Here is a 117,301-nt window from a genome sequence, read left to right on the forward strand (position 1 = left end):
GAGATTGCATTGGTGTTGGAGTCCAATGGGCTGTAAGGCTGAGCCTGGAGAAGCTAGTGCTACCCTGTGAGGATCTCTAATCCTCGGAACTGCAGGAGGTAGTGCAATTCTGGAGACCACAACTTCAAAAATATATAAACATGATGGAGTTGGTTCAGAGGAAGGCAACTAAAATGGTCGGTGGTCTTCATCATAAGGCATATGGGGACAAACTTAACGATCTCAATATGTACACTTTGGAGAAAAGGCAGGAGGGGAAGAGATGATAGAGATGTTTAGGCACCTATGTGGCATAAATGCACAAAAGAAGAGTCGGTGGAGATAAAGACTTTGTCTGAATTCAGGCTCCTTATTCCACATGAACCCTCAAGAGTTTTAAGATCTTCATCCCAACACCTTCTTTACACTCCATCCCTGAAAATTATCAACTTCATTTGCAATTATGGCCCCCACAATATGGAATTCCCTACCACTTCATATCAAGGCGGAAAAGAATCTAGATAAGTTTAAGGGAAATTTAAAGAGCTATCTCTTCCGTGATGCATATAACTGTTGAAGTGACTTAGATTCAGCCAAGGTTATTTAATTATCTGTACCCCCCTAGCTTCCGCATTGTGATTTACCCTCCTTGTTCTCTTTATTTTTAAATTGTAGTTCTCCCCACTTTCCTATTGTTTCACATGTGTGATGTATTGTTTAGTTGGTATTCATTTGTTCAGTGTTTTTCCCATTTTAATATAAATTGTAAAACGCTTAGAAATCTTGATTTGCGTTTCATCAAAAATTTTAATAAACTTGAACTTGAAACTTGATATGAAGGAGATGTGGATACTGTGGATGGGCCATTTGGCCTTTATCTGCCATCATGTTTCTATGTTACCCCGTGAGGAGCTCTAATCCCAGGAAATGCAGGAGCCAGTGTGACCCTGTGAAGGGCTATAAGGCTGGGACTGTAGGAAGGAGTGCAAAAATGTTAAGTTTAGCTATTTGTTTATTTAAAAAGATTTGTACACCACCCAACTACCAAATCAGAGCCATTTTGCATTTTATGAAGTATTTTTTTCATGGAAAAGTGAGACTGACTTTACCCATGTGTTTATACTGTATGTCAGTGACTGGGTGTGGTAGTATGAGGGTGTTGCAGTTTGCTGCTTTTTTTTTTTTTTTTTGGTATTTTTCTGTTTCTTCCCTTTTCAGTCTTTCGAAGAGCAAAATGGCAGAACCTTTTCACTCAACCAATTTCATAAAAACCCAGTTGCGGATACCCTACACATACACACATTCACATAGAATAATCATGAATACTGGACGCAAAAATCCACTAGAAGCCAACAGGAAGTAGCACTTGAATCCTGTCTGTACACGTTAACTCATGGATTAGATAAGAGTAGTAGAATTAAGGTTGGATGGTCACAGTGCTGTGGGTCACTCGCACACCAAACCATCCTTTCCAATACATTGTGTCCTGACCCCCGTGCTGGAAGCGTACAAAGCGTACCCCAGGCCCATAGCCGGAAAAGGTGTGAGAAATCTGAAAATGAAAAAGAGACAAAATAATGCACAAGATTATGAAATTTTCTCCACATAGGGCCTGATTCTACATATGGTGCCTTAAAAAAATGTAACCGACTAGTGCGGTACTAAGCATGATTCTAGAGAGGTTAGGCGCACTGTCTAGAATCACGCTTAACACTGCCTAAGCGGCAAGGCATCCTAACATTAGGCACACCACATTTATGCCAGGAGTTTCTTGGCCTAAATGCTGGCGCCTAAGTCATAAACACGCCAACAATCTTCCCCTAACCATGCCTACTTTTAACTATGCGTTTTAAACTATGTACATACCACTTTGTGGTAGATGCCTAACTTTCAATTAAGTCCAATTAAAATCAATTAAGCCTATGATTTCATTAAGTTAGGCTAGGCAAGCCAATGTAGGCACCTAACTTTAGGTGGACTTATAGAATTTGGGAGGGAGAAAGCGCAAAGGCCTGGTTCTATAAAGTTCATCTAAAGTTAGGCACTGATATAGGCATTGATTCTATAAAACCTAAGGTGCCCATTATAGAATCATGCTTAGGTAGCGCCTAAAATTTTGGTGTTCCCAATTCACGCCAGGGTTTTCTAGGCCTAAAGTTAGGCACCAATATCAGAGCCTAATGGCACCCGATTCACAGAGGCGCCCATGATCTTCCCCTAACCACCCGTACTTTTAGCGTAGGCGCTTTGGGCTAGGCGCCTACTTTTTTAGAGAAGCAAGTTTTTCAAGTTAAGCACCTATCTTTCAATTAAGTACGATTAAAGCTGACTGTGAGGTGTTGAGTGCCAATATAAGCACTGATTAAGCCTATTGCTCATTAAATTGGGCACCGATATCGGCACCTAACTTTAGGCACATTTTATGGAATCAGGGCCAAAAAGCAAGCTATTCCCTCAGCCATCTCTCTCATAAGAACATAAGAATAGCCTTACTGGATCAGACCAATGGTTCATCAAGCCCAGTAGCCAAAACCCAAGGAAAAGCAACATTCCATGCTACCAATCCAGGGCAAGCAGTGGCTTCCCCCATGTCTTTCTCAATAACAAGCTACGGACTTTTCCTCCAGGAACATGTCCTAACCTCTCATCTCTTTTAAGACACACATACACTTATGTACCTTTAGCTGCACCATTAGCCTGCCAGGGAACACACAGTGCTACTACTACTTATCATTTCTATATTGCACTGTATATTAAACATGTAAGAGATAATCCCTGCTCAATCTAATTAAAACAAACAGGGCAAATAGGATGGTGTGGGTTGATGCTAAAAGTGCTGAAGTTCATTCCTCCACCACCCATGTTATACCCCTGGTTGTTTCTCAATTCACCACCACCACCGCCTCTATTGTTACCAAATCCACCACCAAATCTTCCTCCTCCTCCTCCTCTTTCTAGCTGTCTATTGCTATTGTGCTTAGATTCGGCATTAGAAATGTGAACACTGACTCCTTTAATGATCAAGTCCTCACCACACAGAGACTGGGCAACCTATTGAAAACAAGCAAATCAACCCATTCACCAGGTTCCTACTCTGTGTGGTTTACATCACCACTCTTTCGACTCACCTGGTTCCAATTAGCATCATTGAACTGTGGGATAGTGATTGTCTCGCTCTTATATTCTGTCAGGACATCACGATTCTCTGACAGCAGCTGAACAAAAAGCTCGTAAAGACAGCCAGAATCACTCCTTGGGGCGTACCTACAAGAACGGTAGTACTAGCGTCACTCTAAACGTTTTCAGGCCAGTATCATGAATGCTCTGTGGCCTATACCACAAAATGGCCTAGTCTCCGCCATGTCAGAACTGGCATCACTCCATGGCATTTACCACAAGGCATTTACAATACCTCCCACCTTAACATTGTCATTGTATTGGACTCCTAGCAGATTGCATAGGGCTCATCTAACGGATTCTAATGTACGTTGGCATTGTAATGGCAACTTAGGTGACCTTAAACGTATGCTTTATGATTGCCCAATTGTTTAACCATTTTGGAAATCTGTCTGGAATACCATATTAGAGAATGGCACGGGGAAAAAATTTGTTCCCGTCACCGCCCCATCCCTGCGACCACCATCCCTGTCACTGCGACCACTGTCCCCACCTCGTCCCTGATAAAATAGTTTTAAAACAAACAAATAAATGCCCCCCAAATCTATGAATTTTGGTGGAAAACCGACTGCATTGGTCCAGTATTACAAACTCTTTGTGGGAGGTCCAGCTTCATTTAAGTCCAGAGCTTCATGTCTTGGGAGTAGAGGTCTGCACGGAAACGGGGATCACGGGAATCCTGTGGGTCCCATGGGGGTCCCGTGGGAATCCCCCCATAACCCACAGGACTCCCACGGGGACCCCCCTCTAGCCAACGGGACTCCCACAGAAATGGAAGGCTTTGGAAGAAGGGTTCGTCCATATAATATAATGGACACATCAGCCTTAGTAAAAGAGGGGGTTTATAAGTTAATTACCTGAACAGAAAACAAAAAAAGGGTTCCACCAAAGAGATTCCACAAGGAAAACAGTAGCACAAACACAAAAGAAACTGTGAAATTGATGATCCTGTCAGAAGTAATTGCTGCTTTTTATGGGGATGGGCGGGGATGGAGGTAATTCCTTGTGGGGATGGGTGGAGACGGAGAGGATCCTGACGGGGACAAGTGGGGATGGAGAGGATCCTTGCGGGGATGGGTAGGGATGGAGAGGATCCTGATGGGGACAAGTGGGGACAGAGAGGATCCTGATGGGGACGGAAAGGATCCTGGTGGGGACGGGTGGGGACGGAGAGGATCCTGATGGGGACAAGTGGGGACAGAGAGGATCCTAATGGGGACAAGTGGGGATGGAGAGGATCTTGGTGGGGGCGGAGAGGATCCTGATGGGGACAAGTGGGGACAGAGAGGATCCTGATGGGGACAAGTGGGGACGGAGAGGATCCTGGTGGGAACGGGTGGGGACAGAGAGGATCCTGATGGGGACGGGCGGGGATGGGTGGGATTTCTGTCCTCACGCAACTCTCTACTTGGGAGTCCAGCTAGATTCTGGACTAACCCTTTGTCCCCATTTTACTATGGTGGTCCAGAAGGATTAAAAAAAAAAACAAAAAAAAACCTATGTCAGATTTGTACAATTCATCACTTGTTAGAATAGAATAATGATATAAAAATGACCTGAAAACTATTTACAGATACATCCCAGGATTCTCCCCAGCATGACCCCTCTGACCCCAGCTCATTCTTGAAATACCCCAAGTATCTTCTCACCAGTCTGTAACCACAATATCAGGCTGGGTTGTGTCCATCAGATCTGCCCAGTACCCCTCATATAGAAGGTCAATGACTTGGGATTTATTGCACCACCTGTACAGAAAAGGATTGTGGATAAGCACTTTCTCTGTCAGAAACTTCTACTCACAGACAGGGCAATAATCAAAGTTCCCTTGTTGATGCACATAATCCACAGATTATATTTACCAACATGATTTGCACCAATAAATAAAACAAAAATTACATGGTTACCCCTAAAAAATACCTGCAGAGATTTGCAACTGCCCTCTCTAAAGGGTAATTTTGTCACCTTAATGTCTGTAAATTTTTTAATTACATAACAAAATCATGTGTATTGTTCCTCTCTCTGCCTTCTCCTCACCACTGAAAACACCTCTTCACAATGCAATAACCATTAGAGTTGGGCACCCACAACATTTTCATGTTTATGCTTGGATTTTTTTTTTTTCATTTCCAATGAATGCCATTAATATTGTACCTTCTTCTTAAAGAGTGCGTATTAGCTACTGGAGACTATAAATGGTGCCCAAATTTGCACGTGATCCTGAGATCTGCATGCAGACAAATTAGATAACAAGCTATTAATCAATAATTGGCAGTTATCAATTATTTATGTTATTGGCGCGTGATTCTATAAAGATCTGCATCCAGATCTGCTTACCTACCCAAAAGGAGGGACATGGGCGGGTCAGGAGCATTCACAAAAGAGGCATACAGTATTATCTGTGTGCCAGGATTTACACCAGGTTTCTGAGCACTCATCCTGAAGCATCTTTTTAAAAATGGTGCTGAGCGCAGATTTTTTTCCCAGCATCTCATGTTCATCAATACATAGTAACATAGTAGATGACGGCAGATAAAGACCCCGAATGGTCCATCCAGTCTGCCCAACTTGATTCAATTTAAATTTTTTAAATTTTTTCTTCTTAGCTATTTCTGGGCAAGAATCCAAAGCTTTACCCGGTACTTTGCTTGGGTTCCAACTGCCAAAATCTCTGTTAAGACTTACTCCAGCCCATCTACACCCTCCCAGCCATTGAAGCTCTCCCCTGCCCATCCTCCACCATACGGCCATATACAGACACAGACCATGCAAGTCTGCCCAGTACTGGCCTTAGTTCACTATTTACTATTATTTTCTGATTCTAGATCCTCTGTGTTCATCCCACGCTTCTTTGAACTCAGTCACCGTTTTCCTCTCCACCACCTCTCTCGGTAGCACATTCCAGGCATCCACCACCCTCTCCGTAAAGTAGAATTTCCTAACATTGCTCTTGAATCTACTACCCTCAACCTCAAATTATGTCCTCTGGTTTTACCATTTTCCTTTCTCTGGAAAAGATTTTGTTCTATGTTATTACCTTTCAAGTATTTGAACGTCTGAATCATATCTCCCCTGTCTCTCCTTTCCTCTAGGGTATACATATTCAGGGCTTCCAGTCTCTCCTCATACATCTTCTGGCGCAAGCCTCCTATCATTTTCGTCGCCCTCCTCTGGACCGCTTCAAGTTTTCTTATGTTCTTCACCAGATATGGTCTCCAAAACTGAACACAATACTCCAAGTGGGGCCTCACCAATGACCTGTACAGGGGCATCAACACCTTCTTCCTTCTACTGGCTACGCCTCTCTTTATACAGCCCAGCATCCTTCTGGCAGCAGCCACCATCTTGTCACACTGTTTTTTCGCCTTTAGATCTTCAGACACTATCACCCCAAGGTCCCTCTCCCCGTCCGTGCATATCAGCTTCTCACCTCCCAGCATATACGGTTCCTTCTGAGTATTAATCCCCAAATGCATTACTCTGCATTTCTTTGCATTGAATTTTAATTGCCAGGCATTAGACCATTCCTCTACTTACTTAATAATTTACTGAATCCAGACTACGTGCACATGGCGCACCCTCTTTGTACTGGAAACTGGAGGAAGGTCGACAGTCTTTCAAAAAAGCATGGTTTGGAACAAGGTATCTTTAAAAGATATCACCAAAACCTTTTTAGAATTGCGCTTAGCACCGTTTCCCACACCTAACTTTAAATTTCAAACATAAACTGCTGAAACCTTGTGTAAACGCTGGTGTGCTCAAGTTAAGCGTGCCAAGGCAGTATTAAACTAAACTAAACTAAGCCTTAAGTTTATATATCGCATCATCTCCACGGAAGTGGAGCTCGACACGGTTTACAAAGCTTAAAAAGGCAAATTTACAAGAGCATATAAACAGATTTACAAGAGCATATAAACAGAGGGGATGTAAGCAAGAGAAGAGATGTTATATGTTAGAGAATAGCCAGGTTTTCAGTTGTTTTCGGAATAGTTGAAGGGTGCCCAGGTTCCGCAGCGGGACAGTGAGATCGTTCCAGAGGCCCGTGATTTTGGAGAGGAGAGATCTTCCCAGTTTGCCTGCGTGGAATACGCCGTGTAGAGAGGGGAAGGATAGTTTATGTCTGTGGGCTGATCTGGTGGTGGCAGGCGTCAGGGCGAGGAAGGATAGAGGGATTAGGGGCGGAAGGATGCCGTGAATGATCTTGAAAGCTAGGCAGGAGTATTCTATAATTCCACGTGCAAGTTTGTTGAACACCCTGCACACGTCCATATCTATGCTCCCTTTTGAGTTGCTTGTTAGTAGAGATACGTGCCAAGTCTTATAGAACAGTGTGCAGCCAGATATCCATGCAAATTTTAATGAATGCTAGTTAACATCAACAAATTATTGATGTCAAATTAGCTCGTTACTCAGTTCGTGAGTTCATTTTTGATGTGTGCAAAAATTTGGGCTCACAATTCTGAATGCCATATATAGAATCCAGGGGTATGTGCATATAGGTTGTCCTCTTTATTGCCGGACTACATTCATTTCAAATGATAGCTTATCCCTAATATATCCACTTTAGCTTAATAGTTGTTATACTGCCCTCTGCTGGGAAGCACCAGAACAGTGTATAAAAGATTGCAGATGAAAGCCCTAATTCCACTATCTCATGGGTGACGGGACTAAATCGCGCGAGACAACGGCGCGCCGACAACTGAGCGCAGACAACTGAGCGCAAGGTTGATGGCGTGCCGAAGAAAAGCACTATTTTAAAGGGCTCCAACGGGGATGTGTGTGGGGGGAACCCCCCCCCCCCCCACTTTATTTAACAGACATCGCGCTGCCGTTGTGGGGGGTTTGGGGGGTTGTAATCCCCCACATTATACTTAAAACTGAACTTTTTCCCTAAAAAACAGGCAAAAAGTTTGGTTTCAAGTATAATGAGGGGGGGTTACAACCCCTCAAACCCCCCACAACGCCAGCGTGATGTCTGTTAAGTAAAGTAGGGGGGTTCCCCACCAACACCCCCCGTCGGAACCCTTTAAAATAGTGCTTTTCTTTGGCGCGCCGTCAACCGTGCGCTCAGTTGTCGGCGCGCCGTTGTCTCGCTCGATTTTGTCTATGAACCCCAAAATGCCTTTATTTCTTGCCCTTCCCACGCATATATATACCTTTTAACTACATATCTTATATAGTTTTACATAATAGTATAAGCTGTATTATAGAAAAACATTAGTATCATATTTATGTTATTCAAAGTTTTCATTTGTGCTTATTAGGTGCTTCATAAGTATTATGCTGACTTTGTTTATTTATCGCCCGTCCTTATCCAGGGCGAGTTACATGTTAACATACAAAATAAAACGTAACATTTATCATACAAAACACATCAAGACCAACACTATAACAACTACATACATACATATCAAATCAGATTGCATAAAACATACTAACCAATCTTTTCCTACATCAAAATGTTATTTGAATTTCAGTGCTCTTATTAAGTATATTTTTGAAACTCTTCATGGTAGTCCTAATATTAAGGGCTCTTTTTACGAAGGTGCGTTAAGGCCTTAGCACGCGGAATAGTGCGCGCTAAAATGCCCCGCGCGCTAGCCGCTACCCCCTCCTCTTGAGCAGGCGATAGTTTTTCGGCTAGCATACACTAATCCGGTGCATGTGCTATAAACGCTAGTGCACCTTCGTAAAAGGAGTGCTAAGTTTCAATTTGCCGATTTTGAGTTTACTTCATCCATTGTATTTATATTCATATTTGGTCTTTTTTGCTACTTTAAGCTGTTAACAAAAGTGTAAGTTTTATGTTGAATTGTACTTGCTGTACACTACCTTGGGGTGAATCTGTTCATCAAGGTGGTTAATAAATCCCAATAAATAAATAATACCAACATCAGCAACAAACAAGAGAGCATTCTTACCCGTATGATGTAACAAAGCATTTCTGGATTCCTTCACTAGGAAAGTCATTGCCACAGTCTCCTGGGAGATCCTCGATCTTCCAGCCATCCCCCCCATTTTCCATATCCTCCCAGAAGTCAAACCCTTCTGTAAATTTCACAAAAACAATATCTATAAATTAATGAACATATAGAAGACAGTGTTCAGAATCCTGAACTTCCTAACTCTCCTATCTCTTCATTCTATTACCATTTTACAGCAATCATGTACCAGGACCTCAGATGAGTTCCATTTTAAAAGGTGGGTCTCATTCCCTTATATGGAAATATAGCCCCTCACGGTAGTCACATGAGATTACCACTAGGGGTGCTATTTTGAAGGCACTGCACAAGGCTAGTGTGTAGGCATTGCTCCTGCCGAAAATCCCCGAACCCTCGAAGGCCCTCCCAGCTCCCTCCAGACCACCAAAGGTGGTAATAAAATAATAATAATAATAATAACAGTTTATATACCGCAATACCGTTAAGTTCTATGCGGTTTACAATAGATTAAGCGAGGTACAAATTGATTGAATTTAAGAGGGGGGAAGAGGAGAGTTAATAGGACCGGAAATGCGTTGAGGAGAAAGAGATTAATAGGACAGAGGAATCACTATGGAGAAGAAAAAAGATGAGTGGGTCAGTTGTCTAGATACTTTAGGAACAGTTGAGTTTTTAGACGTTTTCTGAATTCCTCATAAGTAGTGGGCGAAAGCAGTTGATCTAGGTCTTTACCCCACAATGCTGCTTGATGTGAAAGAAGGTGTTCATGGTGTTTTTTCAGTTTACAACCCCTAACTGGGGGGGGAAACGAAGTAGGAATGAGAGCTTCTCTTGTGTCTGTTGGCAGAAAAGGAGAAAAGGTCAATTATGTATTTAGGGGCAAGTCCGTTTAGCGCTTTAAAGCAGAAGCAGGCAAATTTAAACTTTATGCGTGCTTCCATCGGTAGCCAATGTAACTGCCGGTAGTAGGGTGATACATGATCAAATTTCTTTAGTCCGAAGATTAATCTGACCACTGCATTTTGCATTAGTTGTACACGTCGCATATTTTTTTGGGAAATGGCTAAGTAGGCGATGTTACAGTAGTCAAGTTGACTTAGTACGAGGGATTGGACCGGGGTTCTGAATGCCGACGTATCGAAATAAGCTTTAATGGATCTGAGTTTCCAGAGAGTGAAGAAACCCTTTCTGATTAAGGAGTCCACCTGGTCTTTCATGGTTAGGCCTTGATCTAGAGTTACGCCTAGTATCTTTATGGTGGGCTGGATGGGGGTGATTAAGTTCATTGATGCATAGAGGTGTTTTGGTGTGAAACGGATGTGGTAAAGCAATGAAGAATTTTGTGTTTTCTGAATTAAGTTTGAGCTTGAAGTTTGTCATCCATTGCTCCATCATTTTTATGGCTTCTGAAGCCTTGGGAATAGTTTCCGAGATAGAGTCAGCAAATGGGATTATAATTGTGAAGTCATCTGCATAACTGAATAGTTTTATCCCCAGCTGAGTTCATTGCAAGCTCAGTGAGGACATGTAGACGTTAAATAGCAATGGAGACAATGGTGACCCTTGTGGCACACCGGATGGATTGCTCCAGGTATCGGAAAGCTCATAATTGAAGCGTACCTGATAGGTGCGGGATGTAAGGAAGCCCCGAAACCAGTAATAAAAGTAGCCCCCGTGGGAGGGAAGGGCCTTGTGTGTGGGGTGTGCAGCTTAACCCTTTCAGGACCATAAGGATCGTAGGCCAATTTTTGTGGTTTTGACGACATTTTTATGGTAAAAAGGGCTTGCAGATGCCAAAAAATTGATTTTTTTTTGTGAAATATCATTATTTTTTTTTTTAAAAACTCACACTTCTGGCTTATGGACAGTGTGGCAAGTGAATCTTCTCATCAATCTGGCAACGACGCTAATGAATGAATGTCGGAACCAGTTTGTTTACATAAAGGCAGTATCATATGGAATCCGTACATATCAAATTTAGAACTGTAGACTATCCCAATCAAAATTTATAGGATTTTAAAGTTATGGGACAAATATGTCCCTTGGTCCTGAAAGGGTTAAGTGTGCAGGGGAGAGGGGCGGGAGCAGATGGTCTGCAGGCCCAGGAGCATCAGGCTGCATCTTTGTGGCCCAATGCTCCTACTACCACTACTAATCATTTCTATAGCGCAACTAGACATACATCAAAAAACACAGTACACTGTACATCAAAAAACACAGAAGAGCATACAATCTATTCAAGACAGATAAACGGGACAAAAGGTGCATCAATACACTGATTCAGAGCAAGCAATGGTTTCTCCATGCCTGTCTCAACAGCAGACTATGGACTTTTCCTCCACCGGACAAGGAAAACAACCCCAGATAAAAGTTAGTTACATTACCATGGTTCTGAGGCCTTAATATGGCATGCAGTATATCACTGCAAATTGTGCTGGGTCACTTGCAAGGTAATGAGATGCAAAACATGCATTTGCATAGTTTGCATCTCATTACTACCTAACCCGCAGCGACTTGTTTATTACCGCATTTTAGGACAGACAGCATGAGGGCCTTTTCATGTTAAAGCTCAATTACCGTATTTTCACGCATATAACGTGCGCGTTATACACAATTTTTACAAACCATGCGCGTTATACGCATGAGCGCGTTTTACAACTTTTTTTTTACATAGTTCCCCCCCCGACGTCCGATTCACCCCCCCCCCCCCGCAGGACCGCTCGCACCCCCACCCCGAAGGACCGCTCGCACACACTCACACCCGCACCCCAAAAGACCGCTTGCATGCACTCGCACCCGCACCCCCACCCCCACCCCGAAGGACTGCTCGCACCTCCACAGCCTCCCGACCCCCCCCATCATGTAGAAGCTCCTACCGTTGTCCTGCTGCTTCCTCTGCCGGCAGTCCCAGCCCTTCTGTGAGCCCTGCGTCTGCGCTGCTTCCTCTTCCAGCGGTCCCACCCTTTCTCTGACGTCAGAGAAAGGGCGGGACCGCTGGAAGAGGAAGCAGCGCAGACGCAGGGCTCACAGAAGGGCTGGGACCGCCGGCAGAGGAAGCAGCAGGACAACGGTAGGAGCTTCTACATGATGGGGGGGGGTCGGGAGGCTGTGGAGGTGCGAGCGGTCCTTCGGGGTGGGGGTGCGGGTGCGAGTGCGTGCGAGCGGTCCTTCGGGGTGGGGGTGCAAGCGGTCCTGCGGGGGGGTGAATCGGACATCAGGGGGGGCATCAGGCTTTCAGGGTGGGGACAGGACTTCAAGGGGAAGAGGAGAGTCAGGGCAGGCTAAAGGAGAGTTGGGCGGCGACGGGAGAGTTGGGGCGGCATGCGCGGTATATGGGTGTGCGCGGTATATAAAAATGTATTTACATAAATTACAGTTTCCCGCGCGCTATACCCATGTGCGCGTTTTACACGGGTGCACGGTATATGAGTGAAAATATGGTAATGTGACTTAGGGGCAAATTCTATAAGAAGCGGCCAAAAGTTAGGCGCCGATATAGGCACCGTTCAGCACGATTCAAGCACAATTGGGTGCTGTTTAGCGAGTCCCACTGAGCGGCACCTATTTTGGAGGCGCCCATTAAATAGGCCAGCTTTAGGCACACCTAAAAGGCGCCCATGCGCGCGCTTAAGCACGCTTAAGAGCAGTGATTCTCTACGAAGGCGCCTAACATGTAGCCACGATCACGCCCTAACATGCACAGCGCCTATTTTTTTGAAGGCCGCCTAAATTTTTAGAGGCGCCTTGTTACAGAATCGCGCTTTCTTGATAGGCGCCTAGGTTTCAGTCACTGCTGATTAAAAAGCTTAATTGAGCTGGCTATTCAACTTAGATGGGCGCCTAGCTAGTTGGGCACCTCCGAAATAGGTGCCTAACTTTAGGCACCGGTTACAGAATTTGGGCCTTAAAGCCCTAACACTGCTTGATGAATTCTCCCGTCCTGTATACGGATACTGACGCTGGAGGCTCCTTTTATCAAGCCGCGCTGGCGGTTTAACGCACATAAATAGCGCGTGTTAAACCGCAGGCCGCGCTAGCCGCTACCGCCTCCTCTTGAGCAGGCGGTAGGTTTTTTTTTTGCCAGCGCAGGGGTTAGCACGTGATGAAAAGTCACGCACGCTAACCCCGCCAGCACGGCTTGATAAAAGGAGCCCTGGATGTGTGCTCGTATCCCATGTCACTGAACTCCATGTGCTGCTTTCACATAAGAACATAAGAACATAAAGAGTTGCCTCTGCCGGGTCAGACCGGAGGTCCATCGCGCCCAGCAGCCCGCACCTGCGGCGGCCCATCAGGTCCATGACCTGTTAAGTGACCCTGTCTTTCCTGTACCTATCTCTATGTCTATCTGTCCCTGCCTTTCCTATACCTATCTCTATGTGCCGGTATATAGTCAAGTTTACAGCTTACTACCTTCTCCACATGAATTCTTGATTAAATTCCTCTTCTTCTTGTTCAGGAAAAAGAAGGTTTGCCAGTTGTCTTCTTCTGTCCTTTCTTCTGTCCCAGAAAACCCTTCCTCCTGGCATTTCAGAATCCAGACAGTTGGCGCGTCTACAATGTCCTTCCACTGCCGGCAGACCAGACGGCAGACCAGAACTAATTCCTCTGCAGGCAGGAAGGCCAAGATCTGGGTTAAGATGGCTTCAGAAAGAACTTCCATTGAACCAGACAATACTATCCTGTAAATAACACAGTCAGAAAGATCAGTAATCTGTTCTCCCTCCTCATGCTGCATCTACATAAATCAAATAAAACAAACCCCCAAACACTCAATACTGCACAGCAAGTCAAAAAGACAAAATAGCTATTGGGGGGCTACCCCCTGGAATTCATAACCTAACATAAATCAAACTAATAATATTATATTATGTGGACCCTCAGTGTGAGGTTTTTGAGTGCTAAAGAACAAGTCACCAAAAAGGAAACCGTTTTATTGCTCAAATGAACCAGGGTATTACCACATTAAAGGAGCCTTTGTATAGGTATTAACCATACACCATCATCAGGTTCACAATTGTGTGTATCAGTGAATAAAGTGATATAATAAATACATATAACTAATATTTCTAATAATTTAGGTAGAATTCACTATGACTGCCCCCCAGTAGCCAGCCAGGACTAGAGTCAATACCGGCGTTTGTACAAAACAGTACTTAACTTTAAAGAGTGAAAAAACCTTTTCCCAATGTTCAGCAGCATCAAAGTTAAACAGATATAACCGACCACTCGGTTCGACACAGCTTGGTTTCAGGGCACCATTTTCCCTTCTTCAGGAACCGTAAACAGTGAGAAAATTCAAAAATGCTTGGACGCCAGAAATATCACAGGAGATATCACACTGGATACAAACCATGCTCACAGATGGCATTTTCCCGAATGACCTCAGCAAAATCATCATCACCCCAATCTTAAAAGACCCAAAAAGACCAATAGCCTTTTGGGTCTTTTAACTACATCCAACTACAGACCAATAGCCTCAATACCTCTATATATCAAACTAACAGAAGGATTAGTAGCCAAATTCCTCACCAACTATCTCGAGGACCATAACTTACTCCATCCCACGCAATCCAGCTTCAGAACTAACTTCAGCACAGAGACACTACTAGGCTCCCTTATCGACAAGCAAGACAACACCTCAGCATTGGAAAAAAAATGCTGCTCATACAGTTGGACCTTACGGCGGCATTTGACCTGGTAGACCATAACATCCTACTGCAAATCTTGGACTCAATAGGCATCTCAGATAAAGTATACTCATGGTTTGAAGGTTTCTTAAAATCCAGAACATACAAAGTAAAATCAGACAAAGAAAAATCCAAACCTTGGTCCAACCCCTGCGGCGTTCCACAAGGGTCCCCACTGTCCCCTACTCTCTTCAACCTATATACGGCCTCTCTTGGCATTTACCTGAACAAACAAGGTCTATCCTCTTATAGCTATGCTGATGACATCACCATCCTCATTCCTTTCGACCAACCAATGCTCTTAATGTCAGACACACTACACAAAACTCTAGCTACAGTTACGACTTGGATGGAAGACCACAAACTGAAACTCAACCCAGACAAAACTAAATTCATCCTCCTAGAAAATAACAAAATCCCAACCATAACCAACTTAGAAATCAACTCTATCAACTACCCTTTGCAAACCACCCTAAAACTTCTTGGTATGACTATTGACAGAGGCTGCACCATGCAACCACAAATTAACAAAACAATACAGAAATCTTTCCCAGTTATGAGAAACCTTAGACAAGTCCAAAAATTCTTCGGAAAAATACAATTTCAGCTCCTAGTTCAATCTCTAATCCTAAGTATCCTAAACTATTGCAACATCCTCTACCTCCCCTGCCCTGCAATAATGATTAAACAACTACAGACAATTCAGAATACAGCTCTGAGACTCGTCTATTCATTGAAAAAACATGATCACATTACTGAGGCATTCATCAATTCTCATTGGCTTCCAATCCAGGAAAAAATACAATTTAAATTCTACTGTATACTATTTAAAACTATAAATGGAGACAGCCCAACCTACCTAAACGACCAAACCACCTCTACCAGGCATAGAAAAACACACACCCCATTCACTTACCCCCCAATCAAAGAAGTAAAACGGAAAAAACTATACAACGGACTACTGGCCACTCAGGCAGCGAAGATAGACAACCAAGTCTCCAACCTATTGACAACAACCCCAGACTACAAGATGTTCAGAAAGGAAATAAAAACTATACTCTTCAAGAAATCCCTTAATAAAGCTTAATACCATGATAAAGCTTAACCCCCCTCTTACAATCCCCTCCCTAACCCCAGATCCTACTTTTCCCTCTCTTGGAAACCTTCTCTGATCTAACGTTGTAACCCTTCTTCCATAATTCTTTTTGTAATCCGCTTTGAACCGAAAGATAATGGCGGAATAGAAATCTGTAATGTAATGTAATGTAATAAGCACAAGGATTTAGAATTGAATGCAGAATCAAACTGGCAGTATCCCAAATCTCTCCTTATCCAATTATCCTAACTTCAAATGATTTTAGAATTAATTTTTATAATTGTTTTCATACTGAGCTGGATGCTTGTTTTAATATTTTGAATGAAAAAGAGTAATTGGGGATCACTCCTGCCGCAACTACACCCCTAGACCACAAGAGATTGTAATATAAGCCTAGACAGGCCTATGGGCAGGGGAAGGAAACATGTAGGGGTCCAGGAGGAGGGGAAACTCATATCCAGGGGGGAGGGGGAAGAAGGGTGACCAATATTACAACAAGTTTTCGACTTCTACCAAAAAGACTTATAGTCTTTTTTTTTTTGCTGAAACCAAAAACATGGCCAAACATTAAAATAATCTTTTGTCCAAATCCGAAACTGAAACCAGGCAGAAAAAATGTTGATCCAGTTTTGGTGCCATAAACAGTCCTGAAAGTTGGACAGACTCAGTCCAGAAGGAAGCTCTCTTTGGCATGATGCAAGTGCTATGGTGAGTGTTAGCAGTGATTTTGAGAAACTGAGCTCATTACTATGGAGTGCACAAAACCATTCCATTTGGAGGCACTCAGCAGCATACCCAGCAGGGCAGAAACCCAGGGCAGAGCACCCCGTCCTCTGGCTGGAACACCCCCTCCTCCAGGCAGTGGGAAGGAGCATGGATTGGCCGCAGTGTTGCAGGATGCTTGCGCGTGACCGTCGGTTCTGCTGGTCCTCCACCCTGGAACAGGAAGCTGATGTCAGAGGGGGCAGGGGGCAGCTGAGCCAACGGCCAGGCGCAGGCAGACCCACAACTCCTCCTGCCTCTGACATTGCCTCTCAGACAAACATAAGAAGTTAAAGATGTACTAGAGGAAAAGAGAGAGAGAGAGAAAAAGAAACATTCAAATATTTCACAGGCTTCAGGGACAGCGAAAGTACCTACACTTGGTTGTACCAAAAAAGGTGGTATATCAAATTCATAGTACCAAAAGGAAGCTTACATATAACTATGAGAAAAATAACTTTTTCACTGAAAGGGTGATGAAAATCTGAAACAGGCTTTTAGAAGATAATAGAAGTAAACTCCGTGACATAATTTAAGCATGTTTGGATAGATACAATGGAATAGGATAAGAGGGCCCCAGACATCAAATCAGGTGTATGATGACAGCACACTAGGAGTCCCCAGTACTTCCTATCTGCAGATATCTATGCTTCTTACACAGATATTAACATCGAGGCTATGAAAAAGGGAAATAGGACACTAGGAAACATTATAAGAAAATGTGAGTCTGAAACAAACGATGACAAATTTATATTCATAAAACTGTTCACAGTTTTAGGCACCATGCCAAAATAATAAGCAGGTCAACAGCTGAAACTAAAGACTGGTGAAATAATGGCTGTGCTGCTTTTCCATAGACTACACTCAGTGCAAGAAGCACTGCATCAGAATACACGCTCCATTATATAACGTTCTAATGAATGCACTAACAATATTTTTGCTCCTGATACAATAAACTAATAGCATGGGAATTACTGCTGCATTAAAAAGTGTGTGCTGTCAGAAACCCCCCCCCCCACCAGCAAACATAGCAGTGATAAGATGAAGCCGTTGGCCACATCTGGATATCTCCCTTACCATCAGAGCTCGTGTAGGGACTGGCTCATGACCTGATAGGAAGTGAGATTTTAAAATACCAGGCTGGACTCCCTTGAACTCTCTCCCTGACCCACCCTACAAAAGTTCCCTGTGGGCCTAGACCCCCTCCCCCAATTCACTGACACTCCAATTCTCCAATTCCCTGATACTCCAATCCCCAGGAAAAAAAAAATCCATGGTGGCCCAACTGTTCCTGGTCCAGATCCTACACCACCAAAAATACTCTAGGATCCCAAGTGGACCCCCCACCGCCCCTGCAGGACCCATCTCTGTACAGTTTTTATGCAATTTAATATGCAAAATTTGCAAGTGTTTTGCATGCTCACTGCTCTACTTTTTAGGATGGTTTTAGGCTGATTTTCCCATGCTGATCTTTATTCCGGATTAGTAGGGTTACCAGACACCCAGGAAAACCAGACATGTCCTCTTTTTAAAGGACTGTCTGGGTACCTGGATGGATTTTCCAAAACCCAGCAGCTGTCCGAGTTTTGGAAAGTTCTAGCCATGTGTGGAGGGCCTCTGAGCATGCGTGAATGATGTGCATGCGGCCACACATGCTTGGAGGCCACCAGACATGGCCCGGAGGTCAGGAATTATGAGACAAGGCTTTTGGGGGTGGCAGGGCTTGGGGCAGAATGAAGCAGGACCAAAGGTGGAACAGGGCCAGACCAGGGGAGGAATGAGGTGTGGCCAGGCATCCGAGATTTCGCCGAGAAAAATATGCATTAGGAGTAAGATTAGCACAGGAAAATCAATAGCATTTCCCCTTTCTTACACTATCCCCCCTTCCAAGGTACCCAGCATCTCTCAATCCCTTCCTTAGATCCTCATCCAAGGTATTCAGCATTGCTTCTTCCCTTCTGTAACCCCCCCCCCCCCAACAAGGTGCCCAGCATTTCTTTATGCCTCCTCTAGACCTTCACCCAAGATATCCAACACCTACTGTTCCTCTTTCCTTAGGCCCACTCAAAGCATCAAACATCTCTTTTTCCTTTCTCTAGTTCCCCATCCACCCAAGATGTTGAAGATTTCTTCTTTTCTTTCCTATCCCCCTCCACCTGCAATGTGTCCAGCATCTTTTTCTTCCTTTTCCTAGTGCCCCCACCAAAAATGCTCAGCATCTCATTTTCCCTTCCATAGCTGTCCTCCAAAATATCCAGCATCTCCTCATCCCTACTCCCCACCCAAGGGCTTTTCCCACCCCCTCCCCCTATAAGATATCCAGAATTTCTTCTCTACTTCCCTAGCTCCCCAAGTACCCAACATCTTATTTCCCCTTCCCAGGTCCCCCAGTTGTTAAGCCTCTTCTCTTCCCTACCCTCCCAGTTGTCAAGCCTCTTCTCTCCCAAGGTGTCTAGCATCTCATCTTCCCTTACACCTAGCCCCCAGGATGTCTAGCATCTCCCCCTTCTCTAGTCCTTCTCTAAGGTGCTCAGCATCTCTCTTTGCACCCTTCCAGGCCTACTACTGCTACCCTACCTTCACCAACCAAGACTGCACCATAATAATAACATACTGTGGCAGATTGAGGGATTTTCCCTCTCTAGGACTGCTATTATGCCACTGGGTAGCAGAGGGCATTGTGCATTTGGGAAAGACTATAGGACCCAGAGGGCCCTGTGTTCTACAACTCAGTGCTGAGACAGAGGGGCTGGAATCAGGAAGGAGTATTTCTGCCCAGGCTTGAGTCAGTTGGTCGGAGGTCTCAAAGAGAGAGATCCCAGAGAAAGAGGTCCTGAGTAGAGGCAACATTTGGCTGAGGTAAGCCAAACCTTATTTGTAATGTGTGAGGCAAACTTAAAAGGAATAAAAAAAACATTTACTTGTATGCCAGTGTATTCTTTTACCTGCTGACCTCTTCACACCAAGCTGTCTGTTACACATACAATGAGGCCCAGAGCAAATTATCACAAGTCACATACCACATCATATCACTCACAGGGAGATCCACAACCAAAAAGATTCAATATAAATTTGTTAGACACGTTAGATACCTTAGATCCAAAACAGAAGCAACAATGGAGTCAACATGGCAACAGATTGGTGCATGCTCACAACTGCACCAAGAATGATGCCACGGGGTATTCCCCTTATGTTTGGCTGAGAAGCTAGACTGCCTGGGGATGTATGTTTTGGGGATCACACCAGATGGATACTCTTCAGGAAACCATCTTAAATGCATCCAGAATATCAAGCAGCAACTCAGTGCTACATGTCAAGGAACTCAGGAAACAGATGGCATAAAAATACAGCCAATAATCTCTGCTATGATGCCCAAGTCAAAAGCCCCCCCCCCCCCTCTGATGCAAACTTTCTGAGGGACGGGACACAGCAGCACTTGAAAGCAAACCTCTGCTTAAAGACCCCACACTGTGCTGAGAGCTGTATTGATGTGCCACTCTCCAGTCAAAGTCAAACCAAGCCACACTACCACCCACCCCAAATTCTGCTACCCTAGACATATGCCTAGTCTGCCTACTGGCAGAGCAAGCCCTGCCTGACTGGACAGAAGACTGGAACACATCCCAGGTCTTCTGTAAGTCCTAGAACCAGTCCCTTTGGTGATTATTTACTAAATATTAAATAACATCAGGAGTAGATATTCAAAGTGATTTAAACGGCCAGAAACAGCTTCTGGCCATTTAAATCACTTGTCCTGGTTAGTGCCACTGAAAATGCCCAGGTAGTGTCTAAGCTGGAACCAGCTATTTTGTGGGTGATCCCAGGGTGGATTCGGCACTTAGCTGGTTAAGTGCGATATTCAGAACTTAAGCCATTAGGATAACCACATAAATAGGACCACATAAAACATAGTCCTATCTGTCAGCATTAGTGTGCTGGCATTTCCAGATTGCAAGCAAAGGCTCCTGGGATGTTATATCAAGATAGACTGAATGACTCCTACCCATATGTTACTAACAAAAGACCTTTTACTTAGAATGCCACTGCAAGCAGACTAAAATGACTTCTAAAAGACCAGTACTTAAGATTAACAAAAAACTTTTTGCATAGTACTAGGGAGTATCCTCAAGCCCTGAACTTTCAAAATATAAAAATTGCCGCTGCTGGGTCAGACCAGTGGTCCGTCATGCCCAGCAGTCCGCTCATGCAGCGGCCCTCTGGTCAAAGACCAGCACCCTAACTGAGACTAGCCCTACCAGCGCACGTTCTTGTTCAGCAGGAACTTGTCTAACTTTGTCTTGAATCCCTGGAGGGTGTTTTCCCCTATGACAGACTCTGGAAGAGCGTTCCAGTTTTCTACCACTCTCTGGGTGAAGAAGAACTTCCTTACATTTCTACGGAATCTATCCCCTTTCAACTTTAGAGAGTGCTTGAAGTATAAAAAAGGAATTCAGACACAGAATGACTCCAGCTACCAATTCTTCAAAAGAGACAAAGCTTCTTGTCAATTACAAAGCCTTTGTTTCAAACAAACACTACATTGTAACACAGAAAGAAATTGGAAGATATTATTTTTAGAACAAACTCACATCTATAAAGACAGCACCCTGATCTGCTCCTTTCTCCTCCTCCTTCTATATACCTTCAAACTCTCCATTCAGACACACACACACCATCCATTCAGGCAGGACACAGGCTCTTTCTGCTCTGCTTTCTCATACCCCCAAACACAGACATACACCCCTCCTCAGCCACTTTCGGGACAGCCACATTTACTTATACACACACAGAAGCAGCTTTAAATCCAATTTATGCTCTATATACAGTAAAACCTTGGATTGCAAGTAACTTGGTTTGAAAGTGTTTTGCAAGACAAGCAAAACATTTGATTAGATTTTAACTTGATATACAAGCAATGTCTTTGCAATACAAGTACATACAGTGTACACATATCACAACTGAGCCGATGGTTCTTCTCTCTCTGACGCTGCGAGAGTGTAGTGACTTTTCTAAACAAGCAAAGTCTTGCAATACGAGTACCTACAGTATTTTGTATTAAAGTTTTTGGGTTGTGGAACGAATCGTCTGAGTTTCCATTATTTCTTATGGGGAAATTTGCTTTGATATACGAGTGTTTTGGATTACAAGCATGTTTTTGGAACAAATTGTGCTCATAAACCAAGGTTTTACTGTATTTGTAAAATCCTATTCTTATATAATATACTTTATCTGCATCACCTGGTTGTTGTTTTGTAAATTTACTTCCCACTGCCTCTGAAGCCTGAACCCTGGACCCAAAATAGACTAGACAATACAAAAACACAAATCTCAAAAGAATACACCATTTTTATGCAGCAGCTCACCATTACCACTTAAGTGCTGCATATTGCACTTAACTTTGTTTTTGCCACATATTTACCCAGAAATTCAGGTCTTTGCTCAGCCCAGACATGTTGTGGCTTTGAATTTCCGGGGACAATGATGAGCACCACCAGTTGAACGTCTAACCCCTCAATGTTGGCCAGTGGTAGTGCTGTGCATTGCTATATATTCAATTCCCAATGTTTAGTGACCTCAGGGGGTAGGAAGTACAGTCATTGAACATCAACACTCAGTGGCTAGACTACAGGTGCATGCACACCAGGCTCTGGCGGGAGATTGGGCAGACAGCATGATTACACAAACAAGGGAAAGGGAGGATGGGACTTGATATACCACTTTTCTGTGGTTACAATCAAAGTGGCTTACATATTACATACAGGTACTTATTTTGTACTTAGGGCACTGGAGGGTTAAATGACTTGCCACGAGGAGGTCAGTTGCAATTTTGCTGGAAACTCGGGAAAACTGGAGAATAACTGCAAAGACAAAGTAGAGGAGAGGAGAGAAGAGAAGGACTTTGGCTTTGCAGTTATCCTCCAATTTTCCTGAGTTTCTTGCAAAATTGCAACTGACCTCCTCGTCAAAATGCTTCCATTAAGCTTATAACTAAAACTAGGAGTTTGATCATGTAACTCCCCTTCTAAAGAATGCGCACTGGCTTCCAGTTACCCACCGGATAACATACAAACTATGCATACTCACTTTCAAATCTCTCCTTAATAAAACTCCAGCATTCATATATAAATTATTAATTCCTTATTCTCCAAATAGAACATTGAGATCCAATGAACAGAATTTACTAACAATTCCATCTCTTAAGGTTATTAACACAAGACGGCAATTTATTTTCTCTGTTACCGCACCTCAAACTTGGAACGCCCTTCCCATTTACTTAAGAGAAGAGCGCAATCTGGAGAAATTCAAAAGTAATTTAAAAACATTTCTCTTTAGAGATGCCTTTGGTAATTAACTAAACAGTTCGTAGGTCAAATTATTTTTATTGTATCATATTATAGTTTTTATTTGTTTCCCTTTTTGTACTTTTCCCTTTTTGTCCTACTTTTCTATATTGATTTTGTATTTCACCTCCCTTCTTTCCTTGTGTTTATGAGTTTGTTAAGTTAAATTTTTAATCCCTTATGTCGTTATACATAGTTTTGTATTGTATTGTCTCCCAGTTATTGTAATTTTAAATTGTTCATCACTTAGAAATACGATTAAGCGATTAATCAAAAAAACCATTAAACTTGAAACTTCTATGATAGTTCTCAAGTACAAATTCTATATTATATCTGGAAGGGCCAGGAGACAAAGCAGAGTGCCCTCCTTTTTCATCACATTAGTAACACTCTAATACCAGTGAACTTGCTGAGCCACCGTATTTTACCAGAATCAGTACAATGACACATGAAACTGGGGGTTGTGATGGACTGACCCAAACCAATGATAGTGGCCTACTGGTTAGTACAGCAGGCCTCAGAAACTTGGGAACTGGGTTGATTCCCACTGCAGCTCCTTGTAATTCTGGACAAGTTATTTAACCCTCTGTTGTCCCAGGTACAAAATAAGTACCTGTATATAATATGCAATCATCTTTGATTGTAACCAAAGAAAGGTAGGATATCAAATTCCCTCCCCTTTCCCAGAAATGAACACCACAATATAAAGAATTACAGTAATCCAACTGAGGCAGTAAGATAGCTCTTACCACCATTTGATTGCCCTGAATTGGTGCAAACGGAAAAAGACTCTCTTTACCAATCCATTTATTTGATTCTCAAATGTCAAACCACAATCCAAAATAATTCCACGAAACCCTAGATTTTGCTTCTATCATAAGAATTTCTCTAGTACTCAATAATATTTTCTGACCAATAAATCCACTTGGATTATCAAAATAATTAAAGCAAAAAGGGGGGGGGGGGATTGACCTGCAGAGCGCAGGTACATACAATCCTAACAACAAATGGTGAGGGGGTCTAAATGGCACAGAGGATGCAATAAAAGTATAGAGGGGGGGCATAGAACAGCAGGTACTGTACATGTTACCCCCAGCAATGAAGGGGGGCAGTAACCTGGATCAAGTGGCAGTTGCAACTCTGACCATCTTTCTAGGCAGACTGAATGGATCATGTTGGTCTTTATCTGCCGCCATTTATTCTGTTGCTATGACCTTTATTACCTTAGAAAGGCTGAGGTGTTCTGTGCTTTAGGTTTCCTTAAAGCATTTCTGTCCTTGGAAATGCATCATCTTCCCTATGTAAAGCAAAACAATAAAAGATAACACTCACCGTGGTCAGCACAGCATATACTGAGTTATAAAGTCACACTATGGCTCTTCCCCTCCACGTCGTGTACTGACCTCAAGGAGACCAGCACAGCAGCCTCCCTACAGCAGGGCTAGTAGTCCTATTGCTGGGAAAGAGGCAAATGTGCTGAGTGTTGGGAGCTTGAACTCATTCCAGCTATTAATTGCTCTCCTTTCGATTCCCCACTTTGCTGATGAAATAGATATCCCATCTTCCTTGCTCTGTCGCAGACCAGTAACTGCACAGATTCTCCAGGAGCTGCTTAAAGTGACAGTATCTTGTGCTGTCTATGCAGGGAGGTGCCTCTAACCCAGTGGTCTCAAACTCAAACCCTTTGCAGGGCCACATTTTGGATTTGTAGGTACTTGGAGGGCCTCAGAAAAAAGTAGTTAATGTCTTATTAAAGAAATGACAATTTTGCATGAGGTAAAACTCTTTATAGTTTATAAATCTTTCTTTTTGGCTAAGTCTTAATAATAATATTGTAATTTCCAGCTAAAGAGACATATCATCAAGAAACTGTTTTATATTACTTTTGTGATTATGATAAACATTCCGCGGGCCTCCTGGATGCTGGCAGAGGGCACATAATGTCTAGTGTGTGTACTGAGGACCCACAGCAGCAGCCAACCTTCACAGCTGGGCTCCAGAGCAAGCATGCACCAAACTTTAGAATGACACGGTGACAGGATTTGTCACAGTCTCCGTCCCTGTGGATAACTGCGGGGAAACGATCCCCATGTCATTCATTAAGGAGAGAGTGAAAGAATAAGAGTATGAATGGGCACAACCACTGACCCCCCAAAATAACAAAAAGATCCCACTGTTCAAAGCTTAAGGCAGTGTGTCGCAAACTTTCCGGCTGGCGGCACACTGAATCCATGGGAGGAAAAGGATCTCAGAAACCTGCTTGGTGACAGGGAATAAACCTCAGCGAAGTCTGACAAGGTTCCAAATTTTTATTCATTGATCCTGAAAAACCTCCCCCTTCCTTTTTTATTCTATTTCTTTTTATATTTATTATAATTCTTTCTTCCTTTTAATATTAATTCTTATAAAAAATCTTCTCCACTGAGTCTTGGAGTCAGACAGAAAAGAGAAGACTCAGTGGAGATTTTTTACAAGAACATGAGAATTGACACTGCTGGGTCAGACCAGTAGTCCATTGTGCCCAGCAGTCTGCTCACTGAGACTAGCCCTACCTGCATACGTTCTGGTTCAGCAGGAACTTGTCTAACTTTGTCTTGAATCCCCGGAGGGTGTTTTCCCCTATGACAGACTCTGGAAGAGCATTCCAGTTTTCTACCACTCTCTGGGTGAAGAAGAACTTCCTTACGTTTGTACGGAATCTATCTCCTTTCAATTTTAGAGTGTGCCCTCCGTTCTCCCTACCTTGGAGAGGGTGAACAACCTGTCTTTATCTACTAAGTCTATTCCCTTCATTTAAAGGAAGAAAGAATCATTTCTGTCTGACTCCCAGTCTTACTACCTCCTGACAATTCCCTCTTTATCATTCCTCTCTCAGTTTACTTTGTTTCTCATAACCAATGTTCTCCTCTCCCAGTTCTCTTCTCTCTCTCCTTTCTCACCAGCCTAGGCTTCTCCCCCTCATGGCTCAGCTCCTTGGCAGATATAAAGCTGGATGGGTCTTACTCCACCTACTTTGGAGTCAGAACTAGTTGCCACAAAGGCCAAAGAAGCATCAGCTGCAGGGGCAAATGAACTAAAGAGCCAGATAAGGGATCATCACTATATCTTAGACCCCATTTATATTCTCTCTTCCCCATCTTCTCAGCTCTAACCAGTGTACAGCTAAAGATGAGCTGGAGGTATTTTTTGGACAGCTCTGCCTCTTCCTGCTGTGGGGGAGGGGAGAAATATGGGAGAAAGAAGGATCCTGCTGGTGCAATATGGGAATGAGAAGCGAGACCTCCCACCAGTGATTTCTGGAGAAGCCCCATTGCATATGGATCCTTGTGACTGAAATCAGACCCTAATAGAAGGTTACTGGTAAAATGTCCATGTCCCTGTCCATGTCCCTGTATAGCAGTGGGATGGTGTGGGCCAACATTCTGCCCATCCATATTAACCTTGGGCCCTACCAATCTGTCCTGCCATTTCCCTCAGTCTTCTCTCTGCTAGCCTAATGGTTAATGGCCTGAGAACCAGGTTCAATTCCCAGTGCAGTTCCTTGTGACTCTTGGAAAGTCACCTAACCTTCTATTGCCCCAGGTACAAAATAAGCACCTGTACATAATATGTAAACCACCTTGATTGTAACCACAGAAAGGCAGTATATCAAATCCCATCACCTTCTCCCACAACCTAAATGGTGAGACCTTAGCTAGGACTGCAGCAGAACGAGACTTAGGAGTGATCATTAGTGAAGACATGAAAACTTCCAATCAAGTGGAGAAAGCTTCATCCAAGGCTAGACAAATGATGGGTTGTATCCGTAGAAGTTTCATCAGCCGGAAGCCCGAAGTCATAATGACATTGTACAGATCCATGGTGAGACCTCATCTGGAATACTGTGTACAATTCTGGAGGCCACATTACCAAAAAGATGTGCTGAGAGCTGAATCGGTTCAGCGAATGGCCACCAGGATGGTCTCAGGACTCAAGGATCTCCCGTATGAGGAAAGACTGAGTAAATTGCAGCTATACTCCCTCGAGGAACGTAGAGAGAGGGAAGACATGATTGAGATGTTCAAATATATCACGGGCCATATCGAGGTGGAAAATGATATCTTTTTTCTTAAAGGACCCACAACCACAAGAGGGCATCCGCTGAAAATCAGGGGTGGGAAATTTCATGGCGACACCAGGAAGTATTTCTTCACTGAAAGGGTGGTTGATCATTGGAATGATCTTCCACTGCAGGTAATTGAGGCCAGCAGCGTGCCAAATTTTAAGAAAAAAAAAATGGGATAGGCATGTGGGATCTCTTAGGGGAAGATGTGGGTGGGTCATTAGAGTGGGCAGACTTGATGGGCCGTGGCCCTTTTCTGCCATCATTTTCTATGTTTCTAACCTCTGTCATCTCAGACCAAGCTCCACTTGTTGCCTCAGGTCTCTTCTGCTAGCTCCTTGCCCAGTAACATCCCACATCCTCTCCTCTCAGACACTCACAATGACACCCCATTTATCCTCTTTTCTCCATCCCCCTGACAGCCTAAATCTCTCTTTTCAGACACTCACAATCACAACCCCTTCTCTCACCATTCACCTCACAACCTACATCCTTTCTTTCAGCCACTCACAATTTACACCTTATTTCCATTTCCCTCAGCCATTCACAATAAATCACATCCCATCTCTCTCCTTTCAGCCACTCACAATCACACTCATCCCTTCTCTCACCCACTCACAATCACATCCCACTCCCCTTTCTCTCAGCCACTCACAATAAATCACACCCACATCTCTCTTCTCAACCACTCACAATAACACCTCAGGTCCCTTTTCATAACCATTCACAATCACACCCCATGTCTCCTTCCTCTCTCCATTCCCCTGGCAGACTAAATCCCTTTCTCTCAGCCATTTATAGAGCTGAGACAGACAAATAGGATGCCAGGGTGGGGAATACAGTTTGGGGGGGGGGGATGATTAACCTGCTGGCTAGGGTGGTGAGCAGTGGGCAGTAGGGAGTAGGGTTATGAACTGAAGGCTATATCAAAAAGGTGGGTTTTCAGTCTACTTTTAAACAAGAGAAGGGGCATGATGAATGAACTCATGTAGTTTATTCCAGGCATACCGGGCAACTAAAGGAATGAGGTCTGGAATTGGCGGTGGAAGACAAGGGTACAGATAAAAGCAGTTTATCTGAGGAACAGAGTTTTCGGTGAGGTGTATAAAGAGTAAGAGAGGAGAGATACTGAGGGGCTGCAGCATTAACACAATTGTAGGTTAGTAATAGGAGTTTGAACTGTATGTGGAGGCAGATAGGAAGTCATTGAAGTGATTTGAGGAGAGGGGTAAGGTGAGTGTAGTGAGGTTGGCAGAAGATAGGTCATGCAACTGAGTTTTACACCGCTTGCAGAAGCGGTTCAGCAGGAGAAGTAAATTGCAGTAGTCTAAGCTTGAGATTATGAGAGTGTGGACAAGGATTTGGGTGGTTTGATCAGAGAGGAAGGGGCAAATTTTGGCAAGATATTAGCAACAGGCTTTAGTAGTCTGTTGGATGTGTGTAGAAAATGAGAGGTTGGAGTTGAAAACGACTCCAATGCATTCGCAGATGCCATCTGTGGGGGTGGAGCTGGGGAAGAACAGGGCGGTCCTGGGGTTGTGGCCATGGGTCCAGATTTTTACTTCACTAAGTATGGTAACCCTATCCAGGCAGCAATGTCAGCCAAACAGGTTGAGACTTTTTTTTTGACTTTAGGTAAAATTTTCGGTGTAGGGAGGTAGATCTGGGAGTCGTGAATAGAATCACGGACTACAAATACTACACTGCTTTGAGATGTAAGTTTAAAACCGACAGCTCGCGCCCCCTTTCCCATCCACAGAAGCCCCTCCTCTCTAACCGGTATAGAGTAAAGATAGGAGGCGGATGCCTTCTCCCATTGGTCAGGTATTGCTCTGCAAACCAATAGGCTGCAAGAGGGGTGCGGGGGCGGGTGCAACTAAATACGGACGCTTCCGGGGTTGTACCCTTTTCTCCTACCGTTTCTTATTCGTTCTTTTAATTGTTCTATTATTGTTTGGCGTCATCTTTTCCTTTCTGTTGCCTCCTCTTGCATGAATCATTTCTTCCCTGCCTTCCCCCACCCTCTCTTCTTCATCTTTCCCGGGTCAGTCTCCCCAGCCACTTCCTTTCCTTGGGCTGCCGAGCTCTGGGCTAGAGCGACAGCTGGAGGCAGGAAACTTTTTATCAGGTGTGTGAGAAGAAGGGAAGGCAGGGGGGAAGATGGGAGGGAAGGCACCGGTCACGGGGCAGCATCTGACCAGCTGATCACGCGGCAGACCGTGAACTCTCTCTCGAGCTGCTGATGCTTGTGAGCACGTCTGAAGGAAGTGAGGCTCTTCTGGCATGTACCTAGTGCTCTGAGGTTGCTGGAACTGAGGTAGATTGCATAGTTTTTCACCCGTTTACTGGAGATCCCAATAGCCCCGCCCAGTAACCCTTTCAGCCTTGCTTGTTTCACTTGGGCCAGTATGCTGGACGTTGCCACTTTAATAGATGGAAATGAGTTCACCCTACAGTCTCTCTTATGTCCCCTGGGTATGGGCGTAGAGAGTACAGAGCTGCTGTGGTTTAACATGTCTATAAGTATTAAGATCTCCACTTTCTTCCGTTTTGGGGTTAAAAAAAAATGTGCGAATCACCATAATGGCTCAGTCTCAAATATTTATCAGTTTTTGTTCCTTTACTTGTAGGGAAATGCACTATGTCATCTGCTATTCTTAGGAGCCCTTCATGCTATTCTGATCATTTTGCTTGTCATCTGACACTAAGAGGTGGACGATCACGATGAGTCTGATCTAAGAGTGGCAAAATTAAAAACAAAACAAAAAAAAAAACCTTCTCAAGACAGAAGCTTAGAAAAAAAGAATGGTGATCAGAGAGGTGGAAGTAAAACAGAGCAGGGCCTGAAGAACACAAGATCAATATGAGATCCATCAGAAAGGGCGGGAGGCTACTGTATGTTCCATCTAAGCAGAACACATGAGCAATTGCTCATACATTCTAGGAGTGTTGCTCACAGACTTTACATGGTCGCTCACAAAAATATTTGCAAATCTGGAAAATTGTTGGTTTCTAGAACTTGTTGCTCACATGAGAAAAAAATTTGCAGGTACCCAGCCAATACTTAGAGGGAGCATTGGTGGGAAGGGAAGACTGATGAGAGAAGAGAACCTTAAGCTTGAGATTTGTCTTAAAAAGGTTGTTCCAACTAGATGGGCCAGCATCTATAAAATGCTAGTATCGGCATGTAAAAACATCCTAAGACAACTGGCAGCTGAATTTAATGATTAAAAAAAAACCCAAAATGGCAGAAGCTATTTTTATATTTAAATGAACTACTGTTAAATGACATTATCTGTGTCTTGTCTGCCTTTGATGTGGCATCAAGAGTCTTGTCAGCTGATCAGACTCCTATCGCCTGCAATATCCTTCCATCACATGCCCAGTTGCTTAAGCATCTTACTATTACTGCAATAGATTCATCCATTGTGGCATCAAAGAGCATTTCCAATATTTAATAGACACTTATTTCATTCGCTAACAGTGTTAGCTCTCTTCTACGTCTGTCAGAAAGACAATATAGCTAAGAAGAAGAAGAACAGCCCCCCTAACAAATTTTTAGATTGAATCAGGTTGGGCAGACTAGATGAACCATTTGGGTCTTTATCTGCTGTCATCTACTACGTTAGTATAATAATTCTTTATTTATAGACTATTACAGCCAACAAGTTCTAAGTGTTTTACAATAAGAACAAGCCAATATAACATTAGGAATTTTACAATTCTCTAATTATAAAAGTAGTTTAAAACATACATAAAAACTACACCAATATAAGCCATTTTTTAAATAAATATGTTTTGATCTGATACCTAAAGGGTAAATAAGAATGAGTGCAATAATTCAGTATTTACCTCCAAAACCACACAGCTTGAAATGCCAGCAATTTCTCAATGTATTTACAGTAGGATTGACCTCGAATTGAAGGAAATGCAAAATAGTTAATATTGCAAAATACCCGTGGATGACATCTAATATAATAAAACGCTAGGCCGCGCATGCGCACTTCCTATGTGTGCGCCGGTTTTCCGTGAGCTGTAGCGACACATAGGAAGTGCGCATGCGCGGCTTACGCTCTGTCCTGCTCCCTGTTGAAAGACGCAGCGGTGGCTACTATCACGATCCCCGCCTGCCGTCCACGCCGCCTCTCCGCTCTCTCTCTTCCTCCCCCCTCCCCAGGTGGATGTCGGCCGCGGCGGCCTGAGTCGGATGTCGGCCTCGGCGGCTGCAGGCCGCAGCACACAAACATCAAAAGCCAACCCTTCCGGATTTTAAGTTGGGCACTGCTTCTCCTGCGGCGCGGCGTATGGGGGGAGGAAAATACTGCACAGGGAAGTGGGGTGGGAGGGAAATGCTGCAACACACTGAAATGGAGGGCATAAAAGGGGTTGATGTACAGGGTATATTTTAGCACCTGTTAATGGAACGGGCTATAAGACTAGTGTTAATATAAAGCACTCAATCATATATGTTGGTGCCAAACCATAAAACACCTTAATAAGCACACATAAATTTAAACAATATTCTAGCTTGAATAGGTAGCTAATGTAGTTGTATATAGTATTTCATTACGTGATTGTATTTCTTTAAAGAAAAGATTAACCGAACAGCTGTGTTCTGTGCAGTTTGTAATTTATTTAAGTAAATACCGAGGACATCCTAAATATATTAAATTACAGTAGTCAAGGGTACTAAGTACCAGTGCCTGAACAATCAGTTTAAATTAATAGAAACATGATGGCAGATAAAGACCAAATGGTTCATCCAGTCTGCCCATCTGCAGCATCCACTATCTTTTCCTAAGAATAGAAACAGAAAAACATTGTGTCTCATTAAAATAATTTTGAATTGTATGTAACTTCCGTAATGTTAAGAACAACTATAGACACATGAGATTATAATGTCAATCTTGCACCCAGATGAAATTTTTATTTTATTATAATAATAAATATCCACAATCTTATCACATTTTAGATAATAAATACAGTACTTCCAAAATTCCTTAGATAATAAATACAGTACTTCCAAAATTCTAGACATAAATAGGAGACCCAAACCCACACCAGTCCAACAATTTACCCCTTCCAGTATTTCTGTAATCAGTTCTCTTCATCATATGGACCAATTTCTTAATTTTTATGTTCTTAACCACCAATCAGGCACACTGATAATCAATATTCTTCATGTAGTATAGTGTCCATTCTTACCCGTAATTGTTCAAATGGAGCTTGTCAAATTTAAAGTCCAGCCCAACACAAAAATGTGTTTTGCATCTACTCGTCTTCAAGAGCTGTGACAAGTCCAGGCTCCCCTATTAGTCTCAGTAAAACGGCATGACTCTCATCACACGAGAGTTATGCAGTTTTACTGAGACTAAAAGGGGGGAGGGGTTAGTGAAGGCAAAAATGCACTGATCCTCCAATTTGACTTAGCAAGTGCTTTTTGATCTGGTGGATCTTGAAATTTTGTTTGGGAAGTTGGATAATATAGGCGTATCTGGAAGAGTGTTAGACCAATTCTGAGAAATTTTACAGTCCTGCTATTATTATCTGGTTTTTATGAGTAATCTCATAGGGGGTGGAAAAGTCCTGATGGTATACCACAGGGTTCTCCACTAACCCCCACCCTAGTCAATGTATTTTTAGCACCTTTGGGTTGTGTGTTATCACAGAAAGGGTTCATAAGTTTTATTTATACCGATGACATAACAGTTATAATTCCCTTTCTTCCTCAGTGTCACTGATTTCTGCTAAAGTAGAGTCTCTTGTTTTACTGATGGAAAATTGGATGTTGAAGCACCAATTAAAACTAAATTCAGATAAAACTTCAATTTTTGAGGCTACTCGTGTGGCGTTTAATTTAGAGATAGGTATAATGTGGTTCATCAAGTCTTTTATTCTTTTGTTCCTACAATAAAAATATTAGAAGATATTGTTTATAAGTTATTCTTCTATTGTAATGTACATATGGGATATAGCTCTTTAGTTGGAGTATATCAATATTCATTAGAGAGATCCTGAAAACTTGACCTGTTGGCAGCCCTCAGGGACTGAAAGTGAAGACCAGCATTGTAGCTGACAGCAGATAAAAGACAAAATGGCCAATATCGTGTCTTCAGTAAGGTGTTAAGGATAGTCTCCTGTTCTGTGCAGCTTACTCCCCCATGCCTTCATTTAAAATTGTAACTGCTCCTCTAGGCAAATTATCCCCATGCCTTCTTGAAACTGAAATTATAGTCATTACAGCAACATTTCTTCCTATGCTTTTATTAAGGATCCTTTGTGTTTTTCCAAAGCCTTTTTGAAATCTATTATGGTGGTTTAATTTTATTTAATATACCGCCCTTCCTTAGGCAATAGAGTGGTTTACGTCAATAAATCAAACAACAAGGAAAAGAACTGCAATTTCATCAGAAAGGAGATAGGATGAAAGAACTAGAGGGGAGGAAAAAAAGGGAACATATGTATTGTATACAGACTGCAATGCTAGTAAATTCTTGCAACATCTGAGTCATCCAGTTCAACCGAAAAGGATTGCTTAAAAAGAGAAACCTTAACCTTTTCTTTTCGTGTATCCCGGATGACGGGGCATTCCAAAAAATGTTGTTGCCATCATATGTCCCATGGCATGGGACATACAGTACACCTTCTACCTATCATTTGTCCCATCTATTGGGCCATTGTGTTTACAATAGCCGTAAATGATAACGGTGAATAATACAAAACTTTGCTAAAATAATTACAATTGGAACCAGCGTAACGTAAAATTTATTACGATAGGAAAAGGTTAAGGAGGGATCTAAAGCTAAAATAAGAGGTTTCCAAATAGACAGCACTGGGAAGTGAATTCTGAAGGGGAGATCCAAAAAAACAAAAAAAGGCTCTGTTTCTAGTGTGGTCTCTTAATGAATTGCACGTATTGGAGGTATGAGAAGATGTTGGTTGTTTAGTAAGAATGAATAAGTGAGGATAAGTATACCGGAGCATTAGAATGTAATGATTTAAAGTCAGAACCAGGACTTTAAATTGAAGATAGAAGGTAATGGGGAGCCAATGATGTTTAATGAATAAAAGGGTAAGACGATTAAAGCACGATGCATGAGAAAGAAGGCAAATGGTTGTATTCTGGACTGTTTGTAACCTACGAAGTTGATGATGAGAGAGACCAATCAAGATGCTGTTACAGTAGTCTAACTTTGGCAGAATAAACAAGTAAATGATGATTTTTAATGAATTTTCATCAAGAAGCGAGCAAATTGAATGGATCTGTCATAATGAGTAGAAAAAAGACTTGATTACTGTAGAGATAATAATAATTTATTTTTATATACCGCCAAAGCCATAGTAGTTTGAGGCGGTTTACATCAGGAAGAGCTGGACAGTCAGCGAAAAAAATAACAATGAAGTCTTTGGTTACATAAAGTCACAATGTAGGGATATCGAATACAATGTGATAAGAGTACAGGGGAAGGTTTAGGAGTTCTTGGTTACAAATCGGTTAAACAGGTTGGTTTTAATTAGTTTTCTGAAATTAAGATAGAATGAGGAGTGCTTGATGATGTTGCCTAGCCAGCCTTTCCGCAGTATATGGCCTTTTGACACTGAACACAGTATTCAAAGAAACATCCATTGCAGATTAGCTGGCAGGAGATAAAACCAAGTCAGGGAAAGTAACAAGCAAAAGAACCAGGGAAGATCGGGATGTTTGAGTCCAGAACTCCAGGAAGCAAAGATTAGACACTATCAGGAGAAAAGCAGTTAGTAATATTCTGCTGTATAACACTTGATAATGCTAACATTCCGTATGACATCAGTCAAGGACCAATTGGCCTACTTAATCTTCTCTTGTTATCTTCCTTTCTGATGCTGGTGTTTTTAGTGACATTAACAGGATAAGGCTGCTGGCAGATGTAATCTGTGGTCCGATGCTGGGGGCATCCTCCATTGAGGTAAAAAGGAGAGCTGGCCAACTAGAATTAGGAGGCTGGAGGCACCTTCAAGATGACTGGATGAATTTGCATCTCCTTGTCACTTACCAGCAGCAGAACTGGTGGGCTGGAACTTGATCACATACACTGTGCCTCCAGCATACATCATTAAATGGAACATGTTTGGATGTACTAAATTGTGTTCATGCTAATCAAGTGGTAATTCTGCAGGCCCAGACTGACTGTGTATTAATTTTGCTATTTCAGCCCTTTCCTGTTCCTGCCGGATAGTGCCTTGCTTGATCAAGCATGGTACTCACTATCAGCAATCTCCCAGATGATGTCATGGTTGAAGTACTTTCTCTGGTTCCTGCTGGACAGCTTATCCACAGTTGCAAGCTCGTATGCGTCCTCTGGAAGAACATTGTAGACTTGCCCACTCTTTGGAAAAGAAAATCCCAGAAGGAAGGCTTTGTCCCCAAAGAGTGCAAGAGAAATCCCCGTGACTGGAGAGCATTTTACTTTGTTAGCAAGAAGAAGAAGAATTTACTTAAGAATCCCTGTGCTAATGGTGGGTTTCTCTCCATTATATACAGTGCTAAATCACTGTACAACTTGCATGCTTTTTTTTTTTTTTACTATGAACAGTGTTTGACCTTCCTGAATGCTGCCACTTTTTAACTTAAGAATTCCTGCATGGTGGTTTCCTTACAGCCAGCACAAGAAGGAGCCCAAGCATAGAAGCATATCCACGACTTACATTAGATGGACTAAATGTTAGCAATATGCCTTTGGGCTGCCCTAATTTTTCATGATGCTCTTTTACTAAACTAAACCTTAGGTTTGTATAGAAACATAGAAAAAGACGGCAGATAAGGGCCGCGGCCCATCTAGTCTGCCCACCTTAATGACCCTCCCCTATTTAGCTCTGTGCAGGGATCCCACGTGACGATCCCATTTCTTCTTAAAATCAGGCACGCTGCTTGCCTCGATCACCTGAAGTGGAAGTCTATTCCAGCAATCAACCACTCTTTCGGTGAAAAAGTATTTCCTGGTGTCGCCGTGCAATTTCCCGTATACCGCACCATCTCCACAAGCGTAAAGCTCGGCACGGTTTACCTTTCACCTGTTAAAGCATTCTGGTCTCTCATGGACTCTAGCCCAGAAAAACAGTAAGAAGACCTAAGTGGGAATCTCGAGTTCATGATTAAATCTTCATTACTTAGTGTGACTTTGAACCTTACCTCATTGTGCTCTAAGTTAGATTATAAACTTGTTGGGATAGAAAGTGCCATGTGACCTATTTCTGTCACAATATATATACATAATTCCCACTAAATTCTATATATGGCGCTAAATGTAATTTGAGTAACAATCCAATGAACACCAATAATTAGCTGCTGACAAAGCGTGGGCTAAACATAGAAGATCTCTAATTGGAAAACAAAGGAGGTAAATTAAAAAAACTAAGGCCGCTACTGGACAGACTTGCATGGTCTGCTTTCCAGATGTGATTCGGTGTAAGATGGGCTGAGGAGGGCATCAATGAGAACTCCAGTAACGTGGAACATAAGGATGTTATTGGCCAGACTTTATGGTAGATATCCTGTAAATAAGATGGTTAGATAGGCTAGAGTGAGCTTGGACAGTAAATTCAGCATTTAGAACCTAAGACAATACCAGGTGGACGTTACAGTCTATGATCCAGAAATATCAAAGAAGAGACAAGCTAACTTAATCATGTGCATGTAACTGAAAAGGGGCAAGGCTATGAGTGGAGGTGTGGCTTGGTGGTTATTAATGCTACCTCATCACCCTGAGATTGTGGGTTAAAGCTCAGTGCCACTCCTGGGTAAGTCACTTAACCCTCCATTGCTCCAGGTACCATAATTGATTGTGAGCCCGCCAGGACAGATGGGAACAAATACTTAAGAATACCCGATTAGATTGTGAACGGATTGTGAACCGCTCAGACGGCTGTGCCCATGGGCGGTATATTTATTTAAAAATTTATATACCGCATAAGAACTATGTGGTTTACAAAATTACATGCATACATATTAAAAATACTAAAACATGTTTTGACAGAACAAACACAATAAAACATTAACAGTATCATTATTAAAACCGTTATCAAATACAAAAGAAACTTGGAAACTTGGCATGGGTGGGTCAGGGACATTTACTAAAGATGTGATCAGCATTATAGAATTTGAGGGATCTGCACCTGATTTACAGGTTTCAATTGATATAAATCCTCACGCCTAAAATTTGGACACAGATCTTGCCCAACTTGGAACACTTTTATAGAATAACGCTCAGTGTGTGGTTTTTTCAGTGCCCAAATTTGGGCACCATTTACTGGATCTTCCCCAATATATAACTTCTGAAGGAAAAAAGCCTAGTGGTTACAGTAGTGGACCGAGAAGCTGGGAAGCCAGGGTTCAGATCCTGCTTCTTTCACTGCCTCTCCATGTGACCTTGGGTGAGTCATTTTGTAGCCCTTTTACTTAAACCTATTGGCGTAAAGTGGAGGTGGTATCATTTCACTACTGATAAAGGGCCCTTTTTTGTAAAAGGAGCCTAAAGAGAAGAGGGAGGCTAGAGGATAGAGCAGTAGATAGGGACCAATGTTCAAATTCTGCTCCTTCCGGTGATGCTCCTTGTGACTTGGGATAAATCAATTAACGCTCTCTTTCCCCAGGTACAAGCTTAAAGGCTCTGTTCACTTAACTATTTTTCCTTTAGCAAATAATTTGACTGAAGTTTAGATTTGCAAAATCTAATCTAATCTAGTATTTGAGTCGCTCTATACCTGAAAAGGTTCAAGGCGACTTACAAGTCAAAGGAAATACAATTCTAGGAACGTAACAGGGAGTAACCAAGAGGAGAGTTAGAAGAGAAGAGGCAGAAACTCTATAACATAAAATTTGTGAAGTATGATGTTATCGTTACGTGTATAACATTTTCTATCCAATGTCAACAGAGTGTGTTGTCCCAAAGAGGAGAGCTTTTAGTTTCTTCCTAAATTTAAGCGTAATTAAACCTAAACTTCCTGTCCAATCCAATCTTTCAGTTTATATACCAGATCATCCTCCAGACAACAGAGGCTCGACTCAGTTTACACAATAAGAGGTTGTAATAGTTTCTTCAAATAAAATTATTTATGAAACAATTTTTTGAAAGAGAAAAGTCTTCAGATGTTTTCTAAAGACATAAAGAGAAAAAAGTAGATCTGATCTCAACTGGTAGTTTGTTCCAAATAGAAGTAAAGATGTATACAAAGGAGCGAGAGACATAACCTAATGCCTTTATTCCCTTAATTGAAGGGAAAGAAAGTTTATACGGTTGAGAGGTTCTTAGTCTTATAGTTCATAAAGAATTAAGAGAAATAGGGATCAAAGGCAGACATGTTTAATGATTGTTTTCATAACGAAGTAGATGTTTATATTTTCTCTCAAAAGCATTTTTAGTTTAAAAACTTTACATGCATTTTCTTTGAGAATTGAAACGTGTCTTATGCATTTACAGAGGGACTGGATTCCTGGGAAATACTAGAGAATGGAGGCAATGGATGGAAAACTGAGAATCTCCCAGGAGATCATGGGAGAGCATTTCATGATCCTCTAGTACAGAAATACTTTGTCACTTCCCATGAGTAAGTCATAAAGAGCATTTGTGGGGAGAATGGAGCTGGATACAAGAAAAGGAGCAGAGTGTGCCTGGTCTTCAAAACCCTTCTTTATTAATAGGAATTAAAATATGTGCAAACAGTCTGAAAAAGTCACATAAATATGGTGGATAATAATTTCAAATCATGGACTCAATGGGGCTGGGGCAGATCCAGCATGTTATGGTGGATGTTACTGAGGCTGAAGTTCTAGAAGGGATAGGGTAAAGAGTAGCTGCCTCTCCTGCTTTATCTCTTTTACTTGTATACCCTGTCTTGTCTTCCCTCTGCCCTTCATTTCCTATAGGCTTCACCATATTCTCTGTTCCACCCAACATGCATGAATATTATCAGTATCAGGTAGTGTGTGTGACTTTCTGCAGAAGGCAGTGGCGGGGGGGGGGGGGGGGGGTGAGGGATGTGATGGCTCCAGGCGTCAGCACCTCTCTGCCCCTGCCCCCCTCCCGCCATACCTCTTTGAACATTCGCCAGCGCAAGCAGCATCTTCCAGTTGCTGCTCGTACCGGCCTTGGCTCTCTTCTGATGTCACTTCCTGGTTGCAGGACCAGGACAAGATGTAAGAAAGGGAGCCAAGGCTGTTGCAAGCAGCAGGTGGAGGATGCTGCTCACACTGGTGAACATTTCAAGAGGTATATGAGGGGTGCTCAAGTGGTGAGAAAGAGTGGGGGTGGGTGCTACTTCCCTCACTACACCACTGGCAGAAGGAATATAGTTTTACATTTTGGTTTAATTTGGGCCGTCTGCTTCTTTTGGCGCTACAGCTCATCGAAGCCACTCTCTACTGTGGTAGTTGCCATGAATTTCATTTGGGATTTAGCTTCCAGTCTCATGTCTTTCCCACTCCATTCTAGTTCAACCAATTTTGTAACAGGCCTTGACTAGAGAACAATCAACTGGAACTCATCCATGTACACCATAAGTTTTATAACTAGAGGGGTCAATATTCAGATGGTGGCAGTCAGCAGCCTCTTTTTAAGTGCTTACCACTACTGGCTACATTAGAACTAGATATTCAATGCTGGGCTATTGAAGAGAGAATGACACGAGGACAAATTTTTCCCCATCCCCGCAGGAACTCATTTTTGTCTCCCATCCCCATGAGTTCTTTTCCTGCTCCATTCCTGCAAGCTCCATCCTCATCAGCACAAGCCTCAAACATTTTAAAATCGTAAGTGTGCAAGGCTTGTGCAGTTAAGGCAGAGCTTACAGGAATGGGACAGGGACAGTGAAAAAACTCACGGGGACAAATTTGTCCTCATGCCATTCTCTACTATTGAATATCCATTTTTTCAGGAAACCCAAAAAGATAGGACTGATTTTTGTGTGGTCTTGTCTGACTAGTTAGGAATGTGGGCATTGGCACTGAATATTGCTGGTTCCTGCGTAACATCTAGGCCCATGCCTAGACTGTGTTGGGACAGTCAGAGCCACTGTTCAGTGATACTCTCTGGTTAAGTGCTGGCCAGCTTAGCATGGTTTAAGTGGTCAAGAACTCTCTTATGTAAAAATTGTTTGATAGCTGAGACTCCCACCACCTTCTTGAGGAATCTGTGTGCTGCCGCTGTAGCAGCCACAGCTGGCTTGATGAGTAGATGCCAAGCTTGGGAATCAGACCTAGAAGTTCTAAATGACAGCAATCAGCTTTGCCATTGAACCGGCAGGCCAGCCCTAAGCATCTTCAGCTTTTTTAGAAATTGTCAGGTGAAGGGTCATAGTGGGTGGGCTGTACAGCTCTTATCTGCCAACATTTTCTCTATTCCTTCGTACTTGCAGTAGAGAAATACATCAGGTGAACAGAAACCCTTGAACATTTTTTTTACGTACTACCCTGGAAGTTTGCATATGTTTTGACTCTGAAATTTGGGTTCCAGCTGTGGTGAGGAGTGCATAGTACATACAAAACCAGAAAGAGCTTGTTGCTGGGTAAACCGTATTTGCTCAATTCAGATAATTTCAAAACTTTTTTTTTTCTTCATATCTAGCTGATATTGTTGATAGTTATTATGATGACTACATTTGCACAGTGATTATTTCATATTAATAAATGTTTGTAATATTTTATGATTGTGCTTCAATATTTAATGTGATTCTTTATATCTAGCCTATGTAAGAAATCTCAGATTATTCATTTAAAACAAGAGGGATACTGGGAGGAACTGATGGATACGATACAGCCAGATATTGAAATCAAGGACTGGTAAGTGTGTGAAGCTGAGCAGAAAGACATACATGTTTGAGTGTTTGAAGATGCCTCAAATTTCTACTGCTAACATTAAAAAAGTACAAATAATGAGAAACTGTATTGGGAACAGTGACAAATCTTTCATATTCCTTTTAATGATACCAGTAAGACATAGCTTATGTTGCATTGTGATTTGGCATGGTGTATGTGTACCTTTCTGTATATATGGCATTCAGGACTCACACCAAATTGGATCTAGGAGAGTAGAACAAAAGTGCTCTTGCTGTGTAGTGAATTTACTCTTCAGACATGTTGAGTCTCTTCACTGCTGCAGCACTAGACGTTGCAGGGTGTAGTATAGCTGTATCCATACCATTAACAGAGAACGTATACTGAATTTGTCACCAGAAGACTGCAAAGTATTGATGTAACTTCTTCCGGGTGCAAAGTCAGAATGGGGACTGACACTTTGCTACTTCTCCAGGTATGCAGCAAGGTATGATTGTGGCTGTCAGTATCAGCTCTGTGTCCAACTACTTTCCCAAGATTATATTGTTCGTCAACAGTTTTGTCCAGAATTGGTCATCATAGAACAATGGAGTGATGCACAGTGGAGAGAGGTAACTTGCTTTGGGATATTGACTAGAGCTGGCATGTTACGGTGTTTACCACTTTACATGCAATTTATTTTCAGAGAGACAACTTGAGAAATATTGATAAGTAAGGCTTCTATTCTGGGTGTAGAATCTACAAATTAATTATTTTAGGTATTGTATGCATTGAATTACCTACTATTTTTTTTTCCTTTGAGGCCCTACAGACTAGTTCAGATGGGTGGAACATATCCTGAAAACCTGACTGGCTAGGTATACATAATGCATAAGATTAAATTAAATTACATACCAAGGAAAATAGTACATGAATATGCATGAGAGATTTGCATTAAAGATATTCTGAAAACTGACTAGGATGAGGACCCCTGCTTTAGACCAGTTCAGTATCCTGCCCCCTTCTCTCTCCCCCTTTTCCATTCAGTATCTGCCCCCCTCTCTCCCTCCACCCCAGTTCTGTCCCATATCCTGCCCCCTTCTCTCTCTCCCCATCTACCCACTTCCATCAGCATCTGTCTACTCTCACTCCACCGTACTTCCAACCAGTTTCCTGCCCCCTATCCCAATTCCATCAGCATCTGCCCTTTCTCTCTTCCCACTTCCAACCAGTATCCTGCCCCCTTCTCTCTCTTGTCCTCTATCTCAATTCCATCAGCATGTCCCTTTCTCTCCACTTCCATCCTCATCTACCCCATCTCGCTCCCTCTACCCCAATTCCACCCAGTATCTTGCCTTCTTTCTCCCTCCACCCTACTTCCCTCTCCGTCCATCACCCTACCATGCAGTATACTGCTCCCTTTTCTCTCTCCACTCCAATTCTACCTAATATCCTGCCCCCTTCACATCCCCACCGCTGCTCCTTTCCCAAAACAACAGCAGCAGCAGCGGTAGTAAACTTTAAATGCAGCCATCACGGAACCTTCATAGACCTTCCTGTGACTGCCAGCTCTGCTCTGGAAGAAGGAAGCGACGTTGTAGGAGGGGTGCCCAAAGGTCCTGCGATGGCTGCATTTAAATTTACTTCCACTGATGCTAATTCAGGAAGGTGGCAGAGAAGGGCAGGACATGCCAGCTGCAACCCCTTAGTGCTTGCACCCAGGTGGACAGCCCCCCCCTTTTGGTATGCCACTGGTGATTACATCCTATATTCAGCACTGATGAATATGGAGAAGTGGCCTAATGATTAGTGTAGTGGCTGAGAACCTGGCTTCAATTCCCACTATGGCTCCTAGTAATCTGGTTACTCAGAAGATATTTTTGAAGTTGAAATCGTTATAACCTTTGAAAGGATTGAGGAGTCTGCCTCATTTTTTGTACAGTTGTACAAGTACTATATGTGTGTATATATACACATACACCCATTGTTTGATTACTGTAACTCATTGTCAGTTAGTTTGTCTAAAAAAAAGGTTTAAGCTCAAAATGCTGCTGTTCGTTTAATCTCATTACACCAATTCTTAAGCAATTTCATTGGTTGCCTATTTAATGGTGTATTCATTTTAAAATTTTAACACTAATTTTTAAAATTCTTTATGAACAACCCTAAAGATTCATGTGCCAGGACGTCCCCTTCGGTCAAGTAGTCAGGTACTACTTAATGTTCCAGATTTTAAACAAATTAGATTGGAGATGTATAGCAGTGGTCTCAAACTCGCGGCCTGCCAAGTACTATTTTGAGGCCCTCGGTATATTTATCATAATCACAAAAGTAAAATAAAACAGTTTCTTGATCATATGTCTCTTTAGCTATAAATTACAATATTGTTATTAAGACTTAGCCAAAAGGAAAGATTTATAAACTATAAAGAGTTTTACCTCATACAGAATTATCATTTCTTTAATAAGACATTAACTATTTTTTCTGAGGCCCTCCAAGTACCTACAAATCCAAAATGTGGCCCTGCTAAGGGTTTGAGTTTGAGACCACTGATGTATAGGGACTCAATCTTTATGGTCGTTGAGACCTCAGCTATAGAACTCCCTTCCAAAGGAATTGAGAAACATTAGTCTTTGAGTTCATTTATAAAACTTCAAAGCACATCTGTTTTCTCAGGCATTTCTATGAATTAAAACAGAAATTTTAGACTGTTCAGGTTTTTGAATACTTGAAGAGTAGCATATTTTAATCTTAAATGTATTCTATGTATGTATGTTGTAGATTTGCAGAATATAAGACATTTTTAAATAAATAACCCTCCATTGCCTCAGGTACAAAACTGTGGGCCCACCAGGGACAGAGAAAGTACTTGCAAATAATCAATTTAAAGCGATTTTGCTGTACTACAGAAAGGTGATAAATCTATGACCCTTACAAGCTGGCATTTAAGTTGTTGGCTTATGAATACTATATTTATAGAATTCGTGATGTTTCTATTCTGATGCTTACTATCTGGTTAACGATGGCCAGAGCAGGTATCTGTTTCTCTTTAAACAGTTATTTAGAAAGATAACCAGTAAACTTTATCTGATTAGCTTTAGGATAAACATTTTTCTGCCTAGATTTAACCAGAAAGTACAAATATTCTGGTTAATTTCTCACTATGCCCCCAAAACACCTCCAACCTCTCCTTAACTCGTTAAACTGGAACTGGGCAACTCTGAACCTTAACCAGATAAATCTTCTAAATATCGACCTCAATATGTCCATAAGGCGAGACCTTTTCAGGTGTTGCTGTTTATACTTTCTCTCTTGTGCTTATATTGACAGGTCACTCATACATTCAAAAATTATGGCCCTGGTGTCCGATACATCCGCTTTCAACATGGGGGGCAGGATACCCAGTGGTGGGCAGGGTGGTATGGAGTGCGCCTCACTAGCAGTAGTGTCACCATCCTGCCTGAGGAGATAATGTGAAGCTTCTACTGTGTCCTGCTTTTTACACAGACTATCACTGAACATCTACCTTCTTTCTATTGGCAGTTCTGACTGGACAAGTAAAACCATTTGAGTGCATAATCCCACACCAGTTAAATGAATATTTAATCTAGGTGAAAATGAGGCTCCAAGAATGTAAATCTGCTTTTGCTCAACCTTGGATTCTAATCTGCTACTCCTTAGATCTCTGCCCTTCTGCTTAACTATGTACAAAGCAAACCACAGGAAATGTGACTAATGCAAATGAAAAATAGCAGTTTGTATGGGTGAAGAAGGGGCTTTCCTTGTTTCTTTTTTCACTCTTAAGACGAGAGTGTAAAAAAAGAATTTTACCTCTGAAGGTGTTAGTTCCTGAAGTATCAACAGACAATATAATAGGATAAATGTTTAACTGAACTTGGTGACCTATAACTGAAACTATGTAAGAATGATACCTTTTGTAAGCCATTAAAAATATAGTGAGAGATAACCATTAAAGTAAGTGATGCTTTAGTAGAATGAACACACATTCTTATTCTCTCACTCAAACCCTTTACATTGCTAAAAAAAATCTTTTCTTGCTCATCTCTATACAGGATGGGGCAAGTTCTTGGTGACTATTTGAATAGCAAACATTAAGCCAACTTAGCCATTATGCAGAGGGAGCGAGATGGGGTAGATGAGGATGGAAGTGGAGAGAAGGGACATGCTGATGGAATTGAGGTAGAGGACAAGAGAGAGAAGGGGGCAGGATACTGGTTGGAAGTGGGAAGAGAGAAAAGGCAGGTACCTAGGGTGGCAAAGAGCAGCTGCAATCAGTGCAAAACAATGGTATGACGGGACCTAACACATAGACATTGGGCCATATTGTCACCTGCAGCTGTCAACCTGCCTTCATTAGCAGTAATTCTTTTGAGCATTTTCTGCATGTACAGTATATTCCATACATGGAAAATGGCTCTTATAAAACCGTGTGGTTGAATAACTGTGTCTAAGTATATGCAATGCCAAGATGCCATACAGGCATTGCTATTGCCTTTATAAAATAAATAGCTTTAAGGACCTTTCACATAGGCATGCCGTTATGAACTTAGCCCCATCATTCACACATGCAGAAAATGTTTAATAGGATTACTGCAAACTCTTGAGGTGTGGAGCTCTACCAAAAACATCCAAAATGTGACACACCCCACAGGCAAGTGTCACAAAACACTAGTTGCACATATGAAAAGAGTCATCAGTCCCTAAAGAATCCCTCATGCAGCAGTTTATTGCGAAACACTAGCCACCAGCAGGCAGACCTAATCTATGCAATTTATAGCTGCATTTTTCACTTTGTTTTTCATGTTTTAAATGGAAAGAGGATGTTTTTGACAGTGATATGAATTAATACTAAATAGTGCATGCACTGTTTATAGTCCCTAAGCTGTCTTCTGAGGTTTTTCCTCCTTCATTTCAAAATATACATATACAGTATAAAGAACATTGAAAAAATATATTAAAAAAAATAACAGTAATAGTGCAAGTGAGTGTTTTGTGGCATAAGTTGTCTGAGGTTTTATTACTTTTTAGATATATTTAAAAATATGAGATCCAATTCTGTGTTTCTACTGGATCAATCTGAGGATTGGTTTGAAGTGAGTAGGAGCAGTTCAGACATGGACTGTGTTTTTATTAAATATTTTAAGCTGTGCTTTTGAGCAAGTATTTATGGGTCTGTAGCAGACACCAGAAACCCATCACCTAGTGTTGCAATATTAAGCAATTACAAAGATCTTAAATATAGATTTTAAAAAGGGGACTGAATTTTTAAAATGTGGTTTCAAAAATCACAGGCTCCTGGAGCCCATGAGTAAAGGGCTCATTTACAAAATTAAAATGCAACAATCCTTAAATCCTAATCCCAAGTCCAAAGACAACTATATAAGTCCCATCCAGAGTTGCAGTCGGTGCCAATAAGCAACAAAATCATTTTACAGGTAGAAAGACTTCCAGATGAAGTAAAAAGGTGATGAGACATGGGAAGTCTGACGAGGTAGAAGAATAATCAGGCACACTTCTGGGCTCGCTCTTCCACATAAAGCTGCATCTAGAATACAAGACAAGAACCACAGCATTTACTAAACATTTCAGCAGAACTGCTATTGATTGAGCGAATTACCCTCATACTTTAACCTGCTCAAAATGCAAATAGTGCTCAAGGTTGAAGAAAGACTATATGTAAAGCTTGCAAACCTGTGCTGAACACGGACTGTGTGTGGGAAGCCTCTGCTGTTGCTACCCATGCTATATTTGTCCTTCAGTGTGTATTTGTGTAATTTGTATTAATGCTATTGCTGTTCAGTAGCAAGGCAAAGAGGAAATTGGTTACTGACTCTGCTTCTAACACTATAGTATATATTCATACACCCCCCAAATTCTATAAAGTCTTCCTAAAGTTAGGCACTTACATTGGTATGCCTAGCCCATGTAGGTTTCTCACCTTAAGAATATCTGATGTCATAGTCTTGAGAGGTATTAGTCGAGGCTCATGCATGTGCATATCTTGTTCATCAGCAACGATCCAGGGGAAATCCTAGCATCACAACACAAACAGAAAACTGAACGAGTGGAGAGTTGAGGATGAGCGATGTCTAACTCTACTGCATGCGCTTTCTTAATCAGGCTATGATTATGACCATTTCTGAGAAAGTCGTAAACCAACAGCCCCTGACACAGGCATAAAAATCAAAAAGCAATATTGCTATGAAGGCTTGGCTACCACAATTTAATTGCCCCTTTGGTAACTCCTACCATCTCCTGCTTAAACCCAAACAGTCTGAAGGAGTCTGCTGACTTACTGCCACTGCTCCTCTCCTTGGAATCTTAAGCAGTGGACATATGGATTGCTTCAGGAGACCTTTGCATACTCTGTTTTTGAGCTTTTGGCTGCTTTATGAGTCCTGCATACATTACAAGCAGTATTATTTTAAAGTTCATATTACCAGCAGTGGAGTGACACCTAGTGGACCTATTACCACACTCCTGAGGCGGAACTTCACCTGGAGGCTGAAACATGGACCATGTCAGGTTATCAACTGGATCCTTCCACAATAAGGACTTTGCTTATAGGACTTTTTATTCGTGTTTTTACATGTATTTTATTTTGAGTTCATAGAAAAAAAATTGTCTCAAGGTTGACGTGTTCTCTCTCACTCCCACTTTATGTGGGGTTTCTGTTCCCTTTCCTTTGTTCTCCATAGTCAGCATTTCATACCACCTTCCCAAATTCCTTCCAGACTTACCTTGCCCCAGGCTGCTTCTTGTCACCTTTCCAGGTCCTCACAATGAAGATGTGAAGAGGAGAAATACAGACTTACTTTAATAATTACAACACCTTACAAGTGGTAAATTGTTATTTACCTTAATAACTTGAATTTTCTCCATATTTCTTGCAGCTGCTTCCCTGGTATGAACTAATAAAGTGAAGGTGCACCCTGAAGAAATACAAAGACAGCGGCCCAGATTAAATACTCATTCAAACATACACTAATAAACTAGGAAGTAACATCATTGGACAGCTTTAATTTTTATACAGTTCAGTCATTTACTATGCACAGCTCTTAAACAAAGATTTACTGGTGAATGGCTCGAGTAAAACTTTGGTGAAAGGTCAGCCTTGTGCCCTACCTGGAGGGTTGTTATCCAGCACTGCATCACAGACACTGATCTTTAAAATGAGTGCCCGCAGTAATTGTTCCACATGCGAGAGCAGAGAGTCTGAGCTGCAAAACCACAGAGAGACAAACAGTGTAAAGAATCACACATGAATGAGTGCCACCCATACACTAAAACCCCTAGTTTTTACAGTAGTTTGAATGGGGGGGGGGGGGTCTGTGATAATTTTTAAAGTTTACAATCTGTGTATAAAGGAAAGATTAGGTTCTTACCTCAGTAATCTTCTTTCTAGTAGACAGACACATTATTCCTGACCCTTCGGGTAGCCAATCTATTCCCACGAGAAATTTTGTAGAGCCTCATTAGCATTCTTTTGCTCTGCCTCCCATCTCTGAGCTGTCCTCCAATTCCTCAGTTCATATCAAAGCAGATGGCCAGCCCTAGAGACTATTCCATGTGTCTATCACCCTTTTTGTACAACAGTATATCCTTAAATTACTTCTGAGCCTATAACTTAACTTCAGCTGGAGTTTTCCTTCATTTGAAAAAGGCTCACCTATTGTACATTAATGGCATGGAAATGCCAAGTTTATTAAAGGAGCATAGTTGTGTTTTTCGATAAAGTACATTTTTCTAACCAGTTTTTTGAATATTACTTGTTCTTTTGTTCTTACTGTAAGTCTTTCCTCCATGATTTTTCTTTTTCCCACTTTCTCTTCCCTCTCGAAGTCAATGTCTCCAAATGTTTTCTGGTGCTTCAGTGTCTATCTCCCCCAACCCCCTGCTGTCTTTTAACCTTCTACTGTATTGCCATTTTTGCCTTGGAACCCTCTCATCCACCCCATCAATACAAACAGTTGATTCTTCTAACATACTGCAGCAACACAGGAAACAGTGGCTGTAAGTATGGCCACTGGTGGAGAAAAGTGCCACTGACAAAGAGTGAGAAAAGTATGAGCAGTGCAAGCAAAACCAGCCCAAATGCATAGCTCTCTCTTTATATGGACTGAATCAGCACTATAAATCTTGTCTGTATAATAAGTGAAAGCAGCAGGATTGGGAATTTACAGAATGAATGAGTTTACCTAACAGACAGTAGTGGTGGTTGTGTGATCTCAAAGACAAATCTTTCCACTGGGTGATGCTCTTTATCCAAAATCACCACCACTACTTTCTCCACATCATTCTGTAAGCAGAAATAGAGACAAGAGAGTCAATGTGGTATATGCACGGAACACCTCACAATGCAAAACTTTGGTCTTACCAGCTAATTTGTTTGAGTCCCACCAGACCAGAGCCAATGGGTTACACTATCCCTCAGCCAGCAGAAGGAGACAGAGAACAAAGATGTGCAAGTCTTGCCCTATATACTACAACATGAAGCCACCAAGTCTCCAGTTATTTACATAAAACATAGTAAATGACGGCAGATAAAGACCCGAATGGTCCATCCAGTCTGCCCAACCTTACCCTCTCTTTAAATTATTGATTTAAATTTTCCTTTTTCTTAGCTATTTCTGGGCCAGAACCCAAAGCTCTGCCTGGTACTGTGCTTAGTTTCCATCTACTGAAGTCTCTGTCAAAGCTCACTCCTGCCCATCCTCAACCAAATGGCTATATACGGACACAGACCGTGCAACTCTGCCCAGTACTGGCCTTAGTTCTTCAATATATGCCATTATTTTCTGATTCTAGATCCTCTGTGTTCATCCCACGCTTTTTTGATCTCAGTCACCATTTCCCTCTCCACCACCTCCCTCAGGAGCGCATTCCAGGCATCCACCACCCTCTCCATAAAGAAGAATTTCCTTACATTACTCTTGAGTCTACCACCCCTCAACCTCAAATTATGTCCTCTGGTTTTTACCATTTTCCTTTCTCTGGAAAAGATTTTGTTCCAATTTAATACCTTTAAAGTATTTGAACATCTGAATCAGAATTCTCCAATTTCACACCTTTTGCCAGATTGTAAGAGTTCAACCACAACGTAAGGCATCTTCCTCACTAGGGGTATATGGACCTGACCCTGCAGTTACAGTTAGTTATTTTATTTGATATACCGTCATTACTGACAAATAAAGTCAAAGCGGTTTACAAAATGTAAAAACAGCAGGGAATAATTTAAATCCAATAAAAACAAAACAGGGAATAGTAAAGACTGGTTAACAAATACATGACACAAATTGGCAAACAAGGGCAGGGACGTTTACAATGTCTTAAGGGAAAAAAACAGGATTAAAACGAAAAGGGAGGTAAATTAAAGAGGAGTATCAGTAAATGTTTTTTTAGTCTTCACATGTTGAGGAAAGTGAGATCCTGCTTCCGCCAACAACATTTTGCTGTCAATCATTCTTTCCAGACTGGACTATTGTAATTCCATCTATCTAAGTCTAACCAATAAAAATCTTCAAAGACTTCAGCGGATCCAGAACACTGCGGCTAGGCTGATCTTCGCAAAAAGCAAATTCGACCATGTTTCCCCGCTTCTGTCAAAACTTCACTGGCTTCCGGGGATTTCTAGGATTCACTTTAAATGTACCTGCCTAATATTCAAGATCCTACATGGCATTCTTCCTCCCCTAATTCCATTATCCTGGAATTCTTCAAGACCTGACACTACCAGATCTGCCCACAAACTCAAACTATCTTTCCCCTCGTTAAAAGGTGTCATGTATGCAGGTAAATTAGGGAAATCCCTTTTCTTCAAATTCACTGAGATTTGGAATAACCTCCCTGCCCCGCTGCTGAACCTAGGCTCATTCCAATTATTCCGAAAGCATCTGAAAACCTGGCTTTTCTCCAAAACGTAAAGCTATCTATTTAAAATGTAAAGCTAGCTATCCTCTTCATAATCTCTAATTTCTTATTATGTCCTTCCCTCATTTATTGAATATACCTGTAAACCGTGCCGAGCTCTATCTTTATGGAGATGATGCGGTATACCAACTTACGGTTTAGTTTAGCTAAGTGAGACGACTGTGATGTAGGAGAATATTAGCTTGATCATCCTCTGCTAGGAAACACCTTCCCTGACTTGCTGTTGTCTAGTGCCCCCAGATATTTGCTGCACTGAGAAGTTTCCAACTTGTCATCACTGGGATGAATCATCAGTTTCCAGGAGAGCAACATTTGGACCACTCAAGTAGTCTTTTGCAGGCTTTCCTCTTCCAGCTTCACTCTGATGAGCCAATTGTTTAGATGCACCAACACACCTTCTCTATGAAGGTCTGTGACCACCACCACGTTGCACTTAGAAAAGGTTTGTGGTAGAGAATGACACGGGGAAAAAATCTGTCCCCGTCACCGCCCCGTCCCCGGCCCACCATCCTCTGCACTGCCCCGTCACCGCCATTCCATTCACCGCCCCTGCCATCCCTTTCACCGCCCCGTCACCGCCACTGCCATCCCATTCACCGCTCCGTCACCGTCCCCGCAGCATCCATATAAGCCTAATATTTAGCGTATTCCATTCTTATAAATCAAAGTTCCTGCTGCTGAACTAGAGAAAGAGATGTTCAGCTGGCAGGGCTTTGTTTATAAATTTTTATTAACACAACTACCGTATTTTCACGCAAATAACACGCACCCGTATAAAACGCGCACACGTGTATAGCGCGCAGAAATCACGATGATAAGCACAAAAACTTTGGTATAACGCGCTCACGATTATACCGCGCATGCTGCCCGACTCTCCGTTCACCCCCCTGACTTCCGTGCACTGCCCCGCCTCTCCGTGCGCTGTCCCGACTCTCCGTTCACCCCCCCCTGACTTCCGTGCACTGCCCCGACTTTCCGTGTGCTGTCCCGACTCTCCGTTCACCCCCCCCTGACTTCCGTGCACTGCCCTGACTTTCCGTGCGCTGTCCCGACTCTCCGTTCACCCCCCCTGACTTCCGTGCACTGTCCCCCCTTGAAGGTCTGTCCCCATCCTGAAAGCCTGATGCCCCCCCCCCGACGTCCGATACATCCCTCCCCCCGAAGGACCGCCGATTCCCCAACAATATCGGGCCAGGAGGGAGCCCAAATCCTCCTGGCCACGGCGACCCCCTAACCCCACCCCGCACTACATTACGGGCAGGAGGGATCCCAGGCCCTCCTGCCCTCGACGCAAACCCCCCTCCCCCCAACGACCGCCCCCCCAGCCGACCCGCGACCACCCTGGCGACCCCCACGACCCCCCCACCCCCCTTCCCCGTACCTTTGGTAGTTGGGCCAGAAGGGAGCCCAAACCCTCCTGGCCACGGCGACCCCCTAACCCCACCCCGCACTACATTACGGGCAGGAGGGATCCCAGGCCCTCCTGCCCTCGACGCAAACCCCCCTCCCCCCCAACGACCGCCCCCCCCAAGAACCTCCGACCGCCCCCCCAGCCGACCCGCGACCCCCCTGGCGACCCCCACGACCCCCCCACCCCCCTTCCCCGTACCTTTGGTAGTTGGCCGGACAGACGGGAGCCAAACCCGCCTGTCCGGCAGGCAGCCAACGAAGGAATGAGGCCGGATTGGCCCATCCATCCTAAAGCTCCGCCTACTGGTGGGGCCTAAGGCGCGTGGGCCAATCAGAATAGGCCCTGGAGCCTTAGGTCCCACCTGGGGGCGCGGCCTGAGGCACATGGGCCCAACCCGACCATGTGCCTCAGGCCGCGCCCCCAGGTGGGACCTAAGGCTCCAGGGCCTATTCTGATTGGCCCACGCGCCTTAGGCCCCACCAGTAGGCGGAGCTTTAGGATGGATGGGCCAATCTGGCCTCATTCCTTCGTTGGCTGCCTGCCGGACAGGCGGGTTTGGCTCCCGTCTGTCCGGCCAACTACCAAAGGTACGGGGAAGGGGGGTGGGGGGGTCGTGGGGGTCGCCAGGGGGATCGCAGGTCGGCTGGGGGGCGGTCGGAGGTTCTTGGGGGGGGACGGTCGTTGGGGGGGAGAGGGGTTTGCGTCGAGGGCAGGAGGGCCTGGGATCCCTCCTGCCCGTAATGTAGTGCGGGGTGGGGTTAGGGGGTCACCGTGGCCAGGAGGGTTTGGGCTCCCTTCTGGCCCGATATTGTCGGGAAGTCGGCGGTCCTTCGGGGTGGGGGTGCGAGTGGTCCTGCCGGGGGGGGGGATGTATCGGACGTCGGGGAGTCGGCCGGGCAAGAGGGCTTGGGCTCCCTCTTGCTCCGATCGTGGATGCGGGTGCGGGTGGGAGCGCGTGCGAGCGGTCGTTCGGGGTGGGGGTGCGAGTGGTCCTGCCGGGGGGGGGGGGATGTATCGGACGTCGGGGAGTCGGCCGGGCAAGAGGGCTTGGGCTCCCTCTTGCTCCGATCGTGGATGCGGGTGCGGGTGGGAGCGCGTGCGAGCGGTCGTTCGGGGTGGGGGTGCGAGTGGTCCTGCCGGGGGGGGGGATGTATCGGACGTCGGGGAGTCGGCCGGGCAAGAGGGCTTGGGCTCCCTCTTGCTCCGATCGTGGATGCGGGTGCGGGTGGGAGCGCGTGCGAGTGGTCGTTCGGGGTGGGGGTGCGAGTGGTCCTGCTGGGAGGGTGAATCGGGCGTCGGGCGGGGTGGGAACTATGTTTTAAAACTTTTGTATACCGCGCTCACGCATATAACGCGCGAGGGGTATGCGCGGTAGGTAAAAACGCGTATAATGCGCGCGTTATATGCGTGAAAATACGGTAATATACCACCATAATGTTTCCGAAGAGGACAAGTATGCAATAAATGCATTTTGCTGTTTCAATGCCAGTGCTCAGCAGAACAACAGACAGCAATATGGACATTCACCTTATGTAGTACTTTTTTAATATATAAAAATAGGCAAAATTAGTTGCTGTTTTATCATTATATTTTCTTGCCATTATAGTATTCTTCATTGATCATTTTTCTTTTTAAATTCAAAACAAATTCAACCTATCTTGTGTCCCAGCATGAATTCATGTTTCACTCAATTGGCTGTTTCAAGGGAATTAACCCTCCAACTTCCATTTGCAAAAATACCCAATGTTGTTCCTTCTAGGAGCAATATTTAAATTATGAGGAACAACATTGGGTATTTTTGCTGAATTGTGTGACACCATTTGGGCTGAACATGAAGATTGAAAATGCCTGGTTAGCCCTGGACAGATGATTTGAACAGCCAGGAGCCTGTCCTGGCCATTTAAATCATTTTGAATATCTAGTCCAATGATAACAGAATTAGGGTGATTATAGAAACATAGAACTTTGTTGATCACTAAAAACAGTGGAGACTAAGGGTCTATCAAGCTCAGCATCCTGTCTTTGACACTGGCCAGTCTTGGTCTTTGGAACTGCCCATTGTGTCGGAAGCAATAGGGATTAAGTGACTTGCCCAGGGTCACAAGGAGTGTAGTGTAGCTCTAACCACTGGATTTAGAAGTTGGCTTCTTTTGGGATCTTTAACTCATCATCGCTAGGACTCGAATCTGAGTCCGTGGCACCTAACATAGAATGGAATTAGTATGGCAAAGTAATGAAGAATGGTCCAGCAGCCCCCACCCTCCCTCCACCTCACCTTATATTCGTTCCGAGTTTGCCGGCTTCCTTTTTCCCTAGCCGCACGCGTTCAAAAATCCGTGCACGCGCGGCTGCGCGAGTCAATCAAACTTCTCCTCTCCTGCAACTTCCTGTTTCCGGTTGCGTCAGAGGAGAAGATTGATTGACTCGCGCAGCTGAGCGTGCACGGATTTTTGAACACGTGCGGCTCAGAAAAAAGGAAGCCGGAAAACTCGAAATTTAAGGTGAGGTGGAGGGAGGGAGCTGGCTAAATGCTACGGGCGGGCGGGCAGTGGCTGCGGGGACCGCGCGATCCTTGATACCTCACTGCGGAGACAAGACCATTCACCGCCCCGCGGGCAGTGAATGGCCTTGTCCCCGTCGCCGCAGCGACTGCTACTTTTCTTCCCCGTTTTCGGCAGGTGACCCGCGGCTAAAATGCGGTGGCCGCGGGTAAACCGCCACCGTGTCATTCTCTAGTTTGTGGCTCCGACTGATTAATTTTCCTAGGATAGTCTCGGTGACACCTAGGGATATGTTGAAACGCTATATGTTGGAGATTCTAGGTATTCCAGAGGATACATTACCACCACTTACTCAAGTATATTATTTGCCAGTGAAAGTTATTAAATCACCATCTAAACCACAGGAGGATAATCAACCACTTAATGTTTCAGCAATGCTGGAACTCTCGGACAGAGAAGCTGATCTCCGGCAACATTGCTTCTTACTGTGGCTCTTGCACCAGATAAAAATTGGTTGCTTAGACTGTTCTTTAGAAATAAAATGAAAGAATTTCTTGGATATAAAATTTTAATGTTTCCAGATTTGGCACGGGACACTCAAAGAAGAAGGCGAGAATTTCTTTTGATGAAGCCAGGAGTTACATCTCTTGGAGGGACTTTCTTTCTACGGCACCCTTGTAAATGTGTAATACAATACCATATGAAAAATATATATTCTTTGAGCCATTCCAGTTGACAGCCTTTCTGGCAGGAACTCGACTGGATGAAGGGAAACTAAAGTGAAGTGCAATTGAATAAATGATATCCTTCCTCAGCTAAGGGATTTTGTTTTCCTAATATTTGAATTGATATTTGTTAGCATTTGTTAATATGTCCGCCTTATCCTTCTTGGATCTAATTTAGAGGACTTGAGCTGAATTTAAGCTAAACATTTATTTTTATTTGATTTGATTATTATGTATTTTACCTATGAGTATTATTTTCCTGCTTTTCTTCAACTTTCTGTACAAGTGGATACTTGATTTATAAAATGTAAAAATTTGATAAATAAAAAAATTAAAAAAAAAAAAAAGAAAAGGTTTGTGGGGTTATTGCCAAGCCAAATGCAACAGTCTAAAATCAACACTGATGACCTAACATCATGAATATCAGGTACTACAGTGTGGTTCCCAAATCAGAATACAGAGGAAAGCTTCTTTGATACCCAAGGTCCCCAACCTTGATTTCCCTCTTGAAACGCATGGAATATAAAGCATTTGATTTACTTCTTTCAAACTGAGGTTGGATCCAAGGAGCCTTCCTTCTTTGGCGTGACAAAAATTAATCGAATAGTGGCCTGTGCCCGACTCTTTTCTTGGTACAGGAACCACCACCTTTGCAAAGGATGGCACTAAATAGAAAGACATATAAATAAATCTGTGAGATGGTGGGCAAATTCGAACATATAGCCTCTTCTCATCAGGTCCAAGACCTATTAGTCGTACTGATTTGGATTCACTCCTCAAAAAAGTCTGGATAGTCTACTCCTATCCACCCAGTTGACGAGGAGCCTGCCAGCCCATCACCGCATTCCTTTAGAGGAATGAGAGGCCTTGTAATCCTGCACACCTCACTTCAGCAGATTACCTTTTTAATAAACAGGAGCAGTAGGAAAAACTTATTTTGCCCAGCTAATAGCCCTGTCCCTGAACTTAGCCTTTCTAAAGATGAATGAGAGGAACCTCTAGGATTATCCTCCAGCAACCTCTGAAACTTGTACTCTTGGGCATTCAAAAGGGAAGCCTGCTGCAGCTTACAGCCTCAGAACTTGTGCTGTTCCCAGTGTGTTTCAGGCCTGTGAGCTGGGTGTGTGTAAAGAGAGGGGAAATACTAGCAGACTGCAAAATGTCCCTCCTGTTGACTACACAGTTTCAACAATGCAACATTCCAGCTCCCAAGCACATCAACCGTACCAGATTGCTTCTGCTATTTCATTCTGAAGGAAGGTTGTATGTGGGAGGGAGGAGGGGGGGGGCTGATGATCCCCAATTAAGTCTAGCTCCATCATGTGTCCCTCGAGAGAGCAGCTGGCCTCTATAGGACCCTAGATGTCCCTCTGACTACTTAAGTTCAACTAGATGACCAGTTCTTCAGATGAGCCCAGGAGCTACCAAACCAGTTCAGCAACCTCAATGGAATGTCCACCACTATCTGCTGGAGACAAAGCAAATGGAAAAGCTTGTGGCTGCATTATGTCCTGTATAGGGCATGATTCACAAGTCTTTATTCTCCTTAACCCATTGGTTCTGGTGATACAGTAGGAGCCCAGATGTAGAAGAAAAAACCACAAAAAAACCTTCATGCATTGGATATTTCCCTGATGCAGCCACTAGGTGGCAAAACAAGAGCCTTGTTGCATTGTGGATTAGCTGAGACGCGATTTCAACATGAACAGCTGTGGGCCTGATTGCAATGGTCTGTGAGCAAGGATACCAGCTAGTGAAGATAAGGAAAGCATTTTTTCTGTTCTTTTTGCTGTTCTTTGGTTTTCCTATGCACAGTGGTGTTGGTTAACCCATTTTGAAAATAGCATTTTGTACTTTGTGGAGTTTTTTTGTTTGTTTGTTTGTTTTACCTTCCTTCTCACTTATACAAGTGATCCCTCAAATACAGGGGTTTTCAACTCAGTCCTCAGGACACACCTAGCCAATCAGGTTTTCATGATGCCCACAATGAATATGCATGAGATAAATGTGCATAGCATAGCATAGAATAGGGCATGCAAATCTCTCTGCATATTCATTGTAGATATCCAGAAAACCTGTCTGGCTGACTGTGTCCGAGGACTGGGTTCAAAACCCCTGCTTTACAACATACTGCTAGGCCAATTTGTGGGGCATACTGATAAATATTTCAATAGAGCATATTAATATTAGGGTTAGAGGAACCTTACCTTTTCAATCAATGGTTTCACACAGTGAATAGTATCTTGGATGTACCGATTCAGCTCTGGGTGACAAGACATCTAAGAAAAAAACAAGACAGGAACTCAGGGTCAAGCTGAAAGTAGGCTGAGGAGAAAACTCCAGTTCCTAGGCATGAAAGAACAGGGATAGAGGCATCTGGGCTAATAGAATAAATGAAAAAAATATTTAAATTTTGTAGTTAGTTATAATTACCTGAAGCAAATTGCATTTATAGGATGCCTGCCCCCAAACAAATAAATATATTTATCTTGACAAGAGTTGAAACCATGCTTCTATCTAAAGCAGGGGTTCTCAACCCAGTCTTCAGACACACCTAGCCAATTAGGTTTTCAGGATACCCACAATGAATATGCATGAGTTATATTTGTATGTCCCTATCTTCATTGATGCAAATTTCTCTCTCACGCACACATATTCATTATGAGTAGTATCCTGAAAACCTGATTGGCTAGTTGTGTCTGTGGACTTGGGTTGAGAACCCCGGATCAAAACAGAAGATGAGAAAATTTTTTGTTTCTCTCTTAAGAGAATTTATGAAATGAAAATCACAGCTTAAAAACAACCATCTCACAAAGTCACAAGCTGATAGCACACATGGGATGAACACAAGACAATGTTAAACATATTCTGAAGGATTAGCTAGCATCCAGTTTACCCTTCCTTCAATGGTCAACCACCCACTATCATTCACTTTCTTCATAATCTACTCAACCACCATTCATTTTTCACTAAGCTATGGGTCTTTCAACAACCCAATCACTGTAGTCATTTCAAGACCGCAGAAAACTTGCCCTGTATGTTTTACCTGGACAGGAACATTGTATTTTTTCCTCTTCTGAAAGATTCCAATGGGATAAACTTCCCTGACATAAAGGATGAGGTGAATAGCCACCTCTAAAAATTCACACAGAATGTCAGCAACAACTGTGGGCCAAGAAAGGAAATGAAACAGAGTTACTACACTGTATTTTACAAATTGTTCTTATTGTAAGAAAGCAAAAGTTCGAAAGGAGCATCCTAAAAGAAAACAGAGAACATAATGAATATACATTCACCCACTTAGCTGCAGGCAGAAAGAGTGAAAGGGCTGCAGAGGGGTACATAAGCATTGCCAAACTGGGACAGACCGTCACATCTTCCTCACTGGCAGGAGTGCTGGAAGAAGAAAAGGGCTGCATTGCAGATGATAGAGAAGAAATGCATTCAGCATGAACCCCCCCTCTGCAGCCATCCCATTCCCCCCAAAAATTATATTTTGTGAAGGGGGAAGAAAGCCAAAATGAAAAAGGCAAGAAGAGTATTTAGCACATCAATTCCTTCAAGTCATGCAGCTTCCATAACATTGAGGCCAGCTCTGCAGCCTTTTCCTTTGATTCCTTTTTTCACGTGTGGGCAGGGTCATGCTGGTTTAAGTCTGATAAGACTGCAAATTGCAGCTCAGACTTTGCTGCTTAGGAGGTGGACATTATATACATACTGCAAAGACATCAAGCATCCTTGGTGGGATTCCAAAGTGCACAATTTTCACATGTAAAAGCCTCGTGTGAGAAGAGAAAACAGCACATGCCCTCTGCCAGCAGGAGTACATAACAAGTGCATTTGGTCCCTGGCAAGTTAAGCGCTGAAGGAATTTTAGAATCCCTGTAAATGCACCTTACACATTAGCATGCCCTACCATACATTACTGAAGTCATTTAGGTACATGTGCAAGCTAGTATCTGTGCCAGTTCTAATGCCCCCTCCTTAAACTCCACAATCCTGAGATCCCACTGCATAAATGTCATACCTTGTCCAAAGTTCAGGTCCTGACGAGTCAATGTGGTCATCCTAGACGTAACTGGAAAGGGGGGGGGGGGTTAAAAATAAAGAGTACAGAAAAAACTATAGTGAAAAATGGAATACCATGTTAGTCAGTGCAAATAAAACAAGGAAGAGTCCTCTATTCCTTCTCTATTCCAGGTTACGTCAATTTATAGTGTCTCTGATCTGAGCTGCAACCATCAGAGGCAAGATACTGGGTTCAGTGGGCTACTGGTCTCATTAAGCAAGGCACACCATTGGTTACCAGTTTCTTACAGAACAACTTACAAAATTCTTCTCTTAGCCTTTAAGATCAAGACTTCTCATCAGCCAGCCCTCCTAGATAAATATCTTCCTCCACATACTCCATCCAGGGCCCTCAGGTCCACTAACCAGAATCCACTAATAGTCCCCCCCCCTATTAAGAATATCTATTATACTAGAAATACAATTTTCTCTGATGTTGCGCCCATCCTTTGGAATGCAATGCCATTAAACCTTCGATTTGAAAATTCCTTAAATAAGTTTAAGACACTACTTAAGACATTCCTTTTCAAAGAAGCTTATCAAAACTCCAACTGAATCCCCAAATAAACATGGGAAAACAAAAACGCTTCTAGGAAGCGATACCCTGTCCTTTCCTTCTGTTTTACTCTCCCCTTCTTCCCTTATTTTTATTTATACAATGCAATTTACAAATCTTCCCCTCTCCTCTTTTTCCTTTGTTTCGTATCCCTTGTAATCAAGTCTTTGTCTTGACCCTCTTCCCCCTACTTCCATAGAGATTTTATTTTCTCCTATATTACTATTGTAAACCGACCAGATACACGTGATGGTCGGTATATCAAAATACTAATAAACCTGAAACTTCTATTTTATGTTTCTCTGCAGCCAGTCATGCTCAGTGATACGACACATCAGCCAGAGCAGTTAACATTCTATGCATTCATTCATTTTCCCTATGTCCAAAAAATGTTTGGTACCAGTACATATACAATCTGATCATCCACAACTCAAAGCAAGTTTTCCCTAAATAAAATCCACGCAGCTTTCTTTTTTGTACCCTCACATATCTTGCAGCTCCCAATGTCCCTTTCACTCCCCCAAAGCCAAGCTAAGAGTGGTAATACACAGCTAATTCCCTCCCCCTCCCCCTTTTTACAAAACAAATGCAGTTTTTAGCACCGGCCACGGTGGTAACAGCTCCAATGCTTATAGAATTCTTATGAGCGTCAGAGCTGTTACCACCACGGCTGGTGCTATAAAACACGCTACTGTTTTATAAAGGGGGGTTATCCTTTAATCATGGGGCGTGTGTGGCACAGTGGTTAGAGCTACAGCCTCAGTACCCTGAGGTTTTGGGTTCAAACCCATGCTGCTCCTTGTGACCCTGAGCAAGCCACTTAATCCCCCCATTGCCCCAGGTACATTAGATAGAGTGTAAGCCCACCGGAACAAATAGGGAAAAATGCTTGAGTACCTGAATGTGAACCACTTAGGCTATAAGTGGTATATAAATACTAAAATTTAAAAAAAACTGGGAAAACAACAGAAAAAAAGACATACATTATGCAGTGGAAGTATTCATAAAATGTGTGCACACCTGGTGCAGCAAAAGTCCACAGTCACAACTTGCAGGAAAGAAACCATTGGTTTGCTAGTAGCTGCTTATGAAGCATGCCTGAGGTGGAAGCTGCCAGAGTGAGTACTTGCCTCTATGTCATCTTGGGGCAAAATCAGACCAAACTGCAGGGAATACCAAACTTCTACAACTGTCAGGTCCAACCAAGAGGAACGTTCTCTCTTAAAAGGACAGCACATTTTTCTGCCAGGCTTCATCACGGCCTTTTCAGTTTTCCTTCTGGGTTTAGGCTCAGACACTATCATTCCAAGGCAGGGGTTCTCAACTCAGGCCTTGGGACACACCCTTCCAATCAGGATTTAAGGATATCCCCAATGAATATGCATGAGAGAGATTTGTCTACAATGAAGGCAGCTCAGATCGTGTTGTGGTCACTGTTGCCTAGTGGTCCTCCCACTTCTACCTCTCTTGCAGGCCCCCCTAATCCGTTTAGGATGAGGTCAAGAGTAGCACCCCCTCGCGTCGGTTCCCTGACTAGTTGCTCCATGAAGCAGTCCCTCACAGCTTCTACAAATCCTGTTTCCCTAGTGCAGTTGGAGTGACCCGTACTCCATTCTATCCCCGGGTAGTTGAAGTCCCCCATCACTGTTACACTTCCAGTCCCGCATTCCTGTCTCAGTTCAGTTTCCAAGTCGTGTCCGACTCCTTCTGGCGTACCAGTGGGCGATAGTACAGCCCCAGTTTTATGCCTGCACCCTTGTTTCCCGGCAATTTGATCCATAGTGATTCCAGCCCCTCTGCCTTCGTTGCCATATCCATCCTGACCAAGTAGATAGAGTCCTTTATATATATTGCTATGCCTCCCCCCTTTTTGTGGGTCCTGTCCCTCCTGTAGAGCTTGTACCCCGGCAGCGCCACATCCCATTGATTCTCCTCTGTCCACCATGTTTCTGTAATTCTAATTATATCGAGGTCCTCCCCCTTGGCCATGACCTCTAGTTCACCCATCTTGTACTGTACTTGTTATTCGCTGAATGTCCAGCCTTCTTACAATGTAAACCGCCTAGAAGTCGCCTGACTATGGCGGTATAGAAAAATAAAGTTATTATTATTATTATTATGAGGCTTCTTGCATTTGCGTATAAGCACCGCAGGTCCCGTCGTTTTTCCTCCATCTCCGCATTTACCTGGGCCGCCTCCCCTTGAATTTTGGGCAGTTCTCCTGTTTCCTGTGCTTCTGCTTTGCCATCAGCCTTTACCCTCATAGCTTTCGGCTTCCCCACTTTCCCGCCACCCCACTTCCCCGCTTTTCCTCTGGGTTTTCTAGCCCTACCTGCCCCCTCTTGGGCTATCATCCCTTGAGCCTCAGTTTGATCCCCTTCGCCTTGTGGCACCCCTATATTGCCCTCAGCTTTCGCCCTCGTGCCACCCAGTCCCCCTGTGTCTCCATGCCCCTTAGTCTCCTCTCAGCAAGCTCCCTTTACCTGATGTTTCCCTCGCTGTCTGATCATAAGATCCACCGGTCTCTCTACTTCCTCCTTGCAGTCATCCCGTTCAGCATCTGTTCTGGATACCAGTTGTCCGAAGCGTCAACATCAGATCAGCTGTCGGCTTTCCCCCTCTCCTCAGTTTAAAGCCCTCTCGATCTCCTTTCTCACATTGGCTGCCAGTAGTCTAGTTCCCGCTGTGCTCAGGTGCAGGCCGTCCCGCCGGTAGAGTTTACTCTTTCCCCAGAAGGACGTCCAGTTCCTCACAAAGTGGAAGCCCTCGTCCTGGCACCATCTCCTCAACCATGCATTCACAGCCTGGAGGTCAGCTTGTCTCTTTGCATCTGCTCTCGGTACAGGCAGGATCTCTGAGAATGCAATCCTCCGGGTACTCTGCTTCAGCTTTCGTCCCAGGACCCTGAACTGGTCAGTCAGTGTGGCCATGCTGAAGTTCTTCCGGCTCACATCATTCGTTCTGATGTGGATTATCACCGCAGTCTCCTCTGTCTCTGCTCCGTCCAGGATCCGCTCGATCCTATCAGTGATGTCTCGTGTCTTGGCCCCTGGGAGACAAGTCACTAGCCGGTCCTCCCTTCCTCCAGCTACATGACTATCTACCTCTCTCAAGATCGAGTCTCCCACCACAATAGCAGACTTCCCTTTCCTCAGCAACCTCCTCTGTCTCAGGTCCGTGTCCTTGGTGTAGTGCGGCGTCTCTCCCTTGGGGTCCCGGTGAGTCGCGGTCTCCTTCTCTTGCGTAGTTCCTCCGCTAGGTCCTTCCCTGGTTTCGCCTTGTGGATCCTGGGTCTCGTCTGCCGACATCCGTCTGTGCAGCTGCTGGTCCTGGTCCTCCACCTTCCTATAGGCCTCATCGATGAATCTCTCGAGGTCCCTCACCTGGTCCACAATGGGGCCTGCTCCGTCTGTGTCCTTGGTTGACCAGCTCGTCTCCTCTGTGGTGCGCAGTCCCTCCAGTTCCTGGACCCTGGCCCTCAAACTGCCGACCTCCATCCTCAGGCTTTCCAGTTCCTGACACCGACTGCATATGTACTCCCACCTTCCCAAGGGGAGGTAGTCGTACATATTGCACTCTGTGCAATATACCGGAAAGTACCTCTGGGATCCTGGGTCCTCCATCGCTCTCGTGAAGTGCTGGTGTGCTCCTGCTGTGGGTAAGAGAGAGAGAAAAGAGAAAAAGAGAAAGAGAAAAAGAGAAAAGAAGTGAATTACTTGGCGTTTCTGGCTCCCTCGCAAGGCTCCTTCGCAAAGGCGCTCTCGCTAAGGCGAGCGCCTTTGCCGCTCGCCTTTGCCACGTGCCGAACGGCTGCGCGCCGTTGGCTCCTCCCCTTTTATGGGGGGAGTTAGTCTGGTGATGTCGGGGGGGGGAGGCGGAGCTAACTCTCGCCTCTTCCCCTCTCCGTGTACCGTCTGCCTCTCTCCTGGTCTGCTCCGCTACTCAGTTCCTCTCTCCGCTCCACTCGCCGCCCTCTCTGTCCTCTCTCCGCTTCACTGCCTCCTCCGCTCTGCCTCCACTCTCTCCTCCGCTGCCTGCTCCCTCCTCTCTCGCCCTGCTAGCCCTCTCTCCGATTCGTTCTCCTCCCTGCACCGGCCATGCTGTCTCCTCCGCTCTGCCCTTCTGCTAGCGCTCTCCTCTAGCCGCATGTAGCCTACGTGCTCACCAGGCTCAGCTCTCCCTGCAACTCCTTGGCTGGCCCAGCGCTGTGGATTCCTTCGTTGGCTCCTCCCCTTTTATGGGGGGAGTTAGTCTGGTGACGTTGGGGGGGGAGGCGGAGCTAACTCTCGCCTCTTCCCCTCTCCGTGTACCGTCTGCCTCTCTCCTGGTCTGCTCCGCTACTCAGTTCCCATCTCCGCTCCACTCGCCGCCCTCTCTGTCCTCTCTCCGCTTCACTGCCTCCTCTGCTCTGCCTCCACTCTCTCCTCCGCTGCCTGCTCCCTCCTCTCTCGCCCTGCTAGCCCTCTCTCCGGTTCGTTCTCCTCCCTGCACCGGCCTCGCTGTCTCCTCCGCTCTGCCCTCTGCTAGCGCTCTCCTCTAGCCGCACGTAGCCACGTGCTCACCAGGCTCAGCTCGCCCTGCAACTCCTTGGCTGGCCCATAGTGGGAAGTATAGGAAAAACATTAGACATACAGAACTGACAAAAGACATAAGAACAGCCATACTAGCCCAGTTTCCTGTTTCCAACAGTGGCCAATCCATGTCACAGTACCTGGCAGAAACCCAAATAGTAGCAACATTCCATGCTACCAATCCAGGGCAAGCAGTGGCTTCCCCCATGTCTGTCCAGTCACTATTCAGCCAGCGGCAGTCAGCGTTCTTTTAAAAACTGACAATGGCAGGCCAACTCAGCCCTTTCAGTGCCAGGGTCATGTGTGGGAACCAGCATTGAATTTCAGGGCCTGATTGAATGCTGCTGACTAGATCACTGGACAGCCAGGCAAACAGTTCATTCTACCAATGTTATAGGAACTGAACCAAAAATGGGTAACCAACTGTCTGGAGATAGGTATCATGGATAATATCAGCCAGGAAAAGACAAAGACACGTGCATTTATAGACTCTTTACTCCTGGTCCAACAGGTCAGGTTTTCAGGATATCCCTACCCTAACAAATATACAGGAAATAGTAGGCATGCCAATTTCTCTCATATATATTCATTAGGGAAAATCCTGTCGCAGCCCTCAAGGGCCATCAAGTGAAGACCATAAAAGGTACAATATAAACACGCATACCTGTTATACTTTCAAAATAACCAAACCTTGATATTTTGTATCTCCTCTGTCCCTCAAGAGGAGAGGAGAGAAAGGAGATATGATACAGATGTTTGAATACTTGAAAGGTATTAAGCTAAAAACAAATCTTTTCCAGAGAAGGGAAAATGGTAAAACTAGAGGGCATGAATTGAGATTGCAGGGTGGTAGACTTAGGAATAATATTAGGAAATTCTTTTTCACAGAGAGGGTGGTGAATGCCTGGAATGCTCTCTGGAGGAAGGTGGATTTGAAGATGGTGAAGGAATCCAATAAAGTGTGGGATGAACACAGAAGACCTCTGATTAGAAAGTGAATGGTATAAAATGAACTAAGGTCAGTACTGGGCAGACTTGTAGGGGCTGTGTCCCATATGTGGCGATTTGGTTTAGGATGGGCTAGGGAGGGCTTCAACGGAAACTCCAGTAATTAGGAACATGAGGCTAGTGCTTGGTAGACTTTTTGCAGTCTGTATCCTGCAAATGATAAGATGATTTGGATAGGCTGGAGTGAGCTTTGATGGCAACTCCAGTAGTTGGAACCTAAGGACAGTACCAGGTGGATTTCTACGGTCTATGGCCCAGAAATATCAAAGAAGAAAAGACAGGGTTACCAGATTTTACCAAAGGAAAATCCGGACCCATGGCCATGCTCACAGGCCCGCCCCATTCCACCCCCAGACATCATCCGCACGTGCACACGTCACTGCATTGCATCCATGAATGAGTTTATGCCCCCCCCAACGCGATTTTTAAAGGAAGCTTTTCAAAACCCGGATACAGGCAGGAACAATGTAAGCAGGGGTCAGCTTGCGTGCTCACGAAGACATGTGCGCACAATGCAAGCAACACGGAACCTCGTGCGCCGGATCCAATCCGTGGACACCCAATTCATGAGGATCCAGTGCATTCATCCTTCTCCTGCATCCCAGGTACTTCTTTGATGATTCAGGCATCTTCAAAGGTGATGAGTAGAAAAGTTGTAATGGAGAGCTGTAGAAAATCTGACCGATGGAAACGGACGGAAACTAAAGACTGGAGATTAGGGGGAAGCATGGGGAAATGGGTAGTGCTCGGGCATGCCCAGTGGGGCCCGGGCAATGCACGTGCTCAGAGAAAAAAAAAAAATCTCTCTGAGCTATTGGAGAGCTTATCCACAAATTGGGAGCTGTTGGGACAACACCCATATGTAGCTGACTCATCCTGCTTGTCCTAGGAGAACAGGTGGACTTCTATGGTCTATGGCCCAGAAATATCAAAGAAGAAAAGACAGGATTACCAGATTTTACCAAAGGAAAATCCAGACCCATGGCCATGCTCACAGGCCCGCCCCATTCCACCTCCAGACATCATCCGTGCGTGCACACGTCACTGCATTGCATCCACGAATGAGTTTATATCCTTCCCACCCAACGCGATTTTTAAAGGAAGCTTTTCAAAACCTGGACAAAGTGCCAGATTTTGAAAAGCCGTCCAGAACCCCCGGACATTTCCTCGAAAAGGTGGACATGTCCGGGGAAATCCATTCGTCTGGTAGCCCGAAACGCCAATATAATCATGAATTTATAAGACATGTGGCTATTGGGCAGATTGGATGGATGGTTCAGGTTTATATTTGCTGTCAATTATTATGTTACTATGTAAAAAGGGAAGTAAATGTTAATATTACATAGATCCTATCACTTAGGGTGAGTTTTGATATAATAAACATAAATGTGCAGCCCTGTTATTTAACACCTACGGGTTGTTGTTTTTTTTAATAGCCTAAATTTAAAACTTACATTGATGGCAGTCTGCTGACGCTTTAAATGGATTGGCTGCTGCTGCAGCAGCACCACCATCAACTTGGTGGTTTCATCCTCAGAGGGCACTGATCAGCTCTTCTCCAGAAGATAACGCAGGGATACCGACGAACGATAGCAGCGACCCGGATGCATTCGCAGCTCTACTCGGTGATGAGCAATGCGGCAGTGAAATGTGTCCGAGGAAACTGAGCGCAGAGAATCTGGTGCCGCTGAAAAACAGTTCCGGGGAACTAACAAAGAAGACTCGCGCAGGTCACTTGAGGAGGCGCAGCACGCAACGGGCTTAAACCGGAGGATATAAAGACCCTAATTAAAAATAATAATAAGGCAATGGAGAGGAAGCAACTATAGTTAGGTATCCAATGAAGCAGAAAGCAGGGAAACATGCTGTGAAGCACTAAGCTAGTGTTCAATGCAGGGGCCAATAGCAGCCCTCATTATCATTCTGGTCTTTTTATATGCTACTCTTCTTTGCCTCTCTAGTCTCTACCCAAGCTCCTGATGAAGAGAATACATTTTAAAATGCCTACCTCCTTGAGGATACCCTCGGTGGCGTAGTAAGGGGGGGGGCGAGGGGGGCAGTACTCCCCATTGAAGCCCTGTTGATGGGGGCGCCAGCACCCCTCCTCCTCTGCCTCATCCCACTCATCCCTTCATGCATGCCCCTTCCCTTCTCCCATACCTCTTGTTGTTCACAAGCAACAACTTCGACGTGCTCCTCGCAGCCGCATCAGCTCTCCCAATGACATCATTTCTGGGTGCCGCGCACAGGAAGTGAAGTCAGGGAGAGCCACCAGGGTCATGTTACTCGCAGTGATGAACAACTAGAATTACAGGGGAAGGGAAGGGGCATGCACGCAGCTGAGAGGAGCAGGAAAGGAGCTGGGGAGGGCAGAGATGAGGGTTGGAAGGGACACCTCCACTCCGGGTGCCTTTCACCCTCGCTATGCCACCTGATACCCTCAATAAAAAGTTTGAAGGCAGGCTGGAGGAGCAGATTTCATTGACACACACTGATCAGCAAAGTGTCACAGCCTTGCATGGGAAAATACTCGGATTCAGCAGCCCTCCCCAGCGGCGTAGTTAGGGGGGGGACGGGGGTAGACTGCCCCGGGCACCTTCATGGTGGGGGTGCAGGCACCTCTTCTCCTCTCGGACCCCCTCCCTTAGGGTCTTTGCCTTCCCTCTCCCTCCCTCCCTCCCCCCCCCCAACTCTTTGCAGGCATGAGCAGCACCTCCAGCCTGCTGCTTGTGCAGGCCTCGGCTATCCTTTTGACAGCAGAGGGAGAGCCGAAGCTGGTGCGGGCAGCAGGCTGAAGATGCTGTTCACGCTGGTGAAGTTAAAGAGATACAGGGGAAAAGAAGGGGCATGCACGCACACACGGAGAAGGGGCAGAGAAGAGATCGGGAGTGGAGAAGAGGGTCCTGTATCTGGACTATCGCAACTCTCTATATGGCAGGGGTGTCAAAGTCCCTCCTCGAGGGCCACAGTCGGGTTTTCAGGATTTCCACAATAAATATGCATAAGATCTATTTGCATGTACTGCTTTCATTGTATGCTAATAGATCTCATGCATATTCATTGGGGAAATCCTGAAAACCCGACTGGATCATGGCCCTCGAAGACTGGAGTTGCCCACCCCTGAGCTAGACTGATCCTTCGCAAGACCAGGTTTGAGAGGGCCAATTCACTACTGGCAGAGCTGCACTGGTTGCCAGTTAAGAGCAAAATCCAATTTAAAGTCACGTATATGGTCCACAAAACTATACTGTATATTGGGGAAAACTTGTCTGGGCTAACATTAGCTATTCAGGTCACATACCCCTTCTACAACTCAAGAACAACCCAGCCCTGCAAACTGCCTCATCCATCTCCATGTCAAATCTGGAAAAAAATCACTCTTCGAGTCTATCTTTGAGTTCCAAGGTCCCAAGATTTGGAATTGCCTTCCAACTTGCTTGAAATCCCTTCCTACCTTCAATTCAGGAAATCACTAAAGACACATCTATTCTCACTATAATCCAAGACATAAACTCTACATTAACTGATATCCAATGTTACTGTTATGAATCCTTATTAATCTTATGTAAGCCACAATATTTCCATGCTGATAATTGCGGGGTATAAAAAAACCCCAGTATGGTATGATATTGAAACGAAAAGTCTTCTTGTTTAGGCTGAGAACTTTTCAGCAGCCCCTCATACTTATTTTACTCAGACAAAACCTGGCATTCTGAAAAGTATATTGAAAAATCACAAGGTCTTTTTAAAAATGACTTTAATTGATTAAGATGCCACTCTAGAACGTTGATGGGAAAACTGGCTTTTAAATGCATTTAAGACCACAGCTGTTTCTATAATGCAGCTTACAATTGTTGTTGTTCCAACTGGTTTAAATGTGAGCTTCCTGTTGCTCCTGACCTTGGGTAAGCCTGGAAGATATAAAACTTTCTTTGATTCAATTTGTATCTTATGAAATTTATTGACCTTTGTCCCTTAGGCAGGTTCTTGTTCACACTGCATCTTTTCAGTAGTTTTCCATAGCCTCTGGCTTTGAAGGGATTTCACTGCTTCCTGTGGTCCTGCTGCCAGTATATAAACCCATCAACCTTGTCAGAGGTGGTAAAAAAAATTTCCTTTTCATTATCTTCTTTTTATTTGATTCTTGTTTCTTTTTTCTTGAATTATTATGATGTATTCATATAAGGTACTACTAAGCGTCTATGTTTAAAAAGCTTTGACTTGCAGATTTCACACTGGTGCTTCAATTTCTAAATTAAAAATATATACTGTATACACAAGAGTTGATTCATAAGTCACGGCAACTATTTTTTTCTCTCGAAAATGTGCCAACACTGGAAATCTAATATATGTACAAAGACTCAGCATTCCTGCTGGGAGATCCCTCCGAATGAGTACAGCATACAAAAGATCCTACAGCCATTTCCTACCTCAGCTATGGAACCGACTACCAACACAGATCAGGTCGCTAGATTCACTAATGACCTTCCGCAGAGCAGTAAAGACCTTCCTCTTCCGCCAATCGGGCCATTAAAAACTGCCTCCTCAATATACGTCTCCTAATACTCTTCACTATGACCAGTCTGGTCTCTAGAATAAGCTCTGTTATTGTCTACTGTAACCTATTTGTTGTCATGACTAGTCAGTTTTCAAACGATTGTGAATGTCTACTTGTAACCCATTCTTAGCTTCTGGGAGAACGGGATAGAAATAAAAATAAATAAATAAATATGTACTTCTTAATGTTGCTACCAAATGAGAGATAAGTGCAGTGGTCTCTGGTAAGGGAGATGCAAAAAAAAAAAAAAATTCATTTGAAATTATTGATATGATATGAAATGAAATGAAAAGTGTCAAGAAAAGTGTGGAATAACTTGTAAGTTTCATGGCTCCACATTATTCTCCTCTTGGTTGGGCTGAGAACTTTTCAGCGGCTCCTCATACTGTGATGTCATAATGCCTCATTCCACCAATGCTTAAGAGTCAGCCTCATCGGTGATGTCACAATTGTTCAGTTTCCCTATACTTGTGCCCATTTACTAGATGCATTTGCCTCATTGAAATGAAAAGTGTCAAGAAAAGTGTGGAATAACTTGTAAGTTTCATGGCTCCACATCATTCTCTTCTTGGTTGGACTGAGAACTTTTCAGCGGCCCCCTCATACAGCCATATATTGTTTGCTACCTCAAGCTCCTATCTGCACTTCTGAAAACTATTGAAAATATCTTTGTAAGTTTTTTGGGAAATTAATGATTAAGTCACAAATTTTGTAGTTCGCTGATTTGTACAGTCTCTTGCTTATGTAAACTGCATCGATCTGGAAGATTTTGCAGTCTATAAATATACTGTAATGTAATGTAATTTTTAAATTTAGCTTTATGATAGTAACTTTGCATGTACATTTTATTTTTCTGCACTCTAATTTGCCAATAAATTATTATTTTATGTTTTACTTTTTATGATCATTTATTGATTGCGGCTTTCATAATGATTTCACCTGCTGTTATACTAAATATAACTACTGTGCAAAGGTTTGTCTTGTTTTTGTTTTCTATTGTTTCCACTAGTTCACTTTTCTGCTGTTGTTACTGAGCCTTTGTATTGAGAGAACTGGGCACCTCAGATGATGCTATCAGTTGCCCCTTTAAATCAGTTTTGCCAGATTGACTGAATGAGGAAAGCAATTGCTGCTGTTTGCCATTCTCTGCACTTGTGCACTTTATTACTGCTGTTTCTGAGCCTTATCCTAGTGTGGGGAGGACCAGACAATCTCAAATGACATGACAAACTGCCTCTTTAAATCAGTGTTGTCTAAGAAGTTGTGCCTTAGGGGGAATGGCTTGGTAACTGATGGTGGTAACCATCATTGAAAGGTGGGGCAGTGCAGGTGAGGCTTGTGAATCCATAATCATTAGTACACAAGGATTTGATTATGGGGCAAGAATTCGATATGTTATTTGTAATGGAAATGTGAATTAGGGAAAAAGATAAATTGGTACTGCAATCATGTTGGCCTTCTGACTTTTCATTTTTTGCATCAAGCAAGATGGAGTAGGGGCAGAGCAGTAACTATTCCTGGAAGAATGAGGTATTTTGGGGTTTGTAAGAGAAAAATATGGTTGGAAATATAAAGTGTTTGCTGGTGAGAGCTGATACAGGCTCGGTGAATATGTATTATTATCTACAGACTACCCAAAGACTCAGAGAAATCGCTACAGAGGTCATTACATTATATCAGATAAGCAAGTCTACAGCAGAGGGAGATTGTTGATAGTTAGATTTTAACATGCTTGGAAATAGTTGGTTAGATGGAAACAGTGTGGATTTTTAAGTGCTGTTAAGGGAATAGGCTTTAGGCAGTTGACTGAAGAAAGGAATCGTAAGGTTGGTATTTGCCCCTAGGTCATCTTAGTGTGGGATGTGCTATGAATAGTGCCAAAGTCATATCAATATTTCATCATAATGAATTTGGCTTTAGAGAAAGTGGAGGGGAGTGTGCTAGGAGTTGTGCCAAAGTCATCATTATTTCATTATAATGAATTTGGCTTTGGAGAAAATGGAGGAGGGCAAGCAAGGGAGGGGAATAGTTCTGTGTAGGGTTAGCCTGGATCTGAAAAATGAATGATTGAAGCACTGGAAACTGTAGGATAAACTTGTGTGGATTTAGGATTTGTTTGGATTTAGGATTGGAAAATTTGGTGCTGATTTGAAATTTAGGTTTGAGGGAAATGTTTGATGTATGAGCACTGTGAATGGATTATGCTATACTGGAGGGTAGGAAAGTATCTCTGTGCATTTGATGCATATTTTTAGTATGTAAGTATTGTTGTAACCTGCTTTGAATAAAAGTGGAATATAAGCAACAAATTATAAACAGCAGGTGCAGCAGCTGACACAGTGGAAGAAGAGATCAAACAAATTGACAGATAGGCAGGTTTGTTTGAAGAAGATTAAGAAGTACTAAAAAGGGATCTGGGAGGCTAAAGGAGCCAGGTACCTCCTTGATAGAGCCTCTGAGAGGGATTAGGAAGGAAATTTTAAGTTGCCTTCTAAGGATTTTGTGAAGGGTTGTTTTTTGTTTTTTAACACATAGGCCAACAGACAAAAATGGCTCCAGACACAGTAACCCTCATCTCTCTTTGCTTAACCAGTCTCCAGCTATGGCTTTTCTGCCTCCTGTAGTCAGAGGTTACAAATGGCATTTTGTGAGAGGATGAGATCAGATCAGATCAGTGGATGAACAAGTGTATTAATGGTGTATGCATCTATTAATGTGTTGAGAATATAACATGTACTGATACAGATGTGATTGATGTCTTGTTCAGATGATCTTTTACCTTTAGAGTATGTCAGGAAGGGGGGGAGGGATTATGCTTTCATCAGAGGTTAGCCACTTTAGTTAACTTGTCCTTGAAAGAGAGCATTTTCTCCCAGACATTGAAAGCAGCAATAAGTATGTACAGATTTTTCATCTGGTGTTATTATTGCCCTTTTCTGGCAAAGCGATCAAGAGATCAGTGTTTGTTCAGTTGTGAGATTTTGTTGAACATCAGTTAATCTTGCCTCCCAGTCAGTCAGGTTATTACATGGCACTGAAACAGTTCCAGTAGGTTCCATTGATTCTGTCAAGGCATATGTGGATAAAGGAGTTGATTGTCTAATAACACAACATTTATTTATTTATTTTTTTTCATTTTTATTTCTAGACCGCAAAACCTAGTAGTTCTACACAGTTCACAATGAATAAAGAGGCTGAAACAACATCGGTGATCTACTGCTTTGGATTTAACAGCAGTGTATAATGATACATCACGGATTGCTGTTAGACAGATTGATTGAAAATCTGACTGCATGGGTCAGCACTGACATGGATGTACAGTAAAACCTTGGTTTGTGAGCATAATTCGTTCCAGAAGCATGCTTGTAATCCAAAGAACTCTTATATCAAAGCGAATTTCCCCATAGGAAATAATAGAAGCTCAAGACGATTCGTTCCACAACCCAAAAACTCATATTGCAAGACATGGCTTCTTTAGAACAGTCACTACACTCCCGCAACATCAGAGAAAGAAGAACCATCGGCTCAATTGTGATGTGTTTAGACTGTATGTACTTGTATTGCAAGACATTGCTTGTATATAAAGTTAAAATTTAATCAAATGTTTTGCTTGTCTTGCAAAATACTTGCAAATCAAGTTACTTGCAATCCAAGGTTTTACTGTACTTCTTTTTGCAGGATTGTACATAGAGGGCATTGTGGAAGGGACAATTTACTGGTTGGAGAGTGTAGAGATGCATTGTTCTTCAAGGATCAGCTTTGTTATTGAATGGTTTGGCCACTGGTGGACAAAGGCCCACCCAGTGGTGATGCACACTGTTAATGTAGCTGGCGGCGATCCCCAGGTCCCTCACCAGCTGAAGAGTCCTTTCTGGAGTCCCAAACAGACTTATCCTTCTGGAAGTCAGCAGCACAGTTTCTATCTGAGGAAGCCAGTACGCCTCCTCCCTCCTGCACATACTTAGTTACTTGGGAGGGACAAAAAGAGAGACTGCTGGGGAGTAACATAGTAGATGATGGCAGATAAAGACCTGTATGGTCCATCCAGTCTGCTCAACAAGATATGAGAGGAGAGAGAGAGATTGTTGGGAACTGCCTTGAGGGGGAAGAGGAAAACTGAGGGGAACTGAAAGAATGACTGTGAAATTGGCTTGGAGGAGAGAGAAAGAGAGAGACTAGGGTATGAGGAGGGAGAGACTAGAGAAGAGCCACAGACTGATGGGGATGGTGAAAAGGGAAGTGAGAGAGAAAGACTGGTGGGATCTAGCTGGTATGTCTGTGTGGTGGTGGTGGTGGGGGGGGGGGGTTTGTAGACTGATGGAGACAAAAAAGGGAAGGGAGATAAAGAGAGCTTGTGGGGTAGGTTTGGTTCTGAGCAGGGTCCAAGAACAGTGATGAGGATGAATTGGGGGTCTATAACAAAATGCAATGAGGATCAAGAGATAACATATCATATAACCAAGTCCAAAATCTCTTGTTAAAGGCAAAGATAGGTAATTAACTTGGAAGTTCTGGTGTCTATCATTGACCCAAAAAAACTCCTAATTCTCTATTTTTAACTTGAAACTCTTTAAATTCAATTTTTTATTTTTTAGTATTTTTTACTTGTTGAATAAATAACTTATCAATCATTGAATAACATGCAAACGCTCTTGATTTAGTGCTTGCAAAAAAAGCAGATGCAGATTAAGATAAGACCCACTCTGCTTTTTTTGCAAGCACTAAATCAAGAGCGTTTGCATATTATTCAATGATTGATAAGTTATTTATTCAACAAGTAAAAAAATACTAAAAAATAAAAAATTGAATTTAAAGAGTTTCAAGTTAAAAATAGAGAATTATTAGGAGGTTTTTATATATGCGAATGATTATTATCCCTTGTGGATGGTTCGCGGGGTTACTGAGACCCTTTTTCCTCCAAGTTAATTACCTATCTTTGGCTTTAACAAGAGATTTTGGACTTGGTTAGATGAATCGGAGGTCCATACAACTAAAAAGGTTGGGAACCTCTTCTATTGTGTATGGTACAACAATATACTTAAACCCTTCACTGAAGAACATTTAAAAGTTTACTACAGTGCAGACAAATCCGTACCCTACACTCCAGTAAATGTAAAGCATTTAATGTAAGTATTCCTCTGAAAATACTTCTTGACACTGCATCTGTTCTGAGCTGTCCTGTTTCTAAGGAAGGACACTGTTTCCTGATGGTGTCGGAACAAAGACTCCCATTGGGAAAGAAGGAGGAGCCTGTTTAATCTCTCTCTCCCTGTTTTTTTATTTTTTATTCTGATTGCCTATATTATATAGGCGGATATACAGTATAATAGTCTCTAGCACTAAACTGACCTTTGCTTATTTTCTATTTTTCTATTAGAGTTCCTTTCCTGTCTGCAACTATATTTTATACGTAAACTCACTAGATGGTCTTGTTGCATGGCTGTATGTCAAATATTGAATACACTTGGAATAATCCTCATTTCACTCTCCAGGTGTCCCCAGTAGTACCGAATCCGAACCTCTTTGTGTGCCCAAGACCGGGAGGCCTCGTGGCTGTGCAAATTTTGCACCAGCTCAACTTCTCCGTTGCTGCCCTGAGCCTCAACGCCCTAAATCAGGACAGACGATAAGGGGAAAGGGGGCTTAAGGGGACGCCAGGAATAGGAAAGTCCCGCAGGACAAGAGGCCGAGGCCACACCAGAGATCACGTTGACCTTTTTTCTCTGTTGGTTTCTTACCGTTTCCTTTGTCTCTAGAGCGTGGGTCATTGACTCCTGCGGTCCCCTTACACATCCCTCCCTCCCCCCCCCCCCCGGCTTATAGAATATTCTGTTCCTTATAGCAGACACATCATCAGACAAAAATCGCTCGAGACGCAGTGACCCTCACCTCTCTTTGCTTAACCAGTCTGCATCTACGGCTTTTCCGTCCTTAAGAGTCCTTCCCTTACAGTCTGATCTCCACCCCTCCCCATTTCAGTCCCTCCCTCTTAGTCCATGTCCCATCTATCCGTCTCTCTCCTTTTGCTTTTAGCGCCTCCACTCTTAGGCTTAAATTTTCTCTGCATAATGCCCTTTGCGTTTCCAACCTCAGTCTTTCTCTTCTCTCCATCGTCAGGTTCTTCTCTTTGCTGTTATCCCTTCTCTTCGTTTAGACCAGGGGTAGGCAATTCCGGTCCTCGAGAGCCGGAGCCAGGTCAGGTTTTCAGGATATCCACAATGAATATGTACGAGATGGATTTGCATGCGCTGCCTCCTTGAGATGCAAATCTATCTCATGCATATTTATTGTGGCTATCCTGAAAACCTGACCTGGCTCCGGCTCTCGAGGACCGGAATTGCCTACCCCTGGTCTAAACGAAGAGAAGGGATAACAGGTCAGGTTTTCAGGATATCCACAATGAATATGTACGAGATGGATTTGCATGCGCTGCCTCCTTGAGATGCAAATCTATCTCATGCATATTTATTGTGGCTATCCTGAAAACCTGACCTGGCTCCGGCTCTCCAGGACCGGAATTGCCTACCCCTGGTTTAGACAATCATACTCCTCTAACTTTATCTTCCCCTTATCTTTCTTTAGTCTCTTCCGTCTTGCCTAGGTTTTTCCTTTTCTACTCTATGCCCTCATCCTTTATAGCAGGGGTAGGGAACTCAGGTCCTCCAGAGCCGTATTCCAGTCGGGTATAATTCGCTGTCTGTACAGTTTCTCTTTATTGTAAACCGCCTAGAAGTCGCAAGATTGTTGGCGGTATATAAGAATAAAGTTATTATTATTATTATTATTATTCAGGATTTCCCCAATGAATATGCATTGAAAGCAGTGCATGCAAATAGATCTCATGCAGATTCATTGGGGAAATCTTGAAATCCCGACTGGAATAGGGCTCTCGAGGACCGGAGTTCCCTACCCCTGCCTTATAGCCTTACTGCTTCCATTTCCAAGCCTCCCCCCTCTTTTTTTTTTCTCAGTCCGGCCATAGTCTGTTCCAAGACCCTCCAATTAGGTATCCTTCCCTCCTTCCCCCTGTGCTTAGCCCCTCCTAACACCAGCTGCCCCTCATCCCATTAATCTCTGCCTTCCCCCTTCATCAACACCTCTCCTATATTGTTTATCCTTCCTAGCTTCCTCTCTCCCCCCCCCCCCCCGGTCTTCAGCTATTTTTCTTTCTCTTCTTAACTCCTCCCTTTATAATCTTAACTCCTCCCTTTATAATCTGCTATGCATTATTATCATTTCTGCTTGTGAAACATCTATTCTCCTTCTCCTCTTCAAACTGAGAGCTGGATGCAGAATCGCAGGTCGTCAGACAGGTAGGTAACAGCACAGGCATCCCGGACCTTAGGCAGAGCGGATAAAATCACTATCAGATTCACTGGACGGTAATTTGTCCATGGATCCATTCCTTCATTTCGCCCACTATTTGTTTCTCTGAACATTGGAGGACGGAGTTGGGGGGTGCCCTCCTGGAGGATGGGGTGGGGGGTTGCCCTGCTGGCGGTAAGAGTTAAAGATACGTGCATGTACACTGGGTGGATGACTGTTTCTTTGGGCTCATTTCCTTAGAGGACAAACACTTTAGCCTCTGCAGTAGGGATTTATTAAGAGACAGCGAGAAAGTGTCAGAGAGGGAGAAATGGAGCAATAAGAGAAAGGAGGATAGAGTGGGAGAGAGCAGAGCGAAGGAAAACGAAAACCGGAAAGAAGGCGGGGGAACAGAGACTGCAGCCAGCTATAGCCAAAGCTGTTGCCGATCTCTGTCCGTGGTGCTGATTTGGTTTTCTCATCAGATACTTCCTTGGAATTAATTTGCTACATTTCTTAGTTGTACAAAAGATGTTCATTTAGTACATTAACTTTTGATTCCACATAACTCCCTTCCTCTGATGTATGTCAAAGTTTTCTCCAGGACAAATGGGGTTGCAGAACTTTCTGCTTTTTAAAATTATTATTATTTAATTCATCCTGGTCCATGGTTATTGTGCATTATTCAGCCTTTAGGCTAGAATCAAAGGTAAAAATTGAGTTGTGCTGAGGACTTTTCTCCAATCATGGCCTTTGGCTGAGATTAAGAGCCTGTAAAATATGGAGGATTAAAGGCTTACCACACGATTCCACTGGGGACATGAAACTGTCTAGCTTCTACTCAATTTAACAGGATTAAATCTTATATTTAAAATTACCCCAGTCCCCTTCCGTTGCATATGTCTGGCTGGTTTTCCTGCCAGTGCCTGCAGTATGTTATCCCTAAAGACTTCTAGCTGTCTCAGCTGTCAGTCCCTGATCTGAGTTATTATCCTTGCACATTTCTGGCTGTCTCAGGTGCCGGTCCCTGCTTTGCATTATTATCTTTGCATATTTTGGGTTGTGTTAATGCCAGTTTGTGCTCTGGGTTATTCCCAACCAGTGCTCAGAGTTGTTCTTAAAAGCAGTTTGAAGAGATTGCAAAGTGTACTCTTTACTGTGTGATTTCTACTTCCTATATCACAGACATATCAAATTTAATTAAATTATTTTACATAACAGTATCTGGAGTTCAAATTCTGTTTTTCCAAAAGCTTGTATCAGTACCGAAAAAGGGAGCAAACTCTTGGGAACCAGGATGTAATGTAATGTAATGTAATTTATTTCTTATATACCGCTACATCCGTTAGGTTCTTTTGTTTTGTCTTTGATCCAAGTTTCCGATCTAAAGCTTTGATATGTGATGCATAAAATATTTAAATAGGGTCCTTTTAAGAAACATATCTATTGTTATTATATGCATTGCATATACAAACCCAGAATGGCATAGAGCAGGGTAGGAAACTCCGGTCCTCGAGAGCCATATTCCAGTCGGGTTTTCAGGATTCCCCAATGAATATGCATGAGATCTATTTGCATGCACTGCTTTCAATGCATATTCATTGGGGAAATCCTGAAAACCCGACTGGAATACAGTTCTCGAGGACTGGAGTTCCCTACCCCTGGCATAGAGTGATACACAATGAAGATTAAGGACCTATTGCAACTATGTACTCCCTAGAGAAGGGGGAATGAGGATATGATAGAGACATTTAAATACCTCAAAGGTATTGATAGTGAATAAAAATCACATGTTTTTCCAAAGGAAAAGATGGTCTAGCAAAAATGGCTATGCTATGAAATTCCAAAGAGGTAAATTCAAGCATAACATTAAGAAGCACCCTCTATACATTCAGGGAAAAATAATAATTAGCTATTACAATAATTGGGGTGGGGGGTGGGATCTTGATTTTTTATTATTAATTACGAATATTTTATTATATTGTATATATTAATTATTGATAGAAGGAAGGGTGGGAAGGGATACATTTTATTTGGGGAAATTTTGTGATATCTCAAGTGATGTATTAAGTTAATCTGTTATTCTTTCTGTACACTTGATGCAAATATAAAATAAATAAAGAATTTAAAATGAAAAAAAAAAGCACCCTCTACAGCAGTGATGCAAGTTCAGATTCAGGGCCACCAAACAAATGTTACTAAAGGTGTCCCATAGCTAGTGAAGGAAAACTCCTCCCCTAAAGCCTTAAGTTTGGTCGAAGGTGACCACAGTAGACACTATATTTACCCTTAACAGGATTGCCATTTCACCCCTGAACACCTGTATTCAATTAAATGACTTGATCCCAACCAGCATCAATAGAGCGCACGAGTTCATTTTCTCCTGCACCTGTGCCAAGTCTCGTAAGAGCTGTGCAATTTTGTAACTCTTATTGAAAGTTATGGCCCCAGCACAAGATGATGGCTCAAGCGATCCAGTGCTATCAAGTCATTTAGGGGTCCTTTAATTAAGGCACGCTAACCAATTCAGCACTGAATTGGTTAGCATGCCTTAATTAAAGGATTAGCACACATTAAATTCTAAGGCATCCATTATAGAAACATAGAAACATAGAAAAAAAAGCAGCAGAAAAGGGCTATAGCCCACCAAGTCTGCCCATTCCAAGTATCCCTCCCCCCCTGAGTTTACTCCCTTAATGATCCCACATGAGTATCCCATTTTCTCTTAAAATCCGTCACGCTGCTGGCCTCTATCACCTGGAGTGGGAGTCTGTTCCAATGATCCACCACTCTTTCGGTGAAGAAGTACTTCCTGGAGTCGCCATGAAACTTCCCTCCCCTGACTTTCAGTGGATGCCCTCTGGTGGTCGAGGGTCCCATGAGCCAGAAGATATCCTCTTCTGTCTCGATGCGTCCCGTGATGTACTTATACGTTTCAATCATATCTCCCCGTTCTCTTCTTTCCTCAAGTGAGTACAGCCGCAATTTCTTTAGTCTTTCTTCATACGTGAGATCCCTGAGCCCCAAGACCATCCTGGTGACCGTTCGCTGCACTGACTCGATCCTCAGCACGTCCTTTCGGTAGTGTGGTCTCCATTCTAAGGCATCCATTCTAAGATTAGCACACATTAAATTCTAAGGCATCCATTATATTCTATGGGCGCCTTAGCATTTAATTGAATAAAGATGGCAAGAAGAGATTTGGCAAAAAAGGTACATATACCAGTTGATATTCAGTTCAGAGTGGTCAGTTTTTCATTAAACACCAACTGCCACAAGCAGACTTAGCCAGCCCTAGATATTTAATACTGAACCATCCATAAATTACTTAAGGCGCACTTGTACCAGGAACCAGGCATATTAATAGTCTCAGATTCGTTCTTTAATTTTTGAATAATTCCTAACATTTTAATTGCTTTTTTTTTTATAACCATGGTACACTGGAATGAAAATTCCAATGCATTGTCCATAATGACTGCAAGATCCTTTTCATGGGTGGTGCTTTCCAACTCAGAATCCAGCATTTTGGACCTGATATTGGGATTACCTTCCCCCATGTGCATCATTTTGCCAATATCCACATTAAGACAGTCAGTTTAGAAGCTTTATTTGCATTTTGAATGAGCATAAACTGGTATTTAGATGTGTATATTGCAAAACTTTAATACATAGATATGGTAAGGGACATGGTCCAGGCATGTTTTGGAAAAAATAAATGTGAGCGTTTCTAAAATGACTGAAATACCAACATACATGTACATACAGGCTACAAAACCTTCAAAAAAGATGCAAAAACCCTACTCTTTAAAAAATACATAAAACCAATATAACACAACCAAACTCCTCCTGCAATACCAACTACTCCTTAGCAAACCAGAAAATGTTCAAATTATTCTCTGAGTACTTCTTAATATCTTAACAATTCTTATGTAACCCTCCTTGAACCGCAAGGTAAAGGTGGAATAGAAATCACTAATGTAATGTAATGTAAATATGCCAGCATTTTTCAGTCACAATTAAGTACTTTATTTCATTAGATCCATATTTTTGCTTGATTTTACTTATTTTTTTATATTATTCATTTTATTATGTATTTTGATCTTTACAATTTACATGTTCATTAACATATTATGTAATATTTATATATGTATAATTTATTGTTTAGTTATATATGTGTTAATATATATTTTGTCAGATTCCTAGTGTATTTTGCAGACCTCTGATGCAGGCTAAATAGCCAAAACCAGATCGTGTTGGGTCATTTTAATAAAGTTACTTTTGGTTGCCCTTCTTAAGGCTGATTGTGCTCTTTCTGTGTTGTCATGATGACTTCATTGATATTGTAGACAATGATGCATGTAAAATAGTTGCTTCCATCAAAAGTAATCAGGACATACAGATCCATTCCTGAATGTAGTTTAGAACATACTTTACATCAGCAGATCCTGTTCTAAAATACTAGCAGATCTTGATATGTCCCAACTTGAACATCTCAATTCTGATTTGTGCATCCTTTCTACACTCAATTTCCATTTGCCATCTATCATTTAGGTGCTCAGTTTAATAGTCGCACAAGATCCTTCTGTAAATCTTTGCAATCCTCTGCCATTTAAACATCATTGAATAATTTCAAATCATCCACACATTTAATCACTTCACTCATCACTCCTATCTCCAGATCATCTATAAATATGTTAAAGAGCACAGGGCAAAGTAAAGACCTTTGAGGAATTCCACTACTGATGCTCTTCCATGTGGACAACTGACCATTTTCCTACTCTGTTTCCTGTCTTGTTGCCACTTTCCAATTCCTTATCCCATGACTATTTACTTTTCTAAGACGTCTCATGAGTGACTTTGGCAAACACTGTCAAACACCTTCTGAAAATCCAAATATACTAATCGACTAGTTCACTGTTATCCGCTTGTTTGTTTATATCAGAGATGTCCAACCTTTTGGCTTCCCTGGGCCGCACTGGCCGAAAAAATATTTCTGGGGCCACACAAACGTGCAAATGCTGCAGCAAGACAGAGGAGGGAGCTGACAAGATGGTAAACACCTAGGGGCAGCAGAGGAAAACACTGCATTGCCCTCGACCGGGGCCGCAGATTGGACACCCCTGGTTTACATCTTCAAAAAAGATCTAATAAATTGATCAGGCAAGATTTTCCTTCGCTGAATCTATGCTGACTCACTCCCATTAAGCTGTTTCTATCTAGATGGACAGTAATTTAGATTTTTAATTTAACTTTCTATAGTTTTCCAGATCACTCTTGGAGCCCTTTTAAAAATTGGTATTACATTGCCCTCCTTCCAGTCATCGGATATCTTGAATGATGGTTACAGATTACTAATATAACAGGTTAGCAATTTTATGTTTGAGCTTTTTCTGGAATTTAGGGTATATGCCATCCAGTTCTGGTGATTTGTGGCTCTTGAGGTTCACAATAGATGTATTATATCTTCCAGACTTATGGTGATATGCTTTAGTTGCTCCAAATCATCACCTTCAAAGAAGGTTGTATGGTGTGGTATGGTCCCAACATTCTCCCGAGGCAAATTAATCTTTTACCTCCCCTTTTACAAAAGCGTGGAGGAGGTTTTTAGCACCAGCCCAGCACTTTGAATGCTCTATGCTGCTCCGATGCTCATAGGAACTCTATGAACCTTGGAGCATTGCAGAGCATTCAGCATGCTGGCCAACGCTAAAAATCTCTTCCATGATTTTGTAAAAGGGGGCCTTAGTTTATCTACTATTTCCTTATACACTCTGAGCACTCTCTTTTCCTCTTGGCCATCCAGCGGAGCAAATGACTCCCTCATGGGCTTTGCGCTTCAGATGTATCTAGAAAGTTTTTAAATAATTAATTCTTAATTTTAAAGCGAGTTTCTTTTCCAAAGTTTGTCTTGGCCTGCCTTATTACTGTTTTACATCCTGCTTTTATTGATTGTGGTCATCCCTATTTTCTTCATTAGTCTGATTTTTTTTTTTCTTTTTTTTTCCACTTCACCATTAAATCAGGCTAACCATCATTTGTCTTTCTCTTGACTTTTTAAAATGTTATTATTTATTTATTCAGTTTTCTATACCGTTCTCCCAGCAGAGTGCAGAATGGTTTACATGAATTTATTCAGGTATTCAAACAGTATTCCCTGCCCATCCCTGCCTGTCACAGTCTATCTAATGTACCTGGGGCAATGGGGGAGCAGGTGACTTGCCCAGGGTCATAAGGAGTAACATGGACCTTCACCCAGTCAGACATAGGACCAAACTCATCCTTAATAAACAAATAAGCACTAGTTATTTTTAGCATCTTCCTTCCAGTAAAGAGAAATTTGATCATACGGTGGTCATTATTGCCTAGTGACCATACTGTCATCACCCCTTGCATAAGATCTTGTGTACCAGTAAAAATTGAATCTAAAGTAGCTTCTTCTTTGGTCTGTTCCTGGACCAACTGCTCCATGATCACTTTAGTTGTGCCAGAAAAAGGTGGTACGAATCCTAATAAACATCAACATCAACTTTACTTCCTTGTCATGTGCCTAGATGACATTTAGGGGGAAAGTTATCAATGTGCAGTAAAAGGTGAGCTTTTACCACACCTTGATTTTCCAAAGGAGTCATCAGCCTACAGGTTTTGACCATCACGATGAATTAAAAATGATGCCTATGAGTCACCTTGCAAGCAGCATTATTCTAGTGGCCTAGAGCATAAGACTGCCAAACTGCAGCCTGTTGCTCCCAGTCATGACCTCCATGGTTCTGCATGATGCAAACCCCTCAAAGTAAAGCCTCCCAAATCCAAAGCCTCCCAATATTCTCCCTCCCAAAATTAGGATGCCCCTAACAAGATCCTTCCAATCCATCCCCCCTGAAGTAAAGTCTTTCCAACAAGATCCAGCCATACGGCCCCTCCCAAAGTAAAGGTCCCTCTGAACTGCCTAGACATTTATGATAGTGCGGTATATACGTTTTAAAAATAAATAAAGTAGACCCCCCTAATCAAGCTTACCACCCCGAAAGGAGCCCTTACAATAATTCCATTGTGATCTAGGGGGTGGGGGAGATCTCTGAGCAGGAGCAATCCCCAGTAGCTTCTGCCCTTCTGGCACCATCACTAGTGGTGGTCTAATGTGACTACCACTAGGAGTTATGTTTCACAGTGTGCAAAGTATTTTACAAAACACTTCACTGACTGTAGAGTCTCTTGTAAAATATATATAAAGCTCTAAGAAAAAACATATTTATTTATTTTACAATATAGATTATATGGCTTATCCAGTCTGTCCATCCATGCCATTTACTATCTTTTCTCACCCCTAGAGATCATATGTACCTGTCTCAAGCTTTCTTGAGTTCAGTTACATTTTTTGGCTCTACCACCTCCATTAGGAGGCTCTTCCATAAATTCAACACCTTTTCTATGAAGAAATATTTTCTCAGGTAGATTACTTCTGTGCCTGTCCCCTTTTATCTTTATCCTATGTCCTCTCATTCCAGAGCTTCCTTTCAATTGAAAGAGACTCACCTCCTATGCATTTATACCATGGACATATTTAAACATCTCTATTATAGCTCCTCTCTCCCAACTTTCTTCCAAAGTATGCACATTGAGATCTTTAAGTCTGTGTCTATATGTTTTATGATGAAGACCACTGATCATTTTAGTACCTGCCCTCTGTACTGACTCCATCTTGTTTATATCTTTTTGAAGGTGTATCTCCAGAATTGTACATAATATTCTATATAAGGTTACACCAGAGTCTTATACAGAGCCATCATCACTTCCTTATACCTACTGACCATTCCTCTCCATATGTGCCCAAACATCCTTCTAGTTTTCGACATTGCCTTTTTTACCTGTTTGGCCATCTTAAGATCATCACATATGATCACATCCAAGAGACATTCCTCTTTTGTGCACAAAAGTTTTTCGCAGCTTAAACTGTACCTTTCCCTCAGTCTTTTTGCAGCCCAAATGAATGATCCTGCATTTTTAGCCTTATATCTTACCTGCCAAATTCCAGACTATTCTTCAAGCTTCGATAGGTCCTTCCTCATGTTTTTCATATCATGAGTGTCTACCCTATTGCAGATTATGGTGCCATCCACAAAGAGGCAAACCTTACCAGACAGCCCTTCAGCAATATCTCTTACAAAAATGTTTTAAAAAACTGGTCCAAGAACCAAACCTTGTGGCACTCATGTAAATCATCTTTTAAGATATGTAAATGATGCTTAGCTTTTCTAAAATGGCCTCCATAAAGATAGGCCCATCTAGTCTACCCAGTTATTCTGTACAGACACATGCTCAAAACCACACACATAATATACACATTCAGTACTCAATTGTATGTGTAATTTTTAATTCCAGTGTTAGTTATGTATATGTCAGTATCAGCGTATGCATGCATTGCAGTATATAAAGTATATTTGATTTATAGTATATCTCTCTCTTAGTTTGTCTTTCTCAGTGGACAAGTGCAACAGGAAATACAGATAACCAGATAATCTCTCAGAATACAGTTCGTGTTATGTCCAAACAGTATGTCAATGTGTGTCAGAGCAAGAAAGAAAGTATGTGCATATGTTTTGGTAAGGGGAGGGGCATGTAAGGGAACCTGTGGGGAGATGCTTGGGGAAAGGAGGATGTGATAAATCCCAGCAGCAGGTGCTGGCACTTATTATAAAGGGAAATCAGTAGGAGTGATGGATGGTGCTGTATGGCACTGGAAGAGAATAGAAATCAGATTGCTCTGTGTAAGAAGCTGTACGGGAGGTTTGGCAGATATAGAGAGTGTGCTATATATGCAAGACTGCTAAACTATCAGCAGCAGGATGCTATTGTGTAGGAAAACGAGTCTTTTCTCCTGCTGAGTTTCTGTTCTTAACAGCATGTCTGCTTTTTCGATGACAACAATAAGGAAGTGGCAACGGAATCTCTCCATTGAGAGCCTCACCGTTTTCCCATGGCATGAACCTGCACACATTCATTCACCAGCATGATGCCTACATGGATGTGCAGAAACCACACACTCATGTTTTGGGTCAATATATAAACTCTGGGGTCAGTGATTGTTTTAAATGCCAGCTGCTGTGTTTAAACAGAACCCAAATATTCAATGCTACTATCTGGATGGTGACCAGTGCTGAAGACATAGGGCTAGATGCACTAAAGATAGCGGCTCGATCACTGTTGGCCAATTCTCCAGTAGCGATCGATGCGTTATCAAGTTTGCATGCAAATGATTTGCATGGAGATGCAAATCATTTGTATGCAAATGCAACTGATCAATCACTCAGTGAGTGATTGACACATGCGGAAAGCCCTAACAGCAGTGACAGGGAAAGCAGCATATAGGCTGATCTCATCGTAGATATCCTTTGTTGACTTTGACTAGAGCAGGGGTGGGCAACGAGGGCCGCAATTCAGGCAGATTTTTAGGATTTCCCCAATGAATATGCATGAGATCTATTTGCATGCACTGCCTCCATTGTATGCAAATGGGTCTCATGCATATTCATTGGGGGAAATCCTAAAAACCCAACTGGATTGTGGCCCCCTTTGCCCACCACTGGACTAGAGTGTCAGACTTTCTGACTAAAGGAAGGGCTATGGTCAAAAGCATTGCTAAATTTTTAAAAAAGTCTTCAATGTATCTAAAGATTTTTCTAATCAAAGAGAGGTTGGAAGAGTGGTCCACAGAGTGGATGCAGTGACTGAAAAAAATACTGTGATGGGTAGTGTCGTAAGTAATGTGACAAGTGAATGGTATTATCAGAAGATTTTGTTGTAGGGAGTAAAGTATATGGGCTGGAGCAATTTATAATATCTTTCAGTCATCTATGTTTAATGTTGTGGGTCCAGCTCTGTGGAATGATCTCCCTACTGGCTTATATATGGTACTGTCACACCAAGAGTTTAAGGCAATCCTCAAGACTCACTTGTTTAGGCAAATATATGAGCAACTCCACTGACATTTCTCCATTGTGTCTTTGTCTTGCTGAGGGCCCATGTTGGAACACCGAGTCTGCACCTTCTGCTGTAGTGCTCTCTTTTGTGACAATTGTCTGTTTCTCTTTTTCTTCTTTACTATTAAATGAGTAGATCTTTTCTTGTTCTGCTTCTCCTGTGGATGTGTTTTTTAATCATTACAAACTACTGAGATGGACATGAATAGTGGCACTGTCTGGATATTTGAAAATCATTGGATGGTTCTGATCAGTGATACTCATCCAGATAGCAAGTCCTGCATCCAGACAAGGGTATTTGAGGCATATGCTTGTACATATTATACACAGACACAAAACTGAAGAGTTTTAATATTGCCTTGAGTAATGGTAGAATGGATGTTTAAGGAGCTTCCATATCGTAACTGAATCCAGCAGTAATTATTAATGTCTTGTAAACTAATGACCAGTTCCACTGTTGTTTTACAATGGACAAGGGCTGAACATGAGCCCTAGAGCTGAAAGGGAGCAGGTGGCTCATGTGGCTTCTTGCTGCTCTGGGGAATGAGATGCTATGAGGGAGGAGGGGCAGTAAAGCGTTCAAAGCTTATTAGCTTGGCTTGCTAAGAAAGGTGATTTAATACGTGTCCAATAAAGTAGTATTACTTCAATAAAGCATTCTTTTATCTGTTCACTGTCAAAACGTTTGGCATAAGTTATTTGAATTTGCCTGATGTAGGCGAACTGCTTCTTGTAGACGAACTTCTTGTAGTGAGTATTAGTTTCCAAGACTGATCAAACTCAGTTGTGAGGCCACCATCTGCTCTCAGGATTCTTTTCCCAGAGCAGGCTGGATAGAGCTTGCCAAGTTCTACAGTTGTACTGACAAGCTTCCAGTGTGACCATAGCTGCTGTTCTGCAAGTCTGGCAAACCAAGGAGAGAAGAGCCTCTATTTCAGGGCCTGCAAGACAGCAGGGTATATATATCAATGGGAAAATCAAAGGAGAACAATACCAATGATTAATTATCTTCATTTGCATTCGGAACTTGGATTTCATTCGGCCCAGCAGGCCATAAACATACTTCACCAGAATTCTGGAATTGTTTTTGTTCTATTTGCTCTGTAATTCTTTCTTTCCACTACTTTTTTTCTCAGTTGGCAACGCATCCACAATTATCATGCCAACAAAGTTTTTTTGAATTGGAATAAAAAAAAAAAAAAGACCTGCCCATTTTCCTTCTCTCACTGGTCAGTTTCTTCACAGATGTCTTTTGTTCAAAACTGTGGAGAGTAGGAGCCAGATTCTGTAATCAGCACCCAAAAAAGATAAGGCGCCTGTTGCATGTCAATCACGCTTATGCACTCATTACAGAATCGTGCCTAACTTAAAACATAGGTGCCTATAATGTAGGCCAGGGCTTTAAAGGTCTATATTATAGGTGCCTATGTCCATTAGAGCAGTGATCCCCAACCCTGTCCTGGAGGACCACCAGGCCAATCGGGTTTTCTGGATAGCCCTAATGAATATGCATGGAGCAGATTTGCATGCCTGTCACTTCCATTACAGGCAAATCTCTCTCATGCATATTCATTAGGGCTAGCCTGAAAACCCGATTGGCCTAGTGGTCCTCCAGGACAGGGCTTGGAACTACTGCTTTAGAGAATTTTGCCTAGCACTGTCTAAATCATTTTTCACCCTTAAACATGCCTACTTTGGTGTTAGGCACCGATAGGCACCATGCAATAAGTGCCTATGTTTTGTACAATTGCGCCTAAAATAGGCATCTATCTCCCAATTAATTTTTTTTTCCAATTACGAGCTTATTAAAGCTCATTATTGAAACAAATTTACTAATTAAGTTAGGTGCCTAACTTTAGGCACCTAATTTTAGGTGGCTTTGATAAAATTTCTCCCTATCTATATTCCATCAATGAACATAGTGCAGCAGTGTCATGAACTCCTCATTAGATTATTTTATGAGTGTCTCATCACAGACTCATTGCTAATGTGCTCAGTTTAAGAAGTTTCTCTGCTTTGTCTGATGTCAGAGGCTCTTCACTGTACCACATGGATAAAAAGTTCAGGGAAGTTGTACTGTCCTTTAGTCTTACTACAGAACGTCCTCCTGGATCTGCCAGCTTTGGCTGGGAGCTTCACCTGCTCCTTTCAATTTTCCGTTCAGGACATTTTCTGGACATTTACAGTCTTCACTGTTCTGTTCTTCCATGAATGATGTCTGTGGTGGCAATTCTATAACAGAAAGCATCTGTGGCTCTATGGTTAAAGGCACTGCTTCCATCTTCAAAAGGTCATGAGTTCAAATCCCAAGTATGGTCAGATACCCCAGCACATATTCCTATCATGGGGCAAGCCACTGCTTGCCCTGGATCAGAGCATGGAATGTTGCTACACTTTGGAGTTTTGCCAGGTACTAGTGACCTGGATTGGCCACTGTGAGAATGGGCTTCTGGGCTTGATGGGCCATTGGTCTGACCCAGTATGACTGTTTTTATGCTCTTATGTGTGCCAAGTATAGGACAATCAAGCCATTGTAACATCACTGATGAGGTTGGCTCTGAGGCACTGCGGAATGAGGCATTATGACATCACAATCTCAGCTCTGGAATGTTGCTGTCATTGGGGTTCCAGAATCTTGCTATTCTTTCAGATGCTGGAATGTTGCTACTCCTTGGGTTTTGGCCGGGTACTAGGGACCTGGATTGGGCACTGTGAGAATGGGCTACTGGACTTGATGGACCATTGGTCTGACCCAGTAAGGCTGTTTTTAGTGCTAGGGTGTGCCTAACATGTTATAGATTACTAGAGGAGGTAGCCTTGGTGTGCTGTTATCTAGGCACAACTGCTTACATCATGCGAATGACAAGTGCACAACTTGTAGTATTCATAAATTGTGCATGCCCATGCTCCATCCCATCCAAGTAGACTATTCTACTTGCATTTTCACGTAAAGGTCTAGGCATGCTGTGTTTACAGAATAGCACCTAGCACTTATTTGTGCATATGTCAATTAAGGGTGCCAATCTCATATGTAAATGCTAATATTCTCTAAACTTTGGCACAGAATTGGCATCTTAATTTTGGTGCACCTTATCACATTTCCTTTCACAAGACAAAAGAGAGCTCAGTGGAGCTACCAATTCTAGAGAAACTTATTAGCACAGACAAAAATATCTTATTAATTAGTTCATGTTTTTCAGAAGTAGCTGAAGTTGAGCTACATTCAGGTATAGCAACCAAGACCAAAGAGGCTCTTTTGCTTGGAAAAGAGACGGCTGAGGGGAGATAGGATTGAAGTCTACAAAATCCTGAGTGGAGTAGAACGGGTGCAAGTGGATCGATTTTTCACTGTCAAAAATTACAAAGACGAGGGGGGCACTCGATGAAGTTACAGGGAAATACTTTTAAAACCAAGAGGAGGAAATATTTTGTCACTCAGAGAACAGTTAAGCTCTGGAATTCATTGCCAGAGGATGTGGTAAGAGTGGCTAATGTAGCTCAGGGCCGCAATCCAGTGGTGTTTTCAGGATTTCCCCAATGAATATGCATGAGATCTAGGTGCATGCACTGCTTTCAATGCATATTCATTGGGGAAATCTTGAAGACCCGACTGGATTGCGGCCCTCAAGGAGGGACTTGTAGCTGATTTTAAAACAGGTTTGGATGAGTTCCTAGAGGAAAAGTCCATAGTCTGCTGTTGAGACAGACATGGGGGAAGCCCCTGCTTGCCCTGGATTGGTAGCATGGAATGCTGCTACTATTTGGGTTTTTGCCAGGTACTTGTGACTTAGATTGGCCTCTGTGAAGACGGGGTACTAGGCTGGATGGACAACTGGTCTAGCCCAGTAAGGCTATTATGTTCTTAAGTATAGATCACAAGGAATGTGAATGGGATTTAAACTCAGGCTTATCTGATTTTAGTTTTCTGCTCTAACCAGCAGGATACTCCTGCACTATAACCATGTATTCTCCCTGGAAATACCTAGGCCAACTCTTCTTGTAAACCACCTAGAACGGAAAGGTATTGGCGGGATAGAAGACACCAATGTAATGTAATATAAATGATTAACTTGCTTTGGCTCTATATAATTTATCTAGTTAATTACTTGTTATGACTCATTTGGGTTCATCTGCCAGTTATGTTGGCTTTAACGGAGTAACAGAAGTGCAATGCTCCTTGTGGAAGGGCAAACAGTTCTCTTCCTGTTATCTTGAGTGCTTACCTCTACTCCCACACTGACTTGGAGGTCAGGCCTTTTCAAAAAGGTTTGGACTAGAGAAAACAGGTTCTGAGCAATGCTGAAAGTAGATTTACATATCTGTATAGGATCATGGTGCATTATACAGTTACAACATCTTCAAAGAATAACCGCAGAAACTCTTAGAGTGGTAGCATCTGCCTGACAGGGAAAAATAGACCGTTGACAACACCCAAAAATCTTCTGCTAACCTCTCTAATACCCCACATCGTACTACAGGTTATTAAAAAGACCATTCTTTCCATCTTTCACTTCTTCCTGAGAGACGTAGGCCTTTCATAGAAGAAATTTCTCCCACCTGGTAAAATCTGTTCTTGTATGCAAGTATATTGTTTATTTTTAAGGCTTTATATCTGCACTCAGGCTTTTGTCTGCACTCAGGAATGAATCACTACATTCCTTGTTTCCTTTAGTTACAGTTTAATAATTTTACTGAGGGACTATATTAGAGCTTAGGGAATAGGTGAGGTGATGTTTTAGATGCCATCGACTCGTGTTCGAGTCCTAACGACTTGATGAATTACAGAACTAAAAATATATTGGTTTTGTGCTAGTCTCGTAAGGTCATCCAGTGTCACCCCCATGGTTATTTTCAATGTGTCCAGCCATCTGATTGCAGGTCACCCTCTTTGCCTGTTTCCTTCTATTTTCCCCAAACATGCACGTCGTTTTCCAATGATCTTTCTCTTCTGACAGTGTGACCAAAATAAGACAGTCATAACTTAATCATTTGGGCTTTGAGTGACATAGCTGGTTTAATCTCTTCCACAATCAATTTGTTAGTTCTTCTGGTGGTCCAGGGCACGCATAAAATCCTTCTCCAGCACCAAAAGCTCAAATGAGTCACTCTTCTTTCTGTCTTGTTTCAGTAGTGTCCAGCTTTCACATCTGTAATTGACCACTGAGAAAATGAGTGTGGTAAAGTGATAGGATCTACAAATTCTCTGACCATATATCCAGTGTTCTAGATAATTAGAACAGGGCTTGCAGCTTTGGGAGAGGATATGGGGAACAAGTATTCTGAGTTTGTAAGGGAATTCAGGAAAGGTGTATGGGGATAATTCTTTGTATGTCAAAAGTATTAGGTCATTTTTCTCTCCTTTGTTTCTTTACAGGTCAGGTGGTCACAATGAAGATCTTTCCTTGCAGTTCCATCTTTCCTGTTTTGTTCTTTATTTTGATGCTTCATGACATCACTCGGGTGTGTTCCCTGGAACCTACGACTCGAAAGCCCAGAAAAATCTCGGAAAGGAAGAACCTGCAAAAGCAAGATCTGTGGTTAGAGCACCACCGTGGGGGCCATCGTCACAAACAGGGTATAATTAAGAACAACAGGGCTCGTAGCCCATCCTCCAGAGCCCAGGGGCCCAAAGGAAAGAGTCCATGGCTGCCAAAAGATTCTTCAGCCCGGGAGGAAATGGACAAGATTGCTTTTGTGGGTGCAGAATTCCTGCAACCTGAAAGGGAAAATCAGTCTCCAGGACCAAACCAGAAGCACAAACGTCTCAGTCACAAGCACCAGATGAAGCAGTATAGAGGTGAGTCCAAATCAGAGTAATAGAGGTCTCTTACACATAGCCACATGTAAAGCCAGCTTCAGAAGTACAATATTAGGGTGAGGTCATCATGTGGAGTGGGTAAACACAGAAAAACCTTCTCCAAAAAGACATACCACAGCACAGAAACATAGAAACATAGAAAGATGATGGCAGAAAAGGGCTATAGCCCATCAAGTCTGCCCACTCTACTGACCCACCCCAATAAGTCTGAATGCTAATGACCCAGTTCCTTAACTCGACTTCGCAGGGATCCCACGTAGATGTCCCATTTATTCTTGAAGTCAAGCACGCTGGTGGCCTCGACCACCTGCACCGGAAGCTTGTTCCAGTGATCCACCACTCTTTCCGTGAAGAAATACTTCCTGGTGTCACTACTAAATTTCCCCCCTCTAAGTTTAAGCGGATGCCCTCTTGTGGCCGAGGGTCCTTTGAGAAAAAGGATGTCATCTTCCACCTCGACACGTCCTGTGATGTATTTAAATGTCTCAATCATGTCCCCCCTCTCCTGTGTAGTCAGATCACTACACAGAACATGCACACAAATGCACATTGTAATTCAAGCATGGGTGCAAGTGCAGATATCGGAGCCTGGACTTAGACACTTAAGTACCAATTGTATAGGCGCACAAGAACCCACATATAAAGGGATAAAGTTAAAAGAAGGGCAAATTATGAAAAATGTGGATTTTACAAGAAAATCAGAGGGAAAAGATGCAACTTATATGCATTACACATACACGTCTAAAGAGATGTGATTTTTATATGCATCTTTTTAAATCAGTCTTAAAAAAGCATCAGAGAAAATGGTTAATAGACTCCCTGTGATACTACAATGAATTAAAAATGAAGGATTCTTACTGAGAATTATTTGACTATAGGCCTTATTCAATAAAGATTTTTCTGTAGATAAAGTTAATTTAAAATAAGGCCTTAAGGTCTCTGTAGTTTGTGGGATGTTAGACTTAAGGGTTGTACATTCCAGAGAAAGATTGTAGGACATGTGTTGTCTCATGTGATCAATCCAGAAAATATCCTCATTCAGTTGTATATTAAATAGAATTAAGAAGCTTCAAGAGCACAATTCATTCTGATATATCTCAATATTTCATAGCAAGCAATTTCTTATAGACTTATTGTAAATTCAGCTCATTATTCACTTTCTTTGGTAATACAGGATAAGACCTCAGTGGCTACATCTGTACAGAATAAAATCTGTTATAGTACAGAGTTCACAACGTAGCTAGCCTCCTCATTGGTCAAACCCCAACTACCATCCTATTATTGAATAATGTTAATTTATATAATTATTTTAAATTAATATATATTGTAAAATAGATTCATTTTTAGAACTTAGCTTGTCATATCGCTTGAGCGTTTAAATGGGATTCCGACGTGGATCCACGTTTCGCTAGGACTGTTTCAAGGAGATACCCTGATATTCAGACCCACTGCCAGCTTCAAACCTTTTTTCAACCATGCGATGACATAAGAGAAAGACCACTAAACACAATCTGCCCGATATTCAGTTCTATTTGGCCAGCCAGGAACAGCCCCTGGCCAGCCAAATAACATATCCCCAGCTATCTGCTGATATTAAGTAGGAGATGGCCAGCATCTCCCAATGAATATCCCATTCAGCGGATTGTCTGGTGACTGGCTATGTCTGATGAATATTGGCTTAGCTGGCTATGTCTTGGCTGGCCAAAAAAGAAACTGGAAATTCAATGCTAGTTGCCTGATATGGCACTGGTGTTGAATTTCCGGCTTTGCTGCCAACCACAGGAGATAGTTAGATGACTATCAGGCCCAATGGAAATGCCCCAAATGACACAGAATGACATTTTTCTGGCTGCTCTTCCCTTCCTAAAACCAGGTAGCTCATTACAGAATTGGCCCCTGAATGATTATGTGTATGGCATAGAAGGACAGGAGAACTAAATGTGTGTTTATTTATAATCCCTGTCTGCAGGCACCATTTCTGAACTAGATCGCAGTTCTCTATTCAAGGATGCATCAGTTTTGGAAGAGCAGAGTCAGAACTTCCTACATGAAGGAACTGCTGTGAGTGACATACCCACCAATCATATCAGCATGCCACAAACTGCTGCTTCAACTGAAGGATCAACAGCGGTATCTCCTCAGCCCCAGGTACAGATACTGCTATTATGGTGTAATTAATAGACATGTATGACTCTAAATCACCATATTCTATGGATCTCCTTGTCAGAAACCAGGAATATATCTAAGGCTTGTACTGGTTATTGGAGCTTATTGGGAATATGGGAAGGACAATGTTCACACAGTTTTACCTGGGCAGTTACCTGTAGTGACTGGGTATGTTTTAGAAATCAAGACTGAAGTCTGAGATTGAATCAAGCACGATCTCTTAGATTTCCGTGGCTTGTATCATGATTGTTGCAGTTGTCCAGGTCTTGCCATGTCTGGATAGGTAGAACCAACATTTCAGCCATCATGCTGTAGCTTTCTTCAGGGTGTTCTGTGAGGTTTGCAATTTGTCTTTAAATATAGTGGGTCCTCAAACCTGATTGGCTGGGGCTTGAGGTCATTGAGGCAGGACCGTCCGTTGGTCACAAATTTGAATTTTGGCGGGAAAGTCTGTTGACTACAAATTTGAATTTTAAAGATGTTTTCCCCATAAAGCTGAAGAACATCTTTAAAATTCAAATTTGAAATGAGGTAGGAACATGAATTTTGTTATATATTTTGGATTAAGGAATTAAACAATAGTCAACGTTTGAGAAGTTGTCAGTGTTTGCTGTGAAGGGTCCTGATCCAAAGCTTAGTAAAGAATTCAGTAGTACTTAAAATATTTGTTCAGCGAGAACAAACGGGCTAGAAGAGGTAACTGCAATGCCATTAGAAATGAAGCCTGTTTTAAAATTAAGCCAGAAGGCTATATGTGGACTAAGAATGTGACTAATGAGGGGCCCAGGTGAAATAATGTCCTATTTGATTAACACTGAGGCTAAGATCTGTGATATGTAAAGACAAAGAGCCTAAAAGCTGCACTTAAGAAGCTTCACACGTGACAATCTCAGTCAGTGCTATGGCATTGATAAACCATTCATAATACCACACACATCTCTCAATGCCTCTCTCTCTTCTTAATTACTTTAATCAAACTATCAGGGCTTCAGACATGCCATTTGGTCACCACACAGTTTTTGTGTTTACTTGGTTGCCAAATTCTTCTTACTGGCTATGGCTTCTTCATTAGCCCCTTCTCAATATGTTTCCAAGTTTTTAAAGTTTTATATATATATTTTAAAGTGCTCTATTTTATCTTTTTAACGTGCTTAATGTCAATAACTTATTCGTTTTAAAAAACTGATTAAAACTTATCTTAATATATTCTTTTCTTTTCTTGTTTATCTTATCACATCGGGAAAGGGACCTGTCATATCGACATGTTTCGCCAACAGGCTGCTTCAAGAAAAAGTCCCCCCTTCATAAATTTGTCTGTACCATCCCGATCCACATAGCAGTTTTTAGGATCAGTTTTTTTAAAACGAATAAGTTATTGACATTAAGTACTTTAAAAAGATAAAATAAAGCACTTTAAAATATATATATAAAACTTTAAAAACTTGGAAACGTATTGAGAAGGGGCTAATGAAGAAGCCATAGCCAGTAAGAAGAATTTGGCAACCAAGTAAACACAAAAACTGTGTGGTGACCAAATGGTATGTCTGAAATTTGATTAAAGGAATTAAGAAGAGAGAGAGGCACTTAAGAAGCTGACACATTAATGGCCCTCATAAAGATGGAAGCTTTATTTGTACCATGGTGGGTCAAAACAGTTGTGTGTAGGGAATGTTATTGTTTATAACTATGCTTTGAACTAAGGGCTCCTTTTACTAAGGTGTGCTAGCGTTTTTAGCGCATGCAGGAAATTACCGCGCACTATGCGGAAAAACTAATGCCAGCTCAATGCTGGCGTTAAGGTCTAGCGCAGGGGGCAATGTAGCGCATGCTATTCCATGCATTAAAGCCCTACCGCAGCTTAGTAAAAGGTTGTGTACAATGGCGGTATGGTAGTCATGGAAAGTTGTTAATTACAAGCCCACGATAAAGCCCATAATTAAATATGTAAATAAAGCATGCAAATAGTACAGAAGTATTTGGCCTCATCGATGAAAAGGGAAGAGATTGCTGAATTCCTGACCCAGAGCCTAGCCTAGAAGATGAGTCTGTGATAAAAGGTTGATATATGTTCTGCAAATAATGCAAGAACTAGGATGTTCACATATGTGCATATGCACAAGGCCAGTTGTAGACATTGTGGGGCCCCGGGGGAGAAATTAAGAAGGGCCCTTCCCCGATCCCCTCTCCTCATTGTCCACTTCCCCCCCCCCCGATCTTCCCACCATTACTACCATACCTAATACAATTTTAGTTTAATTTTTTATAGTGGTGGTGGGGGAGGAAACACCTACGTCAACAGTAAAGGTACATTAGAGTCATTTTTAAACACAGCAGGGAAGAATGCTTTTAATGTGTAATTGAAAGCTATCACTTTATTTTCCATTTTTTATGTATACTTAATTTATAATGTAGTGATTGTAATATGTCAGTTTATAAAATTTACACCTGCTATTTTTATATCTTCCACCGAACAGGAGGACACAAGTCACTGTTTCTCTTTCTGTGGTGTTGCATTGTGTGTAGTGTCTAGCTCCTTAAAGGTTCCATTTCATTTTCATCTACATATGTTGTATTTTTATCTATTAGCCTTTAGAGTGGAATAATACAGCTATGACACTACTTTATCCTAAATTTAAAATAAAAAATTTTTTTCTGCCTGTGTGGTCTGGTCATTTAATTTTTCTAATCGTGTTGATTCCAGTCTCTGATTTCTGCCTTCGTCTGTCTTCTCTTAACTATGTCTTGCCGGGGTTTCCTGTCCATTTTTCGCTCTTCTATTTTCTTCACTTCCTCCATTATATTCATCTCCAGCATTGATCTTTTCTTTTCAACTTCTTTCATATATTTTTATGCCTCTATGTCCAGATTTCATTGTTACTATCCAATCTTCAATTTCCTTCTATTACACCTACCTAAAGGTTTCCATTTCTTTCCCTCACCCTGGTCTTCCCATTCCCCTTCTTTATATTTCTCAGACTTTCATTAACTGTGTCCTCTCCTTCTTCTACCCTCTCTCCTCCTTCCATTCTTTCTCTCTCCTCCCTCTCTCTCTCTTTCTCCCTTCTAACCAGCATCTTCCCTTTCTCTCTCCTTCAATCTATTGTTTCCCCCTCTCTTTCCACTTCCATTCATGTTGTCCCTTTCTCCCCCTTCCATTGAGAATCTCTTCTTTCTCCTCCCTTCTTCACTACAGCCATCTTTGTCTCTTCTGACTTTCTCCCTATCTTTCTCTCTTACATCTCCACAGTCCATCTTCTTTATTTCTTTCCCTTCTAACATGCCCTTTTGCCTCTCATCCCCTAGCATTACCCTGTCTGTCTCCCCCCTCCCCCATTCAGCATCATCTGTCTCTTACCCAATACTCCTGTCCCACTCTTTTTTCTTTCTCCCATCATGTCACGTGATACCATCTCTCTTCCTCTCACTCTACAATTGTCCCATTCTCTCCTCCTATTCCTCCTAGTCACTCATGGAAGTCTCTTCTTGGTCCCTTACTTTTGAAGTGTGGCAGCCTGTAGGAATCAGGAGCTCCCTTCCCTGCCTTTCACCTGTGCTGAAGGGCCCTGGCCCTATGCATGCCACTGCCAGCTTCCCACCCTTCCCTGCCTGTCACTCACTTGCCCTTCCTTCCGCCACTGCCGCATGCAAACAGTGCCCTAGCATTGTGTATGCTGCTGCAGGCTTCCTTCCTCCTTCCTCTCCCTCATGACATAACTTCCTGTTTCATAGAGGGAAGAGATTGAAACCTGCAGCGGCACGCACAGTGTTAGAGCTCCATAGCACAGGTTAGTTTTGTATGCACGCTGCTGCAGCAGTGGGAAAGAGAGGGCAACGAGTGACAGGCAGGGAAGGGAGTGAATCTCACCTCACCAGGAAGTTTGGGGTCCCTTGTAGCTGAGGGGCCTAGGGCAACTGCCCTGTTTGCCCTACCCACATATGTTAAAACATGGTTTCTTTCTTTCACTGTCAACTGCAGGTTCATCTCAGGAAAGATGGAGATGTAATGCCCACTCTTGATATGACATTGTTTGACTGGACAGATTATGAGGACTTAAAGCCAGAATCTTGGCCATTGGATAACAAAAAAGGTAATTTCCCACTAAATCTTATATCCTGTGATGCACCGTCCACAACCTCTTGCACTATCCCTTGTAACTCATAACTTGTGATCTGTCCTCACATGGAATTCCAACAAGTGACAATGAACTGGTCAAAGACCTCCTACACTTGAACCAATTCAAAGAAAACAGATAGTCAAATCACATATTGTAGTGCTGAATAAAAAGCAACCACTTGATATTAGAAAGAGGTATCATATACAGGCTAAAGATTATGATCATTCAGTCATCAAATATAATCATTTACCTCTCTCATTCAAATTAATATTTCCAAGTCAGTCAAAAATAAATTTTAAATTTAAAAAAAAGTGGGCTTTTAGGGAGCAATTCTATAGCTAAATGCTAATTCTGTAATGGTATCTGGGTACCCATATTCTGTTATAGAATACTAAAACAAAGGTGGCATTTACACATCAACGTTTAGAACTGCCCACTTATGCCATGTCAATATCAAGTGCAAAATAACATGCCTAAATGTATCATTGTAGCATGTAAATATAGGCGGTCCAAGCATGTAACATACAGTATTTTGTATGATACATACCTAAATGTGTGACCCGCCCATACACCTCCCCCTGCGCATGCCCTCTTACAATTGTACCCAATGATTCTATAAAGATTGCCTAAATTTGGGTGCGGATTCATGCATAAACTAATTAACATAGAAACATGATGGCAGATAAAGGCCAAATAGCCCATCCAATCTGCCCATCCATAGCATCCACTATGCCATCCATAGCATCCACTATCTCCCCATCTCCCCAAAAGATCCCATGTGCCTATTCCATGCTTTCTTGAATTCAGACACAGTCTGTCTTCACCACTTCTAACGGGAGACTATTCTATACATCTCATTCCAGAGATTCCTTTCAAATAAAAGAGATTTGCCTCATGTTTATTTATGCCATGTAAGTATTTAAACATCTCTATCATATCTCCCCTCTTCTGCCTTTCCTCCAAAGAATACATGTTAAGATCTTTGAGTCTGTCAACATACACCTTATAAAGAAATACTACCAACCATTTTAATAGCCTTCCTCTGGACCAACTCCATCCTCTTTATATCTTTTTGAAGGCGTGGTCATAGGTAGGTGAGGGATTTCCAAAATGTAGGTGCAGTTTTATAGAATAGGGTCATTTCTGCACCCAACTGCAATTGGTTGCATGTCAGCATTTCAGCAAATGTTATCGCCTGCACTCAAAATTGGGCACAGGAATCCATGCTAAGCACCATTCGATAAAGGTTTCTTAGCACTAAGGTCCAGATTCTGAAAGCGGCGCCATAATTGGCAGGCACCTGAAAAATTGGCGCCGTCACATGTCACTATTACGGCGCCGCTTTCAGAATCGCAGCCTGCGTCGAAGGTAGGCACCAGAAATATAGGCCAGGCCTACTTTTCTGGCGCCAACCTTTGACCTAGAATCATGTTTAGCGGCACCAACGTCAACCCCACCCATTACCACGCCTCTGTAGTCATGATTCCAGCAAAATGTTTGTAGGTGCCGCGGGGTGCCTATTTTTTTCTTTTAATTTGTTGTGAATTGGGTTTTAACAATGTGGTCAATTGCCATGCCGTCAACAGCCAATTAAAACAATTAACTTAGGTGTTGATGGAGCGCCTACTGGCGCCTTCCTAACGGTGCCGGTTTTAGAATCCAGGCCTAAGCGACCTTTATGGAACTGGTGGTTGGCACGGATCTTAATGGCACCTAACTTTGGGCATTGAAATACTTATATTAAAGACTTGGTATTATCAATAAATATTCATTTATTTCATGTTTATAAAGACTTCAGAGGTGCCACTCATTGGACCATGTTGGTTAGAATGATTTTCCACCGTGTCTCTTCACTAGTCCCATTTTATTATTTTTTTTTTTTTTTCCAATGTGTTTAAAGTGCTTGAGCAAATTTGCCAGTTTGTAGCCACGTAATCAATACAAAGTAGCAAGATAACTTGTTATGACTTAATATCAAAAGTAATAAAGTAGCTTGTAAAAACTTAGCTGTAGTCGCGCCGGGGAGGGAATGTCACTGCCGAACATGTTTCGTCAGAATGGCTGTTTCAAGGCAGTGACTTTCCCTCCCCAACGCGACTGTGTGAAAGGGGACACATTTACTGCTCTTGAAGTCACATTTCCTGCTGAGTAAGCTCAGATGTGTGTTTCCACAGGAGATGTTAGATCTTTTAGAGCAGGGGTGTCAAAAGTCCCTCCTCGAGGGCCGCAATCCAGTCAGGGTTTTCAGGATTTCCCCAATGAATATGCATGAGATCTATTTGCATTCACTGCTTTCATTGTATGGTAATAGATCTCGTGCATATTCATTGGGGAAATCCTGAAAACCCGACTGGATTGCGGCCCTCGAGGAGGGACTTTGACACCCCTGTTTTAGAGCATGAGCTAAAAGCAACTTCTTCGATCCTCTCATATCACGTTGGGGGCCAGGTGTTTTGAACAGCTACCTCAGTCTTGAACCATTCATTTATTTTTTTGGCAGAGAAACGACGCAAAAAAATGACTGGCAACGAAACAGTGGCTTTAGTGACTGAAGGGGAAGCTTGTGATCATCACCTCGACTGCCTTCCAGGTGAGAAAAAGCCTCAAAATCTGTCTCTTTTGTCATTTGTAGATAAGAAATATGCATGTTTAGTAAAGTGCATATGTAAATGGCTACACATGCATTTGACACTGTGTATATGGGTGTTGCACACAATTGCACATACATTTATTAGCAAGATGCTCTGTAGTGTTTGAATATAAAACATGATAGAAGCAGATTTGAGATGCTCTATGGAGAGGAGAATTTACATAACCAAATCAAGAAGCAGAGAGTCTCCTTATTATTTTACAAGAGGCTCTGCCAAAAGTATAGCCTCTTATAAAATAGCTGTGAGTCCATATGTTAAAGTCTTCCCATATACAGAGGGGGCAGCAATTTTACAAAACTGGAGGAGGGGAAAACAAATGGGCCTGCTTCTCTTCCCCCTCCCCCCCCCCCAACACATACACATAAATGTGAGACCAGCTTTGTAAAATTGCTTCTCCCTCTGGAAACTGTTTCCCCACAACCTCTGTTCACCCTTCACATTAACTTTTCCTCCCCCCCCCCTTCACAATATACCCTGTGTAACAGGAGACCCCCTCATATGCAGCCCCTCCTGTGGTGGCAACCGTTTCTCTGACAGGAGATCCCCCTTAGCATTCTTCCCCTCATTATGGTCAATGTCCCTTCCCCTGTCAAGAGACTCACCTTTAGCATCCACCCCTCTTTGACACCAGACCCCCTCCCTATCAGAAGACCCCTCCCCTCTACAGGACTCCTCTAATACAGCTGATCCAATACCCCCTTCTAGACCCAAAAACCTGCTCCCGCAAAGGCAGAAGATCCAAAGATCCCCCTGGAGACCTCTCCCACCCCCAATCCACTCCCTGGCCTAACTATGGGGTAGCATTTTTTTTTTTTTTTTTTTTGCTACTTCAGCTTGTCTGCGGTGTTCTTTGCTCACATGTTTGAAGACAATAGACTGTTTTCAGTCCAATTCTTTATATGTGAGTTTGCAAACCATTGGACCCCTGAGGAAGGCGTGTTCGCCAAAACACGGACCGTGTAGGGTCCGGTTGGATTTTTATTACAGTATTTTTTATCACTGTATTTTTTCAATTGAATTTTCATGGTTTTATATGTCAGTGTTTAATAAATTATCTCCAGAACATCTGTATCCACAGTTTTTGTTTTCATCGGTGGATTGTTTTTACTGTGGATCATTGGGTCTCCCCATTTTTCTTTGTTTTGATAACTATGGGGTTCCTAGAGTCTAATGGGCATGGAGAAATGGCCACTAACTCCTGCCCAATGGCGCTGGCCCTCAGAATGGTTGCCAAATCCTCCAGTGGTAATATCATGGTATTACTGCTAAAGGTCAGGTTTCCATGTATGGGCATTGGGAGGGAGACTTTGGGCTTCAGTGGAGTTAGGTACCACAAGGTAGGTACTTTCCACCATCTTGGGGATCAGGTTGGCTGTTACAAAGGGTCATGGGTAAAATCTCATGGTGGGGGCTTTTCTGATGGGGGGAATCTGCTGACAGGAGCTGGATGCTGCAGGGGTAGGGAAAGAGAGGATGCCATGGGGTATCTTCTTTGGGGGTTCGGATAGCAAAGATGTATTAACCACAGGGGAGAAGAAGCTGTGTGGAGCTCTGGGAGGGGGGGGGGGAGAGAGACAGAAAGATGCCACAAGGGCCTCCTGTCAGGGAGGATAGTTTATAGTTTAGTCATTTGTATCCCACTTTGTACAAAGCAGGTCACAACAAATCCCTAGGAATGTATATCTGTAATGTAGGCCTGCCCAAGACACTCCCTCCTCCCACCCTTTCCAGCACCTCCTCAACATCTGCATCCCCAAGTGTGAATAGGCCTTGTTCTGAAATGGCATTTAAATGTCTGGGCCTTTCCAGCAGTCAAATAAGCACACTTCAGATTTTGAGTGAGTCTATGGGCCAATGGGTGTGCATAGTTTTCTCTCCACAGTCCCTTCCTCTGCCCGCTCCCTGGTAGTCCCTACCCCAACTCAAGTTAAAATATTAAGTACTGGAGCTGGAAAGCCCCCTCCAGCTGAATACTACTAATAATAAGAATTTATATAGCATTACTAGTTGTACACAGTGCTTTATACTGTACATTATATGTAGGTACTTTCTCTTGCCCTAGTGGGCTCATAATCTAACTCTTCAAAGGCACCCAGAACTCCCTTCAGCACAGCTCAGAAGTCAGTAGCAGCATTCCTGTACTACCTGATGCTGGCACTTACTCTATTTTTCACACTTGGGGAAAAAACTGAGCATGTGTTGTGCCAGCATCAAGCAACATAGGAAAACTGCTGCCAACTTGAGCATGTTGAAGGGAGTTATGGGCACCTCTGAGGAGGTCTACAGCTGTGTGGAGGAGGCTTGGGGGATCTCCACCATCTGCAGCAAGGATGCACCTCTGCAGGGTAGGCCTGAGCCCAAAGTGGTAAGCCCCTGTCCACCTGAGCCCACCCACAGCTATGGTACTGCTCTCCAGACATGTAAATACTGCCGTTTATATGTAAAGATGCTTCTAAGATAAGGGCTATGGTATATGAATATAGCTTAGGATCTGTGTATGTGCTTTTTTTATGCAGGATCGTGCTGTGACTTAAGAGAACACACCTGCAAACTCCACAGTCGTGGTCTTAACAATAAGTGTTATGATGATTGCATGTGTACAGATGGTAAGTGACTCCCTGAAACTGAGAATTATACAGACAGCTCCATTTCTCAATATTCCAAGTTTCCAAGGGTATTACAACCAGAACGAAAGAAGTTATCCTGCCATTGTATCGGGCGATGGTGCGTCCGCATCTGGAGTACTGCGTCCAATATTGGTCGCCGTACCTTAAGAAGGACATGGCGTTACTCGAGAGGGTTCAGAGGAGAGCGACGCGTCTGATAAAGGGGGTGGAAAACCTTTCATACGCTGAGAGATTGGAGAAACTGGGTCTCTTTTCCCTGGAGAAGAGGAGACTTAGAGGGGATATGATAGAGATTTACAAGATCATGAAGGGCATAGAGAGAGTAGAGAGGGACAGATTCTTCAAACTTTCGAATAATAAAAAAACAAGAGGGCATTCAGAAAAGTTGAAAGGAGACAGATTCAAAACGAATGCTAGGAAGTTCTTCTTTACCCAACGTGTGGTGGACACCTGGAATGCGCTTCCAGAGAGCGTAATAGGGCAGAGTACGGTACTGGGGTTCAAGAAAGGATTGGACAATTTCCTGCCGGAAAAGGGGGTAGAGGGGTATAGATAGAGGATTACTGCACAGGTCCTGGACCTGTTGGGCCACCGCGTGAGCGGACTGCTGGGCACGATGAACCTCAGGTCTGACCTAGCAGAGGCATTCAAAACAAATGCTAGGAAGTTCTTCTTTACCCAACGTGTGGTGGACACCTGGAATGCGCTTCCAGAGGACGTTATAAGGCAGAGTACGGTACTGGGGTTCAAGAAAGGATTGGACAAATTCCTACTGGAAATGGGGATAGAGGGGTATAGATAGAAGATTAATGCACAGGTCCTGGACCTGTTGGGCCGCCGCGTGAGCGGACTGCTGGGCACGATGGACCTCGGGTCTGACCCAGCAGAGGCATTTCTTATGTTCTTATGTTCTTATCTTCTTATCTTCTTATCTTCTTATTTATAGGTTGATATCATCAACATGTATCTGGTCGGTTTACAACGCTACAAATATAAAATTTTGAAAAATAAAAGTAAGGCAGGATAATGACAGGACTGTGATGAAGACATTGACATATTCCCTTTTTAGATTAATGACTTTGGGGGAAGATTCCCATGGGGAGAAATCTAGGGAAGAGAGCCGTTAGAGATTCCAGACAAGCGTAACAATGGGATGATTTCCTAGGAGAGAGATCAGATAGAGGTATCAGACAAGAGTAACAAGCTTATTAAGTTTCAAGTTTATTAAAATTTGATTAATCGTCTTAACATAACATTCTAAGCAATGTACAATTAAGATGAAGGGAATACATGTAGTAATCTGAAACATGAATAGTGACAAAGACACTAACAGACTTACTGTGAGAGGATATTTCCAGGAAGAGATTTGGGAGAGAATCCAGACAAACAATAACTCTCACAGGAAATCCTAGGGTCGGCTCTTCTCATATCTCCAAGCCTTTTTTTTTCTTCATTTTTTAAAAAGCTTAGCTTTTCAAATTTCAAGTTTATTAAAAGATTTTTTTATACCGCTTATTCAAATTTATAGGCGGTGTACGATAATAATAAAAAAGAAATATCTTAAAAGGAACAAAACAGTTGAAGTTAAAATAGTAAACAAAACCATGTTAGGTTAGTAGACACGTACAAAAACATATATACTAATTGCACAGAATTAGGGAAAAAGGGTAGAACTACAATATTTGAAAAAAAGCGCACTTAAGGATAAAACAGTAGGTAAGGGTAAAAGCTATGGTTGTTTTAGTCCTGAAAAGGACAGTTTTATCCAAAAGCATCTTCAAATAAGAATGTTTTTAGTTTTGCTTTAAATTGCTTTATCGTGGATTCGATTCGTAAGTGATTAGGCAGCGAATTCCAAAGAGAGGCTGCAGTGACAGCGAAGTTGTTGGATCTCGACGTGTTAATTAGTTTTAATGATGGTACAACGAGGAGATTTTGTGACGTAGAACGAAGAGATTTAGTGGGATAATAAGGAATTAGGATTCTTGTCCCTCTTTTGTTTTAAGAATTCTCCCCCCTCTTCTCTTTAATTAATTTATTTTTAATGATGTAATTATTAACTTTCCCCTCCCCCTTTCCCCTCAAGCTCATGTTCATATTTGTAATTTGTCTGTTTAATGTTCACATATTCCCCCCCCCCCCCACACACAAAAAAAAAAATTTATTTTAACCTTTCATTTTTAGCATTGTAAACAGGCCAGGTGCACGTCGATGGTCAGTATATTAAAATTAATTAAATTTGAATGCAGTGAGCTGGGATACATCTCTGATTAATCATTTTCTTGATTTGTTTTAGGGTTGTTGTTTTTTTCATCTAATATGGGTCAGATTGTGCTATTTCCTTTACTAAAATCTTCATCTCTGGATTCTACTCTTCCATCTAGTTATCATCTGATTGATAACATTCGTATCTTCACCAAATTTCTAGAGTCTGTAGTTTCTAGTCACAAAAGCAAAAAGAGGCAATAATCCAAGCTGCAGATCTGATGCAAAAGAATATTTTTAAAACCCAGCAAAAAGAATAAGGTTTAAAATGTTCTTTATTAAAATCCCAACAAAGACTGGTCCCAGGTGTATCTGTATCCAGACCTCAAAGTCAGTTTTTACACAGTGCCCAGTCTGTTTCAGCGACACAGCACCTATGTCAGGGAGCTACAGCTAGACAATTGAATATGAGCCCAGAAACATATATCTACCTAAACAGATAGACAAAACAGAACATCGCTACATCTACATGGTCACAAATACCCAATTTCTAAAACTATAAAAATACTGGGAATCACACTAGACACACATTTGATTATGGTTTATCATACGAACATAATGGTGAAGAAGTGCTTTTGTGCACTGTGGAAATTAAGGACCATTAAAAAATACTTCAACCCTTCATCTTTTAGATTACTGGTGCAGTCTTCGGTCCTATCAGTACTGGACTACTGCAATATCGTTTATCTGGGTATCCCTAAGAAAACAGTATGAAAATTAAGAACACAGCAGTTCGCTTGATATTTGGATTGAAGAAAAGCGACCATATTAGTCCCTACTACAGACTGTTGTACTGGTTGCCAATGGAGGCGCGAATAATGTTTAAATTTGCTTGCGTTTGTTTCAAGCAGGCCTGGGGACTAGCTCCTTCCTATCTTCTACCTCATTTCGTGCTACACAACCCCACATGGTCAACCAGAAAGTGCAACATATTTGCATACCCAAGAATCACCGGTTGTAAATATAAGTCCTTTTTGGACAGGTCTTTCATTTTTCAAGCAAGCAAACAGCAGTCTTGGCTGGGTAACTACATCAATGGAGCCAGATTGACCTACAGAACCTTTCAGAGAGTAATTAAAACTGTACTGTTTGACAGATTTATCTCCTAAACAGAAGCCACACTAAATTTATATTTTCCTTCTGTCTATTTCTTGTGTAATATGTTGTACTTTCTCTATTTGCATTTTGTAATTCACTGATTGTCCAGCTCTCTTCAGTGTGAACCGCCTAGAAGTCATCTGACTATGGTGGTATAGAAGAATAAAGTTATTATTATTATCAGAGAAAACAGCAAAAGAAAAAATAAGAAAACACAAAAAGTTGGTGAAATTACCTTCCAAACTGTACTACTGCACATAAGATACAAAGAGTCTTTCACAGCATTGTAAATAAAGCAGAAAAACCTCTTGGTGATACACAAGCACAATTAAAAAATGATTTTATATAAACACCCCTCTATATCCATCCCAAGATACAATGGGAGGGGAAAGACCCATCATTCTCAGCACACGGCCCTGTAGGCAGGAGAGAGTGGGCTTCCCTCCTGCCAATTTTACATCAGAAGGTATGAGGATGTTGGGTGATGTGTGTGGGGGGGTGTTGCCTCATGTTGGGTGGTGTCGGGTGATGTGGGGAATGTTGCCTAATGTTTGGTGATGTTAGATGATGTGGAAGGGGGTTTTGCCTGATGTCGGCATTGTTGGGAGAATGTTGGGGGGTCCAGGAATGTCAGGGAGGGAGGGGTATAGAGCTCCGTGGCTCAACTGATCCTGGTGGGAATCCCCAAAACTAGCTCAGCTGATGGGGATTCCTCTGCCATGATTAGCTGATGGCAAGCCTTCAATATGCTGTTTCCCCCCCCTCCCATCTCTGGGTGATGGGAGGGGGGTTCGGTGACCACTGGGGGAGTAAGGGGAAATCATGCCTTAATCCTTCCAGTGGTCATCTGTTTAGTTTGGGCAGCTTTGGGGCATTTAGACACAACTAAAACAGGTCTAACTGCTGGCGTCTAAGTTCCCTCTAGGAAAGCTTTGATTATCGCTGCAGGATGTCCAGGTTTAAGCCCGCCCAAATCCCGCCCATAACACACCTCCCAACACGCCCCTTTGACCTCTGGGTGCACAGCGGCTTAGAAGAGCTGCTGCACATCCAGAAAGTTGGTTTTGATTATCGGCATTTGGACATCCCTGCAAGTGCCCACGTAGGCTGGTTTTTGGACGTTTCAAAGTTTTGATTAGGAGCCTCATATTCTTCTATTCATACGTTCATTCACATGCTCTTTCGTTTTGGTTCAATACGTTATTAACATTAACAAAGGGAAGTACAAATGTTGCTATGAACAACGATAAAAATAAAGAAGGAAAAAAAAATGTATTCTTTTATTTACTCTTTTTTTTACATGTTCTTTCATAGTTTTCTTCTCCAGAATAGTCTATGAAATACTGGTGTCTTTCTTTTTGCTAGGACTTCGCTGCTATGCCAAATTTCACCGGAATAGAAAAGTTCGAAGAAGGAAGGGGCGCTGTGTAGACCCAGAATCCGTAACAAATGACCGGGGATCCTTTATTACAGTCTAGAAATACTTTAAGACGCCTGGAGGCAGCAGGCACAGGACATGCACCACAGTTACCGAACAAGAGAAAGAGCAATGTTTACATGATTCCAGCTGCAAGCTCCGAGGTCTAAAGCATGCTTTAACTCCAGGAGAGAAGGCTTCATCGATGATATCAGCAAGGAAAAGGAGTGTAGGGGAGCTGAGTAAAAGGGCAAGAAAGGGCCACAGATAGAGGGGGCAGAAGGGATGAAAGCAGCATGAGGGCAGAGTCTGCACAAGTAGTAGCGTGACGGGGAAATATGAAAGCACAAAAACAAGAAAGGTTCTCTAAAAACAATTCACAGACCATAAAGGATCAGGGACATGGAGATGCTGAATGGAGGTCTATGTACACTGGGATCTGGCCCTTTCTTTAGGACAGATATGAGAACTGGCAAACTCTTAAGTATTATAGAAAACCTTTTTTTTTTTCTTTTTTCTTTTTCACAACATCCAAACTGCCTGGATCTTATATCAACTGTAAATAAGTCAGTCTGATGAATACTTGTGGAAATCTGAGAAATCCCTACTTGAGGGCGAGTTTGCCATCCCTGATTTTGGCTTACAGTACATCTGGTAGCAGTTTTAGGGTTTCCTTCAGACTTCATGTCATAAGGAACAGGCTAATTAACCGTGCCGAGCTCTACGCTTGTGGAGATGGCGCGGTATACAAACCTAAGGTTTAGTTTAGTTTAATCTAGTCCTGGTTTTATTTTATTGTATGTATTAGCCATTCCCAATCCAGTCCTCAAGGCTTTCAGGATATTCACAATGAATATTCATGAGTTAGATTTGCATGTAATGGAGGCAGTGCATATAAATCTATCTCATGATTGCAAGAGTATTGCAGTGTTTCAAATTATCCTTCCCATCACCTCAACTAGTTGGGTGGATAAAGATGTTTGAGGCTACCTTTGAATACCAAGAACCTCTTATCTGGAACCAACTGCCAACATACCTAAGACAACCCACCACTTGACTTCTGGAAGAAACTAAAGACATACCTCTTCTCTCTATAGCAGTATCCTGCAAACTTTTCAGCTGGCACCACACAAAACCCAGTGCTGGAAGGCACCCGGAAGTGCGCGGACGTCAACGCGATGATGTCACATGCATGCATGATGTCATCACATCTGCGCATATGCAGAGGCCCATCTGGCCATGACCCTGACTATGTCATTTCGGTGGGGGATCCTGGAGGAGGGGCAGTGCGGGGAAGGGAGGAGAGACACCGGTGAGGAGGAGGAGTCTTCAGCGTCGGCTAACTGCCTACAGGACATGCCTGTCACCACGAGAGGCACGTCCTAAAAGCAGTCAGCCAACGCCAGTGCCTCTCCTTACCGGCATCTCGTCAGGGCACACCTGGAATCTGCTGCAATACACAGTTTGTTATACAACCTCCTAGCTTTCACCTCTTCCCTTTACCAACCTCAAGATCTAACTTAAAAAACTAGATTCAATTCTTATTGTAAACCGCATAGATTCCTTGTAGAGAACTGTAGGATATAAGACACTATATGGCAGGGATCTCAAAGTCCCTCCTCGAGGGCCGCAATCCAGTCGGTTTTCAGGATTTTCCCAATGGATATGCATTGGAAGCAGTGCAGGCCCATAGATCTCGTGCATATTCATTGGGAAAATCCTGAAAACCCGACTGGATTGCGGGCCTCAAGGAGGGACTTTGAGACCCCTGGTTTACATGAATTTAACTTAACTGGCTTTGAATATCAACTCGAACAGTCTTTCTTTAAGATCTTTGGGTTAGAAATCACCATCTCTTGTTCTCTAGGTGACAAGGTAGGAAACCAAAGCAGCGTCTGTAATCTTTATTTAAGTCAGGGGTGTCAAAGTCCCTCCTTGAGAGCCGCAATCCAGTTGGGTTTTCAGGATTTCCCTAATGAATATGCATGAGATCTATGTGCATGCACTGCTTTCAATGCATATTCATTGGGGAAATCCTGAAAACCCGACTGGATTGCGGGCCTCAAGGAGGGACTTTGAGACCCCTGGTTTACATGAATTTAACTTAACTGGCTTTGAATATCAACTCGAACAGTCTTTCTTTAAGATCTTTGGGTTAGAAATCACCATCTCTTGTTCTCTAGGTGACAAGGTAGGAAACCAAAGCAGCGTCTGTAATCTTTATTTAAGTCAGGGGTGTCAAAGTCCCTCCTTGAGAGCCGCAATCCAGTTGGGTTTTCAGGATTTCCCTAATGAATATGCATGAGATCTATGTGCATGCACTGCTTTCAATGCATATTCATTGGGGAAATCCTGAAAACCCGACTGGATTGCGGCCCTCAAGGAGGGACTTTGAGACCCCTGCTGAATGGTGTGCCATGGCAAGTTTATTGTGGAGATCCTGAAAACCTGATAGGACTAAGTGTGCCCTGAAGACAGCTTTGAGAATGGCTGGTATGCCTGGTCTTGCAGTCATGATTGTCCCATTGCGTGTCTCATGAAAACCAAAGTACAAGTCTAGGGATACAATAAAGCAATATCAAAACTGGATTAAGCTTTTTATTGTGACATGAAGTGGCAACCCTAGCACTGTCAGACCTTCCAAGTTACCAGTTCCAGGAGGGAAACTGTAGGCCAGTCCTGGATTTTTGACAACCCTATGTTGTTACATTCTAGTATCTGAGAGCAGAACTGATTTCAATAGGTACATTTAGGCATTACAAATACCACTGTAATTTAGCTTGTAATTTCCAAAAGTCTCCTTCCTGGAAGTTGGAAACCTGGCAGGAACAGGAGGGAAAATAAGAGGCAATATGTCATGAACCCCAGCACTAGAGACTGTCATGCAGCTCTGTCAGACTTTCATATCAATAGTCACATAACTCAGGTCATGTGGTGACTGAATCAGCCAGGCCAGAGGCGTTCTCAACCCCAACATTTTCTTTTTGCAGAGCTGCGAGAGTTACTCAGTTCCAGGAGCAAGACTGTGACTGGTTCTGATTTTGAACTTACATCCCAAAAGCAGTGTAATTTTTATAGCTCCTGATTCAAATCCAATGAAATCAATGCTCCAGATCCCACAGTGCCACATGATATGTATTCAGGATTGGCCTAAAATCTCCCTGTTTGAACTGAGTAACTTGGCAGCTTCCTCTTACATGAGCTTATTTTTGCAAGCAGTGACCTAATATGGAGACACAGACTAATGGTTAGAGCAGCAAGAACTGACCAAAATAATACAGCTTTCAGGAATCAATTCTTGTGGTTTGGGGGGGGGTTTCTTCTAAAAACTGTAGGAACTTAGGGCTAGATTCACTAAACCCACCGATCAAGTTCTGACCGCTTAGTGACCCCTTTACAACACGATTTCCCTCCGACCCAATTTACTAACCTCTGTCCCGATCATCCTCCGATCTGTGCATGCAAATGAGGGGGGAACGGTATTTAAATATAGGCACTAAAAAAAATGAGGGGCACGACTGGGCTGACCGATCCCAAAATAAGCGACTGCTGAAGACCAGTCACTCAGGTTCTTTCTGACTGCCCTGCCTTCTGCCGCCCTGCTTCTCTGCTCTCTGCCTCATCTGCTCTTTGCCTAATATCCTGCTCTCTGCCCCATCTGCTCTCTTCCCCGCAGTGCAAGCCCATGGTTTTAATCCATGGGTTTAAAGTGTGTTAAAACCACAGGCTCGTGAAAAAAAGTAAAAAAGTAAAAAGCTCTGCCGGGCACGGAGGGGCAGCGCATGCGCAGACCGACCATTTACAGATAGTCTGAGCATGCGTTGGGATTGCTATTCAGCGATCCCTGCAGTCGGTTGGGGGCGTAATTCCAATCGTCCTCATTTGCATGAGGACGATTTGTGAATCAGCCCCCTGGACATGGATCGGATCCCTCATGGATTGGATCCGATTCGTGCCCTTAGGGGGAGAGAAAAAAAAATGTACTTTGGCCTAGATTCACTAACTTTCCTTTCCGTGTCTGATCTGTGTGCGACTGCAGGCAGGCCGACAAATTCACTAAAGGCCTGCATGCAAATGAGGCGATCATTGGCACACACCCCACTGACCGCACTGATCGCTGGAGAGCAATCCTTGAGCATGTGCAGACCATCTTCCTTGACTGTTAGATGGATCAACGCATGTGCTGGCCCTTCGTGCCCGGCAGAGCTTTTTAACTTTTTTTTACTTAGCTGTTTTTTTTTACTTTGCGAGCCCGTGGTTTTAACCCGCTTTAAACCCGCGGGTTAAAATGACAGGCTTGCACTGCAGGAAAAGGCAGGTGAGTCGGGGATGAACAGGGCAGGCGAGTCAGGGCTGAGCAGGGCAGGCGAGTCAGGGCAGAAAGGCAGAGAGCAGGAAAGGTTGTGAGCGACTGGTCCCCACCAGTCACTTCTTTTTGGATCGGCCAGCCCAGTCGGTGTTCCTGGAAACGTTTAGTGAATTGCGTCCTTCCTACTTTGCATGCCGTTTACCCTCATTTGCATGCGCAGATCGGAATCGGATTGGCCATGAGGTTAGTGAATCGGGTCAGGGTCACAAAGGGGTCACAAACCGATCGGTACATGATCGGTTTGAATAGTGAATCTAGCCTTTTATGTTAAATGAGTGCTGGATGGGATGGGAAAAGTCACAGGGTGGGGGGGAGGGGGAGTGTTACCTTATAACAAATCCTTTTATGTGTTCTGTTACATTTTCTTTGTATGTAAATAAAGCAAGTAGTTAAACCTTGTTGGACTCTAGTCCATACTTCTACTACTATTAATCACTTATATGGTACATAAGACATCCTATAGAGACTGTCAGAGACTATAGAGATTCTCAAATCAATGGTCACTAAACCGGATCTAGCTGGTTTAGCATGCCTGCCTGATTCTCAGAACGGCTCACTGTGGTCTTTTCTGAGCTTCCTAGCAGCCTCCGACTGCTATGCCATTGTAGTACAATGAGGTCATTACTATTAAAATGGTAGTAAAATGGGATCATTAATATTTAAATGAGCACTCTAGGTGATTCGCCAAATGGAAGCACTGGCTTTTAATGACTCAAAATTACCATCTGGTCCCAGGATGCCGATACAGTGAAAAACATGTCTGAGGCACGTGTATCTGACTGTGGCTCATGATATAATTTATTTTTTTAACCCACATTATTCACATAAATTACTATAATACTAGTCTTCAAACCCGTTACATTAACGGGTGCTAGAATATATGTATGTCTGTCTGTCTTTCTTTCTGTCTCTCTCCCTCCCGCTGTTTCTTTCTGTCTGTCTCTCTCCCTGGCTCCTATGCAGCAGCAGCATTTCTTACCCCCCCCCCCCACTTCCCTGTGCAGCAGCCACAGCAGCATTCCCTTCCTCCTCCATTTCCCTGTGCAGCAGCATTTTCCCCACCCCACTTCCCTGTGCAGCAGCTGCATTTTCCTCCCCCCCCCCCACTTATCTGTGCAACAGCAGCAGCAGTATTTCCCTCCCCCTCCATGTCCCTGTGCAGCATCAGCAGCATTTCCCCCTACCCTTCCCATGGTCTGGCCTGCTCCCTTAGTCCCTTGCTGCCACCCCCCCCTTCCTTTCCTGCGGTCCCATCAAACCTCCCGGCTCTAGCAGCGGCCGCAACACTCTAAATACGCTGCTTTGTGACCTTCTACTGCCCTGATTTGCTCTTCCGTGTCTCTGATGACATCATCAGAGACGCGGCAGAGCAAATCAGGGCAGTAAAAGGCCGCGAAGCAGCGTGTTTAGGGTGCTGCGGCCACTGCTAGAGGCGGGAGGTTTGTCGGGACCATGGGAAGGGAAGAGGGGGGGGGGCGGAAAGGCACTACGGGTGGCGGCCAGACCGCGTGAAGGGAGGGTCAGACGGGGGTTTGCGTGCGACAGTGAGGGGTGCGCCGGGGGGGGGGGGCGATGACAATGATGATCTGCCTTACACAGAAAGAACCCTAAGCACGCATGCGCACTCTTGCCTGCCACAGCCCGATAGATCAGGGATCAGGGAACATGGCGGTAAGAGTGCGCATGCGCACTTAGCGTTTTATTATAGTAGATAGTAATGGGGAAAAACTCTCAAAAGCACATGTCTCGAGCATGTGCATTAAGGTGTGTCTTATACATGATTGTTGAAAGCCAACAATTTCACATCCTCTCCCTTCCCCTCCATCCAATAGCACTGGCACACCTATACTTGACATAACAACATAGCATTTGCTGGTAGTTCTCTGCCTCTCCTATCCACCCATGATATGCGTGCCTAAGGCGTAGCTTTTCTTGGCACATGCGCACGTTTATGCCTCTTTCCGTGGACTATTCTGCGCATGTGCCAATCACTATCACCAACAATTGATCTCATGTAAATCTGGCAACTCTCCGCAAACCTCATTTGCATGCGTGGCTCTTTGAGAATTGCTTGTCTTTTTTTATTCATTACATTTACGGTCAATACAATGACCCATTAGATTTTAACGGCGATAGAGAATTTGGCCCTCAGAGGCCACAGAGCTGCCAAGTTACCCAGTTCCAGGAGGAAAATTTGGGGCTTGTTCTGGACTTATGACAAGGCCAATTGGATGCAGAACAGCGCTGATTTTAAAGTGTAGGGGGGGGGGGGGGTTCGAGGATGCTACACCACTGACTTGCCTACCCCACCCCAACAAATAAGAGGAGAAAGTGAACTGGGAACAATTTTCCCACCCCCTCTGTATTTTTACTCCCTTTCTGGCCACACAGCTTTCACAAATCTTGGTACAGCATTGCCTCAAGTCTTTGTAATTTCTCAGCGTTCTGCCCAGACATCAAATATGGAACGCCGGTATATGGTAGTATAAGTCAAGATTAGCTCATCCCCGATGCTGTTCTGTAAAGGAAATCTTCCTGGGGGGGGGGGGGGAATCATATGCACAGTGTTGTATCCTCTCTTTTCATGGCCCCGAAAAATATCCTGCACTCGCTGCGAGAAACAGTTTAACAACAATGTAAACAAATCAGGGAAATTAAGACACGTGCATTTATTTTTTAAATGAAGGACAAATGCAAGTCGGGGGTCATTTTTAAAAAGCACGGGCAATTCTAATAGGACTACTTTGCGCATGACTTCCAGGGGGGCGTAGGCCTTCTCCTACCAATCGAGCGCTATCACGTGATGCGTCGCCACACTCTCTGCTCACGAGGTCTTTCTCGATGGTCAGGTGAGGGAGGCGCCGATTCGAAGCTGTCATGGAGCTCCCTGCCGTGAGTCTGAAGGTAAGGCCGGCACCGATGAGCTTTGAGTCAGTGGTGTTTATTCCACTGAAGCCGAGCAGGAGCACAAATTGCGTTTCTAAACCCATCCGGGTAGAATATGGGAGGAAAAGAGGAAGTTTTTTGTTGCAGTTTTCTTTACCAACTTGGATTTTAACCCTTTTCACGCTTGATTAGATTCCAGCTCAGCCCATTCCCCATATCCTGCTCCTGTTCCTAGAGTCCAAAGCTGAAACACTAGAATTCTTTAGCTCTGATCTCTTTTTCCCTGTTCCAGAGCTGAAACACCAGAGTAATTCAGCTCTGATCGCTTGGGGTTTTGTTCCTGGTTAGGCACTATTTCCCCCCCCCCCCTAACTCTGCTCCTCATT

The 117,301-nt window shown here is 42.9% G+C and overlaps 5 protein-coding genes across 15 annotated transcripts in view; 3 read left to right on the forward strand and 2 right to left on the reverse strand.

Annotated features, from left to right (window-relative positions):
- Nucleotides 1–235: 235 nt before the first annotated feature.
- Nucleotides 236–29,121, reverse strand: LOC117348812 (F-box only protein 2-like). Of its 2 annotated transcripts, none has more exons than XM_033921313.1 (6): nt 29,004–29,121; nt 13,509–13,777; nt 9,075–9,201; nt 4,806–4,901; nt 3,108–3,243; nt 236–1,531 (listed from the first exon to the last, which is right to left on the reverse strand). In XM_033921313.1, exons 1-6 carry the CDS (start codon nt 29,084–29,086, stop codon nt 1,397–1,399), a joined length of 846 nt encoding a protein of 281 aa, XP_033777204.1. In that variant the 5' UTR covers nt 29,087–29,121; the 3' UTR covers nt 236–1,396. The 2 variants fall into 2 exon arrangements, with proteins under 2 accessions (XP_033777204.1, XP_033777205.1); XM_033921314.1 differs by lacking the exon at nt 29,004–29,121 and adding an exon at nt 24,317–24,330.
- On the forward strand, nt 29,053–44,872 carry LOC117348813 (F-box only protein 6-like). Of its 5 annotated transcripts, XM_033921319.1 has the most exons (8): nt 29,261–29,403; nt 34,963–35,032; nt 35,279–35,582; nt 38,543–38,669; nt 40,804–40,899; nt 41,369–41,504; nt 41,696–41,750; nt 44,203–44,339. In XM_033921319.1, the coding sequence occupies exons 3-7, from the start codon at nt 35,321–35,323 to the stop codon at nt 41,732–41,734; spliced, it is 660 nt and encodes a 219-aa protein (XP_033777210.1). In that variant the 5' UTR covers nt 29,261–29,403; nt 34,963–35,032; nt 35,279–35,320; the 3' UTR covers nt 41,735–41,750; nt 44,203–44,339. The 5 variants fall into 5 exon arrangements, with proteins under 5 accessions (XP_033777207.1, XP_033777208.1, XP_033777209.1 ...); XM_033921316.1 differs by lacking the exons at nt 29,261–29,403; nt 41,696–41,750 and adding an exon at nt 29,053–29,214 and having other exon boundaries at nt 44,203–44,872; XM_033921315.1 differs by lacking the exon at nt 41,696–41,750 and having other exon boundaries at nt 44,203–44,872.
- A 1,132-nt stretch (nt 44,873–46,004) lies between these two features.
- On the reverse strand, nt 46,005–67,930 carry MAD2L2 (mitotic arrest deficient 2 like 2). 3 transcript variants are annotated; one of them, XM_033921321.1, is made up of 9 exons: nt 67,824–67,930; nt 59,488–59,538; nt 58,507–58,625; nt 57,668–57,739; nt 49,092–49,192; nt 48,019–48,113; nt 47,752–47,825; nt 46,832–46,924; nt 46,005–46,438 (listed from the first exon to the last, which is right to left on the reverse strand). In XM_033921321.1, the coding sequence occupies exons 2-9, from the start codon at nt 59,525–59,527 to the stop codon at nt 46,397–46,399; spliced, it is 636 nt and encodes a 211-aa protein (XP_033777212.1). In that variant the 5' UTR covers nt 59,528–59,538; nt 67,824–67,930; the 3' UTR covers nt 46,005–46,396. The 3 variants fall into 3 exon arrangements, with proteins under 3 accessions (XP_033777212.1, XP_033777214.1, XP_033777211.1); XM_033921323.1 differs by lacking the exon at nt 67,824–67,930 and adding an exon at nt 67,672–67,799; XM_033921320.1 differs by lacking the exon at nt 67,824–67,930 and adding an exon at nt 67,118–67,528.
- A 9,490-nt stretch (nt 67,931–77,420) lies between these two features.
- On the forward strand, nt 77,421–110,898 carry DRAXIN (dorsal inhibitory axon guidance protein). Its single transcript, XM_033922993.1, has 7 exons — nt 77,421–77,534; nt 92,878–93,300; nt 95,291–95,469; nt 99,464–99,575; nt 102,103–102,192; nt 104,770–104,859; nt 109,609–110,898. The coding sequence occupies exons 2-7, from the start codon at nt 92,892–92,894 to the stop codon at nt 109,719–109,721; spliced, it is 993 nt and encodes a 330-aa protein (XP_033778884.1). The 5' UTR covers nt 77,421–77,534; nt 92,878–92,891; the 3' UTR covers nt 109,722–110,898.
- Nucleotides 110,899–116,790: 5,892 nt separating this feature from the next.
- The window catches only part of AGTRAP (angiotensin II receptor associated protein), an 11,632-nt gene continuing 11,121 nt past the window's right edge, over nt 116,791–117,301 (forward strand). Inside the window, exon 1 of one of the 4 annotated variants that reach the window (XM_033922935.1) lies at nt 116,791–116,933. In XM_033922935.1, coding sequence (XP_033778826.1) covers nt 116,907–116,933 — 27 coding nt within the window. In that variant the 5' untranslated portion in view covers nt 116,791–116,906. The remainder of the gene's footprint in view (nt 116,934–117,301) is intronic. The other 3 variants (XM_033922934.1, XM_033922933.1, XM_033922932.1) reach the window with 3 other exon arrangements.

This window comes from Geotrypetes seraphini, chromosome 15, assembly GCF_902459505.1.
Source record: "Geotrypetes seraphini chromosome 15, aGeoSer1.1, whole genome shotgun sequence".
NCBI lineage: Eukaryota > Metazoa > Chordata > Amphibia > Gymnophiona > Dermophiidae > Geotrypetes > Geotrypetes seraphini.

Excerpts from the sequence above, each read along its gene's own strand:
- LOC117348812 (XM_033921313.1), bottom strand. The coding sequence starts at position 29,086 with ATGATTCATGCAAGAGGAGGCAACAGAAAGGAAAAGATGACGCCAAAC. Across the intron at positions 9,202-13,508 it reads CAAGAATTCATGTGGAGAAG|AAGGGTTTGACTTCTGGGAG; the intron begins GTAGTAAGCTGT and ends TGAAATTTACAG. Across the intron at positions 3,244-4,805 it reads GATATTGTGGTTACAGACTG|GTACGCCCCAAGGAGTGATT; the intron begins GTGAGAAGATAC and ends CCGTTCTTGTAG.
- LOC117348813 (XM_033921316.1), top strand. The coding sequence starts at position 35,321 with ATGGTACTCACTATCAGCAATCTCCCAGATGATGTCATGGTTGAAGTA. Across the intron at positions 38,670-40,803 it reads TACTTTGTCACTTCCCATGA|CCTATGTAAGAAATCTCAGA; the intron begins GTAAGTCATAAA and ends CTTTATATCTAG. Across the intron at positions 41,505-44,202 it reads GTGATGCACAGTGGAGAGAG|GTCACTCATACATTCAAAAA; the intron begins GTAACTTGCTTT and ends TTATATTGACAG.
- MAD2L2 (XM_033921321.1), bottom strand. The coding sequence starts at position 59,527 with ATGACCACATTGACTCGTCAGGACCTGAACTTTGGACAAG. Across the intron at positions 58,626-59,487 it reads GGACCTGAACTTTGGACAAG|TTGTTGCTGACATTCTGTGT; the intron begins GTATGACATTTA and ends CTTGGCCCACAG. Across the intron at positions 46,439-46,831 it reads TGACATCAGATATTCTTAAG|ATGCAGCTTTATGTGGAAGA; the intron begins GTGAGAAACCTA and ends CTTGTATTCTAG.
- DRAXIN (XM_033922993.1), top strand. The coding sequence starts at position 92,892 with ATGAAGATCTTTCCTTGCAGTTCCATCTTTCCTGTTTTGTTCTTTATT. Across the intron at positions 95,470-99,463 it reads CGGTATCTCCTCAGCCCCAG|GTTCATCTCAGGAAAGATGG; the intron begins GTACAGATACTG and ends TGTCAACTGCAG. Across the intron at positions 104,860-109,608 it reads TGATTGCATGTGTACAGATG|GACTTCGCTGCTATGCCAAA; the intron begins GTAAGTGACTCC and ends TCTTTTTGCTAG.